General features: G+C 33.9%; 9 protein-coding genes and 1 long non-coding RNA gene across 15 annotated transcripts in view; 7 read left to right on the plus strand and 3 right to left on the minus strand.

Moving 5' to 3' along the window:
• The window catches only part of LOC122585586 (pyruvate kinase, cytosolic isozyme-like), a 3,484-nt gene extending 3,146 nt beyond the window's left edge, over positions 1-338 (plus strand). Inside the window, exon 3 of the mRNA XM_043757710.1 lies at positions 1-338. This exon is cut by the window's left edge and continues 693 nt beyond it. Within this exon, the coding sequence (XP_043613645.1) occupies positions 1-120 (120 nt within the window). The 3' untranslated portion in view covers positions 121-338.
• A 79-nt stretch (positions 339-417) lies between these two features.
• Positions 418-2,561, minus strand: LOC122585587 (E3 ubiquitin-protein ligase SIRP1-like). The gene is made up of 2 exons (XM_043757711.1): positions 2,180-2,561; positions 418-1,661 (listed from the first exon to the last, which is right to left on the minus strand). The coding sequence occupies exons 1-2, from the start codon at positions 2,192-2,194 to the stop codon at positions 615-617; spliced, it is 1,062 nt and encodes a 353-aa protein (XP_043613646.1). The 5' UTR covers positions 2,195-2,561; the 3' UTR covers positions 418-614.
• A 4,277-nt stretch (positions 2,562-6,838) lies between these two features.
• On the plus strand, positions 6,839-12,697 carry LOC122611271 (RGS1-HXK1-interacting protein 1). Its single transcript, XM_043784273.1, has 8 exons — positions 6,839-7,101; positions 8,683-8,749; positions 9,387-9,464; positions 11,007-11,059; positions 11,179-11,315; positions 11,630-11,694; positions 11,829-11,887; positions 12,178-12,697. Exons 1-8 carry the CDS (start codon positions 6,901-6,903, stop codon positions 12,265-12,267), a joined length of 750 nt encoding a protein of 249 aa, XP_043640208.1. The 5' UTR covers positions 6,839-6,900; the 3' UTR covers positions 12,268-12,697.
• Positions 12,698-14,467: 1,770 nt separating this feature from the next.
• LOC122585982 (kinesin-like protein KIN-14T) lies at positions 14,468-22,840 on the plus strand. Its single transcript, XM_043758096.1, has 11 exons — positions 14,468-15,048; positions 15,171-15,254; positions 15,586-15,753; positions 15,838-15,944; positions 16,324-16,502; positions 16,592-16,753; positions 17,126-17,341; positions 17,563-17,600; positions 20,951-21,078; positions 21,151-22,192; positions 22,621-22,840. Exons 1-11 carry the CDS (start codon positions 14,832-14,834, stop codon positions 22,734-22,736), a joined length of 2,457 nt encoding a protein of 818 aa, XP_043614031.1. The 5' UTR covers positions 14,468-14,831; the 3' UTR covers positions 22,737-22,840.
• A 1,907-nt stretch (positions 22,841-24,747) lies between these two features.
• LOC122584993 lies at positions 24,748-30,567 on the plus strand. 6 transcript variants are annotated; one of them, XR_006321625.1, is made up of 6 exons: positions 25,311-27,428; positions 28,367-28,565; positions 28,645-28,802; positions 28,889-29,028; positions 29,663-29,741; positions 29,859-30,567. It is a non-coding gene; the product is annotated as an uncharacterized LOC122584993 (long non-coding RNA). The 6 variants fall into 6 exon arrangements; XR_006321628.1 differs by lacking the exon at positions 25,311-27,428 and having other exon boundaries at positions 27,878-28,565; positions 28,942-29,028; positions 29,859-30,343; XR_006321623.1 differs by lacking the exon at positions 25,311-27,428 and having other exon boundaries at positions 27,879-28,565; positions 29,859-30,343.
• A 1,138-nt stretch (positions 30,568-31,705) lies between these two features.
• On the minus strand, positions 31,706-33,415 carry LOC122584991 (pentatricopeptide repeat-containing protein At5g56310). Its single transcript, XM_043757085.1, has one exon. The coding sequence runs from the start codon at positions 33,413-33,415 to the stop codon at positions 31,808-31,810; it is 1,608 nt and encodes a 535-aa protein (XP_043613020.1). The 3' UTR covers positions 31,706-31,807.
• A 5,709-nt stretch (positions 33,416-39,124) lies between these two features.
• On the plus strand, positions 39,125-40,691 carry LOC122584992 (NAC domain-containing protein 67-like). Its single transcript, XM_043757086.1, has 3 exons — positions 39,125-39,460; positions 39,542-39,825; positions 40,028-40,691. Exons 1-3 carry the CDS (start codon positions 39,232-39,234, stop codon positions 40,499-40,501), a joined length of 987 nt encoding a protein of 328 aa, XP_043613021.1. The 5' UTR covers positions 39,125-39,231; the 3' UTR covers positions 40,502-40,691.
• A 4,932-nt stretch (positions 40,692-45,623) lies between these two features.
• LOC122607227 (NAC transcription factor 32-like) lies at positions 45,624-46,961 on the plus strand. Its single transcript, XM_043780165.1, has 3 exons — positions 45,624-45,942; positions 46,033-46,316; positions 46,428-46,961. The coding sequence occupies exons 1-3, from the start codon at positions 45,744-45,746 to the stop codon at positions 46,857-46,859; spliced, it is 915 nt and encodes a 304-aa protein (XP_043636100.1). The 5' UTR covers positions 45,624-45,743; the 3' UTR covers positions 46,860-46,961.
• Positions 46,962-48,238: 1,277 nt separating this feature from the next.
• Positions 48,239-83,428, minus strand: LOC122607220. Its single transcript, XM_043780155.1, has 48 exons — positions 83,244-83,428; positions 81,933-82,032; positions 81,365-81,442; positions 80,560-80,672; positions 80,127-80,220; positions 77,359-77,402; positions 77,094-77,162; positions 76,223-76,284; positions 75,689-75,896; positions 70,930-70,998; positions 70,759-70,838; positions 70,231-70,380; positions 69,832-69,895; positions 68,768-68,869; positions 68,411-68,605; positions 68,217-68,344; positions 66,571-66,721; positions 66,147-66,254; positions 65,963-66,064; positions 65,262-65,320; positions 64,874-64,976; positions 63,700-63,885; positions 63,514-63,630; positions 63,006-63,289; positions 60,999-62,494; positions 59,726-60,909; positions 58,192-58,320; positions 57,948-58,103; positions 57,126-57,743; positions 56,982-57,053; positions 56,122-56,589; positions 55,838-56,021; positions 54,970-55,726; positions 54,747-54,863; positions 53,532-53,805; positions 53,311-53,424; positions 53,145-53,228; positions 52,718-52,768; positions 52,448-52,627; positions 52,045-52,367; positions 51,391-51,750; positions 51,015-51,078; positions 50,742-50,888; positions 50,334-50,438; positions 50,039-50,149; positions 49,852-49,956; positions 49,669-49,738; positions 48,239-49,155 (listed from the first exon to the last, which is right to left on the minus strand). The coding sequence occupies exons 2-48, from the start codon at positions 82,027-82,029 to the stop codon at positions 48,455-48,457; spliced, it is 10,533 nt and encodes a 3,510-aa protein (XP_043636090.1). The 5' UTR covers positions 82,030-82,032; positions 83,244-83,428; the 3' UTR covers positions 48,239-48,454.
• Positions 83,429-99,672: 16,244 nt separating this feature from the next.
• Positions 99,673-106,825, plus strand: LOC122599790 (clathrin interactor EPSIN 2-like). Its single transcript, XM_043772375.1, has 13 exons — positions 99,673-99,789; positions 100,550-100,628; positions 100,695-100,746; positions 100,852-100,931; positions 101,016-101,094; positions 101,665-101,748; positions 101,834-101,979; positions 102,523-102,780; positions 103,304-103,345; positions 103,535-103,824; positions 103,939-104,096; positions 104,196-105,993; positions 106,101-106,825. The coding sequence occupies exons 2-13, from the start codon at positions 100,594-100,596 to the stop codon at positions 106,523-106,525; spliced, it is 3,447 nt and encodes a 1,148-aa protein (XP_043628310.1). The 5' UTR covers positions 99,673-99,789; positions 100,550-100,593; the 3' UTR covers positions 106,526-106,825.
• The last annotated feature ends 1,636 nt before the right edge of the window (positions 106,826-108,461 follow it).

Consider the following 108,461-nt stretch of genomic DNA (forward strand, 5'->3'; position numbering starts at 1 on the left):
GCACTCGAGTTCGGGTTGCAACATGCAAAAACTATTGGGCTTTGCAAGGAGGGTGATGCAGTTGTGGCTCTACATCGAATTGGAACTTCGTCTGTAATCAAGATCGTGACTGTCAAGTGATCGGGATCGGCTTCACGTTCATCTTAAACTTTGGGTTGTTTGTCAAATAATAAATTATCTACTAGACAGTGGCTTAGCATTTTGTTGCCTGTTTGGTGGCGGGTCAGTAATTGGTTCTGGCATTGACAAACCGAGTCTTAATTACATGTTAGCGAGTCAACTCTGTTCCAACTATATCGTTACATGCTTATGGTAATCAAACTAGACCCAATATTTCATCTTTTGATGGCTAACTTAAAGTCATTAGATTGCATAATATGCCATAATTTGCAAATTACATGATTAAGAATGTATAAGTTGCCTCGGAAATTCCAACAGTAAGATACAAGAATGTGGGGAGTTTTTATACAATCCTTCATAATTAGGTGCATACAAGTATTGAAATTTCACATATAAACAACAGTAATCTCTATAGACATGTTTGTGTTAAGTCGTTTTATAAACAAGATAAGGAAAACTTAGAGTGGGATTTCATATTTGATGTGATCATCTACCTACTGACCACCCTCATCCTCATTACTTTCATTAACAGGAAGCCCTGACCCTGACCCTGATTCAGTTGTCGGGTTTATTATCAACGGTGGGCTCTCGATTTGAGCTACTGGTGTAGATGAGAACAAGCTGTTAAAAGGCCAACTAAGCGTAGAAGCGTACGGCCTTGTGTTTCTTCCTTCAGTCTCCCCATTTTCAATCGCGGGCATGGTCATCCCGTTGGTCAAACTGCTGGAGTTAACCGTGAGACTAAGGGAAGATTCCCGTTCTGGTTCGTGTTTCGAGTCATCAGAAGGTGGCAATTGATACCTGCAAACTGGACATGAACTATGAAGCTCTAACCATGGCAAGATACAGTAACCATGAAACCTATGTTTACATGGCATCTCTTTAGCTTCATTTCCAACCTCGACATCTTCCAAACAAACCGCACATTGAACCGAATCCTCCTCTATTATCACAGTCAACATTGCCTCCACTGCCTGTTTTTGGGCCGGTGGTGTCCCATATCTGTTAGGATCATTCTCGGCTAAACGCTGCAGTAGCAACTCCAAACCCGGCCAAACAAAGTAATCACCTATCGACCCAATCGGGTGATTTGGCTGCAGACCACCTGAATCAAATAGATTTCCACCACTAGCACCAACACTACCACCACCTTGAACAATAACGGTTTGATTAGAAACATTAATGACAATAACCCTCTCTCGGTCTCTTTCCCTATTATAACTCTGCCCCCATTCCCTATAACCATTGTTATTATTATTACTATTAATATTTGACCAAACTGCTTGAAGCAACTGAGGGATTGTGGCACGGCTCCGTCGTCTTCTCCTAAGAGGGCTACTACGCAAAATGGGGACCACCAATGAAAGTGAATCATCGGCATGGTGATTGTGAGGGTGATGATCAGTCCTCGAACTATCCATTTCCTCAACGAAACCATCGTGACAAAAGGAACACTTAATCATTTCGGAATCCATGAAGGTTTCAACCGCCCTGGAGCATTCATGACACCAGTATCTTGTTGACTCACTCCCTTCTTCCATCTATAATCATAAGTATATAGTAATCTTGATTAATTACAACAACTATATATTTTATTCCTTTTTTTTTTTTTTTGTTACAAACATTTCTGGTTCAGAAAGCATATTACTATTATTATGCATAGAAATCCTTTTGTTTCCCATCATAAACCCCTCCTAAATTAGATAATTAGTAAGAATTTTTAGGTGGTCTGTTATATCAAGAACAAGATGACAAAAATGAAAAATAAATATTTTATATGCAGAAATTAATTTGAAAATTCTCATATATATGGGACCTTTAGAGATCACAAATTCATAATTTTTTGGAACTTCCCTTAAGCAAAAAAGTCAGATTTTTTGGTACATTTGGTCAAAACCTTGAATACCCAGGTCAGATAGCCCTTTTGCAGCATATAAAACCATTTTCTTTCTTTATTTGGGTGAGGGTCCAAATTAAGAATCAGAAAGCATAAGCTGAAAAACAAAAAACAACAAACGGAAAACTTCATATGAAAAAATCATCAAATAAACAAACAAACCTGGAATCTTGCCATATTCAAACCTTGTAATTGAAAAAAGTTGTTTATTGGTGGATATATATATTATTATTATTTAATTTTTTGTAAAGTTGGGTGGGGGGTTGTTCTTGGGATGAATGTCCCTTTGTTGTTGGTTAAATGTAAAAAGAAAATTCCCCCATTGTTTTCTGTTTGTGTGAAATTGATTGAGGGAGGGGGTGTCTGAAGGTTTTCTAGCTCTCCATGGAAGGAGGAACCAGGGAAGTTTAATTGGGGGTTTTAATCTTTGATTATTAGAAATATATACATGGATGAGGGAGAAAAACTATACTCAATCAATGTTTAATTTTTCTTTTTCCCCATTCTTATTTCTGGAAATTCTTATTTTCCATAACAAAATTTACACTCCCAACTATTTTTGGATTGGAATAGCTAAAGTTGTGCTATACACCATTAAATTTTTAACCATATATTGCTAACCATATTTTATGTTGTTAAAGTTTCACCATGATCAAAAGTTGATATACGAATTATTAGAAATATTCTACTCCTACCCTTAAAATTAGTTTAGAATTAACGACATAATTTTGATTGATTTGATGTTTCACACTGTGTTAAGTGTACATTTTATACTATATGTTAGAAAAAAAGTTACTACATCACAATTATGCTAATGTCTCATAGGTGGTTAATATAAATTAGTTTGGAATTAACATGTAGATATATGAAATTTTTTGAAGTTTTAGATTTTTTGAGAGTGGGCCTATGCCCCCCCCCAAAACCCACACACACCAATTGCACTACGAATCCGCGGCCTCACCTATTACCTTTTCATTTGCATTTGTACAATAACCAACAGGACCCAATTTCCGAATACTATTTACTTTTTCCTTTCTCAAATCTAAATATACATAAAAACCAAAACTTACTAAACCCAACCAATTCGATGCAACGTTCACTCCCATTATCCCACATCACTCAAATGGGGCTAATTCACACAAATCAAACCCATAAGTTTGTATTCGTTGTTGAACCATAACATCTCTGTTATCTTACATATTAAATCTTGACATGGATTTGAATGAAATTAGTTGAGATTAAATTGAGGTTGATGATAATAAATATTATTGTGATTTATTGATTTGACATTCATAAAATAAACTATAAGCTACATGTTTACGGGGGGATTGATTTGTGTGAATTCCCAAGAACAAAAGACACACATGCATCCCCTCAGAACCACCTCCCACATATAGTCACCGCCCCCCAAAACCGTCGTCGTCTCCACCGTTTAAAACACACATAGCCATAGGTAAGATGATCTGGTAATCGCGTTGGTATCGCTAATTAACCAGCTTTTTTTCCCTATGTCCCATCACATAGCGCGGATACAAAGCTAGTTCTACTTACATGTGAATAAACACTTTTAATAGTCTCAGCGATGTCATTTTTATTTTAGGGTTAATTGGTGGTTTATATATACCAATGAAAGCGGATCAAACAAGCAACATATAGAAAACGAACAAGCAATAACAATAACAAAATAATAATTAAATCGGATATGCATCGAAAGGTTCAAAGCAATTCTTGGTTTAATTATTAGCATGCAAACGAACATTGATAACACGATTGAGTAGTCAATTAATAACGAAAATCAACATATAGAAAAATAAACCCTAGCTAGCTAGCGGACTAATTAATTATTAATGAGAATAAAAAAGGAAATTAATAATCAGAATCGTCAAAGTCGTCTTGGAAGGTATTGAAGAAATTTTCGTAAAGGATTTTGTCCTGCTTCTCCCGCCCCCAGCTGCTGCTGCTCATAGGTGTATTGAAATCATAAATAGAATTATTGAAGAAGTTGTGGTGGTGGTTGTAGCTGGTACCCTGCTGCTGCTCTTCTTGGTCCTCCTCCATGTTGTCTTCTTCCATGGCGTAGTTGTAGTAGCTGCTCATCCTTCTCGATCGATAGATCGATCTCCGTATTACGAATATTATGTATTCTTCTAATTGCTCTAGGTAGGGTATATGTTTGCCTATCGATTATATATACTACTCGTATTAAAGGTTCAAATAAAAGGGAATAAGTAATGGGCTGATGTTTATTTTGGGCCGCTTTTAGATTTAAGTTTTTTCCTTTTTTTTTTTTTTTAATAATTTTTGGATTTTGTAAAACATTTTTTCATTTTGATTTTTCTATTCATTACAAAGAACAAATAATATATGTTTTTAGCATTAGAAACTTCTTTTTAGTTATGTTTTTTTTTCTTGTTATTTGACAATTTCGTTATTTTGATTTTTTTTTTGTTTTCTATAAAATAAATATTTGGTTTTTACCCCAAAATAAAGAATTTTTTTTACTTATAAATATACGATTTTGATATGATATTTTTGAACATGGTTTTATTGTAAATTTTTAATACTCACGTCATGAGGTAATAAAGTTTAATATTGTCGCCTAGAAATATAAAAACATATTTAAATTATTAAACAGATAAACTTACAAATAACTAGTAAAAAAAATAATAACCAGGCAACTATGAAACTATAGCTACTAGGCATGATGCTTTTTATTTTCTCATTTAACTTTATAATTATAATTATAATATAATCCACGGATGAACTATAACATGTATAAAAAAAATCTGAATTGACATATAAAGTTGTCTTTGAGTGTGTCATTTTGATCCCACACGGCCACACGTTTTTTTCTTTACCAAAAATTTAAAAATATTACGAGTACTATCAAGGGCGGTATCACATGAGGGTCAACTCAAAATTTAGATTTTGTTATGTAGTTTCAAATTTTTCATCGATTTTAAAAAATTTCTTATAGGTTTTTAACATTTTGACCCCTTTTATATTTATATTTCACGGATTTTTTAATTTTGCCCTTTCTAAAATTTTTTTCTGATACCGCCTCTGAGTACTATGTATGTCATTAGGATTTTCTTAATTGCATACCACTAGCAACCTTTATCATTAGCATCATCAGTCACGACATTATCCTATTATCCTCATTATCACTCATTAATCGGTAAATATATTGGATTTAAATGAGTATCTCATCTTGAGGGTTTAGGATGCAGTTTCAATGTTGGTCATGCTGTTTTAAAAGATGTTTCATGCAAAGTGGTCAAACACGAGAAAATGTATATTGATAGCCAACACGTGTTTATACTTTTGCATTTGATACTTTTGGTTTTCAACTTGAAAGGATCCAAAAGGTCTGGCATGCATATTAATGTTACGTCACACACGATTTATGAATATAGTTTTAAAACGTATTAATTTTGCTATATAAAAAGAAGTAGTGACGCAACTTATTTCCCATTTGCCTAACATGATAAAAAAAAAAAATTTTACAAAACCGGACATGATTTAGACTTAGTTACTAATAAACACAGAAAATGTTATATCGTCATAAAAAATCCTTATAATAACCTTTTTAAATATTTAATCATGAAGTTTGATAATCAAAGGGGCTAGTTAGGTACAAATGACTAAATATCTAGCCTAAATTGGAAATAACCAAAGGTAAAAATTGGGGATTGCATTCTTGAGTTTTTTGGGTAAAGGATAAGAAACGAAAAAAAATTATTTTTCTCATTCTTGAGCGTTTTATAACAAGAAAAGAAAAGATATGATTGGAAAACTTTAGGGGTTTTTTCCCCAAACTTTTCCAGCCAAATATGGTCGGATTTGGATGAAAAACCTTACTTCCAAATATAAAAGTACTAATCTACCCTTCGATTTTGTTGTTGCTGCAACGGATGACAGATCTGAAAGAAGACGGTGGTTGTTTATGGCAGCAGTATAGAACGCCTGATTTGTTTATGTGTTTGTAATAAGTATCACTAACCTTATGTTTGAATATAGTTTAGATATAAAAGAAATTGGTTTTAATTTTGATGGTGATACTCTTGATTGCGTAGGACATGCTTTCTGTTTCAGTCAAAGAAAAAAAAATAGTCTGCCAAGAATCTCCTTGTTGAGAAACTAAAAATAAAAATGAAGACAAAAAAGAATTTTGGTTTTTATTTAGAATGAGTTGATTGATCTGACCCAAATTCAGCAAAGGCGGTTACAAACATGTATTATAATTTATTTTTAGTATCTATGATTTTGAGCATATCTATTTTAAGGATATAATTGTAAAGTTATAAATTTTATCATTTCTTTTCCAATCATTTTTGTTTAACTCAAGAATACCTTTTATAACTCAAAAATACCTTTTAGTATATATGATTTCGTTTTCTTATCAACTCATTAATGGCGCGTTTGGTTCACATAATGTTTTTGAAAGGAATAGAATCTTTCAAAGAAATTGGAATCTGAAAGAATGAAATTTAATGGAATGTTTTTGATTTTTTGAGAATTCAAGTAACGGAAGTAATGAAATTTCTTCCTCCATCCCCATGGAATGGAGATTTTATCAAATGATGGAGTGTTTACATTCCTACTGAATGATATTCCTCCTTTTTTGAACAACCAAATGCACTAAGGAATGAAATTCAATTTTAATTCCATCAGATTCCATCAAATTCTGTGAAACAAACGCGACCTAGACTCAAGAATACAGTGTATGAGTATTTGGGGACTTTTGAAGAACTTAACAAAACTTAAAGGGGCCAGTTAGGTACAAATAACTAATTATCTAGCCTAATATGAAATTAATCAAAGGTAAGAATTGAAGAGTTGAAGAAGAAAGGGCAGAGCGTGAAAATAAAATCGGAAAGAAAATGATCGCCGGTGACGTCGCCGCTAGTTCACCGTCGCCTGATTCCGGCGAAGTTACGCCTGAGAATCAACAGGTAGAGAAGCCATGGCATACATACATTTCTGAGGATCTGCCACGTACCGTACAGGAATCCGCCGATTCCGCCTTTCGTTCCGCTCGCGAGCTCCAACACAATTCGTCCACTCATTTTCGAACTCTTCAGGTTCCCTCTCTCTCTGTCTGTATATATATATGTATAGAGTTATAGACTTATAGATATGTGTATGTATAAGACTACAAGGCATGTTTTTGTTTCGTTGTCAATTGCTAGGGTTTTGCAATTTGATGAGGGGGATTATGAGAATGATTGATGCTATAATATATTTGTTTATATATTATTAGTTTGATAGATAGATAGATATGGTAGACACTTTGAATGTATATGTGTATGATTACTTGTATATAGTTACAGGTGAGCTTGTTTCCATCACTATGATGGCTTTATTGTTCTTTTTGGCATTGAAACAATTTCTTTACGTCTTGCTATGTTTTACGTTGAATATCAACGGATAAGTGTTTGGAGGTGTACTCAGCTTTACTTTAACGTCTATTGTATCTATATATTCAACCTAAAACAAGTTCTACTTTGTGTAACCAACTTTCAAATATTGTTATTATATGCATCTAGTGACACTTTTTCCGACATGACAACTTGTATGGGAAGGGTGACTCGGTATCCGTGGATTTTTGTTTGTTCCATTTAGTTCTTTATGGGTATGGAGACGTAGAGTAATGCCGACAGTCAATGCTGAGCCAATAATTATTGTTTTATTCAACCTAAAGCAAGTTCTACTTTGTGTAGCCAACTTTTAAATATTGTTATTTTACGCATATAGTGGCACTTTTCCCGACGTGACAACTTGTATGGATGCCATGTGGCATCTATATATAGATGTCACGCCAGAAAAAGTATATATTTCTACATATATATATTTTTTATACATGTTATTTTACCCACCACCTGTTTTGGTCAGCGAGCTTCCCTTATATTTCTACATATAAATTTTATCAGTCTACAACTCTACATTTATGTAACTATAATCAATCAATAGACTAGATAGTTGTTAGTCATTACTTATTAGCTATCTGGCTCTCCAACCAGTCTAGAAAAGGCTCCTGTTAGTGATATTTCTATGAGTTTGATGAGATTAGTAATACTAGTTGTATAGATATACTACATATTTGTTAAGTAAAACGTGAAGGAAAAGTTCTGCAGGTTTTCTCCTGTGTCGATCTATTACTCCCTTAATGTCTCAAGCAAGATGTATCTCACATTTTCACTTCATATTTTAATTTTTGTGCTAATCTGCTAATAGTGTATTTTAGTTACTGATCAAATCCTCCTTAACTCTCAGTAGATATATACGCTGTTCAGATTGACCTCTCCTCACACACTCCTTTATCATCGTTTTATGATTATTTTATTACTGGCAATCATCCTGTAATTTATGAACATTTGGACCTATTTCTAATACAGTAACACTCAAAGCACCAAATTTCGAGCTCTTTTCAGATCCTTAATCCTTTATACTAAGTTTTCTTGTTTTCTCTTACATGAACAATCCCTATAATTCTTGTGAAGTCATCTCCTTTATAAACGCATAACTAGTATTGCTATGCAAAGCATGGTAGCTAATAAGAGATGCATTATTAGTCTGCTAACACAGGTTGCGGTTCTGCAGTTAGACGTTCCTTTTGTCATCCATTAACATTGTTTGAGCTTTTTTTTGTGGTCTTTTTGCAGGATCATGTACTTCAGTACACTGCATTGTATAGGAGCTATGAAGACTTGGCCTTCAACAAGATCAAAGGTAACTTCTTTAGACAACAACACATATTTATTCTTTTATTTTATTTTTTTAGTAAATGTATTCTTGTAATTTCTATCACCCTGCTTGTCTAGTAGATGCCATTATTATTAATTTACCGCATAAGCTATATATTTGTGAGGGGGAAGCATAGCCAAGTTGTAAAGAATGACTAACTTTCATGTCATGTAGTTGACCCATCATTCTTCAGCTGTTATTATGGTACTTCAGAATGTATCCAGTGTGGTTAAGTATCAGGGTTCTAAATGGCAAATTTCCGGAGCTACATAATTCCATCACACACACACACACACACATGTTCTCATTAGCATGCATTCTGTATTCTGTTTATATACTAATCAATCCTTTGTCACGAAAGCATACTATGTAAATGATATTTTAAAAAGCTGCACAAATATATTTTTCAATAAACCTCGTATAATATTGGTTTGGGTCTATATCTTGTTAGTATTCCTTTCAGTAATTGGTCATGGATGTTCTTTGTCATCCAGTGATGATATCATATTTTAGAGTTTCAGCTGATTGAGGTTTCTTGCTACTTTGATATCATATTAGTTTGCTGACTACTTTGATTCTTTACAGATTGAGTCATCTTATTCTAATGTATTCGTTTTAACAGAACAAATCACAGTTGCAAGAGAACACCCAGAATTGTCTGCTGGAATTGCAGTTACAGCTGGTCTTCTTCTCATGAGAGGTAGCTAAAGGACATCTTGAATTTAATCTTTAACTTGTTACTTAAGGTTTATGTGCCATGTTTTTGCTGTGGATGTAAAGCCGCTATATATGTATATGATGACTTTAAATTCTTTGCTGACCCAAATTCTATATTGTCATCAGAGAAAATTCACTCTTCTCAATAAGCACCTGAGAGTAGGATTCAGGTTGCTGTAATTCTCTTTGGCTTTAAGATTAACATGATCCTTTTGGGTATTAAATGCTAAAGAACTTTTAGTTACATGGTGACTTTGGGGGTTTGAAATGCATGTCAGTCTGCTCATATGCATGCCACAGCATATCAGTAGCACAGCAAATGTGGTTATTAGCTTAACCACCCTTATCGTAAATTACCAGGGGAGGGTTAAAAAGATTAAGCTATTACCGGCATATTACTTAAGATGTACCTTAAATACTGATGTGCCCTAAATACTACCGCAATACTATGAAATATAAGAAGTTTTTTTGCAAAAATGTCGAATAAATAGACATTGTATATATGGTGTTTTCTTTTAAGCACTTAGGTTCCCTTTTAATGACAAAATACTTGGTGAGGATAATTTTTCGCCAGCAACCTTAACTAGCTTTTGAGTTCTGGGGTTATTTAAGAAAAGTTGCCTCATGTACTTCAGTTGTAGTAGCATGTAGTTGCTGTTCAATTGTAGTAATCATTGTATCCAAATATTTCGATGTCTGCAGTTTTCTCTTTGGTGGAACACTATTGTCTTTTTACAACATCTAAATAAAACAGTTGCTTTGTATGGGATCACTGCTTGAGTTTGCTGTGCTCTCCACCTTTGTAGTCTGCTGTATGTGTCATAAAACACGCTATAACAGTATGGAATTTTATTAAAATTCTTTCAAGTTATAGAAGCCTAGAAGGAATGAAAGATACTTTCAAAAGATCAAATATAGAGTTTTATTAAAATTCTGCTAAGTTATAGTAGAAATTGTCAAGTATTTTATGACGTTATCTAGTATGGAATTTTTATCAAAATTCTGCTAAGTTATAGAAGGAATAAAGGATAATTCCAAAAGATTGGGTTTGACAGGGCAACTAGATGTATCAGTATGGGCTGGTGGGATGGGTTGAATGACAAGTCTTACAAGTTAAGTGTGGCGATGTTTAGTTCTGGTCAACTGACCGGCTTTTTTTGGACCTTCACCTTTTTGACAAATTATTAATTTTTAGTTAAATAGTCGGCATCAAGTATAATTATAAAATCATAATAGTTTCAACAATTATCTTAATTTTTGAATAAGGTGGTTTGGGAGGTTTTATTCATAACGGATACATTATTTGGCATCTTTCAACCCATCTGAATTGTTTCGTGTTTAAAGATAAATTTCTGTTAAGCCATATGATCAGTTGGAGACAACATATAACCCAAATTGACCCATTTGATCAGTGGAGTAAAATTCTTTATCTTTTAAGGTCTGATGCATGATTGCATCTGGGTTATAGTTGAAAGTTAATTTATATGATTTGACTTAAATTATGTTTCTTCTGGGTTTCTTGCAGGCCCTAGAAGATTCTTGTATCGTCGTACTTTGGGTCGATTTCAGAGTGAGGAGGTACTTGCCTCTTCCTCATCTACTGGCTTATGATCTAACAACTTTTGAATATGGTCATTTTTTAGGTTTTATATCTTTTTTTTTTCTGAAGCACTCTCTTCATTGTTATGTTTGTGCAGTCACAGATTGTGAAAGCTAAAAACAACGTAGACCATTTAAGCTTATCAGTTCAGTTGATGAAGAAAGAGAGCGAAAAGCTACTTGAAAGGGCTGCTCTTGCTGAGAAAGAGATGACTTATGGTTATGGTGAATTAAGGTAGACTTCAGTGATAAACGCAAGATATTACATCTTTTGATGTATCATAGCAACTGTAAGGTTCATATCATGGGAGAAATTTCAAGCATACCTGCTTGATCCCTAGAGTCTTCATTAGGTGTCTATATGATATTGATTTCGGTCCATAACGTTATTGTTTATTAAAACCAGAAACTTAATTTTGAAAGTGCTTTCTATCACAAGGAAAAAAGGTATTTTAGATATAGAGTCGATTGCTTTAGCTTTCATTCGTCGTAGTAAGCATGTAATATGTAACTTTAAGCAATAATATTGCATCTTATTGTAAATTGTAGGAATACTGGAGATCAAATCAAAAGTCTTGCTAAATCTGTTCACAAGGCTGAAGGTCAAGCGATTGGTATGTAGCCTTCAAACCTGATGTGTCCACTATTTCTGTATTTACTTGTTTTTTCATGCAAGAGGAAGATGACTGCACTATATATACTGCATCAGTAATTTAAATTTACTTTTTATATGTTGCACGGCTAACAGATCTGGTGGAAGATTTGCGAGAAATTCCTGGTAGAGAAGCTTTACGACTGAGAGCCGAGGTAGTCAATAGTGTGTTATATACGATTACAAAGCTATAATTTTTACAAGTATAATCTAATTGTTTTGAATAGAAAGAATTACAAGTATAAAACACTTTAGGGGTCGTTTGAGTCATAATCTCTCATTCAACCTTTTAAGCTTTCTTCTTTTACGGATTTGACCTTTTGGAGATAACACACAACTCAAATTGACTCATTTATAAGTACATGGGTTTAAATTGCCACCTTCAGCTTATTTCTTGCATACAACACACTAATTTTCTGATTTTTGGGTTCTACCCCTTGACCAGGTTGCTAATATGGCATCATCCCTAAAAGAAAAGAGACTTGATATAAACAAAAGAATAGTGAGGATCTCTGAGTTGGGTGTTCGTGTATAATCTGGATGGCAGTTCTATTGTCAAATTTTTGGTTCAAATTACCTTAACATCTTGTGGGAACCGGATACTCCATCTCTCTTTGGTTATTGTGCACCATCCTGTTTATGAAATGATACTCATTCATAGCCCAAAAGTTTTGGGCTTGGAATTAATAGGTCTTTTGTGGTGTTAATAATGGCATGGTGATAAATGTCCGGGTTTATTAATGTAGTTTTTTGCTGGGATTTTGGGCTAGTCTTGTACTTGTTCAGTTGTTCGCCTGTGTGCTTATGCCCTGCTTTCGGCAGAGTTTTCTTCTACAGTTGTAATGGACTAATGGCCAAATCGCAAACAGTATACAACTTTCGTTCGTGGGTACCAACTACCAACCATGTTGTTTTTGTAAGAGAGAACATTCAAGTTACAAAGCATTGGACACATTTTTAATGCATATTTCAGTTCACTCGAAAATGATCTAATTTGGTAGTTTATGACCAAACACTTCTAAAATGGGGTACCATTATTTGTAGCTTAATGGTTAAGCTGCAAGCTTTTATAATCGTTTAGCACCAGGAAGGTTTAGGTGCATAATAGACTTTTGTTCTACTTACAAATCTTTTAAGGTTCAGATTGTTGTTATTTAATGTGTTAAGTGACTTATCTTCTATTAAAGTTAAAATATGGTAACAGAGTTCATGACACTCGTAACCTGCTGGAAAACGTAGCTCCCTTTTTAACTTGTTTTTTCCATCACTTTCGTTTCAACTAAATAGAACTACTAAAGATCTATAACGGCAGAAAACCCCAACTCCATGACCATTTTCCAAAGACTACTCCCAGAGACCCAGACAATGTTAAACCTTCTTCGGATAGCACCCTCTGGAGTGTCGTATCAGAGTCCTTTTAGGTGGCCTCACAAATACTTACACTTAATAATACCACTAAGGCCAAAGCCCCAACATGTATAAAATTAAACTTTTAGCCAAGCAATTCCCGTTGATCGGTTTCGAGTTAAACTCTTGTTCACTATATATGTTGTGTACATTAAAGGTGGATGGAAAGGTAGAACACAATAATAATAGATGGGATGTTTTTTTCAATGATGTTACTAGGTTGGTAGCGTGGATTAAAAACAAGGCAATGGGTATCTTAGTTTAATTATGCAGTAGAAGTTGGCAACCTCATTATACAAACTTTTGTTTAATTATTATATGTTTTTTTCACACAATATCCGAACAAAAAAACCCATTAGTTTGTAACAAAATGCTCATAAGATATAGTTCAAGCTAGCAAGATTCAGATAACATTGGCTTTTAGTCTTGGAACACGTATAATACATTAGTTATACGCCTCGAAAATACAATGATTGATCATGGTTTTGGTCTCATATTGCTGAAGAGTTAATGTTTTTCTGGCTACAAGCCACAGTCCAAAAATGCTTGTGTAGTTGTGTTATCTACATTAGATTCAGGCATTCAGCCATCACATGTGACTGTACTTCCTAAGAATCTCAATCATACAAAACACAATCACACACATTAACGAATGCTACATATGATTCCACATCTATCACATTTCTAAAACAATCAAACAGAACTACTTTTCAATGGCTTGTGCAGAAACCTAAGTAACTTATAACTGCTTACTCATATTTCTCAACAAGAAAAAAGAAATCTATCACCTTTGTCCTGGTCATTATTTTGACCAATTCAGTTCTTTTGATTCCCCATTTTTCTCAACCCAATTCTTAATTCTTAAGTATCTTTAACTTGGTCGTAATTGACCATTTCTGTTCCTTCTATTCCTTTTTTTTTTTTTTTTTGAAAAGTTCTGCAATGACATGTGGCTTAAATGTGGAAGTTTTCGGTCAAACGTGCAAAGAAGGCAAGTTCTTGATAAATTTCTACTACTGAAAGGCAACTAAATTTCATGAGCTGCTAAGTAGAGGTGGCCATTTCAACCTATTAACTTACAAAAGAGTCGAGTCAGTAAACGGGTCATGGATATAAGATTTTATATTAAGAACACTAGCTTAAACAGAAACGGGTCAAATGTACAGGTCAAGTGTTACCTGAAGTGTATTTTTATTATATAAATCCTCCTAAATCATTTACAACATTTGTCATGTGTCCGCTGATGCATCTCGAATAATGTCATGATGTCTAGATATTCTTAAAAGTCTCAAACACTCTGCTAAGATAAGTTACCGGGTTGGCTTTAATTATCTTTACTTAACATCCAAGTTTTGAGGATTTCACTTGTACTTATTTTTTGCAATTTTTTTATCGATGATTTTGACTATTTAGAAGAGAATGAGAGACTAACTTCCTAAAGTTTAGTGGGTCAGCTTCTGATGATGGGTTAATTCCATACCTATATTCCTAAATCTCTTATTGGCCTTGCATAGTGAGTGCCAACTACAGCTGCGGGGTGTGATCTTCACACAATAAGTGTCTCTAAATTTTGCTGCAGGCGTGCTGCCATGGAATATGATGTAGCTGGACTGATCATCGATTCTTTAACTTTTGTATATTCTTGTTGATTTTTCCATAAAATCATGTATTGATATGAATATTAAGTGATGCATGAAGATGACGGGAAATAAGAAATCTTTCAAGAGCTTAACTCAAACGATCCATTCGCTCCTAGGATTCAAAAATGAAACAAATTCTACATGGGCCAACACCGTGTGTGATATTATTAAAAGCTTGCCATCAACAGCTGACTACGAGAATGATTATAAGGATTCAGCTAAAGGTTGTGACGATGATCCTGATCATGTTCTCATTTCACACCTTCATGGTAAAGCATTCTTTCAATCAATCTGTTTTTTGCCCTTTTCATATATAATGATAAAACAAAAAGAACTTATTTCTAAAATCATCCTTTTGAATCTATTAATTCGGCTATTTGACTGTCAACAGGTGAGCTTGCCGCCTTGAATGAGGAAGTATGTCAATTGAACGCACAAAGAAAGCAAATTCTCCATGAATTTCTACAACTGAAAGGTAACCCACTTTAACGACCTGATCTTAGTGGAGGTGGCTATTCAACCCATACATATGAAAGGGTCAAGTCTGGTTAATGGGTCAAATGCTTTATACGGGTAAAATGCCACCAGAATCAAAACCAAAAATCTCCTAAAAATCATTTTATTAAAAAGATCAGACTATATTGAATCAGTACATCATTCTATAAGCAATATATTGATTTCCAACTTGACCCATTTCAATCAATAAAGAAATTACAGGTATTGACCCGTTATCCAACATGCCCGACTAATCTGTTTTTCCTCATCTATGTGCAAATTATGATGTTTTGCCTATTTTTACATTTCAGGAAACATTCGTGTATTCTGTCGCATTAGACCCACCATATTTGGGGAGAACTTAAGACAACAAAGGCCGGTTATCCCTGTAGATTCAAATGGTATACTCCTCAAGTTTACCAAGAACAAGACAAAACTATACAACTTTGACAAGGTTTTGGACCCGAGTTCATCACAAGGTGCTTTGTATCTCTCGTAACTTTACCCTTTTATGCACAGAGTAGACATCTAACAGATGCATTATCATGATCTTAAACCATCAGATGAAGTATTTTCGGAAATTGAACCAGTTATTAAATCTGCCTTGGATGGATATAATGTCTGCATACTAGCATATGGGCAAACAGGCACGGGCAAAACATTCACAATGGTATAGAAGATACATATAGCTTGAGGTGGCAATTTTGACTCATTTGCTTATGAACTGGTTGTTTCGGGTGATGTTTTATCTTTAAACGGGCCAAATGGGTGAAATAAAATAATTAGCTAAATGTGAAACGGATAAACATATTCAAAAGTTGCCCAAAAAGTTATTATTAACACAAACCCTTCTAAATCTTTTAGCTTACAAGGTTAGTATTAACATTATATATATGAACTTCAAATTTTTTGGCCACACTGACACTCCTATGATCCAAAACTTTTCTGCCCTTGTCATCATGTGCTGTTTTTATCCTGTTACCCAACCCACCCAGTTTGCTACTTCTATTAGTTTTGCTCAACAAAGTTTTAAACAAATACATCTATAGGAAGGAAATCCAGATTGCCCAGGGGTAGTGCCTCGCACAATCAAGGCGTTATTTAAGCAAGCAGCGGATAGCAACCATACATATCTCTTTAGTTTCAGCATGCTTGAAATATATGTTGGTCATCTCAGAGATTTGCTCATACCTCGGGCAAGAAAAACCACTGATCCTATGCCTCCATGGTGAGTTGAAAGCACGTAGTATTTGATAAATTCACATGACCAGTTGTTCAGTTTAACAATTGAGTAAACTAAAAGTTTCTTACTTGCAGTCTTTCCATCCAAACGGATCCCAATGGTGGGATAGTTATCGACAATCTTGTAGCCATCCAAGTGAGCAACTTCAATCATGCAATCAGTCTTTATAGGCTTGGAAGTCAACTTAGATCAACTGCTTCCACAAATTCCAATAACGTTTCTAGTAGATCTCACTGGTAACTGCTTTTTCATGATTAAGAGCAAGTAATCTTACACTCGACATTTCAACTTACAAATGGAAAGATTCAAGCTATGTTCTATCTCTGGCAATATAAAACGGAATAGCTTGAAAGGAACAAGCAAAATGGATACAAGGTGGTCAAAAGTCACCCAAAGTACAGTTCTGATGCTTAAAACTCCATAAACCACACAAATTCTTCAAGTCAACCCCCCCCCCCCCCCCCTTTTGATCCATTACCCAGCCTGACCGCCCCGCCCAAATTTACCACGTCCAGAACAATCAAGCTCAAAATCATTATATAGTAAATCTAATCTAAACGACCACTAAAATTTTGGTTCTGATGCTTAAGATTTATTGTCTCATGTAGCATGATAAGAATATCAATGACTTGTTTGGATGGCACTGAGAGGAGAAAGATAACAAACAAAATCTGGATGGTCGACTTGGGAGGAAGTGAGCGTGTCCTAAAAACAAAGGCACGTGGTAGAAGATTTGACGAAGGAAAAGCTATCAATCTGTCACTTTCTGCCCTTGGGGATGTCATCAATGCCCTCCAAAGGAAAAATAGCCACGTACCTTACAGGTAATCGAACAGGAAAGAAGCTCAAATGTATTGCAATGACATTATATTGTTTTCTAGATTTAATCAATAAACTACAAGGTATTCTATGTAAGCATTAAATACAGAAAGCAATTCAACACTTTAGTTGAACTGTTCCTATCAAGAACCTGCACTTTTCAAATGTTAATCCAAGCTTTAAAAACCTGTAAGCCGATAAATCAAACTATTCTTATGTTTTACAGGAACAGCAAGCTGACACAAGTGCTTAAAGATTCGTTAGGTAAGTATATTCAGCCTACACAACCACTTTTCATATCAATGCATATTACTTGCATAACATACAACAAATCTTTATTCACTACTAGCATTAATTCCGTTTCAGAGTATAGTTGTTGACAATTCATAACACACCACTCTATGATACAAACAGAGAAATATTTTGCATAAGAGTACATCTATATTGTAGGTAACAATTCATATCATTGAAAAGAGATAACAACACAATCTTTGATCACTGGAGGGCATGGTCTGACCATTTAAGGCCAGTAAAACTGAACAGTTAAATGTTTCGAGAGATCTGACTTTTGAGTTGTATCAAAACCTGCTGAGCTGCAAAAGCACATCTCGCTTTATCACCAACGCTAAGATCTCCAAGTTGAAAAATCTGCAAAACCCCACTGTGTTTTTCTGGTGCTTCAGATCTGAGTGCCTCTGCTAATATGTAAACCAATTCTTGACACGACTTAGTTTGGATATCCCTCATGAATGTCTTATCAAACAGCCTCCCATACCTCCACATTTTCTTTTCATGATTCCAATCATTTTGAGCCAACAGTTCAACTAAATGAACCAAACACTTCTTTTGATTTTCAGTAACTATACCATGGATAGCAGCCACAATCACCCTCGGTTTGCACTTCAATTCATCACTCAGTTTCTTAACAATACTCACAATATGCATACCACTATTCGAAAGCTTATTATCATACAAAAAACCCTTCAAATCCTTGTACCTTTCATCTGAATTACTCATATAAAGAAACCGATACAATGTCACTTTAGCCCTTTCATGCACATAGAAACAATCTTTCAAGATCTTTAACGCAGACTCGTTAGGACAAGGAAGCATCACATTCATCGGTTCTTTATAAAACATACCAAACTTTTTCACAGTACTAAACCAATAACTCATATACTCTGATACCGGCATTGTAAACAAACGAAACAACGATACAGCTATATACGAATACACTGCAGCCTCTCTAGTAAAATCACATTTTCCAGTATTACCATAATCCAGCCCATTTTCATACACAATCTTGTCCCAATAACCGCTATACGATTTTTCTGCAATTTTATTTTCTAGACATTTATCCGGATTAAAGATAAATTCTTTAAAATCGGTACCTGGTGCTTTAAGATGGAAAGCTAACTCGAAAACTGCGGCGACTCCTTGTCCGGTGAAGCCAGAGGATAACATTGGCATCACTGCCCTGCCAATTAAAGCAATCTGTTTATCGGAATAACGGTGTAACGTGATACTCGGTTTTCGTATCCATTCTTTGTCCAAGAAATCATATTTCACATTCTCATTTGGTTTAAATTTGTGGAATTTCGGATGGGGTTTTGTTTGAACAATGTTTTCAACTTCTTGGACGGTCATTTTGGTGGTTCTTGACGGCGGACGGTGGCCGGCGGTGGGGGTGACGGCTGTGCACTAGTTGTGCTCTAGAGGGTGTGATGGTGGTTGAATCATTGTGCTTGATAATGGGGTTTTGAAACTATATACATATATCTGTATCTGTATTTTTTTATTTACCAGAGTGGTGACGTGGATATGAGGTATTGTACCGAACTGATGACGTGGATATAACGACTTTGTATCAGTTCCAATGCACGTGATGGCTTTGGGGGTGGATTTAAAATATTTAATTTGATGAATTAGTGAGTATATGGTATTTAATTTAATACTATATTTATCAGAGCACCCCAAAGTATCAATGTATTCGGCGTATTAACTTTGAATACGTTCCACACCATTTGTTCCGTATTCAAGCACGTGTTGGGTTGCTCCATGGTGAGGAATACGAAGGTTCAAGGTTGATTTTTTTTATTATTATTTTCCTCTATGAAATACGAGTATATAATATATGGTTGTAGGTGTGTCGTATCATATTTCTGATCTCTTTCTGGTCGTCTGTGTGTATTTTTTACATGTGAAGTATGTGGGTGAAGGTTGATTTTGTTTTTGTTTTTAATTTTTCGGCCGGCTTTTGAAAGAAATAATATGTAGTAGGTGTAATTTACAACTTTAACCCTAAAATTTTATCTATATCTAAACTACCCACATATATATATATATATATATATATATATATTTATAAAAGTGTAAAATGAATGTATTGAATATTGGGTATGAATTGAGAAAAATGTATTGGAAAGAGGTTTTTTTTGATGTTAAGCTAATGTGGCAGTGTATTGGTTAGTATTCACCCCACTCATTGGGGGTGCTCTTACTAAAGAGATAACTATGACTTTTTATTTTTACTTTCATTCATCAAAAGAATGCAAGAAAATTTACATCAACATCACCATTTTAAACGTGGAAAAGTACCCGCATGGTTGCGATGGTGAGATGGTGGGGTGATAGGTCATAGGAGATGATAGATCATTGAGTGTGATAGCTAAATGTTTTAGCCGTACGGGTTCCACCATCGGATTTAAAAATTCATTAAAAGTATGTTGAATGACCTCTCTAATGAAAGATCATGAAATTTTAAGAACACCCATATAATTTTTTAAATTTATCGATGTGCGATTTTTGAGATTTATGAATGAAAGAGAAAAGAATGAGTGGTTGAGATTTGAGAAAAGAGATGAAAATGAGGAACTGAGATTTCCTCTTAGAACATTGTAGTTAGTTTAGTAAATATATTTAAATTAGTGGATAAATAATAAGGACATTATAGGATTTTCAAAAACTTAGTTGAAAACTTAAAAAAATTTGACGGAAATAAATGTTTTATAATGTAGTAGTAAATAAAATACATATACTATATTTTTTACTTCATAAATGTCATTTTTAAAATAAAAAATCACACTTTGTATCTAAATGAAAGCTTTTTTTTACATTGATCTATTGACATCTATGTTATATCAATGCAAATTTTCACTATTTTCCTAGTTGTAGTTTATTTCATTTCATGTAGATCGTCTATCTTCAATTTTAAACCTTTCGATTTTTAAGTTTAAAAAAATTGTTAGCATCTTTACCATCCTTTGTTGATTTCGTCTACACATAAAACAATAGTAAATATCTGTATTACATACCAAACATAACAGAGGCTTGTATCACAAAAAGTTATAAAAGTCATGATCAAAGTTACTCAATACAGAGCATAAGATATAATTTTAATTTAAACAATTTTGTTTGACATTTACTTGTCTAAACCTGTCATTCTAATTAAACAAGTGTCATAACCTTAATTGCAGTCAATTAATCCATTTGGGTTTGGTTTAATCCAATTAGGTGCACTTTTTGTTCCAATGAACACATAATCCATATGAAATATTTTTGCTATAAATCGTAATATTATAACATTAATTGTTTCATGATCTCATTATTTTCAGGAGAGGATTCAAAAACGATAATGTTAGTTCATGTCAGTCCAAAAGAAGAAGATTTATGTGAGACTGTATGTTCTTTGAATTTTGCATTACGCTTGAGAAGTATTCACTTAGGGGAGACCGAACCGAATGTAAGTTAATCAAACCTTAAGCTAATTACTTCTTAAATTATGTCCTGTAATTGGAACTGTTATTTGGCACAGGAAGCAAGAGTAATGAGGGAAGTAACAATGACTAACCTACAACGCAAGATGCAAGAGATTGAAGACAACCGTGACACGTTCATAAAAGAAATCAAGAAACTGAATCAGAAATTGGATTCCCTAACAAAGACATCATCGGGTTCGAATGAGAAACTTGATGGGTTGCTATCATCATTGAAAGTCCCACAAAATGCAGATGAAATGACAGTAACGCCGCCATCAAGAAGGATGCCAAGTTATATGAAGCCCACAATTTGCAGTACACGCAAATCGGGGATGGGGAATCAAACTACATATACAAAAAACATCAGACCTGCAAGAAGAAAACAATTGCCATTGTCTCGTGCAGAATCTGTGAATTTTCCTATAAAGAATATGACAGAAAGCTACTCGGGGAGTAGCATCTCGAGAGTGAGTTGCATGGTAGGTTTAAACGAAATACAACCAGGGGTCCATAATGACATAGAATACAGTAGTGACACGGATTTCAGTTCCATAAATAGGTCAGATGCTAGCCATTGGGCTCAGAATAAGCGGGTTTTCCCAATCCCGACTCCTCTAAAGAAAAGTAAATCCAAGGAACATATGAAAAAGGGGAAATCGGGTGGCACTGAAAGGGTTGACTACATGTGCACAGAGGTTAGCCACAAACATGGTCGGTTAGTACCACCAGAGGTAAGACTTGTGCGTAAAGAATCCAGATTCGACCACAATTTATCGATCCTTTCAATTGAAAGTACACAATCAACAATGGGAGTGGGTGACACGTCAACTGAAGGTGACATTTATAGTCAGATAATGTCAAGGGATACAATGGGAGTCGATGACACATCTACCGAAGGTTATACCTCTCATTATGAAGATCATGTTAATAGAGTTAACCAGACAACTATACCGCAAGTGTCAAATCATGAAAGACATAACTTAGAGGCGCACAAGTTAAAAGATGACTTACCTACAAAAACTTCCTGCATCCATGAAATGATTCTCAATGATTTGGCTAAGCACTCCTCCCAAACACTTGGATATGCCAAAACCAGAGGTAAAATGAACCGCCAAGCAATTAATTCTTACTTTTGGTGTTCGACCTTTCTTGGTTTAGTTTTAGGCATACAACATGTAGTATAAACGAACCTCACTTGGAACTGAAAACAAACGGTCGTCAATATGGATAACTTTTTGGTATGGGTCAAAAGAGACATACTTAGGTAGTTTAGATTTAGTTGAAACTTATTAAGTGTTTATACAAAATTGTGTCAAATATGAATATATGATTACAAAAAAATTCTTATTCAGTGATAATCAAATATATTATCAACCCTGTTCAGAAAATCATGCAACAAATATAATATATAGGTAACTTTGATTAAGATAATTTAGCTCAAATATAGGCCTAAATTAGTATGGTTTCTGGCCACATGAAATTAGTATGCCAATTATCTAACATTCTTAACTTATCCATCTTGGCAGGTTTTTCAGATCTCGTAAAAGATAATATTTTGATAATGTATAACATCGTCCTTCTAGGATTGGGATTCAGAAGATTGGGCTTTGAGCATGATTTCTTCCAGGCTTTGATGAATTAATGTTGCATTGAGTATGTTGACATAGCTACATACTTATTTAATATTTGTCAACACAAGTAATGTATATATATTTATATATATGATATGATATGTTTGTTTGCATACATACTTTCCAGATTTAGATTCACATTATATGTGACATATACAGTCACCTCCAAAAGAAACCAGGATACAACTTAGAAAAAATAATGGTAATTATAAATATCATGCTAATTATTGTGAAAAAACCACATTAAGAATAAAAACTACTTCTGCTCAACATAACCTAACTCGTACCAACGCATACCAAAAGAAGATTAGCGACTCTGACCAATTACACCGGAAGCCTGACCCATCCATTACTCCATTGTACAAGGACCTAATAACACAGTTAGATGTCGGTTCATGCTCAATAAGAACACCCGAATCAAGCCATTTAAATGAAGATTTCTTATGTCTTGTGGAAACAACAAGATGCATCAAGTACTTAAAGACTCTTGCTACTAAGTGTACTAATTACATAGCCTTCGTAAAACATTTACTTAAGACACCTATTAAAATTTATACCCTATTCCTTTTAACAATTAGTTGTGTCCACAAGACATTTCAACACGACAACACCATACACATCACATATCATGAAACTGTATTGCTCATGAAAGAAAAATGAATGAATAATTAAGAGGAAAAAAAACCATATTTGTTAGGAAATGTCATGCAAAAGAGATAAACATCAAACAAAAAAAAAACTTTAACCATAAATTGGCATTCCTATAAATGAAAAAAGGGAGTCTTGAAGAAAAAGATAAAGACTTAAGGGAGAAAAACCAAATGTAACCATCATATTTGCCTTAAAATTTTATTAAGATAGCCTTAACATTTTTATGAGATTTTTGAAGTTCATATGTAGTCTTCTTTTGTTATGGAAAATGATATTTGTACCATTGTTTTTTTTTTTTGAATAACTTTTATTTATATATGTAATATAGTCCGGCAAGATGCCGAAACAATAAGAAACAAAAAACCAATTACAATAAAAGTGATCAACCTGTTGTGATTATTGTATTACAAGTTGCAAAATATAACACTTAGAAGCATATATTTTTAAAGTTATAAACTTTTATAAATTAAATGTATGAAGATCTAATATTGATAATATCGTAAATCCCGTGTACAAAAACAATTATGCATCATGTTTAAAAAAAACAGAAACAAATATGCAGATATAGTAGAAACTTTTTAAAAATTATACAAAAAAATTTGTGAGGTAGTCAAACCTTATTTTTTTTTTGAGAATTCGTGAGGGTTTTTTCCTATAACTAAATTTAAAGAGATAAATAATAACAATAACATAAAAATTCAATGTAAAGTAATCATGATTAAACATGAACAAAATATATAATTTGTTTTTTAAGTAAGTCGAGCTTTTTTTTTTGTTGAGAATTCGTGAGTTAGTCGAACCTTTTTTTTTTTTGAATTCGTGTTTTTTCCTAGGTTGTATATATATATATTAAAAATTTTGGAAGAGTTTTAAGGATAAAATGATTTTTTATTTTATTTTTTAATAGAATTGATTGACCTAGAAAATTTTTAAAAATATTAATTAGGATAAAGAATTAAGCTCAAAGTGGGAATTAGAGGTGTCAAGTGTACTCTAACATCCTATTTTAGTTATATTATAGATAACTTTTATTTTTATTTAATTTGTAACTCTAGCAACTTTTATAAATAAAATGTCAATAACTATTACTTCTAGTTAAAGTAAAAATTGGTTTGAACCGTTTGATCAAGAAAAAAAAAGTTTATTTAAATTCATATTTTTAGAACATTATTTAAATTCATTTATTTTGTTATTACGAGGTATTTTTCACGCGTAAGTAAAAGTTAAAAAATAAAAGGAAAAGAGGAGTTAGCGTTAGCTTTACACAGACGCATATTATTTATTAACACTATAAATACATATAAATACATATATTATACGAAACCCTATACATATACAGATTTGTTTTCTTGGTTCTATATCGATAATAATTCTGTTTAAATTTAGGGTTTTAATATTTTTATTATTGGATTTAGGGTTTTGAAATTTTAGTCTTTTTGTTGCTTCATTCGCTGCGTTTAGGGTTTCCATTGCGCAGGTTAGTTTCTTGATATTGTATATTTTTATATTTTAAATCTGTTTTTATTATCGATTTAGATTATAAATTTTGCATGATTTTAGGTTTTGTTTTCATTATACCGTTTATATATTTGTGCCCAGTATTGTCGCCTGTAAATCTTGAAGCTTTCGAATAGTTGATTGGTTTGATGAAATATATTGTGAATGGTATTTTGAAAACAGTTGTATTTAGTTATTATTTCTTTTTTTTTTTTTTTAAATTTGATTTGGATTTACTTCTTCAATCATTGCCTCTTATATCGGAACACCATCAACGACCACTGCCGGATGTACAATACAGTTGCTGCCTACAAATCTCGATGCCTTCGGAAGTTGAGTGGTTTTTTGATATAAAACGGTAATCTTGGAGACTTGTTTTTCATGTGGTTTTTTGTTTTGGGTTTTTATCGAAATTGTTGGTTGTTTTTATCAAAATTGTTGGTTGTTTCTTTATAAAAAAAATGGTATCTTGAAGTGGACTGTTTGAATACATTATCATGTTGTTGATTTGAATGTCCCTTCTTTACTTGTCAGTTGTCACCATTTATGTCATATTACAAGCAATAGCAACAATATGATAGGTGATACAATCGCCTATAAATCTTGATAGCTTTTGATGGTCGACTGGTTTTTTGAAATAAATGGTATATTTGAAGTGGGTTTTCTTCTTTATTCTTGAATTTTATAACTAGTTTTTGTTCTCGATACCGTTTTATGTCAGTATGCTTTTTATTGAATTCTTTGGACCCGTTACAGTATGTTTTTCAATGTAATTTGAAGACCCTTTATGTCAGTATGCTTTCGATGTAATCTATTGGCCCTTTCTCTCAGAGTCTCAGTATACTTTCGAGAATTTCGAACTCTTTATGTCGGTATGCTTTCGATGTAATCTATGGACCCTTTCCCTCAGTATGATTTCAAGAATTTCGGACCCTTTATGTCAGTATGCTTTTGATGTAATCTATGGGCCCTAACCCTCAGTATGCTTTCAATAATTTTGGACCCTTTATGTCGGTATGCTTTCGATGTAATCTATGGACCCTTTCCCTCAGTATGCTTTCAAGAAATTCGGACCCTTTATGTCAGTATGCTTTCAATGTAATCTATGGACCCTTTCCCTCAGTATGCTTTCAAGAATATGTCAGTATGCTTTCGATGTAATATATGGACCCTTTCCTTCAGTATGCTTTCAAGAATTTCGGACCCTTTATGTCAGTATGCTTTCGGTGTAATCTGTGGACCCTTTCCCTCAGTATACTTTCAAGAATTTTGGACCCTTTGTGTCAGTATGCTTTCCATATCATCTATGGACCTTTTCCCTCAGTATAATTTCAAGAATGTTGGATGGTCTTCACAGACTGTACGGTAATCACATTAAATTGATGATTTGCCTAATATTGTTCATTCGATGATTTGTTATTTTTGTCAAAGACTCAAAGCTCTGCTTTTGAAAATTCCTCATGTAAACAATGATCGTTTGCCGCTATGATATATGATGTAAACAATTGTCCCTTTTTCAAGAAACTCGGATTTGATCTTCCTTATATTAGGAGTTCATATCAGCGGTTCCAGGTTTTCTGTGAAGTATCAAGTTACATTCTTGCAGCGGAGGTTATGCTATGGCAAAGCACATGATTTTTTGGTAATACAAGGACCCTTTATGTAAGTATGCTTTTGATGTAATCTATTGACCCTTTGCCTCAGTATACTTTCAAATTTTGGACCCTTTATGTCAGTATGCTTTCAAAGTAATCTATGGACCCTTTCCCTCAGTATAATTTCAAGAATGTTGGATGGTCTTTACAGAGTGTACGGTAATCACATTACTTTGATGATTTGCCTAATATTGTTCAATCGATGATTTGGTATTTTTGTCGAAGACTCAAAGCTCTGCTTTTGAAAATTCCTCATGTAAACGATCAACTTATGTGACTATGCTATATGATGTAAACAATTGTCCCTTTCTCAAGAAACTTTGATTTTTGATCTTCTTTACATAAGGAGTTCATATCAGCGGTCCCAGGTATTGTGAAGTATCAAGTTACATTCTTGCTGCAGAGGTTATATGCTATGGCAAAGCACATGAACTTGGTAATCTAAGGACCCTTTGTGTCAGTATGCTTTCGATGTAATCTATGGACCCTTTCCCTCAGTATACTTTCAAGATTTTCGACCCTTTTATGTCAGTATGCTTTCGATGTAACTTCAAGAATGTTGGATGGTCTCTACAGACTGTACGGTAATCACATTACATTGATGATATGCCTAATATTGTTCAATCCATGATTTGGTATCTTTGTCAAAGACTCAAAGCTCCGATTCTGAAAATTCCTCATATAAACGATGAACTTTTGCAACTATGCTATCTGATGTAAACTATTGTCCCTTTTACAAGAAACTTTGATCTGATCTTCCTTATATAAGGAGTTTATATCAGCGGTTCCAGGTTTTGTGTGAAGTATCAAGTTACATTCTTGCTGCAGAGTTTATGCTATGGCAAAGCACATGATTTTTTTGTTGCTAGTTATGGTGAATAACGATTACGTAAGATTATGGTAAGTGTTTATGACAGTAGATTCTAGATTCCCTGTCTCGTTCTTCAACAAGTATTATACATCATTTATAAGCCATTTGGTTTGGTGAATATATCTAGTTGCTGCTTCGTTTGGAAAGCCATTTTGTTTGGTGAATATATCTATTACCTCCAACAAGTATTACATGAGTCCCTGTGCACCATGTTATAGTTATTACTAGACTGCTATACTAGGTTTTTCTCTTACCTTCTTGGTTTTTGGTAATAAACTGAATTAAAAATGGAAGCTATTTTCTATGGTGAGGTTTCATATCTGTATCTTGGCGCTACTTCAACTTGTGTGCTTCATTTTTGACTTGTATAAGCGGCTGGTTCTATCAGGAGTTATTGTCTATGTGTTTTTCATGTGACTATTTGTTTTGGGCCCCCCCCCCCAAAAAAAAAAAAAAAAAAAAGAGCATTGATTGTTTCTAGGAATGCTTACAGTTTGCTCTTTTTGGTGTTTCTTTTGTATGCATTTAGTTACTTGATGCCATTAATTTCAAAGAATGACCATCTACAAAACACAATCTGCATTTTAGTTGTCATTATCATGTAATTGATTTGTATGACCTTTAATAGTCAATTAGTCACCATTTATGTCAATCTATCATCAACAGCAACAATCTGACATTTATATGGTCGCCTATAAATCTTGATAGCTTGCAATGGATTAGTTAGATAATTCTTTAAGTTTGAAAGACTTTGCTTGTTATTGAATGCTTTTCATATATTTTATTATCTTCCACCAATGGGAGGGTTATAATGCGAACTTGTTTGTCCCCCGTTAACCATGGCTTTAAAAAAAATTTGTGGAACGTAGAAAGTTACATTCCGTATGCAAGGATATTATGTTTCAATCAGTTTATGACGACGGTTTCTGGTTTTTTTACTTTTTAAAGTCTAATGATGTTGTCATAGGTTGAGCAAGGTGTTTACCTTTTTAAGTCTAACGATGTTGTCACCGGTTGCTCGTTCGAGTAAGGTTTACTTGTAAGTTTTAAATCGCTGGTTACTTAATAGCTGGGTCTGATGGTTCATAGTCTCAACTCTCAAGAAACTTTGAGTTGATCTTCCTTATATGATGAGTTCATATCAGCTGTTCCGAGCTCTTTGTGAGGTATCAAGTTACATTTTTGCTATTGAAAGAGTTTATGATAGTAGATTCTAAATTCCCTGTCTCGTTCATCTCCAACAAGTATTACACATCATTTGGAAAGCCATTTGGTCAGGCAGGTGGATATTTCTAGTTGCTGCTTCATTGGTGTGCAGCATAGTCATTACTAGACTGTGGATATATCTAGTTGCTGCTTCATTGGTGTGCAGCATAGTCATTACTAGACTGCTATACAACAAGGTTACCTTTTTACTTCTTGGTTTTTGCTAATTAACTGAATTAAAAATGGAAGCTATGTTTATGGTAAGGGTTCATTTCCGTTGCAGCTACTTCTGCTTGTGTGCTTCGTTGCTGACTTGCATGTTCCTTGTTGTATAAGCGGCTGGAGCTAGCAGGAATTCTTGTCTACGTGTCTACATGTCATCGTTTTCTTCCTCTGAAGTTTTATTTATACCTATAGTCTTAGGTATTACTCGAAATCTGTAGCTTTTTCTCCTTTTCTTTCTCATCTTGCATGCCTGAGGAAGCCAAGGATGCAAATTTGTCGACCGTGGTCCAGCAGACCTAAGGAATGACTGGATCACTAATTCATGCCGAGTGCTGACAGATTGTTAACGTCTGTTTGCTCCTTTGCTGCTGCATCGTCATCTATTTTCTTTGTCCGCTTGCGTGATGCGATTTTTTTAGTTTTTCGCTTTCTACATGTACAAGTTGTTTGCATGGCTTATGATGTTGCTAGTTACTTTCAACTTCAGATGCTGGATCTAGTATAATTATAAAGACAAATGCGGGACCACTTTTAAATAGTGGGTCCCATATCTGGTTCTTAGGGCAATTAAAATTGATTTTGTTTGATTTTCCATCTAGCTTACATGTTCCTTTCTTTGTACTGCATTTTGTTTGGTTTAAATATTGAAAGGAGGCTTAAATGCTTGATGACATATTTGCCATAGGTTATCTACATTATGATTGTTTTTTGGAAAAAATCTCTGTTATCTTCTATATTTAAGAACTTTGATAAGCTTTGATCATTTTGCTGGCTTATAGGTTCGAAAAATTTTGGTAGTATCATTGATTCCTGGTTCTCGTATATTTTTTAGGTGGTAGGTTACATTCTGCTTCAAGGTTATAGTAGGGAACATCCATTGGGTTATGGGATCATGTGACAACGTATTCAAGGTCCATAATCGGTCAATGCTCAAGACTAGTTATGTACTAATCGTAGGTTTTGCAAAAAATCCGTTTAGCTTCCTTATCCCCTCTCACGGTTGGTATATGTTTCTTGCTCATTTGTAGGTCCGGCTTATTGGTTTCTAACATAGTGTATGGGTGCCTATAATGGCCGGCAATCCGGCACGTCGTTAATGGATTTAGAAGGAATACCTGTTGACTGGATCTTTGCTGTTGGCTAATCCCGGTTCTTCTATAGTTCTATGGTTATATGTAGTCATTGACGCGTGTTTGGTTTTTTTGTACCTTTTAAAGGCATGAGAATCTGTTGACTTGTCCTGTTTATGTATCCAGATAAAAAAGGCTCTGCAATCAACTCTTCGATTTCTAGAGACCTTGGTTAGTTGCCCTAACACTCTGCATGTTGTTTGTACTTTGTACAAATCTTTCTTTCCTTGTCACCTGCTTTTCGTTGAAGGTTCCTTTTCTTGGTTGGTTGTCTCAGATATTTTTGGATATTCTTACCTTAGTTATTGTATTATTTGTGTCACACGGATTCATTAGAGATACATGTGGATTAATATACAGTTGTCAAGTCTGTGTTTGTTTAATATACATTGTGCTATGCAGTTCCGGATTTGCACCCAATAGCTACTGGTTACTCGTCACAAACTGCCGGACATTTTGTTACACTAGTTTATGTTTGTTGTCTTTTTGGTGTTATGGCACAAAATAGCAGTATAACCAGCAACAGGTGAAGATATAAATTAAGTAATTGGATTTTTAATCTGTAAATAGGGAGAGATTTCGAATTATAGATTTTGTTTGCTTTGAATATTTGTCTACATAAAAAAAGCGGTTTGACGTGTTTTTAGGCCATTTTTTAGTAGATGAGTTTTTGGTTCCATGCTGGTTCTTTCTGAAGTAAACCTGTCATTTTGTAATGGGGAGGCACACTAGTGGTGTAGACCATCTGTTGCTAAAAACAATGATCAGTAGTTTGGGTTCCCGGTTTTCTTAGAACCGCTTGTTACAACAAAATAAACTTAGCCAGTATATACATTTGTAATTATAATTTGTGCGTCTAGTCAAAGATAAATGTTCTTACACCTTCATTTGTCTATGTAATTGGGACAAAACTTTGAGGATTCTTTCAACATGCACCTGACATCTGCTTAACACCGCTTGATGTAAAAATCTCAGCCGAAGTAGAGATCTTACTATAAGTCGACAAAATAATATTCATATTTAATATTGACAAGCTTAGGGTCTTTGGTGGGAGGACAAACCCCAAAGCCAATATACATCAAACTGGTTTTCTAATTGATGGATTTCAAACAATCGGTACATAAGCAAATGATGATTAATTGATTAGTCAGGTTTGTAGGCTGCTATAGAGTCGGAATTATTGATTAGAGAAACATTTGATTTTTAATTGTATGACAAATATCGGGAATGGTGAAGTTACCATTCGATCAAAATTCTTGATATATGCATATAACGATAACAAGGAGAAACATTTTACGATAGCAGGTTATCCAGCATGTGTTAGTAAGTTGCGGGAACCTGTTTTATAATGTATATATGCATCATTTACTTGATCTAGTCATCACCAAAACTGCTAAATATGTTTTGGTTGTCTACTGGAACTACAAATTGTTGATCACACATCAACCGAATGGCAACCGCTAATTCGCAACATCAGAATGGTTTTGTTAGTTGTCATATCATGAGTGCGACATAAATAAGGAATTTGTTATTTGTCATATCATGAGTGTAACATAAACAAGGAATTTGGAAGCCTATGAGTTATAAGATGACTTTCCAACCAATGTTTCAGGTTTCTTATATCTCCGCAAAGAAGAGTATTTTGATATTGTACAACATTGTTCTAGTATTAGAATTTGAGCTTGTGGTTTTGAGCATTTTTCATTCGATGAGTCAATTTTACAAACCTTTAAATATGTATTAAAGATCGAAATTCCCTTCTAAAAGAAGATATGTTTCTATAATCCAGATGTCTGAATAATACTGTACAGTTGCGTATAGTCAAACAGTGTATAAAAATTATGTTTCTACATGTTACATACTAGGTAAATGTTTTTCACCTTCATTTGTCTATGTAACTCGAACGAAACTTTGAGTATTCTTTCAAATCGAGGATGTGAACCGTCTCCAGATATAAACTTATGAATTCTACTATTCAACTCAATGCAACTCGCACCTGACGCCTGTTTCACATTGCTGTCCCTCATCACTTTCCTTACCTTTCTAGACTCATTCCAGTGACCCGTTGAAGCATATGTATTTGAAAGAAGCAAAAAGTTTCCACTATTATGTGGTTCTAATTTGATCAAATATTGCAAAGCTTTTTCACCAAGTTTGACATTTCCATGAAGTCGGGATGCTGCTAGAAGGGAACCCCAAATCGCAGCGGTTGGTTCAAAAGGCATCAGATTTAATAGTTCTTGTGCCTCTAATAGGCATCCGGCTCTACCTAGCAGATCAATCATGCAACCATAATGTTCAACTCTTGGTTCAATCCCATATCTTGGAAGCAAGTTATTGAAATACCAACGACCCGATTCCACCAACCCACCATGGCTACACGCAGAAAGAACTGCAATAAGTGTAACATCATTTGGTATAACACGAGCTCTTTCCATTCTTGAAAACATATCAAGAGCTTCATTTCCAAACCCGTGTGAAGCCAATCCAGCAATAATAGTTGTCCAAGTTATAACACATCTTCCTTTCATGTTTTCAAAAATCTCAATCGCCTTCTTTATGTCCCCTGACTTCGCATACATGTCAATAAGTGCATTATTAAGAGGTACACTTCTTCTTAAACTATGTTCATCTATATACCGATGAATCCATTCACCGAGTTCCAAAGCACCCAACTGAGCACAAGCCGAGAGCAAAGCCAACATCGTGACCTCATCAGGGGGCACATTATCATCTTGCATTCTTCTAAAAACGTCAACCGCTTCACAACCCATGTTTGCCTGAGCATACCCTGCAATCAAAGCCGTCCAAGAAATCACATTTCTCTCCGGCATAACCTCAAACAACGCACGCCCTTTCTCCACCTCACCAACCTTACAATACCCAGAAACCATCGCATTCCAAACCGCCACACCCCTAATAAACATTTCATCAAACACCTTCCGTGCATCACAAACATGTCCACACGCTGAATACATCTGAATCAACCTGAATCCCACATGTACATCTCTATCCAACCCAAAACTAATCGCTTGACAATGAACCCCTTTTCCTAAACCCAACCGACTCACACCCTTTAACAAAAAAGGAATCGTATAGAAATCGGGTCTTAACCCAATAACCCGAGCTTCATTGTAAACAAAAATAGCTTCTTTGACTCGAGAATGACTCGAAAAAGCCTTGATCATGGCATTGTAAAAGTATATATCTTTTTGGGTCTTATGAGAGAAAACAGAAATGGCATGGTCTAAGAGACCTGTGTTGGAGCATGTTTCGATAAATCGACCGAGAAAAAGGTTGTCTTGATCGAAACCTCGAACAAGCATGAACGCATGGGTTTGATAAATGTGGATTCTGTTGGAACATTGGTCTAATAAAAAAGAGATGATATCTTGTGTAGTTGCTGCTATGTACCGGTGTTTAGGTTTCAAGGAGGGTTCGATTCGAGACAACATTCGAGTAAAATGGACGAAGTTGACGTTTTTATTTTTTTGTTAGTAAGTGCAAATATATGAGATTATAAATGGTGATTTACCCAAACACATTTATTACCGTACTAATGTGTAGGGGTGTTACGGAGCCGAGTGATAAAAAACTGGTAGGCTCGAGCTCGACTCTATAGTTCGACGAGCTTTCAGTATGTAGGCTCGAGCTCGACTCGGTGTAGTAAAATATGGTTCGAGCTCGACTCGAAAAGCTCAAAAAAGCCCCGACCTTAGCTTGTTATGTCAATAAATATGGCTCGAGCTCAGCTCGAAGCTTGAAAAGCTCAATGGGACTTGACTATTAAGGTATTATAGATACATATATAAATAAATAATATATTAAAAGCTCGAAAAGCTCAAAAAGTATTCGAGCCGAGCTATGTAAAGCTCGGGCTCGACTCGATAATTATTTCAAGCTTGATTTTATGGCTCGGGCTCGAGCTCGAGTTACTCGATAAAAGCTTTGGTCGTTAGCAGCCCTACTAATGTGTTTTAGGTATTCTATTGTATAAAATTAGAAATATGCCCCCGGGCGATAAGAAGGGAAAATAACGACGACGACACTGACAGGTGGTGGTGTTGATAGCAATGATGAGTGGTGTCGATGGGTTATTGATGTAAAAAAAGGTATTTTAGTTATTATAGGTTTTATATAGATATTGCAAATTAATCTCATTAAGATATTATAGGTAATATTAAGTTGATACTATAAATATTTCAAATCGGGATGTTTAAAATAGTAAATAAAAGATAGAGTCATTTTGAGGTTATCAACTACTTATCTACTTTAAACTTTAGTTGTAAAAGCAAAAAGAAATTATTTATAATGTAATTTCAATAGATATAAATATTGTAACTTTATATCTAAACATTGGTCATCTATTAATTTTTTGGGTAAGAAAATCTTTTATTATTTATTTTAGCATGATATAAAAGATATAAGTTCACTGAAATATTTTTAGAAGAGTGGTGTAAGCAATTACCTAAAAGGATAAGTACCTAGGAATGTATATAACTATACAAGAATGTTTATGTCGGTGTAATGAACTGCTTGGATGTTTATTGTATGTAATGAACTTTCAAATCCAGGTTATTGGATGTATCCGGTCAATCAAAACTTACAAGTGACAACTTATATGATTGACACATATACCCAAATACATCAAATAACTGGGATTTGAAAGTTCATTCCATACTATAAACATCAGAGTAGTTTATTACACAACATAAAAATTTGTGTATACTTCATTGCATTCCCAGGTACATAACCCTTACCTAAATATGTCACAAATTACAATTACTTATATTATATTTCATATTTCAATTTGATATTTTTGTCTTCTTATATCTAATTATAATAAATAAATTTTATATTTGATTAATTTATCAAACATATTTATAAAAGTTAAATAAGTTAAAATCAGTTATCATGTTCCTTTATCAAATAGTAAACATTTAATCTAAGTTTACAATTTAAATGTCTTTTGGATGAAAGTGACAAACTTTCCATTGACATTCAAAATGTTTCACCATCGATGGAATTAAACACGGCATAAACGAACAACTTAAAAATCGTTTGTAATGACGAAATGAAATGACGCGAGCAATTACGTTATAGTATTCATTCCAACCCTGGCCCAGCTGCTTCATTTGTATTGGAAATAGAGATCGAAAACGAGCCGCTGCGTCTCAACTAAACTATTTAATCAAAGTTAAAATCAACGCTGCATAGACAATTGCCCATTGCATTGAGATTTGAGGCGATTCATGATTTCATGTCGAAAGATGTATTTTTTTATCTTAAGATAATTGGTTTGTACAAGTAATAACGAATGATATCAACAACGAATTAACAACCATATATATAACGAGGAGCGTAAGCCCACCAGGCTAAAAAAAGTCAAACCCGACCAGGTAGTATTAGCGGTGACGTCGCCGCTAATACTGCGAGCCCGCATGTCTGTAATGGTAAATCTGGCAGAGAAAATAGCGGGGTAAATCTGGCAGAGAAAATAGCGGGCCCCCTGTCAGTGTCAGAGTATTAACGGCGACGTCACCGCAAATGCCTTAATCGGGTTGACTTTTGCGTGGTGATGTTACCTTGTGCCATATATAATCCGGGGTGTGCAACATCGTCGGACAAAAAAATGTAATATTTACATCAAATCAAAATAAATGATATAATACAACGATGATATGGCAAAATGCTTTTGTTTCGTATTATGGAATTTAAAAAGTGACGTGAGTTGGAAAACGGGAAGCGTAAGCAGTGGCGTAATTGAGTAAAGAACAAGCTAGCTGCCAATTCTGCCATGTCCTACTTAAACTTTGACTATCTTCAAGTCAAAGTCATACTCATGCTAAATAATTTCCAATCTCGATCTCAATATATACATTTCTACAATGTAAGGATTGACTATATATATATTATTCATTAATTTAAATTTTTTTATAAATTAATTAAATTTGAACATGCCAATCACATATTCACATGTTTTTAATATATATATATATATATCTATTAAAAGAGTAGAATTTTAGCCTTCTAAAATACTTTCAAATTTAAAGTTAATCTAAAAATATGTCACATAGGATTTATCCTATGTGTTATCTTCATATTTTTTTTATAATACATACTTAATATATGTCTAAATAATAAATATTTCATGCATATATAAAAACCTATTTCATGCATATATAAAAACCCCGTTGAGAAAGTAAATCAAAACCCATATAAATATTAATTAATAGCTATGCATAAAAGATTTTTAAAAAATGTCTGATCTCATACAAAATTTCTTCCAAAATCCCGTATGTGAATAACTATATGGCTATAAGCCTATAAATAAATATATTACCATAGTTCATCAATTTAATTGAAGAGATGGTAGCTTTACACTTTTATGTAAAAGAAAAATATCATGACATATACTACCTTTTAATCTGCTACTGTAAGTTTCAATTTATTAGTAATCTTATTCATCCACTATTATGCATATATGTGAATGTATCATCTACATACAAACATTTATATATATGTATACATATTTTTATTTGTAAGGTATATATATTGCATACAAAACCATGCTTTTGACAATTAAATAAAAACTATAGGATAGAAATAAGTATAGTTGGGTTGGGTTCAAAAAAATTTTTACTCGTCAAATTGAAACCATTAACCCAAAGTCCATTGAGAGTCGTATATAAAAGTAGTAATTGTTTTGTCTTTCTTTATGTGTAATGATAAAAAAAAAAATAAAAATATATGTTATGTTTGTAGCTTAAATGTTTTCCAAACAAATGTAAAATATATATCATTTAAGAATATATAAATACATAGTGACTTCAAAATAATTTTAACAAAAATGGTAGCTAATAATTAATTATTTGATTGATATATATATATTGGTCACTTCATATAAAAATTATTTAATTATAAAAGTTTAAACAAATTTTAAATCACAGTGGTCAGGGGTGTTTCACTAAACCTGCTATGCGGGACCCCGGGAGAGTTTACTCCAAGGTCTCGAGTTCGAGCCTTGGTAGGTTCTACTCAACGGTATTTTTCAATAAAAGAGGTGGTATGGTGAGAAATGTTATTTAAGATCCGTTTAATGCGGGACCATTTCGTTGTGCTATTAACACACATCATACACGTCTGAGGTAAAATTCACTTGTCAAAAAAAAAGAAATAATAATAATCATGTTCGTGATAGATGAAAACGGCATAATTTGGTTGTAGCATTTAATTTCTAAGTTGCCAAGATTAGTATTTTATTTTCTAGGGTGAAGATTAGATTTTAGTTTATTTTAAAAGGTTGAGATTAAAAGGCAATATTATTATTTTCTCTTTGCTATGGGAACCATAAATATATATAATTACTTCGGCCTATGGGGAGTGACGGATCTAGGAAATTGTTCTAGTGGGGGCAAAAATACTTGATGACTAATAAACCTCATAAGTGTCATTTGACCCCAGAAAAAATAAGCTGCAAAAACGAAGTGAAATGGCCTAGAATGGCTTCAAAATAACCACAAAATTATGCAATAATCAACAAGCAAAATTGCAATAAAACAACAGCAAAAAATGCCAATCACTTGCAAAAAATATTATAAAGAAAACATCTTTCAAACGAACAATTTAAGAAAAAGAAAAAAAAAAAAACTAACGAAAGAGAGCCAATATAGTAAACTTCATCACACTGATTGGATTATGTTAATCAATTGGATTATGTTAATGTTAATTAAATAATTCCTGATTAATCATTGGACGGATCGTAATTTGTCGCACTTAGCCACCACTAACATCTATTTTAACTGGGAAGTAGCTAGTAATGGATGATGAAATATGATAGGACTATAGGAGTATAAAATATTATATAGTCATAGATTCCAAAAAGAAAATTCAATGAATGAGGAGAACACCACTTTGCAAGTAGTTAGCGATGACCAATTTGTTGACCCTTCTTTGCATGTTTTGTTTGAATAAATTAGTCTACCTATCATTTTTAATTTTTTTCCTTTTCATTTAATTTTATTGCGGACGTTTCATTGCTTCCACCCCACGCATATATTTTCAGGAATGTTATACGTTAGAAATAATCAAATTAGTGAATTGAAAAAAGTTTACTTTGTCTTTCACAAATTTGAAAGAGTATATCATTTTTATTCGTGAGTTTCTATGAAAGTTTATAATATTTTTATGGGTTAAATATATATGGGAGTGTAAGTAATTTTTACACTTTTTTATTGTGTAAATGTAACTTTTAATTTGTTTATTGTATATAAGCAACCCGCTAAATTGAACAATTAATGTAAAATTTTACGTTGACCAATCAAAAACTTTTACGTGGAAGCTCATATGGTGTGTCACGTATACACTTTTACATAAATCGTTCAATTTAATGGATTACTTACATACAATAAATCAAATGAAAGTTACATTTACACAATAACCCGATTTTTATCTACATTATTATTTACATTTTAACGACAAATCACAACTTAAAATCTAATAGAGATTTTTGTCTAATAACCTCCTAAAAATACTTCTAACATAAGGAAAATGATTAATCCTTCTAATTACTAAACCTCTTAAAAATCTCCTAACTATAATATTATTATGTGTCAAAATCAAAAGTTAAAACTAAGAAAGATAATTAATGGGATACACATTAATTTAAAGGTTTAATGAGAAATTTTAGAAAAAATATTTGAGAAGATTGATCATTTTCTTTTAAAAACAATTTTGCATTAGTTTTTCCTAATATAGTGATTTAAAAAAAAAAAAACAAAAAATCAAGTGTATATATATAAGAGTTTGACCCCCTATAGAAAATATTCAGAAGTTTTTTTTTTGAAAGTTTTTGTCAACAATAACATTATCAAAAGCTTAGTATAAGGTTTTAACAAATAATTTAACTATTGAAGATGTCTTTTTCATTAAATTGTTAATTTTTTTAAATTTATTTTTATTAAATGAAGTTAAACTAAATTACGGAGTAAATCAAATTAAACTACAATAAAATATACGAGTAGTACGTACATAGAAATGGATTCGTTTGAATTCATAAAAGTTGCACGTGTGGTAGTTTCATAGAACTTTCCCCATGTCAAGTGGAACAACATACCAAATGTCCTCATATATAAACCTTTCATGGGGGCTTAATTTTCCAATTCTCATCCAAATACATTTCACACACACACATCCAAACTTAATTAATCAACAGAAAGGAGAAACATTATATATTCTTTACATAACAGATTCAATTCACATTAAAAAAATCATGAGATCACCAACTAAGACCATAACAAACAGATCAGTTAGAGACGCCGAGTCTGAGTTGAACTTACCACCTGGTTTTCGTTTTCACCCGACCGACGAGGAGCTCATTGTCCATTATCTATGTCGTAAGTCACAGTCGACGTCTGGAACCGCCGCTAGTACCGTCCCCCCACCATTGTCGATTATAGCGGATATCGATCTTTACAAACACGAACCATGGGAACTTCCTGGTACGTTCTTTAAATTTTTTTTTTTTACATCTATCGATTAATTATATAAATTAATGATCCTTTTTTAATTTGTTTTCTTAGAAATGGCGTTGTTTGGAACAAAGGAATGGTACTTTTTTACACCAAGAGACAAGAAATATCCGAATGGGTCCAGACCGAATCGAGTAACAGGAAACGGGTATTGGAAGGCAACAGGAGCGGATAAGCCCATCAAGTCTAAATCCGACCCGAATACGACTGTTGGGATCAAGAAGGCCTTGGTTTTTTACTCCGGAAAAGGGACTAAAGGAATCAAGACAAATTGGATCATGCATGAATATAGACTGATCACCAATAGTCTTGCCACTACTTCTTCCAACAATAAGGTAAATTTTGGGACATTTTGTTGTGTACGTTCAAAAGTAAATTAAGTCGATTTTCTTTTATGGTAGAATTATATGTCGATCTGATTACTTTTTAAATTTTTTTTTTTTTTTTTTTAACAGCTTTTTTAAAAACATTTAAAAAATAAAATAAAAATTGATCTAATAATTGTTGACGTTGTTTACGCTTTGATATTATTTGTAGTTGGATGATTGGGTACTTTGTCGTCTATACAACAAGAAGAACAACCCGAAAGAGATGATCATACCAAAAGACGCTAAAACTACTCATGATACTACTACTCTTCCTACATTAATATTGTCAGATGATCAGTTACAAATAAAAGGGACTAGTTATAGTAGCAACAACAGCGACAGTTTGAATAATTCGTTCGAATATTGCTCGGATGATGGGTTTAGTGGTAGCCTTGAAGGTGATGTCATTTCGCACGAATCGACGCATAATCAACCTTTGACGACGAAAGTCCAAGGTACAAGCCACATGGCAGGAGTAGTAACGGGGAATTTGGATGAAAATGGAAATGATTGGTTTGACAGTTTGAGTTTGGAGGATTTGCATAATTGTTTGGAAGCAATGCCTCCTAATAATCATGACTACATTTATGAAGAAATGCCAATGTTTTATTATTCCCCAAATCAACAGCATTTTCCCCAATAGGATTTTGATCATTTTAGGATTTTTTTAAGTGTTAGATCATGGAGTTTCAGAGCAAATATGGTTTATTATTCTTTTTTGTAAATACACAAGGCTAGATATATCTTGTGATATACAATCATATATTCTTTTTTTCCCACATGTATAATTTTCACCAATTTATAAACGAAAATGATAAATGTGCATTGTGATATATTCTTTGTCCCACATGTATAATATTCACCAATTTCTAAAGGAAAATGATAAATGTAACTATAATATGCATTTTGATATTATTCTTTTAACATATATGGTTTATGGTTATATTTACGAGTAATACTTATGATCGTTTAATCTATTAGCAGTAAATCTCATTGGATAACATATACTCGTATTGTTTAACATTATTACCTCTTTATCTTTATCTTTCTGTATACTATAAGACAACTGACTTAATATTTTATTAACCAATCATAAGTCTCGATTTTATTAAATTGAATATTGATGATGTGTCATAATTATAATAATTACAAACATGATAATGATAAATTAACCTAATTAATGTGTCTAAAGATATGCGTAATAGTAAGATGATGACATGTGCAAAAATCATGAGGCAAAATTAGGAAAGAGAATTAGTGGAATCCACATGTTAAATTCTTAAGGTTTTAGGTTGATGCTTAGGTATATAAGTTAGGTTGATTAATCATTTTCCTTACATTAATTATATTTTACAATTTATGGGTATACAATTCACGGTTATATAAAGATTGATCAATAAACTATTGCACAAATCTTTATACATTTATAACATATTTATAGGGATATTTATACCTACTAGATAAATTGTATAATAAATAAAAAATAATAAATTATAGTTATCTTATTCTACCGTTCCTTCTATCTACCATCGATTAATCTTTTAATATCCATATCCATATCAGATACAAATTCAGATCTTATTTATGTCTCAAATACACAGATTGTTTATAATAATTTAAAGATAAGATAAACTATTAAATATATAAATTTAACTGTAAAAAATGTAGATAAAAATAAATTTAAATATTCATATTAGATACAAATTCAGATCTCATTTATTCTCGTGTCAAATATACAGATTGTTTATAACATTTTAAAGACAAGATAAATTATTGAATAAAATAAAATTAAATGTAAAAAGACTAAGTAAAAACAAATTTAAAAGAATAACTTTTAGCACACTGAACACATATATTATATTTCATCTTTTAAAATACTTTTTTGCAGATAATGTATCATATGTTGAAATTTTTTGAATTAATTAAATGATGGGGAAAAAAAACTTGTCAAGTTGATGGCTAAAACTCGTAATAAATTTAAATTAAGTATTTAGGTTAAAAAGTCTAATTTTTTTTATTTGAAACGAAAAAGTCAATTATTAAAAGTCAAGATCAATCTTTATCAACAATTGGTTTGTATCTACAACGTCATGTTTCCACACACGGACAGTTGTATATTGCAATCTTTGGAGTTAAGTTGAAAAAAGTTCTCAATGTATTGATTTGCGACAAAGATGGTAGGACAAAAAAAAACCTAAAATGAATGTTGTCTATAAAGATGTATTGCAATAGATGAAGGAACACACACATTCTAATGTTTAAACTATTGGAAGGGTTTATTTTTATTTACGTTTTTTACATAAAGGGTCACAATGTGCTAATTTGCGACAAAGATGGTAGGACAAAAAAAAAATACTAATATGAATGTTGTCTACAAAGATGTATTGCAAAAAAAAAAGAGGAAGATACACGTTCTAATGTTCAAACTATTGTAAGGGTTTATTTTTAACTAGTGCTCAGCCATGTCCATTTGACGGATAGTCTTAAAATATACAAATCTAATAATAATTGTGAAACAAAAAGTGTATCACCAATATCACAACTTAATGAATACAAAAGCTAAAAAAAGAAACATATGAAAATTAACTCCATATAAATATTGATTTCAGTTTACCCCTTTATTTTCAACTTTAGTTAAATAAAAAGAGAAACAAAAAGTGTAGAGTATGAAATTTGAAAAATACATACCAATTCATCAACAAAGACCATCTCAAACGTTTTGATTTTCTTCGGGTTGTTCCACTTCGAAACGGTTCATACATGCACAACATAGAGTCGTAGAACATGTTTAACATGTGTTGGTTTAAGATTTTCAAGATAAACTAATGTGGTCTTATTTTTGTTGTTGAATAAGAAGTCATAACGAACCTATAATGGACAACGAATTAAATTAAAAGAGATATTAATAACAATAACATAAGAATTCAATGTTAAATAATAATAATTAAATATAAACAAAGTATATAAATTAAAAAACATTTTTAGTAGTCAATCGTATCTTTTTTTTTCTTTTTTTTTTTTTTTTTTTTTTTTTGTCGTAAGGTTTTTTTTAAGGTTGAGAATATGTGAGAGTTTTTCTAGGTGTTATATATATAAATAATAATAATAAATATTTTTTATAAGATTTTTTTTTAAAGGTCGATCATTTTTTATTAAATAAATATTAAAAAAATAGAGAATTAATATGAAAGAAGTATTAGGCTACAAGAAGGGAATTAGGGATGCTAAGTGTACCCCAACGGTCCAACCCCTCTTTTAGTTATATAAATTACGTTTTTAACATTTTTCAGGATTCTTTTTTGGCTATATATATTTTGAATTAATAAGACTTTTTAGCTACAATATTATCTTGATAGGTAATGATTTAATCTTTATAACAAAGTAAACGTGTGTATTTAACACGAGTCTAAAATTTAGTTTAGTTATTATACTATAATAATAAAATTAATAATCATTTTAAACAAAAAATTAGATCACACTAAATACCTCCACCACGTCCCCATTAGAATTGATAGGTACATGGAATCAATCAATTAAGGAAATATTGCATAGAACATAGGAGGAAAAAACATTTGATGTCGATCATCTGTCACAATGTTTAATGACGTAAGCAGTTGCGTCACGCAATTTTTGGAACCGGAAACTCCTACACGAGTTGCTTCGTCCCAATTCAAACTTTGACTGTTTAGTCAGAGTCTAGTACCAAAGAATCTCAGTATATTCCATTAAACCGATGATATTGTTAACGGTTTTTCGTGAATTTATGTCGGGACACAAATCAACATGTAATCAATCGATTCAAAGCTTTTTTAAAAATCAACATATACATTCAGTAATTTTTTATATAATTAAAATTTTTATCATGTGTTTGATGCAATGAGGCGGACAAATCTGTTGATTATCTTCTCATAGCCTGCCCCTTTGCTTTGGCGGTATGGGAGCGAATTGGTTTTTGATGCAAAGTAAACTCGATTTATGCTTTTCAAGCCCGTATTCATAACATTCGTCACTTTGTTGGGGACAAAAAATGGAAAAAAATATTTAATGTCATTGTTCTTATTGCAATTTGGAGTTTTTGAAAAGTAAGAAACGATGCGGTACATAATTCGGTCTTTTCAACTTCCTCAATGATATTTGAAGAGATGAAATCCATGCATTTATCTGATTTTTAAATGAACTAAAAAGGTAGAGTTAGATTGACATAGTTAGTAATTTGGTACAATAAGTCATATATTTTTTTGAATAGTTGGTAATTTGGTATAATAAGTCATATATTTTTTTGATGTCTCTTTTAGTTTTAGTATCTTGTAATATTTTCATCTTAGTTTGTTGCTAGTTTGGAGTTATAAATAATATTTCATTTTTGCCGTAAAAGAAAATCATTAAATCAATATAATATTTACCATAATGAAATAATGAATCATATAATACATAGGTTTCTTTATATATAGAAAAAACGTGTTCCCAAAAAATTATAAAAAAATATAATTGCCAAAACTCTTTATTAATTTATTGAAGCATTGTATATAGTAAGTTTGTTGTTGAGTCGTGTGAAAGGTCGGTCCAATAACCTTTCCAAGAAATCAGAAGGTAATGTTGTAAGATAAAAATGAAACAGTCCCATTATTTGGACTACCAATTTGAAAAAGATAAATGGTCCACACAATTAAGCTCCCTTTCCTGTAAGCAAGGATCCCACTATAGGCCCCTCATTGTCGTTTGATATCGTGCAAGCTTACGATTAAAAATTTGGAATTTTATTCTTCAAAAAATATTAATAACAAAAACTTATTAGCTTATTTTCTTAAGCAAGAAAATGACAAGATTCCTATACTTCGTTATATATACAAATATATACAATGGATGTAGACAAGTGGACATCATTGTTGACCCGTTCTCCATTGTTTGTAGATATGACATATCCCAATTACATTAGAAATTAATATGGGTATCAGAAGATGACTTAAAGAAAAAAAGAAAATTGAAGATTTTTAGTCAATATATGGCAAACTTAAAAAAAATAAGATGACATTTTTGTAGATATAGTGTTTTTGTTTTAAAATTCATGCGCTTAAAAACAAATGAAAACCATCCAGGCACGTAAAAACAAAATAATCAAATTTTACGTGCGTCTGTCACTATCTATAATATGTTGTAAATTATAGATGAAACATAAAAGTAAACATGATTCTTTTAAATAAACAATGATTTCACTAGTCATAGCTTTTGCCTTTTGAGCTTATGTAATTGTGAACGTGGTGATTTTGCAGCATAGACGATTACATCTACACTCACAGCCATGGTGCGTTCTGAGAGTAGGCGCGTTTGATTATTACCATATGTTTATAATCAAATATTACGGGGTTCAATTGTCAGTTTGATTGTTGACAATATATTTATATAATTGTTAGATGGTTGTTAAGTAATTGTTGATGTATCATTCTTTTTTCGTAGTTATATGTGTAAACCATAAACAATATGCTTAGAGTTTATGTTAACACGTATTACAACGTTAGTTGCAAAGCAGTTCAAGTAAAAATACTAGTCGGCAAAAAAGGATAGTCGACGCAATCATACTTATTTCTTGTTGACGTCACCCTTTTTTTAAAAGTTTGCACGTGATTTATATAGCAGCAGCAGCAGCAGGGAAGGGAACCACCCAATTTGGTTGTGGGCCACTTATTGTCGATACACAATTACACTTGTGTGTATGTATGTATATTCAGAACAAGGTATAAATACCCTCCACGTTCCCTCTATCCTTGCCCAAATTTATTCCATCCTATCCTCCTCATCAATCAAATTTCACACACACACAATCTTCAAACAACTTCAAGTTAACATACAAAAAGCGATTTACTAATTTTTAATTAATCAGAAGATCGATGAGATCACCTTCTATTAAATCAGTAACAACAAAAAGAAGCAGAGATGCTGAGTCTGAGTTGAACTTGCCACCTGGTTTTCGTTTCAACCCCACCGACGAGGAGCTCATCGTTCATTATCTGTGTCGAAAATCAGCTCCACCTTTGTCGATTATAGCCGACGTCGATCTTTATAAACACGAACCTTGGGAGCTTCCTGGTACGTTATTTTTCTTTAAAATCTTCCTGTCGATTATACGTACGTACTCCATTTGAAAATAACTAATGAGCCTTTGTGATATATTTTCAGACATGGCTTTGTTTGGAACAAAGGAATGGTACTTTTTTACACCAAGAGACAAGAAATATCCGAATGGGTCCAGACCAAATCGAGTCACAGGAAACGGGTATTGGAAAGCAACAGGGGCGGATAAGCCCATCAAGTCTAAATCTGACCCGAATACGACTGTTGGGATCAAGAAAGCCTTGGTTTTTTACTCGGGAAAAGGGACTAAAGGAATCAAGACAAATTGGATCATGCATGAATATAGACTTCCCACCCCAAACGATTATCAACATACTAAAGTTTCCAAGGTTAGTTTTGACAAAATTTTGTTTATTAGTAAAGTATATGGTTTTCTTTTCATTTATAATTATTAGCTAGCTTAAAATGGACTCTAATTTTATTGTATGACATGTGTGTAGTTGAATGATTGGGTTTTATGCCGTCTTTACAACAAGAAAAACAATCCGAAAGAGATGGGCATACAACAAAATGATGACATTCAACATAGTCGTGATCTTCATCCACAATTGCCGTTAGGTGAAATACAAAGAGGGGATAGTTATACTAACAATAATAACAGTGAAAGTTTAAATTCGTTTGAGTATTCCGATGGCGAATTCAATGGTAATGTTGAAAACAGCATCATGTTTTCAAGTGACGAAAACAACATGAGACTAGCTGAAACTTTGATGCATAATGTTGATGATGATCAAGATTTTGGAAATGAGTGGCTTGACAGTTTTAGCTTGGAAGATCTAGACCGTTTTTTAGAAACAATGCCTCCTAATCATGACATTTATAAAATGCCAATGATAGATTATTATTCAAGTCAACAACAATATTCTTTTTAGTATTTTGGGAGCTATTATTATTGAGTACATATCTATATGATCCATGAGTTTTGGAGCAGAGTTTATTCATGAAACTTTCAATCATGTAAATACCTTCAAATATGTTTTGGGTCTTCTTTTCCAACATGTTGAAGATTCACATTCACACTAGTTATTAGATGCAGCAAATTATCTTTACACAAACTATACAGCGTTTTACTTTCGTTTCTGACTTGTTTATAATATGATGTTTCAATAATGTAAATACCATAAGCGATACCGGGTCCAAGATTCGACACTAAAAAGGGTCAATTGCTTGATAAAGAAAGGTCAAATTAAGAAAATTATATCGATTTAACTTTTACAATGAAAATTTATATAAGTTGTTGTATTAGTTAGAAGCGGACGAAAACCCACTAACCACCTTTAGGCACAATCGTATCCTCATTCCATATTGACATTCCAAACTAACAATGCACAAGTTTTTTCAGTATACAACTTGGTTTTAAAAAGCGCTAAGCGCACAAAAGCGATAAAGTCCAATTCCGAAGCGTAAAGCGCTAAGCGGAAAAGCGGCGAGATTTTCGTACACGAAGCGCACACTTTATAAAAATATTAAAATTATATATATAGTATTTATAACACAAACAAGACTAAAACATATATCAAAAACTCTTTTATGTAGCAAAGGCACCTTTAAGCAGCAAAACAATCTAGCAGCTAGAAACTAAAAATCACAGAAGATAGGCAGATAGGTATTCAAAAGTAGGTTGTTTAGAGGTTCTAAGGTTAAACTAAGAGCCCTAATCACTTTTATCTTCACATTTTACAGCAGCAAGGAGATGAATAAAGAGATAATCGTTGTTCGTACCTTCAACTAGGTTAAAAACCCCCAATAGGTTCTCCAACCTTATCTTTCCCGCCCTTATTAGTCCCACCTTTATCAATGCCAACCTAATCTTTTAGAGTACTAGACCCAATTACTAAATGAACCTAACTTCTGGGCCTATTTCACCTAAAGCCTAATATACAAATATCAGAACGCTTTTTTACAAAAATCCTACGCTTTTTAGCGCCTAGCGCTTAATGAAAAAGCGCTAAAAATCGCAAAAATCACACGCTTTATGTACACCCTACGCTTAATGTACAATAAAGCGTTTAAGCTAGCGCTTAGGAACGCTTAATCGCGCTTAAAGCGCGATTTTTAAAACCAAGGTATACAATTCATACACTCATACAAGTTTTTTCAGTATACAATTCATAAAGTCATATATTCATTCCAAGAATAACTTCATATTTACCCTCGTAAAACCATATATCTAACTATCATCAGTCTGGATTCTGGAACTAATAATAATAATTTACTTTAATCATTAATCTTTCCAAACAAAAGAAATATATACTACAAAAAAATATAATCAATAATTAAATACTACCATGTTCAGTTTCTGACTTTTCAATGTACTGCATATAATGTATTACTTCTTTCCTTTTGTAACTTTCATTTTTCTGCCTTTGATCTAATTGATGGGGATATAGCAACACCCTATCTGGTGGACCTAGTGGTATCTACAAGAAATTTACAACCGATGATATAATCATGTACAGCCGCCACTTTACCTAACATTACTCTGATGCAAACGGTGCACACAACCCCATCCCCGCACTTTCCCCTTTTCAATTGTCGCTAGAAGTACTTTCAACAGTTCTACTGCTTCTTCTTTACATGAGCATTCCAGATTCATCTGGAAAAGTGGTAGCGGCGTAGGGGGTTTATACCATCTTTGCTTTCCTGAATTTCCAACGCCTCTTTTTTGTTGGTTCTGATTCTGCCTGAAAACAATATCTGAACTACTTCCAACTATGTGTACAACTTCTTCATCTGTATCTACATGTATCACGCTATCCAATGTGATCTCAGTTTCTATATCCCAATCAGGGTCAGCAGGGACCCCACGAAACTCGGGTTTTCCCAAATGTACAAGACTCGGGCAACTAACAATCAATAGAAGCCGTTCGGTAATTATGACAAATTTGCCCCCTTGTTTAATTGGTTTAGAAAGAATTAGGGTTTCATCTTTCAACATCAAGGTGTCATCGGCATCTGCAAGTACAGACAAACCAACAGCTTCTTCCCATAAGTAAGGTCTTAAGGGATAGTCTCGGCTCAAAGGCCTAGGGAGACGGACTCGTAGGCGTTGAGACCCCACATGGTAGAGTTTGCTTCGGTTTCTAATACTTCGAGCTGTTTTTTCTGTGACTTCAAGGATACTTGCAGCTGGTCTCGCTACAAGTCCAGTTACTCCAAGAGCAATACCTGACAAAGAAATAGATATTCATCTTTTATCAGCTAGGCCAAATAGGGATAAATATGGGTCAGACAGGCAGGTCGGGTGTTCCGGTGATAAGGGATAAGTTACAGGTATGAGCTGGGTGATTCTTTGTCCAATTTTTTAACTATGTGCTATATTTGAGAAAGAAAGATAGTAATTAGGTTGCATGATAAAGGACACTTTGGAAAACTTTTGACCTATTTCCTTCTTACTATATTTTCTACTTAAACTATTTGATCTTTAAGTAAAAAATAATGACCCGACCCAACCCGTTTTAAAACTACATGCATTGAAATTGTTGCCTCTAGCCAGTATCCACTTCTTTTGTTTACATAGTATCATTGTGGTGTAGATAACAACTATAAACACAAGTGGTCGTGTTTAATCTTAGGTTTAGCATCAGAACGACCACTGTTTTCATAAGACTGCCACTAGCACTTCACAAGACAACTATCCAACATGTTATTAACAAAGTTATTATCTGTACAAATATGTACCTGAGAGTACTCCTGGAAGACCATGTTTTTCAGCTCCTCTAATTGGTGATTGAAGAAGACCAGTGAGCCCCTAAATTTAAAACGACAAAATGTTTAGAAATCTAGCTGACTATGAAAGTGAACCGTATTAGGGATAAGATTATTTTATAACAAGGCAAGAGTTAGATTAGGGGACAAACATACCTCCAAAAGTTCGTTTATGACGCCTTTGCCATGAGTTGACATGCCCTTTTGTTGCCTTTCAATTTCCATTGCAGTTGGGTCATCCATTGTAAATGCAACAATACCCTGCCAGTATAAAATCTATTATCCTGTGCACAAGAGTCTTCAAAGGTAAATGGGTATTTAAATTTAAGATAGCTAGATATACCTTGTGTGCCGCTCTACTGACTTGAGTGGCGGCATCACTTATGGCATAAACAGTATTACTAAGAAGACTAGTCGTTCCTTGTGCCATGCCTGTGATAAGACCGGCTGGGCTCTGCATATATTGTTTAAACCATACATCAAAGGGAAAATACATTTATTGTACAACTTAAAAACAAAAAGTGTTTCTGGTCATTTCAATGTGCTCCAGTTTTGGTACACTGTCCCATGATCCAACTTGCCCACCTCAAGTAGAACAAAAGACATTGACGATGCTCTAGGATGCAACCTAGTATTACCTGCTTAAAGCTCCTGGCTGGAACTGACAGAAAATCTTTGATGCCAAGTCCCACACTCCTTGCAAAACCCATGGGATTGCCTATAACCCCGGCAGAACCAAAAACCTGAAGCAAAATAATCAGAATACTTCTAAAATAATTGTTATATATTATCAAGGAAACTATATATTAGTTAATTATATTCCTTGTCCATTAAGTTATTAGATCCTAGTTTTAGTATGTCTTAGATTTGGCATTTTTTCGGTATTCATGCATTGTACATTGGCTATATAAAGCCCTTCGTTGTATCAATAATATTAAGAACAATTCACATCACAATATATATTACCATTGAAAGGCAGAAGAATTAGAGTTGAGCCCCGAAAAACTCATAGATTGAAATTTCACATACTAAAAAATAAAGCTAACCTTGTACATCTCATGAAGAAGCTGTCGCGTGTAATGTATGATCAAGATCTCTCGGATAGATTCCAAACTAGCTAACTGATGAGAAATCGTCAGTTGCCTGAGATGAATTCGTGCTCCCTCTACATCAGCCAGAGCCATAAGACCTCTCTGTACACAATCGCTTAAATAAGTAGTGCGTGTATAATGTCTAAATTAAATTTAAAAAAGAATGAGATACACGACAAGTTGAAAGGACCCTAGAGTTAAAATAAATATCGCAAAAATCACCCTTACATGTATAAGATATTCTCCTGATGTAAGTATTCCATTCCTTAGTACCCACGGACTGCTGGAAAAGCTAAGGACAAAAAAAGGAAAAGGAACTGGGCCATAAGTGAACATATGTGCACATATTTCCCCTCTTTGTGGCATAAATAGGCGTCACACTCAGTTTGAATCATAACACAAAATCTGTCCCCAGTTTGAATATTCCAGTTTGGGACCGAATCGGTTCTAAACAGGTTTGATCCGATACTGAACCAGTACAAGCTGTTCAGTTACAGTTCTCATCTTAAAACTTTGGCATACCACCAAAAGTATGAATATGTACTTTGATATAGTATATGAACATAACAGAAAAAAAAAACAGGCGAAAAATCTAGACACTCACCTTAGAGTTAAAGTAATGGGGGCTACTTCAATCACTTCAACGTATATTTTCTTTTGTTTTCGTGCTAGAAGGTAGATTTTCTGCCAGGGTGCTCCAATGGGCACTACTGATGGTAGTAAAGGACCTATTTGACTTCGACCTTTACTGTCAAGAAACATAGAATCCCTATCTGCCTTATCGGTTTGATGGGTCTCAGAAACTTTAGTTTTCATATTTACACTGAAGTTTGAGGACAATGGGTGCAGGACTGAATCCATATGTGGCATCGCCTTGCTATGAAACCTTGTAGACACTCTCTTAAAGAAGTCAAGCAGACCTAAGATAACATCTTGTTCGAGCTCTAGATGAAAATCTGTCATTCTAAAGCAGAAAAAATAATGAGTAATTCTGATGCATCTACCAATGTTGGGTTCATTAAAGGGTTTTTACTCTAGCCGTTCAAACGAGCAACAATATGTTAGTTAACATCTGATTGGTTGAAAAAGACAAACTTCACCCAAACTGTGAGTTATGTATAGAACTTCCTGAATAACTTTATATTAAAAAAATCTCATATTATTACAGAAATACTTTCTGTATATACAAAAAAATATGGATAGAAAGTGTGAGGCAAACCCAAAGTATTAATAAACTCTTGACTGTAATTCAAGATACCTTAAACTTATATGCTCAAATGAAAGTAATGCTTTATCTTTATTCCTCCATTTTGCTGCAGCCAATGAAAATACAGGCTCGCATGACTTGTCAGATACAAACTGTTTACGTTCACCTTTGACCCTCAAGTTTTCCTCTTTAGTTTTGATCTGAGAATTTTGGATTTGCTTATTTTCATGGTCGAAAGATAATATAACAGGGTAAGGTGTGGTTGGTAGTTGGTTATCAATCTGCAAAGCAAATATTTTCAGGGAAAACTTTTGCTGGTCCAAACTCTGAACCAGATCAATCATTGTATTCCTTGCACATGCAAAAAGCAACTCCTACAAAGTCGGAAACTCCGTTAGGATGGTCTAAAGACTAAACTACCATGAATTTGTAGCAAATATCCAAGAAACGATACCTGCGGTTGAGAATTCATAACGGAAATCCCAATGAAGGGAATGGAAATCGATAATCTTTCCTTGTAAAGAACAGAGTTTTCCTGCCTCGGGTCATATTCTCTTTTATCATTTAACCGGGGAGAATGTGGAGTTTTTATATCCTCAAAACTATGAAAACTTGAATCAATGACACTGAGGACCTATATAATACAAACGATGCCACATAGAAAAACAATTAGACTATTGAACCCAAACATTTGTTTCTGGAACAGTGAAACACTAGAATTAACCTTCAATGCTCCTTCAGCATGGACAGATAACAGCAACCTTCTTTCAGGCTTCTGCTAATGGAAATTATGAAAGTTGTGAGTTTCAGATAAATCAACTGGTAATCGGAATCCCACATGCTTTCTCTCACAAAGATATTTTAATTTTATCACATGTGAGACTTTTGAATTTAAGCGGTAAAATGCTTCTAGCACACTATATCTAAGCAGAGAGAAAGCGATTGATTTTATTCAATTCACAAGGGATTAATTTGAACATAAAAATAAAATACAACTAAAGCAAGATTATCTACACATCCGAAAGTATTGCACTATCTGTATACACTTATTTTAAATCACTAGTTTCAAATATTTCTAAGAAGCAGTGGCACCTTATTAAGTGATTAAGATTATAAGAAACTAGATGATAATTTGAAAACACCATATGTACCTCCGCTTTTGCAGGTAAATACACAGGTTTGTACTCTTTCGCATCATCAAGAGAATAAGACCCTATGACTCGCTCGGCAAATACCTAAGAGATTAAGAATAGAATAGTTGAGAATCAACCCTGCACGTGTTAACAATATATGATGGTTCACAAATTGAATGCATACCTCAACAGTCAGACGATGTGGGTAACAGGGTTCATCCCATGCATAAGGGCAAGATGTATAGGAATGAATAACAGTCTCAACTGCTTCACATTTTTGTTGATAAATCCGCAGTCTCTGCAGCAAACAAAGTTTGTTCATATGATCTATATAATGAGTACTAAAGTTTGCTTTAAGAGATCTAATCATGACATGCACATAACTTTACCATATACCCTACTAACCTCCTTCGAGAAATTATCAATCCTATATGGCATAAAGCCAGTATCATCATCGGATAGAAGAATCAAGTTCGTCCCAGAGTCTCCATGCGGATTCCCCAGAATCTTCTCATCTCTGATTGCATCATCAGCATTTTGAACCTCCACGCGTACCATATTAACTGCACCAGAAACATAATTCCGCATTTTCAATTGCGTATCACCTAAATGTTCTGGAAAGAAGCACCCCGACCACTGCCATCCGGGCTCATCAAAGCGAACAGAAACGAGTAATTCCCTGCCAAGTGCAAGTAGATATGGATGTAACAGAAGACAATGACAAATAACTGAACAGAAACAATACATTTGGCAGCATCATAGAAATGTATAGGGAACATATTAAGCTTGATGCTGGAAAAATAAAAAATAAAGATCTAGGTGGCAGATTTGATCAGGTAAAGCACGAGGATGACATAGTGACAACTGACCTTTATTCTTTTTCTGACACTTTCTAATAAACAAACATCCCAATACAAGTCTTATAGCATACTTTAATAAGGATACTAAGAAAAGCACAATCAAGTAGAACTCGGTTTGCTATTAATTTTACTTGGTTTCTCATAGAAGTCTAAGGCAGGTATATATCTCTACTCCAATATAATTTATTACATCGTAATCTTCCTAAGATGTAAGTTTGATCTAGATTTCTTTAAAATCTCAACTCTCATAATCTTTTATCTTTCTACTCAACATTTAGAAAAAGAGCTAACTATCTTCCCCATATCAACAATTTGTGAAATCAGTCAGCAACACATCCTCAAAGCCCAGCAACCCGAAAATATTTTAAGATACATCAACTTCTTTTTGTTGAGAATTAAAAAAAAAAAAAAGAAAAACTACGGACGCAGGATATGACATGCGTTAAACCTAAGTGCGGTCTACGAACTCTCGTATTCTTATAGGGTCAGAGTGCCTGAAAGATCTACCCACACGGCCAAACTGCAATGAAGCAGAAACTGAAAGATGGACATTACCTAATAATACAGCTTGTTAGAGAAAAACTGTGCGGCTCTGCATAAGTTTTAGTAGATAACAAGATTTATCGTTGGGTTACAAACAATGGGGGCAGAGACTGATGTCTGTTAGACGGTAGCAGGCTGAAGTTTGGACCAACAGAAGATCGTGTATGTCTCACATCTCAAGGGGATATAAACTGAATGTAAGAAAAATTATGCATACCTGGTTATATCAGTCCAATGTATATGGGTATGCTGCCCCACCTTCAAATGATAAATGAAGTCAGATCCTTTCTGTCTATAGCATAAATCCTTACTGCATGCATTACTAATCACATATCTGGAGTATAAGAAAAATTGGATAAAATATCAATAAGGAGAGGATAACCAATGTTGCAAAAGAAACTACTAAGTACTATGAGTGCAGAGATATCAAACCGTGATACCTGGGCTGGAAATTAATAATCCTTGTCTTCCCAGAAAATGGCCCAGCAACAGTGCTAGACGCAACAGAGATCATATATGAAGCATTGTTTGATGATTGGGGAACGAGAATACTAGCCGAACCAGTTGGTGGAACGAGGAAAAACTGATTAGACCATGCATAGTTCGAGATACTTTCCACATCAATATCAGACTGGCACCGTCTAACCCTAACCATAATCTCACTCGATGAAAGATTAGGATCAGGAGAATACATGCAAAAGTTGACCTTTTTGCGATTTGTTTCACTAAAATCAATCTGTTCCCCATTTGGTTGACTTCTTGAAACCCCTTTCTCCTTTTTAGGCAGAGATGAGTTTTGAGTGACTATAGTTTTCTTCTCTGATCCTCCTAGAGCAGTTATAGATGAACCCGATAATGTGAAGGATTCCTTCAGAAACTTACTATTATATGTTCCCAAGCTCTTTCTAGTAGAGACAAGATTATTATTAAGGGGAAACCTCCTCACACCGTCATTATGCAAAAGCAGATTGGAAGACAAAAGGCCAAGACCATCTTCTTTGCCTACAGACGGGCCACGTTCATCTATATCATAACAGGAAGGAACTATGCAACCACGTGTTGCCAATCCATTTGTAGAGTTGGCAACGATAAGGGGGAAACCACAGCAATTATACAATAAGAAGGGAACAAAAACGCAGATTTCACGAGATCCAGAAAATGCATCCATCACCTTTTCCATTGTAACATATAATGGACCTAACCAAGAAAACAATAGTGACACCAATCAGTTTTAGTGTGGCAAATGTCTGCGCATGCATGTGCATGTGAGAGAGATAAATAATTATAAAAAGACCAAGTATTTATCACATTTAGAATCATCGGCATTAAAGTTAATGGATTCTGATGAAGAAAACTTCGTTCCGCTGAACTTAGCAATTTCACTGAACTTCTCCGCACGAGGGAACCTTACAACAGATGATCCGATCCCATGTATATGGAAATTTAATAAGAGATCATGTGACGAATCAATATGATAAAAAGAAGTTTCAACCTGCAGATGTTGGAATAAATATGAATCAGCATGATAAAAAGAAGTTCAAGCTCAAAAGAACAAAAGAGAAAAGAATGGAAGCCTATGACAAGCTACCAACCTCTGAAAGCAGCACGCTACGAGTAACTCCACCACTCTCAATCATCAAAGATATTGTATTTGGTAAGTAGTTTTTTACAACTAAAGGATTACTCAATGTAACGAGGTGAATACAACGTTTATTTAAGTGATCCTGGTTCTCTATCTTGTCACCTTTGTGGTCCTCAGCTGATTGCCTTACAGTCTCATTAGTGTAAAGAGATGATCCTTTGTTTATTCTCCCAACAGAAGGCAAGCACAAGTCATGCACCGATACACAACAGCGAAAAGGATCACTGCTTGGAAGAGAAGGATAGCAGACAAATGAGCGCAAATATCCAATCTTAATTTCATAAGAGAGAATATTTGAAATGCTGTAAGCTTCACTCCATAGGTATGTGCTGCCTAATGGACGCCATCTTATGCGGCCTGTTTCAGCTAAATGTAGAGGAAGGGGAAACTCGCAACCAGGATACACTGGGTCCAGAATCTGAGGTTGACAAACACTATGAGACATTGAAATTGACACATGACAACCAGTCATCAAGTGGAAAAAAAAAAACTAGAGGTGCAAGCATGGACGAACTGGGAGAAGGATCAAAATGAATTAGGGTCAAGACATATATTGGTACAGGTTGAACCGGGCCAAACTGGGTTGCTTCGGTTGACCAACACCACTTTCTCAGTGTATTTTTTTATAAATTATTACTGTCTTAATTATGATTATAAAGACAATAAGATATTAAAATAATAAGTATCTGAGGAGAATTATTTAAGAGGTATGCACTAAAAATTAGACTTACACTCAACCTTTTACCAATTCGACCACTCCCCATGGCATTTAGCTAGTTATATTAAACACATTTTCAACGCTTAAGATACCTTCGGAGATACGCCAAATGGAATATCAAATCGCACTTCAAATGGCACTGACGTTGCATTCAAGAGTATGACCTGAAATTGGATAGCTTTAGAAGGAACAGAAACAAGCATTAAAGCTAAGCATGGCCCATTAGTTGGACTTACCGTCGAGTACAGGCGCACTAACTTTGTGTATCGCTGAACTGAAACATCAACTAGTACCGGGACAACATAGCTGCTGCTTGAGTATAATCTCCTGTTCCCCTCGAACTCTTTTGCACCTTTGGAGATATCACCACCACCATCAACTCCCATATTAGTAGACGCATTAGAAAAATCCACCTCAAAGGAGCTAACACCAACCAGATCAATAGAAATAGGAGTCGAAAGTGTGGAAGTTCCCTCAAGTTGAACAATGATATAGTGATGTTGTACATCTACAATTTTCCTTTCACCTAAATTGTCAGAAGAATGGCTAGTACTAAAGCTATAGGTTTGTTTATCTGGGGTATCACTAATATACACTGGATATGAAGAACCAGGCTGCACATATTTTCCATCTTTTAATGATGATGCATCAAAACCGTCAGCATTTTTAGAACCTTTGGTAATATAAAACACCAAAGGCAGCGAAGTTAAGTTTTCAAGTGTGTATGGGGCATATCTGCTGGAAAGTGCATTTTCGCTGGTACCCGCTCCCATGAATCTTGAGTTTTCAGAAATAACATTTAGCTCCATAGGATCCCAAGCATCCTTAATCATATCAGATGCTCTGAATGCAACCTTCAGAACACATAATTTTTAGAATATGAAATAAGTACAATTTCCAACAGCATAAAATATCAGTGAACTTGTATTATTCTAAATAAGGAATATATTCGTCACACGGACCGAAGTTTTGTGTCTCCTCAAAAAGGTGTAAAATATTCCAAAAGTGGTGTAAAATAAGACGACAAAAATAAAAGATTTGAGAATGCTATTAAACACCTCAATAAGAGATTCAGTAACATTGATATTGAGATTCATTCTTGACTCAACATGAACATCAGTCATGATTGGGCTGTTCTGGAGAGCGCTCTTCCCATGCTCTCTTCTTAAGCTTACTTGGAACTTCCAAGGCTCAAGAAAAGGCTCCCACAACACCTGGAAGCATAATGAAAATAAATTGATCATTACATATACTACTCCAGTGAGGATGAGATCGCATAGCTCTAAGCAACAAATATTTCACCTTGTGAATGTTATTGTAGTTCACTTGAAGCTCACTATCAATCGATCCTTCCATAAGGTTCTCAGTTATGATACCATGAAACAAGAAGCTTCCCATAAGGATTTCTAGAAGAGGGCCACTGGAGCTCCACTATATTATAAGAAATCAGTCAAAAACAGTATTAGTTTCACCACTATAATCATTAGATTAAGGGAAGACATGGAAATGCAAGCCACTAGATAATGAAAGAGAATTGAAAGTATTAGTGGATTAAACTAGAGGTGGAAATTTCAACCTATCTACATATAAAAGGGTCGATTCGGGTTATGTTTCTTTCTAACAAGTCAGGTTAGAAATAAGGGAAAGGACACATAGATTAAATGAATTGAACGTGCCAATGGGCTGAAAATGCCCAAAGTGTTTAGTTCATTAAACCTCCAAAATCATTTTTCAATAACATACATACATACATACACACACACACACACACACATATATACATGTATGTAACATATACACATACATACATATATACATACAGTATATGTTTATCATACATAGAGTATATGTTTATCATACATATTATGGGAATACTGAAAAAATGCTTAATTTCCAAAAATAAAAATGGTCCTCTATAAAGCATATTGCTTTTTTTATTTTTGGAAATTAAGCATTTTTTCAGTATTCACATAATACCCTTACACCCCTACCTTCTTTCTAATCATTACACGTTCTCCTCGACCTTCTAACACCCTCTGCCGCCGCCCTCCTTCTCCACCACCGCCCTCGATCTCCACCACCGCCTCCCTTTTATATTGTCCTCGCCTTCTAGCCGCTGCAACGCGCGGGCACTATGCTCGTATATTTATATTGGTATTCAAATGAGAGCATCTTTTTAAAATCAGAACAGTGAGAACACTCCTAATTAATGCTTTTGCATAGAAATACTCATACAGATTTCCACTATGTTTGATTGTTTTGAAAAAATTAAGATTCACAAACTCAATGTACATAGTGACAAGGTGTATTTTTTCCTATTTGACGCATCAATGTGTTGTTAAACACTTAAATAGTGGTAATTAAGTACAAACTATGTAAGGTTTTGGACTCATAATGCACCAAAATGAAAACTTTGAGCGTTCTCACTCTTCATATTTTAATAAGCGTTCTCATTTGAACACCATTACAAACACACACACACACATATTTTGACCTGTGCCTCACTAAGCACTGATATCGGAGGCAGACAAAACCCTATTGTTGCAAATAAGTGGAATAAAAAATCTTAAAACAGATATGAAACACATATACCGAAGGATAGTTTCTTTGAGATATGACCAGCACAAATAATCCATACACAATTATGACACAGAGTACATCTATACTATATACACAAGGAGTTACAAATATAGTTATACAAAATTACAAGCGCATTCAAATATTCAATAGGCAGATATATAATTATCAACAGTCAGATATTAAAAAAAACATTTGCCTATTCCACCTAACAAAAGTTAGATCAATGCATTAGTGTATCAAGCTTATAGGAACATACCTTTTGATCTGTCAAAAGAATGGAAAGCTTCCTTAAGAGAAATTTGAGACTTATACCACACATTGGAAGTTGAGAAGGCCCAGATTCCTCCTCCGGAAACAATAAGTGCATAGCTTGCCAGAAGTAAAATGTGTCATGTGAAAGCCAAACATCTAGATTATCACACTGAATATCTACCTTCAAATGCATGAGCCCCGTCTCATCGTTAGTAATGTCAGTTTCAACATCAACCTGCAACAACTGAAAAAGGGGCCAAGAACGGACACTCTTGTTTTGGCATAATTCAACTGTTCCTGTTGTCTTCCCAATATTAGACTTCAGACATGCATTTTTATCATTAATATTCAAATCCATGCACCTGCTTTGCAAACATATTGAGAGAAAGCTGTAGTTGTCAAATGGATTCTGCTCTCGAATTTGGTGTGCCCCAACATATCTATATGCTTTTTCAGAGACTTGAACAGGAACATAAATTTTTACGCCAATGTGATCCGATTTCACAATTAGCGAAAATGGAGGCTGCACTATGTCTTCAGAAGATATGTAACTTGACACCCTAATAGATGGAGATGTACTGTCTGGAGTATCAACACGGTCAGACAAATCTAAAGTGGGTTTCTTTGATTCCTCACTCCGGATTGTAGAAAGTTGTACACAGGAAGAATAAAAAAGGTCAATAACTCTACTCCAGTCAGACAAAAACAACCATATTTTAACAGAAGGAAGAGAGAAGTGAAGCTGTTTTTCGCCCTCATCTGACACTAAGAAATTCAAGCGAATGGCAGATGCATTTTGGATAGAAGATGCGCATTCCACTAAGACAACTGAGGGAAACAGCGAAGAGAGTGTCAAAGAAGTAAATGACATATCAAGAAAAAGAGGCTTGTCGTTTCTAATTGATACTGCACATGTGAATATCATGTCAGCTTTGGCAACAAGTTCTTTACAAAGAGATTCTATCTGTTGAGAATATAGATTTACTGACATGGCTTGGATAGAACATCTAACTTCTATCAAGGACACAGTTGAAGATTCAATAGGAAGCACATGATTTTCTTTAGAACTCCTCTTTGACTGGAAAAAGTGTAAAACATCAGAAGTGAAACATCGAGATAGACTTCCAACAGACGAGAACTCCTCAATGACATCTCCTAATAGTCCAAAACAGCCAAGTATGTCGCTTCCTGAAAAGAAAAAAAAAATGAGCCTCAAATTAATCAATATATCACATATGTTCATGGGTCTAGAATCAATTTTTAAGATAACATTCTACCTTCAACAATAAGTTGGGAATTACTAATCCTTGACATGACACATATTGAAGAAGCAGCAGTAGTACATAGATTCTCAGATCCATATGGTATTTTGATCCATATATCTCCACTAAAAGATTCAACTAATCTAACACTTCGTTCAATAATGTGATTAAACTTCGAAGGATCAGAAACCTCATCTTTCAGAAGAAGATGATGTAGAGATAAGCTCCTTCCGAATAAATTTAGACAATGATTATGATCTGCAATAAAGTTCTCTGCAACACAACACTCAGCAGGGATGCCTTTCAAAAGGATACCCAAATCAGAGTTCTCAATAAAAGAGCAGTACAGCTGTGGAATATCAAGCTTTAGAAACTGGTCACGAGCATTAACCACGGGTGCAAATAAAATAGAGTCCAATATTTCAAACTTATAAGTCAAACTAATGTTGTCCCCTGCAGGTGACTCCTTTTCATGTGAGTTCCAATCAGGCAATGAAAAGTAACCAATGAGAACGGCCAGAAACTCAGGTGGCAAGATACAAGATACGTTTTGAATACCAAAATCTAGTTCAATACGAGATCCTGCTGATTCACGGTTTCCTTTCTTCACACGAATGTTTAGCACTGGGGAAAGATTTGGTGATGCAGGGCCCCATAAACAGTCTTTCAGAGCCTGTGGATACCAATATGATGAGACAATCAACCCCTCGGTAGAACAAAGCACATCAAAAGAGTCTTCATGGATAGCAATAGAAGATTTAGCAGCAGGAAGAGTAGCAGACGCAACAATGCATTTCGAGTCATGAAAGTGCAGTCTTATGCTGCTGAGGTGAAGATTAACTACAACCAAGCCTACTTGATCAAGATCCGATGGTAAATTTATGCCATTAGTTCCAACAAATGGGGTGTATAGTTTCTGAAATTCCTTTTTTGCACTGAACTTTGAACTATTTATCTTACTCCCTCTAATATTAAAAGCCCTTTTCCAGTCTGGACTGATGTCAATAAGTGAGTTTTCAAGATCAAAAAGTGACCTTTCATTATATATAGTAACAAAAGGGTAATGCTCAACTGAGATACTTTCCCAATCAGAAGAACTAGTCTCAGATATATTAGAGCAACCAAACTTCTGGAAGTCAAAATATGAACCAGATAAGGTACTGCTACTTCCCACAACATTCTGATTCTTTACTGCATGTGAAGGAGCGCATTTGGATAGCTTATCAATAAATCCAGCCAGCAATCCAATAATATATGGATAGCAATGAAGATCAACATCACTTAACCATATGCTAAACCTGTGCTCGGCCAAATCACCATCATAATGTAACATGAGGCACCCATTTGGTGAGACATTTGATTCATCTTCATACTGTTGTGATGAGTGAGTAGAAAAACTATTCTCAGACAAGCATAGTATAAGATCATCACCGCTTTTCAATGAATAAGAAGTTACTTTGAAAGCCCGTGAACATATCCAGCACGCTTTTACGAATTCCTTAACAATAAATCTAAAAATACAAAAACAAAAGCACAAAATTATTCCTGGCAACCAATCCAAAGTCAAATTGATCATGTATATCAAAGCTTATGTACAGTTTCAATAAAACAGCCATGCTGATTCGGTGGAACAAGCCACATGATCTAGCACGCCCTGGTGAGTAAAGATAACAGTAAGCACAAGAGACCACTGGATTACTAAATTTTTTTCACTTTTTAGTAATATTGATTGACACCCACGGATAAACTAATACAACCAAACTTAAAGAGGTAACCCACTTGCAATTAACATAGTATTATAAAAAACCTAAACTTACAAAAGAGAATAATTCAGTAATGATCACATTCGCCCCTCTTGCAATCACAATGATCAAGAGAGCAATCTGACTGGAATGAAATGAGTTAAATATCCTCATTTGTACTTCCAGACTTTACTACTCAAATTAAAATTTACACAAATTTAGGTGTGTGACAGCTAATACAGAATTTCTAGTGTGAAGTACATTAAAGCGACGAACATACCTGATTTCTAAGTCCTGCAGAGAAACAGTTAGTGTGCAGCTAGCCTCCAATCCATTTTCAAGGTCAACAATGACTTTAGAAGAATCCAAATTAGCAATAACAGAAACCCAAGAGGTACTTATGTTTTTTGGTTGAGGCAAGTCCATATCATATGATGAGGTTACTGTTGTTGTCCCTGAGTGTGATGGTTGATACAGCTTATCAACGCTTTCAATCAGTTCCAAAACTGCACCAACTATTGAGGGCGACAAGTGTGCCAAAAGGGTTTCCACCACAACATAAACCTATTGCCAAACAAAGCACTATTTCATAAGTATCATCTCATGTACTTACTAGACCACTAAAGATCAATACTTTATATTTCAACACAATAACTTCCCATGCTACAGAGTCCCACACAAGAAAATCCCATAGAAGGACTCCAATCATTAGTGATTGTAAGTGTACTTACAATAACTTCCCATGCTATATACATCAGTAAAGTCAGGTTGCCAGAAGGTTTACCTACCTCCAATGTTTTCAATAATGGCTCATCCTGGACAATGCACATTGCTAAAGCAGAAGAAGCATTGAGTTTCTCCAAAATAGGGAAAGTATGAGGAGAGTAAGGCACAGACAAATTTATCTGCAGAATGCAGTACATCAGTTCTGTGTAAAAGAGTGAGATATTAACTGAAATGTAGAGAATGCTGACCTCGAAATCTATTATTTTTACTTCAAAGTGATCATGCAGATCTTGAATCTGAACGCCCTTTAGAATATCATTTGAAGAATCAAGATCTATCAAATTCCTCGTGAATTGGGGTGGTACATTAATGTCAGGGGCAATACAGCCAATATCATGTTTTGATGCAAAAGTAACACCTGTTAATCCAAGTACCTGGCCATTTATATTATTTAGTTGATACTCTTAGGATGGACAGTTCTTAGAAAAAAAACAAAACAAGGAAAACATGATAACAGATTGACCATAAAAAGGGGGCACTAACAAATAAGCTAAAACTAGAAACCTAGAAATAGATAATATAACTGTAAGTGAACATAAGTTGCAGGTTAGCTAGAGATAGGTCATATATAATAACTATCCATCAGAAAACAAGAACTAAGTTGTCAGTTAAGATAAGATGATCATGTTAGGAATAAACTGCACACACACACACAATTAAGAGCCAGAAAAGAACAAGAAGGAAGGACAAGAGATTTAACGTGGTATCTCACACTAAACTGTGTGAACTAATCCACAGGGAAAAGAGGTTTTCTCATTGATTTTCCACACAATACATGTACAAGAGATGATAGAATATATAGGCTACAATTAGGGTGCTAAACTTGCTCCCCAAGTTTCCTAAAGCTGGAACGGGCCTATGTAATGGGGCTGGCTGAAATCAGACCTGCTGCCCTAATTGTCTTCAGCATTTTAATGGGCCGTAGACAACAATACGCCAACAGATCACTTTCAGCACCAATACTACTTTATATTTAACTTCATCTGATGATAATGATTTACTCAAGATAATGATCCTTGGTAGCATAAACTAGATTAATCGGCCTATATATCTTATCAACATATCCAAATGGGGTATAAATCTAGCTTTTCAGAATTCCAAACTGAGTAGGCCAAATTGCCAAGATAAAAATTATGTAAATTAATTACAAAACCACCAACATATGTATATATAATACCATCTTAAATCAAAGTCAACGAAGAAAAATCATTTGTATAGAGACCTCAAGGTGCATAATAAAACATTGTTGTCAAATTAACAGAATAACAGATCATGAGCATATCATGGTTTTGAAAAAATATCAGGGTAGGAAAATTCGCACTACAATATGTTCAGATGACCATCTGACAAGAAATTAAGTACCAATTTATGAATCTCTGAGTTTCCGATCTCCCATGGGATGATTATCTTAACATTTTTCAAACTAATATCCCACATCATTCTCCTCCGACTTGACAATATATATCTGCAAAACACAGCAAACAGAATACAGAACTGTAACTATATTTTAAAGCAGATATAACTCTAGACATGATCTTGCTGTTAACTAAGTTTTCTAGGCCCTAAAGGGATATGAAAATGGGTCAAAACTTGGGACCTTCTACTTGAGGCATAATGGATACCCAAGCACACCCCTATCAGCTATCATTTAACAATGCTCAAGAGTTGAACACAGATGACATAGATAGCACTTCGCAAATGTCAGTAATTCTATTAAAAATAGCCTGGGAGACTATCACAGGATACATACTCAGCTTTTGATATTAGCCGCGACTTCACGTCATTTATCCCATTAAGCGAATTAAGGACCTGTAGCATGAAAACAATGTTAGTTGTGACTCCAAACCCAATTAAGCAATGTAATTTAACTGTTGCTTGCCACTTATGCTACTTATTCCAAATACGTATAAGGTACTTTTCAGGCTGTTTCATCTAATAATATGGAATCAATTAGTTGTATATCCAAAATGTTACAAAACCTGCTACGCACAGATGGTTGAAAGCATCCAGGCCAACAACCACATATATTAAGTCATCTTTCTTCTATTTTCTTTTCTTTTTTAACTTTTGAGGGGCATATCAATTACGGGAGAAACAAGATGTGTTCAAGTAATTTACTCATTCACAATATAACTCTATGAGAACGGATACTTTATTAAACTTTGATCTCATGTTTGCAAAACATTATACACTATTTCAGTTCATCTACTAAATGAGCCGCTTATACTTTGACTAGATGTCATATAACGGAAGGTCTCTAATAATATAGTAGGTATTTTATAATGACAGGTTAGGATGAGCTTAGTTAAGTGTTATAGATTATAAGGAATGGAGCATCATTACTGAGTACAAAAACAAAAAGATAATAAATCTGCAACCTAAGAAAGGTTCTTATGGAAATGCATGTACCAAGTCAGATGTAAATTCAATAAAAATAAAATAAAAACTAACCCTTTCTTCATGAGATTTGAAGGAATTCAGCACCGTATAAAACTCCATGATATTCAAAAAAAATGTTGGATCACATATCACTTTAACTGGTTCAAGCAGGACCTGAAATAAAGCCAAGACTAAACAATGTTGGTAAAGATATTAGCTGTTGGTATATAAAAAAATGCACGCAAAATACAAATACCTTCAATGTCAGTTCACCCTCACGATTTTCTTTCGGAATGTAAGCTTGGATATTTAGAGATGGTTTCTCCACATCTAGATCATGCTCTGCAGCCTCCGCAAAAACGACCTGACAGAAATTGGACAGTATTAATAACAATCAAGAATAGACCAAAAGATAATTTACTGAGGAAGAACTTAATCTGATTTATTAAGATATATTACCAACAAATATGTACAGATACTACGTCATAAATAAAGTTTATTCATTAAAACATATTACAAATAGCTTTTCCCCAAACCCTATCATTTAATCTCTTGGCATAACATTATCGCTACCTAACTATTGCCCCCACTTAGGGAAGTTAAATCCAAGTGTGGAAAATCAAATACCTCAACAACTTTCCAATAGGAAGCCAAGGGTCAGAAATTACAGTAGAACATACCCTTTTAACAAGTAAAATGGCGTGCTCACTTAATGGATTCATCATCTCCACGGCATTGATCGAGGCATTAACAACAGCAGAATCCTCCCAAATCATGCACTCCACAAGATTCCCCACAAAAACCAGTTCAGCAATAGCACGATCAAACTTCCTAGAAAAAAGGGAAGAAAGTCTTGGAAACTATTTGAACAAATTTAATTCACGAAAAGGTAAACTCAAAGTTCATTATAGATCTCATTCTAAAAAACAAAGATTATTATAAATCAAACACCGCTCAAACTTTCATCAACAGATATCTGCCTATAAGTCAACTTAATGATGGTCTGTGATGCAGTACTTCAGAAATTTGCAAGTTGATAGCTCAGATCTTGTCATCCAAAAGCTAGCACATGATAAAATTGTTTTTTAACAGATTTAAAGACCTACAAGGCTCACCTTGGTTGCATCATCAAATATCTACTAATAAGCGAAAATTTTCCTTCACAAAAATATATGTCGCCTCCAAACTCTTGAACTTTGGTGAACACAATAGGGCCACTAAATAGACCCAAACACTAATAAGAAGAGAAATTATGATCATACCAACCCATCAAAAATCTTGTGATAATTAGATCAATTGAGGTGCAACACACATCAACCACTTTAGCTAGACTAAATATCTTGTCAAATTTAATGTTTTCACCTTATTTGCTGTCGCCGGCATAAATAGTACGCTTTAGAATTCTTGCTAACTATGTATCTTTGATTCTTTGTAGCATACAGAAAAAGTTGGATAATCAGTATGTGGCCAATTGCCAATTTCAGGCTCAGCAGCAAGTGAAAGAGGAAAAAAGGTATTCGTTTTGGGAAACTACTATATAGAGAGAAATTGTGTATCTCAAGACCTGAACCTTCACCATTTTCTGATGTGGGTGCATCTGAGTATTTTGTTAGTCTAAGACAGGCCCATTTAATGACCCGGACTTGCAACGGGTCAGATTTTGATATAGAGGGAGTATATGGGTTTAAAGCTACTGAAGGGAAGAACCTGATCACATGGCAACCCAACAGCCCATAAGTCAGACCAAAACCCATCTAGGTCTACAGTCAATGAACCTACTAATGAGTATTAATTATCTATTAATGATTTTCTTTAATTTTCAAGTATTATTATATCTTCCCAAGTAAGTTTTAAATGTTTGCTTTGGGAACCACTCTAATATCCAGCCTATATATTAAGGCTTCCCAGTTGTAGTTTCGATCAGTTTTTTGAATATACAACAGCTTGTGAAGCTTTTTCTTGAGTGTTTACTCTAAAAAGGAGTCGATAGTTGATTGTTTTTAGTGTGGTGCTGCTGCTTTATCACTATTAACACCTTCTTTCGCCAATCTAATTAATCTTGGTGGTGTTTAAGTACTTTATCCTAGATTCAATCAGATTGTTAGGCTTGGTGGTGGCAACTTTATCCAAGTCACATCCATTGTTCTCTGTTCTAAAATCCTCATATCAGTTTAACCTCTTTCCCACGTATCATTTTCCACATTAGATCATCAATAATCTATATAATGACATATATGCTAATGAGAGCATCACTTGGTTGGGATGTTAACCCTCAATTTTTCAAATATTTTAAAATTAAACCTAGGAATACAGCAATAAATCATACTTGTTGCGCAGTGTAGCAGATATTTGATGTATAGAGAATTTTATGGAAGACAGAAGCATTCTATCACTTCCAGCAGCATCCAAATCAGGGGAAGGTGTCGGATAAAACTTTGTTGCCTCGTAAATATCCTGTCAAATTATATGATAATTAGATCAATTGAAGTCATTTCAACCAATTTAACTAAACATGCATACCTTGATTATTTCATCTGATACAACACCAGAGAACTGGCTGGAATCATCCGTACCTCCGGCACCAAGCATGCCACGGGACAGCCACTTTAGCCATCCTTGGGGCTTGCTTGATGTTTGATCATCATCCAACGACTTGTCAAAAGCAGTGTCAGCTTCATTAACTCCAATACCAGAAATTGAATCTACCAAGAATTCCTACATGTGTATGCCCTTTATAATGAATATATAAAATAGAAAAGTGGAATCTAGAAAGACCAAAACAATAAAGTCAGACCCTATGGACCAAGGCTATTATATTCAATAAGGTTAATCCTAATGATTTTGGGTCCATTTAAGTAACGATGATTGAAATCATACCTGAAGCTCATTCTCGGCTACAGACCGATAACTTAAGATATCGTCTATATCATATTCTTTCTCCATTTGATCCAACTCCAAAACAGTTGCACTATCCAGAGGCTGATCACATACACCACATATGCATAAATAAAGACAAACTACTAAAGTGCCAATGAACTCAACTCAGCTAAATACAACTAACAGTTCTATCGATAGTTCTATCGATAAAGTTGGCCCAAAATCATGAAACAAGAGAAAAAATAAAGGGAACAACATCAGTCCAATGTCTTCCATCTCCTGTGCCCAAAACCCAAGGTGATATTTTGTTATGATCATTCAAGTTTTTAAGCTATAGGGAACAACCAACTCATCAACATTACTATGTCAATTGACAGCCTTCACATTCATCACATGTTAGCATAAGGATAGTGTTAATGAATTGGTTGCTCCCTACAGATTAAAAGCTTGAATGATAATAACAAAACTGGGTTTGGGGTACAAAAGATAGAAGACATTGATCACTGGCAGATTTTCAACTCGCATATTATTGCTAGATTAACCAGCTTTCAAAATCTAAAATTTGGTATAATAGTTAACCTAAATTTTAGCAACAAATGTCACTCCCATAAAAGCAATTTTGCAGACTAATAGATATCCATCAAAAAGTGTATGCTTAGAGGTAGCAAACTGAGTGGGTCAAGCAGGTTGTGTAACTCATCAAAACAATTAAATTTGGATGGGTCGGGTTTACCCAAAACACTTGTTATCCAAAATATAGTACTATATCAAATATGATTACTCATTTATAATAGTCAAAAATAACATACATTTGGAGCATAAAGAAATAAACAGTACAACCCATTCAAGCCCCCTTTCCTATAACCTACATATTCATAAGTAGATTGGGTCAAAAATGGCATCTCTACAGATGGTGCATCGTGGAGGCCTAATTTCAATGGAATGAGAAAGTACGCAGGCTAGAAAATGCATAATACACATGGGGAAAATTTGAGTGTAGCCCAGGCTATTGACGGAAATTTGTGATAAGTTATTGTCCAAAACACTATAAATAATGATCTAACCTCCTCTTTCCGAAGACACTCCAGTTTCAGTTTGTACAGGTTTACATACCGCCGCTTTATGCCTCTGTACAAAGAAATTTATAAATCATATATGAGATACAATAATTTCAAAAATAAACTAAAAGGCAATCTGTACAGGGTCGGCCACCACTCCATCTACTACAAAATACAAGAGCCTTTCTCTCCATCTACTACAAAATACAAGAGCCTTTCTCTGTGCAAAAGGTCTTGTGTTTTGGATGCAGTGCATGCTAGGTAAAGTCTAAGCACGGGATAATATACTGACTTAAAAGAATTTTAGGTTTTCAAGAATATAAGCTGAAAAGGCTAGGGCATAACGAGAAGCTGGCAGCAATATAGAAGAGCATTAAGGTTAGTTTCGGACAAAAATCAACTTACATCCGCTCCCCTAGATATTTCCATGAAGTTCTTTTCAGTCTTTTACGGACATCAGATATCACAGATTGTTGAGCAAAATGCCACCATTGTATCTGCCATCCCACAGGCCTCATTGATAAAGGGCTTCCCCATGGTCGATAACGCCCATATCTAAGAACATTAAATGCAATGTCACGTCTTTAAGAATCTACGAGTTTACATAATATAAACATTTGCACAAACTACCCCAGCAACAAAAAGTGAATAATTGTCTGTGTTATAAAGATATCTTAGTTATTCAAATCCAAATTTAAACATAATAGTATCTTGTATGTAGACCTTAAGCCATGTCACAAGGAATTATGTTTCTGTTAGGATGATTTTAAACCTTAAACAAGTATAGACAACTCGTATAACAGATAAGATCACCCAAAATTCAAGGTCAATAATGTCTTCTACCAAGAAGCGAAACAAAATGTATACTTTGACTTAAAGCTACTTGATGGTTAGGTGTGCACACAAGGATAGACCGGATTAAACAAAACTCACTTTTCTCTTAGACGACAGATGCATAGATAATCATATAGATACAAGATTTGCTGTAGCTGATCTTCATTCAGGGACAAAACCTACAATTGTGGGATGTCAGTAGAATGTGATAGAATTAAAAAGTAACAAGCCTAGACAGTGGTCAATTAATTAATTAGTTGCAAAACTAACCAAGCCAGATAACTCAACATCGATAGAGTATTGTGCTGCATTATTCTCTAGCCGTCCAGATCGGTTCACCTGGGTAAAGAACAACGGGTGAAATCCAGCTAATGTTACGTACCAAGCATAGAGCAGATTATAAAACATCAAATATCTCAACCAAAACTTTTAGCAATAATTAGTCACTGACCCAGACTAATAAATGTTAGGAATTGTATCTAATAAACAATACAAACTTAATCACACTAATTAATAAATACAAGACCTGACCTACTGTTAGCAATAACAAGAAAGATAAAATTACACGAGAATTTAGCTTGGAATCTCACACTATATGTGTGAACTAATCCACGGCTGCAACTAGGGAATTTTATTAATGCTCAGTACAACCAGGAATTACAATGCAGACTTAATATATAAGCTAACAGATTAGGGTTTATTGCTTGGTGAACAAAGAAACCTAGTAAGACCCCCTAAACACTTCAACAAAAAAACCGGCCGCCCAAGTCTAAAAAGCCTAAAGGCCTTCACAAACCCAACAATCTACCATTTGAAGGCCTTGCAAGAATACAAGTACACGGCAATCCAAGTCTTCAGCAATCAATAATCCCAAAACGCATAAAACAAAAGAACAGGTCCAGCTCAACGAACAAACCAAACTTCAAACCATAGCACACCTAGTTGCAACTCAACGAACAAACCAAACTTCAAAGTTCAAACCATAGCACACCTAGTTGCAACTCAACGAACAAACCAAACTTCAAAGTTCAAACCATAGCACACCTAGTTGCAATAGACCCTCACTCATTAAACAGAGGGCCCCGTTGGAGCCTTAGATGGCCCTAACCCGGTCTTAGCATACCTCAGCTTAACATCCTCAATCCCATCTAACTCCCACCAAGTAGATTCAGGGCGGTAACTTTTCAAGAGAAAGTTCATTCGGGTCCATAGTCTTCCGAACCTAACATAGATTTCCTAACTGTGTTGAGCTACTCCCACTGTCACGAAACTCCCGTGCACATTCAGACTTCCGAATACCCTTACCTGAAGCTCCGGAGTTCTATACCGTAAACTAAACTCGTTTAGCTACCGAATCAACGAACCCAACTTTGGCGTTCGTCTTACATGGGTGGTCACTTCCCCTAATCGAGGCACAAGATACAACGAACTTTTTTTAAATCCCCTAGCAATAACTCGATGTTTCTTGAACATCATCCACTTTCCTCCACCAAACTTCGTATCAAAATCATAATCATCCAATTGCCTACCAGAGATTAAACTTGTTTTAAGATCTAAAATGACCTTCACGTTAAGCAAAGTCCAGGTAGTACCGAAAGAAGTATCCAAGACAACATTACCCATGCCAATCACGTCAAGAACCTTACCATTTTCTAGCCTTAACTTTGCCAAAATTGCTCATTTTGACATTCCACATGCAATCAGCACTATGGGTGGCATGAATTGATGCATCAGTCGATGACCCAAGGTTCCAAAAAACTAAGTAACAGTGCATCACCATCATCTAAATCGGAAGCACTGTTAGAAGAAATATTAAAACCTTCATTAGAGTACTTCATATTAGGACTCGAACTCCTAGGATGCCATGTATTAGATATATTAAGCTTAGTATTCCCCTCCTTTTCAGATCCGGTTTGATACAAACAAATTGTTGGTGCTTTACAATATATTACCTTATCTTGTTCGGATATCACATTCGCTCTCAAATGAGTTTGTCAATTCATGCATGCACCTACTATCAATCATTGGGAAGCGGTTAAACGAATTTGAAGATATCTAGATGGCACCTCTACCTATGGTTTACTCATAAAACATATCTCTGGTTCCGGTCTCCGTGCCTTTACGGATGCTCACTAGAACAATTTTCAAGCCTCATCTGATGCAGATTCGGTCGCGTGTCCAAATAAACGGCAATCTATTGGTGGTTTTGCCATTTATTTGGGTTCTAATCTGATCTCATGGATAGCTCGCTAACAACGGATTGTCTCCCGTTCGTCTACATAATCGGAGTACAAAGCTTTGGTTGACACAGTAGCTGAACTCACATAGCTTGAAACTCTCTTATCTAAACTTTGGCATAATAACAAAATTTGTCCAAACTCTTTGGTGTGACAACTTAGGAGCAACCTATCTCTCTGCCTACCCAGTTTTTCATGCCCATACCAAGCATGTCAAAGTAGATTTTCACTTTGTCTGCAAAAAAGTTGCTCAGGGGCGATTGCAAGTACAGTTCATATACACTCATAATCAGATTGTGAACATTTTTACAAAGCCATTGTCAACTCATCGATTTCTCTTTATACGGTCCAAGCTGCACGTCGTTTCCCGGCCTTGGCTTGCGAGAACTATTAGATTAAGCTTAGCATTACAATTGTTCATATTAGAGGAATCTTAATGTAACTTACTTTAGTAGTTATACCCCTTGTCTCTTGTTTATTTAACACAACACAATAATACGATCCAAGGTGGCTCTTTACCCTGTCGTAGAGTCCCAACAACGCACACTCGACCGAGCTCTAGATGCCACAACCTTTACAACAAGTCTTCCTATTCCCCTACTTGCCAACATGTAACATCTTAGAAGAAGATCACGAATGAGTCTGTTCTCACCAAGCTAGTAATGATTGTCACTCACCCGAGCTAACTATCAGACAATGAAGATAGCAATTATACAGCCTTAATCTCATCATCAAACTATATCTTAACTTAAGACAATCTGGATAAGATTGAGTTCAATTTGTTGATGTGCCCGGTCAGTAAGCGCCTCTTTCATTCTCATGGTAAAGAGCTCTCTCATCAGAAATACCTTGTTAGCATCAGAGGGTTTCTCTTCTCATACATATTTGACAACGCCGACATCATACCACTAGCGGTGGTTTCAGATATGATGTTGTAAGCCACATTCTCGTCAAACTCAGTGTAATAACCTCTTTGTCTTTCATATCCTTTGTATCCCAAAGAGCTTCATGCTCTTTATCCATCTTCTCCGCTTCAAACTCAATGGAAGCGTGGTGGGCCCATAACCCACAAGTCCCAGGATTAGAAATAACATGAAAATCCTTGTGATTGTATTATTGAAATTGTATTATAAAGAGATTACAAAAGGTACAAAAAGCTATATTTATAAACTAATCTAAACTTGTCGACCATGTATTATAATAATAATAATAGGACTAAACATCTAATACATGGAAACTAAGTTGTGCACGTTATTATAGATTGCACGGCGGCATTTCACACAATATGTGAAAACTAACCCACGGCTGCAACTAGGGAATTTTATTAATGCTCAGTACAACTATTACAATGCATAGACTTAATATATATATATACATATAGCTAACGGATTAGGGTTTATTGCTCGGTGAACAAGGAAACCTAATAAGGCCCCCTAAACACTTAAACAAAAAAACGGCCCTAGGCTAAAAAGCCCAAAAGCCTTCACAACCCAAAAATAAATACTTTGAGAAACAGTATTAGCACATAAACATGATAACAAGCACCCATGCAATATCACTAGCTTAAGTTCAGGTCAAGAACTCATTATTTCAGAGTGAGAACGTTTTTATGATGAAATTATGGAGAAAAAAAACTTTTAGAATAGCTTTCCCATTTTAGCAATACAAACTCATATAAATAAAAAAATGGCATCAATCTAGTTTCGCTATCATACTTCTCAACAAACTACGAAAAATACCCTCATAATTCAAAGATAATATATACAAGGAGTATGTACTATGTGGAGAGCAATATTTTCAGAACGAGACCAGCCATCGAACCAGTCTTCTTGTTGGTTACTAGTCGGACCGGTGGGTCAGTCAAACTGGATATAAGAACCGGATAGCTCATAAATAATTAAATATATTTGTATACAATGAAGTGACAATTAGTTGATAAAAGATAATGTTATATATGATTTTAGAATCCTTTTGTTAGTCCATTCACGTGTCAAAAGAGCAAACATTTACTTTTAGTAAATATAATTACTGTATTGGTTTTATTTTATTAAATTATTGTATTTTTCATCTCTTCTCCGTGTTTCCTTCTCCCTCTTATATCCAAAATATAAAAAAAAATACGGATGTTTAGAACTAGCTTTTTTTTTAAGCCAAACATATCACACAACTATAGAGACTCAAGAGAGATGAGAGACAAGCAAGTTAAGGCAATAAAGATCCGGCTAATCAAGGGACAAACAGGTAAAGGCGTTTAAGATCTGGCCAAATCAACGATGAAGACACAAGATCCGGCCAAATGAACAGCGGCAACACAAGATCCAGCGTCAACCGCCAGCCTATTTGATCCAAAACGGTTCAACACCCTAAGTCAGACCGCTAGCGTCACCGATCTCCGGTCCAACCGGCCGGTCGTGTCGTGAAAACATTGGTCGAGAGGAGTCAATTTAAAGATACTAAAATCAACTATCTAGACCCTCTTTGCTAGCTATTTGTGATCAAAATAAACATCATTAATTAGCCCTCCCAGTACGTCAGTAGTCCATCAATCCATCTCAACTAAAGAAAATAAAAAATTAACCAAGATAACAATACATACCACAAGACAGAGCACTCAGCTCCCAATAACAAATTTCAACAAAAAAAACTTCCAGAGAGAAAAAACAGAAGTTATGCGGAACTGATGAATAGATTTTTCAAATAAGTTATAAACAGAAAGGCACTTAGGCACATACAAATATACCTGGATTGTCAGAACAGAGAATTTGTTATGAAAAATACTAGTACATACATACCGATATAGAAGCTGAAACATCGACTGGGGCCAGCAAGTGAACATGTTCATCGTTTTGAATGCTTGCAACAACCATTGACATGGAGTCCTCACCATTGTCAGTATACTGGTTATTTGCAGATCCATGAAAGGTTCTACAATATATTTCCAAACCTTGAATCTCCACAACTTTATTTACTTGGCCAGTTCTCACTTTTCCGCTTGATAACCTGACAAATATATTTGAAAAGACGACGAGTTCAGTTATTAATCACAGTTGCATCCTCCCCACTCATTAGTCAATCCAAAGTAACGCACTACATTCAAACCTTTAAAATTTTAAGCGGTCAATCATGGGAAATTGGTGAACCACAAAGACGGGAAGTAGTGGACACGGTGGCGACAACAAGTATGTGATTGATAAGTCAAAGCTTTGAGATATTAAAATAATAACAATAACAATAATTACATTTTTTTTTAAAATGAAGTAATTTGTCTATTTTGCCACAAATAGGCTATACTAAGCAATATGGTTGTAGAATAAGTAAAGATATACCCAGTGAGATTTTGCTTCATTGCAGTCAAACTAGCCAACTTCAAACCGAATACAGTTAGAGCCTGCAAAACATCCCAATTATACTAGTAATGTTCCATCTAATATGTTTTTACAACAGAAAAATTCATCAGCAAACATATAATAGCACAAAACTAGTGATACTCTTCCATCCCTAAACTATATAAAACAGAAAGCGACTTCACTTGCACATAAAAAACTTACTTAACATGGATTTTCCAATTAGTCACTGTATTAGCTAAATTAGAAGTTGCATCTACTGAAAAAAAGAAACCAGGTATTAAGATTGAGACAGGCATTCACATTAACTGTCTAACTCTTGGTATGAGATGGGTTTGGAAATTCCACAGGATAAGGGCTACATAGTTATTTTGTTGAAAATGGACTTCTCAAAACAGTAACTGGAGTGAGTTGGAGAAATATTAGAAGTCAAAGAGATAAACTCCCTTGAGGAAGAATAATTGCCAGTATGATATCAATGTGTCTACAGGAAGGAACCAAATGATGCCCTGGATGATTATTCTGATGTTTCCCAAGATGGTTCCGTCACTTGCAGTCTTAAAGATTACATATGGTGTCTACACAATCTATATTAGTATTGGTAACTTGAAGTTTTGATGTTGAGTTTCCTGCATTAGCTGACTATCACATATGACATGTATTTCATTCTTGAGTAAAAACCTTGCATGGAGGCTGGTGAGTGGAAACTATTATAAAAAAAAAAGGCAATGTAGAATAACCTTAAGAGAGTTCCTCCACTACATATAGCAAAACCGATTACTAGAAAAAGGTTTGTCTACTTCGATGAAGTGACATTCTGCATTGTAATAAAATGTAATAGAACAAAACGGACCTTGTCATTCGACACATCTCCATATACGACATGAATATTCCTGATTGAGACTTGAATGCCATCAATAATCTGGAAAACATGATAGAAATAAGTATCAGTTAAACTACTGTCAAAGCAGTTTACTTATAAAGAGAGTACTACTCCCAAAATGAATAAGATAATACATAAAAACACGTTTAAGCAACCCTGACAAGCAAAAGAAACATACACACAACTGTAAACAATATGATCATTATGTAGCTAAAGCATCAATAAATCTCGCTACCTTCGCTGTAATGTATGAAAGAAATGAGTTCCCAGTCTGATCATCTGCAGAGATACAAAAATGTATTGGCACCAAAATTCCAAAAACATGAATACTATTACATTTTATCAGTTTCATCCAGTGATTAGCACCCCCTTGACTACCTCATACTAAAACATAACAGATTCCGTATTACAGATGATGCGAGCAACTCCCTTTTGTACTACGCTAAAATTCCAAATTAACTTTTTTCCACTAAAAATCAAAATCTGCCAACTTGATGTTGGTCCACAAGTTTCTTTCAATTTCCATATAAAGTAACATTTTATATATCTGACCGATATTAACCAAACAATCTCATTGAACTAAGTCTCATATCAACATATCAAACTCTACATTTTCCGAATTGAATATAGATAAACTAATAATAAGAGAATGTATATATATTCATCGGGATAGCCCTTTACCCAAAAAAAAAGGACAATGTGATACATGGGAAAAATTAGTTACGTTTAAATGAAGCCAACTTTACTGCGTTTCAACTAGTATACAAAGCTTGCAAATCTTTCAACTTCTATTACAAAGACTACCACTGTAGATGACCAACTTCTAAAAACAAGACCTACCACCATCAGTAGTCAGCTACTTTTTACAAGGACTGTAGCCAAGTAGAATGAATCTTAATGCAGCTATGCTTTATCCCAAGCCACTAATATTTAACAGGCAGTCAGCAAGGAAAATAAACCTATGTAGCAAGGAGAAAAACTGAGATCACGCGGAAATTCATGTAGGAAGGGGACAAAACAAAGAGTAAATTCAAGAGCATGTGAAAACAGAGCACAATCAAGAGCTCAGTTGGCATACGAAGTGAACAGCAAAATGGATATAGGAGGCAGCAAATTCGCCAAGGAAAAACAGTCCTGCAGGATGTGAAACATTAGTCATCTTACTACATCTTGTTCCTCACACCTCATTTTCCTGGTATGTGCCATAGCTTCCTTTCAATGAGTCTCTCACCAAGGTGTGAAGCTAGAGTGCCTATTGTACTATAATTGATAAAATAGGTATCACCAAAATGCTATCATTCATTTACAGTGATGTTTACATTTTTTTAGTATTTCCTTCAAGATGACGTTATCATCCAAACTGCTCATATCTTTAAGGGAAAATTTCATATATGCCACTAATAAGCTTCAAAATATCATATATACCCAATTAAATTTCTAAATATCAAAATGCCACTATTAAACTTAAAATATATCAAATTTACCCAAATGATTAAATTAATATAAAATAAAATGTTAAAGTCCTTTAAAATTATTTATAACATATGTAATTGACAATTATACCCTCCTTTTATAATTCTTAATTACATGACATATATGCAACTTAACTTTTGACGATAAACTAATTTATCATTATACCCTCTTAGCTATGACTGTAAATAAAAGTCATTAACTTTTCATAAGTGAAACCTTTGAAATGTACACCTGTTAAATATCATCAACACTCCATCCAGTTAACTTACACAATGGAAAAAAACTCAATTCGAGAGTGAAAACAGTAACATACATGTCTACATAGTAATGTAAAAACATACGATTATCATGCTTCTATTCTCAATTATTAGCCAATGATATAGGTGCCTCCTTACCAATATATCCCATCGGCTAAGACCAAAAAGAATGATGGACTTATGAAAAATTAACTAAAAGAATGATCAAGTACCATCTTAAAAAATAATACTTCGTATGATTAAGGAGATAACTAGATAAGTATCAATATTACCTGATTAAATTGATTTGGAGACCGAGAGAAGGAATGGTAGGAAAATAATGGCTCAATATGATAATCATAGGGTTAATCACATATACATAAATATTGGCCAACCTACTTGATCTTATGGAGGGAAAAAATGCGGGTGTGTGGAGGGGAAAAAACGAAGATCTTGTGTAATTAAATTAGTGATTATTAATAAAGGGTATAATCGTTAATTACAAATGTTATTTATAATTTTAATAATGTTTAACATTTAATTTAATTAAATAAAACTATATGAATAAGTTTGATATATTTTATGTTTAATAATGGCATTTTTGATATTTAGAAATTTAATTGGGCATATTTGATATTTTAAAGCTTATTAGTGGCATACATGAAATTTTCCCTTACAACGCAAGATACTAGAGTAGTTCATAACGAAAGCTCATCCATGGTTCAAATATGGATATCACATGATGACAGTTCTTTGCATACGAATAGCATATGTCCCTGTGCAATCTAAGATGGAAGATAATAATTCTAATATTAGCGCCTATAGTCCGAGCCTGGATTTCGACAGGAGAAAAGACAGATTTTCAAGCAAAGTTGCCTGCTGTTAGTATCAATAACTTTATTAAGCTACGTATCAATCTAATCAGGTTCCAATGAGAAAAGGATATCAGCGTCTCATGGTAAACTCACCAAGGGAAAAAAAAACATAAATTTAAGAAGAGGGGGAGTAGACCCAAGAGCTAAAGAAATTTGGTTAGATAGTATAACAAAACTACCCTTAAAAATCCAATAAACTTTGCACGTCCGAGTATAATTGACTTTTCCAACATAAGATAATGCAACAGGATTTGAGAGACATAAATCCTTTTCACATTCTTAGAACACAATTCAAGTGATTATTCTTTAGTCATCTATTATCCAAAAACTAGAGTTGTCTAAGTATTAAAACATGCCATATCAGTGTACAATGAAAAACATGAGTTAATGCAGGTGATACATGGAAAAAAGTAACTCACCACATACACGTTGCGATAACTTTGCCAGCTCTGCTGTAGCAAGTTTGGCCTTTTTTCCAGCAAATTCTCTTCTTTCAACATTGTCGGTGCTCCACTACAATAAAATAATTGTTTATAAACTGAATATAATAATATTAACTGATATAAGCTCCAAACCTAGCGGGAACCCAAATTTTATTACATGATTAACTCATCAGCAACGGATTGTAGTTGAGACTTAAGAGAAATTGAAGGATATACATTAACTTTAAAAACCTAATCACCTAAATAATAAAATCCATTACTCCAGTGGATCTCTGTATAAGTTCCAAAATCCAAACCAAGTGGTCTTGCCCTTATGGCAGATGGCAGTTATTGGAAGCGATATGTGTCATTCAGCATTTATCATAGCTGATAGGAATATCAAAGCATTGTAAAACGATATAATACTTACCTCTTCATCCTTGCGTTGGGAGGCACAAACTAATATATCCTCCAAAACTATTATAATAGGGTCCCAGCCGAGCTTTTTCCAGGGGATTCTAATGCTTAGCCTCCCAACACGACCTACCAAACACTACAGATGTCAATAAGGGGCAAAGAGAAACAATAAAAGCAGGATAAAGAAAAGAATCTTAATATGAGAAGCCAATAGCAACTACATTAAATCAGATAACTAATTTCAGCTACTACAACTACACTTTTATGGCACCGCACATATCTTCACTGTGGTGAAGAAGAGAAACACAAAATAGCACTACTCCCCCACTAAAAATATAACCTTGTTTGTATGGGAAATGTTATTATTAATACCAACTAATGCTACTTTTCAGAGAATCAGAGATATTCCTAACTAGATCCTTCAAAGCATACAAGCATATAAATGTAAAGCTAAAGAAGTTGTATTGCATTAAAAATAAGTTTTTAAACAATATTCAAAATGTTAGATGTTTTAATTTGTTCCTTGCACGAACTTCACAATATATTCGACAAAACAACTCTGCTTATGTAGAGAAACTATCTATACATTCAATCATTTAAGTCAGCTACACATGTTACACATAAGAGCTATGCTAGCTCAAAAATTGATTGTGAAATTCTGATCATTGCATGATACATATGTAAGATTACATGTATCTTTGCACTCTAGATGATAGATCTAAAATGAAGGTATTTGCACCGGACATTTACAGCTTAAACATCCCATCAATAATAGATACGCACAAAACGTATAGTAAGTTTAAGTTGACGATGATCACCTTGCTTGAGAGCAAATGGAAGTTCAAGGTAATCAAAAGCTTCTAAGATTAACTCCACATTTTCCAATAACACTTCCTCTGCATTTAGTGTCAAACACAAATACAACTTCAGTGATTTGAAAAAGATAAAAAAAAAATGTAAATTTAAATTCTAAAATCCATGTAAAGAACCAGCATAAGTATAAAAAGAAAAATTTAAAATCGGGAAAAAACGTAGCATCCGTAACTGATGTGGACAAAGAAAAATATGGATTAGTTTGGCTGTCAACTGACATTAGTGAGGCATATCTCTGCTAATTTCCTTTGTTGTCCGTTATCGTATTGTATCTTTAATCATTTATAAAATTAAAAAAGGTGGCCTCTTTACCTAAAAAAACTAATGTGGCCAATATGTATTATAATTTACATTATATATAGAGAAATTGAAAAATACGGATATAAAAAAAACCATCGAGTTGAATAATTAATAAATCTAGATAATATATGTCATGAAAGGTAACAAACCACTTCTGATGAAGAAAAAATTCACATCAACAAAAGCTCAGGATAAATAATGGTGGGGAGTTACCGTTCCATAATGTGATCTTGAGTTGCTCCCTGTGTATATCTTTAATATACCGGCCAAGATAACCTAATATCAGCTGCCGCACTAAACCTTCAAACATTTCCTATACAGTCATCAAATACTGCATTATTATAACAGTAATCACAAATATCCCGCTTATGCCAGGATTATACCAAAATACCCCCCTTATGCCAGGATTGGATACAATTGTTGTTGTTGTATTAGTAGTTTAGTACAGTAATTACGCACAATAGGATTTAAAAATTCTTAATAGACACATGGCAAATTTGATAGGAAAAGAACATTTGGCTAGAAACATAAGAACTACAAATTATATCCTAAACAAGATTTCGAGCCATCAAAGTTGACAAATGAAATCACTATAACCTAAATCTCCGTTTATGTTGTTCATTGTAGTTATAACACATATATAGACAAACCAAATGATTATAGATCAACTTGTACCGCCACTATATGACCACATGGGCCCACATATGAAGGCTTCAAGTCACAGGTTCAAACTCCGCCAAAGGCAAGTGGAAAAACTATATCTTGTAATTCATGTGTGAGAATGGTGAATCACCGAGCATGAGTTCTATTCGGTGTGTAGTTTGTGCACCAAGACTCGACCAGCGGGTTCCCACACATTTACCCTTTTTTAACATATATACAAACAAATTCACTTTGATTTAACACATTTGGATATCCATTTGTGTTTATGTATATAAAACACAGGTCTTCCATTGAGAACACCTTTAAAATAAAAACGGCAAAAAAAACTTAAAATTGATGCTTTTGCATCTCAAAAAAACCCTAATACATGGATGCATTGATGCAGATTTCTATCATTTGTCGAAAAAATAAAATATTTAAAATTTTAATGCACATCATAAAACAAAAAGTGTTATTATCTCGATTTTGACGTATTAATGTGTCTTTTAAACTTATAATAATGATAATATACAAAACACACACTTCATCAAAGTGGAATATTTGAATGTTCTCCCACCATGCTCTTATTTTAAGGTTGGATGTATTTGATTAAAAGTTTAAAACTATATATACATACATATATATATATACACATTAGTACTGTCTGCGTCACACCTCCCCATAGCCCGCTTATGCCAGGATTGGGTACAGTTGTTGTTTGTGTAACTGTAAGTGACGTGATGAAGGTCTAACAGTTGAGTGATTAGTGATTACGTCATTAATCAAATTATAAATAGAAATACGGAAATCAGAAATCAAAGCATTATGTTACAAAATAATAAAATATAAGTCTCAAAACCTAAGTAACTGACTAGTAATTACCACGAGAAGAATCTGGCTAGTGAAAACAGCATTGATACATGAACACGGAGGTATACGACGATGATGGTGGTGGTTGCCGGTAGAAAGACGGCGGGAGACGGTGGAGGGAGAAGGGGGATTGTTCGCCGGTGATTGAAATAAGTGACGGAAGGAGAAAGGGTGTTTGGAATTATTTTTTTTATCTTTTAATTTTTTTTCTGTGAACGGTAAAATTTTGTTTACTCCGTAGTACCGTATATAACCAGCTCGAATAAAAAACAAATTCGTCGGAGCTAGCTTGGTAAAAAAGAAACGGTAACTTTGTTTCCATTTTAATTTTAACTAACTAGTTATTGTATCCACGCGTTACCGCGGGGTACGCTTTTTACACGACAAAATTTTGGACTCAAATTTATGTCAAATATTCGAATTAAAAATTTATAAAAGACACTTAAACCCGTAACAATAACAATAAAAAATTGTAAAAGAGTTATAAGATATATAAAAACATAAGCAATAACTATATTAATGTTTTAAATATAATATGAACGTAAGACTTAAGCAGTAAAATCATAACCATGTAAAAGTTATTTGATTAAAACATAATAACCTAAAAATTTAATGGGAAGAAAAAAAAACGAAAACTTTGATGTAGGGCAAATTTAAAAACGTTATATATATATATATAAGCGGATAAAAATAGTCAAAATCAAGTGTTTAAAAGTAAAATCCTAACCAAGTGAAAGTTATTTGATGAAAAGATGAGAAAGTTTATGAGGTTAAATCAAAAATGGTAAAAAGTTATTATGTGCTATAGGAGCTTTGTATATTTCACGCTTAACGTATTTGTAGATTTATATAGCTTTTTAGTATATTATAAATAAATATCGTTATTACTACAATCTGGCTAAAAGAAGAAAGGTGGTGATGCACGTGTGGTGTTGGGCTAAAAGAAAGGATGAAACAATCAAGTGGGCAGCCTACTTTTGGTCCTTATGCTAGTTTGAAGTCAACAGCCCAACATTAGATAAAGAAGCAAGGTAGGCCTTAGCCCTTGTCTAGTGTGAGTCCAGCCCAAATGAAGAAAAGATAAGCGGCAGCCTTTTGGCTTTGTACGCACGACATCAAAGATAAAAGGAAAAGGTAACCTCAAGTTGTACGTGGGCTCCACCAAAATATTAAAATAAAAATAGTTGTGAGATGGCACAAACATCAAGCAACGGGTTTTAATTATATATATAGAATTATTATAATTATAATGAGATATAATTTTATATTATCATTGTTGGCGAAGGACTTTTGGTGGTAACTGGGGATGAGCATAAAGCCCGGAAACCCGAAAACCGGCCTAAGACCGACCGAACCCGGACCCACCCGACCCGGATCGAATGCCAAACGGTCCGGTCCTCGGTTCCTAGTTTAAGGTAAATTCAGTTCTCGGGTCGGTTCGGTCCAAACCCGGAAATAACACTAATATGTATGTTGTGGGTATTGGGTTAAGATTTTCTCGTTTTTATACTGATATGTATTAAGGATTCAACAAATCTTATCTACAAAAACTAAACTAATAAGTTTTAGTTTTAGTTTTGGAAAACTAGACGTTTCCCTCTACCTCTCGATCTGATCATACACACGCAACTGAATTTTTAAATACCACTTAATATTCAACTTAACAAAAAAAAACCTACCACAATCTTCCTTCAATTTTTTTTTTGTTCGAAAATCATATTACAAGAACAATGTCATAGAATGAAATGGAAATTTGGAAATGTAATTTTATTGTTCTCGTTCTTCTGTTTCTTTTGGTTACATATAGTAACTTACATTCTGCCTTGTAATTTTGCATTTTGTTGATGCGTATTCTGTTTCTTGTTTATGTTGATGTATGTCACATACATATAGGTGGGATGAAGCCTAACTTTTATAGCCCAACAAAGTTCATATTAAAAAACGGGCCTAATCGGGTAGAACCGAGACCGGACCGATAATTTTCGGGTTAGACCGAACCGAACTGATCACTAATAGGGTCGGTCTTCGGTTCCTAGTTTGTGCATTTTTCGGGTTTCGGGTTTTGTCGGTCCGGTCCGGTGCTCATCCTTAGTGGTAACAGATGCAACAATTAATATAAAGGAAATAGATATCCGATTTTTTTTAAGAATCTTAAATATTAAAAATTAAACAGGTTTGGAAGTGGGGGTTCAAAACATTCGAGACCGAACCCGTAATCTGAAATATCCAAAAATGCGATTCGATATCCGAAAATTCGGATATCCAAAAAAAGGATATCCCGTTTTTGGATTTGGATATCGGATGGAGTTTTCAAAAATTTCAGATATTTGTATCAGGCACTCCACCACTACATCGTTTCATTGGCGATCTTAGTCCTTATCTGTTTCATTCTAAGTAAAAATTTCAATTCATGGTATATTTAATTTTCTCTTGATCATGATTAAATAAGAATATACTTAGGGGAGGCCTGGTTGGGGGGTTTTGGGGGGTAGGTAATGAAAAGATATGTCTGGTTGTACCAAGCAAAGGTAATGAATGCTCAGAAGTAGGCAGTGAGGTATTACCCAACAAATTGAGGGGTAAGGTAATCATTGCTTATAAATTTCTTCTTCTACCTTCTTTTCTCCTTTTTCTCCCGAGACTTTGTTTTTTCTTCCGCCAAGACTTGTTATAATCCACCGCTGCCACTCGATATCACCTCCAACAGCCGTCATCTTACCATCACCGCCTACAATCACCATTACCTCCAACAGCCGCCAACACCCATCCACCTAAACACCCCCACCAGCCATCATCCTTCGAAAAGCAAGTTCCACCACCGGCAATCAACCACCACATGATTTCAGATGGGTGTATGCATGACTTGTATATATATATGTGTGTGTGTGTGTGTCTTATATATATATATGTGTGTGTGTGTAGTTGTATGGTGGCCGGAAAGATTATTGTGATGGTGGGCGGTGATCAATATTTTTGGTGGTCGTTGATGTTTATTATGAGAGAAAGAGAGGAATGAGTTGTAAAAGTGCGTGAACCTTTCAAGAAAAAAAAATTAGAGTGTGAGTTGTATACATATATATTATAATTACATATAGATATAATAATGATAATAATTGTTACTGTATTTTAATTTTTGAAAAGCTACAGAAGCATACAACACCCATAGAAATTATGTTGCGTATATTATTGTTCTATGTTCTATATGGAAGGTTAACAACACCAATGATTACCGAGTATAACCAAGCAACTTCTATATAATGATAATGATAGTATTACTTAGCATTCTATTGTATTTCCTTTCCCATTCCTTCACATGAACCGGACACCCCCTTAGTTTTCTTTTAAAATTTTAATGAAATTAGATAAATACAAAACTAAGAAAATAATACTAGGAGGACGTAAAACAATGGTATGTCAATATCAATTTATAAGAAAACAATCATGGTTACCTGTATTTTACTTTTTTTGAGTTTTGAATCCATAGCAAATCAAAGAGGAGCAAAATTTTAGTTTATTAGATTGTTGGAATAGTTATCTAACTCATTAATAAATAATAAGTATCAAAATGTTAAAGTTTAGCTTAAATGCAAGTAAAGAAAAGAAAGTGCATTATGGAAAAGGGATGTGAGCAGCTAGAATGAAAATGTAAGGGAGAGAGCGGCTTTAATACCTTTGGTTGTGAAAGCACCTAGTCACACTTAATAAACTAGGTCTCCAAAGTTAATCTCCCTAAGACCTTCAAAAAGATTAAGCCGACCTTGAGATTTAAGATGGGAGCTCGAGTTCGTGTCCATGATTAACAAAAATTTGTCTCGTACCCGGCTCTTTTGGGTCGGAAATCCTTGTTTTGTTATATACCCAAGAGTCCAAAACCATATTTTAAGCCTTCAAAAACACGCATAACCATTGTTTACAATATAGAAAAACTAAATGCATGGTAACAAAAAACACATATGAACTATTATATAGTCATATTGACTTTTTGCATAGTCCTCATGATTTTCACCCATATTTATGTTTTACATATTTGAGCTCATTTTTTTTTTATTATAATATGATGACATTAGTTAACTCTCAAAATTTTGGGGTTTTGAGTCTTAGTTCAATAGTTTTATGACTTTGTCATATTTAACATCTACTTTTGTTGACGATAACTAATCTAACATTAGAAGTAAAGAAAAACATGTTATTATGAATTTTATTGTGGTTGGATTATTACGGTCCAATCGCCTTAGTGGCTCAAAAGCATCATACAACTGAGACAACTAAACTTTGCCTTCCTTGCAACATGGTGAGAATGTAGGTGTGGTAAGGTTATTCTTCGTTCTCTCTTCATACCTCATGATTGTGTCACAAGAAAGGCACTTGAATGTCGATCTTCCCGGATAAAAATAAGCAATGGGTGTTGGTCCCCCCGTACAAACAAAACGGGTACGGTTAGTAGCCAATAAGCGTATAAACCCAGCAAAAATCTATTCAAACATAGCATAGCATCTTGATGATAGCTAATATGAGAGCTTGAGATTCGGTGCTTTGAGTCTAATTAGAAATAAGTGCAGATGTTCATAAATTAAACGATTGTAGTAATAAAATAATCATAGTCTAATTAGAAATAAGTGCAGATATTCATAAATTACAGGATGATTGCCAGTAATAAAATATAAAAACAACAATGATAAAGGAATGTGTGGGGAGAGGTCAATCTGAATAGCAAATATATCTACTGAAACTTAATGAGGATTTGATCAGTAACTAAAATACGCTATTAGCACTAGCACAAAAATTGAAATATGAAGTGAGATACATCTTGCTTGAGACATTGAGGGAGTAATAGATCGACACGGGAGAATGTTGAAACCATGTTAATGTGACCGTCACTGATCGTTTATCATTCGTGATATGATAATTGACGATAATTAAAATCCCTATGTCTAGTAAATATATGATGGGCGTATTTGCTCTTAAGACATAATATAGGGTTTCCCATTAGGTGATTGAAACTACAGGGGACTTATATGACACATATAAACACCAGGGGCTAAACGGTAACATTTTACATTATAAATAGAATGTTAATGTCTCTCATCTATCTATACTACTAAAGGAGATTAGATGATGACCTAGGCAAAGGGTATGTGTCAAACATTTAGGGTGTCCACATAAGAAAAATGAGTTGGCTGATGATGCAATTAACTTGGATTTTCTATTTATTAAATTAAACTTTTAATTAAGCTTAGAGCTTCCTTTATAAGATTCTTTTATTATCTGTTTTTTTATTTATTTGTAATCTTGGGCTTTGAAAACTTTCATAGGAAGATTACTATCTCTTTCCATACATCCAACCATTTTCTTTAAAGTACAAAATACAACTTTTTTCTCTCACTTTTCACATAATCAAATGTTCTCCATTTGTTCTCAATCTACAAGGTAAAAATTCATTCCAAAAAAATATTCAGTGTTTTTAATATTTATTCTGATATTTGAAAATAGTTTGACAAAGTTATTGTATTTATTTTTTGAATTTGATTCCGATCTATACAAGTGAATGAACAAAAAACCCTTTGTAAGTTTTTCTATTGGCTTCTTCATCTCCATCTTCTTCTCGGTCATCCATTTTCATCAATCGATTTTTAATGTTAATATTGATGTTGTATTTTTATATGTATATGCAATGTATTTTTAGCTTATTTCTGTTTTTTTCGTCATCATCATGTTTCAATATATAGAACTATATAGAAGGTATGTTTTATATATTTCATATCTGCTTATTTATCTTGCTAATTTTTTTCATTTTATTATTTTTTTTAGATCTGAAAATATAGATGATGATTCATATTTTGAAGATGTTTAAGCATTAAAGCTTAAAAGGTACCTTATCTCATGGAAGTGTCTCATAGGTCATACCATTTTATATATTTTTTTAGTTTTTGTTGAAATTTAAAGTTTTAACATTGAAGATAATTCATATATATTGTGCATACTATACTTCAAAATATATTTAATGAGGTACAATTAGATTAAGTGTTAAAAATAATTCTTGGTTGGAGGCTTGAAAATCCATCCCTGCCAAAAGCTAGATATGTTTAATTTTGAATGATTTATTTTCCAGTTTGGCATATTATCATAATTAGGTATAGTTTTGTGAAAACTTTTGTATCGTAAGGTCTTCATTTTGTAGGTATTGGAAAGGCTTGATGCGATTCTTGATGTTCGTTGGGCTTATGACTCAAGTTGAGATCGATATTATCATCCCAAAAGGATATTCAGGTAAGTGTCTTAGTTAATAAAGGAACTTATGTGAAATTTTGATACATGGAAAATAAATGCAATAAGAAAGGTGTAATATTTATGGTTGTTTGTTGAAATGTATATGGGTAAAAATTTATTTAGTAACTTTAATTTTTCAATATAGGTTTGTTACTTTTACAACTAACAAGATGGGTGGTTTAGATTATGGGTCAAAATGGGTTTAGGTGTATATGTCAAAAAGTTTGCTACATTGATTTTGTTAGATAATTCTTCAAAGTGTGTTAACATGTTTTTTTAATTGGTCATTTTATCTGGTTCCTTATAAGAGAAGATCCACCGCGTAACCTGTACGAACACAGCAAATTGACTCGCAGTTCCAAAAAGTAACCAATCCAAGAATTGATGGATTTGGTAGAGTGCCAGTCACAACACTAGAACCAAGTTAGGTGAGCTTGAAGGCATCGGTTTCAGCCCTTAGTTGCAAGATGATCTACCTGATAATGACTGATAACTATAGCAATAACTATAAAAAAAAGTACTCTCCTATTAAATTAGAAAGGGATTCTTCTTAAATAGATAGAAAAGGCCTTCTTTTTATCGGGCTTGTGAAGGAAAGGCAATAGCAGCCCTCTCTGAAACTTAAAGATCCTACTCACGTTCACTTTAAGGGCTGATTCAACTAGCACTGGTTACGTCCTTCTTTCAAACATAGTCTGATTGAACACTATGAAAATCTTTCATTCGGCAAGAGATTCAATAGAAATTGGTTGGCTATTCTTTTCTATTGAAAAGGAGTCAGTTGTCTGCGCGAGTCATCTTTGAACAAAATTCAGTTGGAGATCATGTGAACAAGTCATTCAAGTGAGTTCATTTTACTCAGTGTCTAATAATTAATCTTAGTGTTGGATTTGTCATGAGCTTTTGTTATTTGTCATGTCACATGGGGTGTAATAGTCAACTTTCAAAAGATACATATATAGATTCAAATGACTTACATATATATATATATATATGTGTGTGTGTGTGTGTGTGTGTATGTAATTTAGATGATATGAATAAAAGTCCACAAGATGCAAACTACATCATGGATTTTCTTATTAATTAAATTTTATTTGAATGTAAACTAAGTTCCATCTTTGCTGCAATTGCAGGGTTCATGAACATGTTCTCCAATGAGCAAAAGAAAAGGCCAAGGCCTATAGATTGGTCGTGTACTGCCAACAGAAGATAACTACGAAGCATCATGAAGGCATTGGGTGACCACTTAATGTGAGTCTATTTATTACATTACACTTATGAGATTATTAACCAGATTTTTTGTGATTGTTACATATGCATCTTTTCTTAATTTTTTGATTAAATTACAAGGTTTTTTAAGAAAGGTAAAACTATTGAGTTAGAAAGAAATGGGTTGGACATATAGTTTATTGAGATATATATCTCCTATTGTTGCTCTTGATATCATAAAAATCTAAAATCGTAAATCAAATTTTTATACAAGTATGCTATAATATTGTGACTAATAATCAAATAATAACAAGAAGACAAAAGAAGTCAGAGATGATGGAATGTTATAGACAAAATATATGTCTTGAGTGTTCTTTTTTTTGTCATTATGGTTAACGTTGCATTTATATTTGGATGGAAGAAGCTGTTTTATTTTTATATTTTATTTTTTACCATTAGTACTAACTATTTCTTTTTACTATTAAGTACAAGAATTTGGTCAAAACGGTAATCTTGTGTGTAAGTATAACTTAGTGATAAGATATTTCATGATGATAATAAGTGCAATGGTTGACTAAGAAGCAGGTTGATTAGGAACATTTGCAGGGTAACTTTACATGGTTCCATGCACAAAAAGTACATAAGTCGTATTACTCTTCTCAAGAATTCAAAATTTTGGTTGTTTTGGTTATAACAAATTCATATTATAATCTTTATTAGTACTTATTTTGGTCGTATTGGTTTCTTTTTCGATTTTTTGTTATATATTGTGATGATTTTATTTTGGTTCTGTTGCTTACCAGGACGTGGATTAAAAAGATAAGAATTCTATTTTATACCTTTTTTTCACGTAAAAAAGACATGGATTAAAAGTTTTTTTGGGAATTTTCAACTTCATTATTGAACTTGGTTGATGTAATCTTTTATTTCTTTATTTAGAGTATTGTTTTGGTTTAATGTTTAGTATGACTGTTTTGTTTGTATTATGTCATTGGATATAGATTTGTTAATTTATGGGATGAAACAGAAGGGGGAATTAGAGGGATGTGTGACTTTTCTAATTAGGGATGTAAAAAAGTCGGATATGATATTCCTTCTACAATAGAGAGCCAAATTGTATGTTGATTCAACAATGATGTATTTGAAGGTGAATTAAGGGTTTGTAGGTTATGACTATACATTTTAGTTTTAATTTATTTATATACATATCTTTAGTTAAATGTTTGATTCTGATGTACTTAGTGAGTTAGTGATAACCATTTAATTTAATGATTTTGACGCTTTTTAACAATTATTTTTTGAGATCATGTGTAACCATTAATTTTTTGATTTTATTGTAGATGCCCTATTGTTTGCTAATAAATGTTTTATCAAAATTTGGAAAACTAAAAGAAGCTATATTGATGTTTAGTGAAATAAAGAGAAAAAGCATGAAACATATGTGTCTCCTTAAACTTCCCTCATTATTATCTATTCTCAATGAATTCCATAATGATTGATTTGGGTATCTTTTATAAAAGTTTGTTTATGATTTCTATATTTAAAGATATAATTTGGGTAATTCCTATATTTTAATTTTTTCAAATTTTGAAATAGGTAAATATAGACAATTTCATGTAGTTAGAAGCAATTTTTGTAGTATGAACTTCTTATTTTATATGACGGCTAATTTGAGTGTGTTCTTACTATTTTATTGTAGGTTTAAAAGAGTTTTAGAAAATTGTGTAACAATTAGAGATAAGCTTCTTTTAATTAAAAAAACAAAAAGGATACAAAACAAGATTCCGGTCTAAATAGTTTTACAAACTAAAATATGTTAATAAGAAATGATTATTTGACTCCTATAAATAGTTTTTAAAACATACTTTGATCAGAGTAAATGTTGGCAATAAGTCCACAAGGACCACGTACAATTCATGGCCTCTTTTTATTTTGGTTATCCAATTATTTATTATTCATATCAAAATGTATTTTCTTTTATGTCTCTTTTTAAAAAATACAGAAGTTTTTAGTACTCTTCATTTTCTCGGAAATACTTAGATGAAATAAGGAACATCCTAAAAACACTTCTTTTATAAAATGTCAATAGATAATCCATTTATCATGAACAAACAGTTTATAAAAATAAGGCCATATATTTTTTACATTTCTGTCAATAAAAATTGTCCAAAGTTTAAATTTTTGAACAAATAATCATTTTTTTATTGTACTAATTTCCAACACCATACTGCTTCACATAAAAAAATTTTCTTAAGTCCTCCTCTTACCTCCTTTAGTAGAATTAGTAGATACTAGATACTTTCGTCTAAATATATGTATGTTTATCTTTGCCTAAGAATATAGTTCTATATATAAAAAGTAATACCAAATCTAAACATTATGTATAACCACTTAGAAGTAATTGGTAGTATATATAAAAGTAGTAAAACCTAAAAAAACATCCCATGAATTGCCAAAAACCTATAAAACATTCCATGGATTGCCAAAAATTGTTTACACTAATCAAATTTAATGATTAATATAACAAGTAACATAACATATAATTGACCAAATTGGTTTTATACGTAGGCATATGCAATTTGTAGCGTCAAAACAAATTTATACAAGGTCTACGTATTTTCCGTGTTTCTACACGGGTCTACATCTAGTTTACAACTAATCTTACATCAACCTCTCTTGTGCTCTCCTCTAGATCGGTTCTTATTTCAACGAATCTTTACTTCCATCTAAACCCATTCACCTCATTTTGGGAACCCGAAATCAATGGCAAGAATCTTAGATTTATTACAGGTTCCTCAGGATCAACGAGTATGTTTTCTATCATGTTTTCATTATATTATTCAATATGAATCATAATTATTCTAAGAGACAAAACCTGCAGAACTTTTCTTTCACGTTTTACTTAACAAAAATGTAGCATATTTATACAACTAGTATTACTAACCTCATCAAACTCATAAATATATCACTAAGAGAAGCCTTTTCTAGACTAGTTGGAGAGCCATATAAAGTATTATGCATGCGGGCTTAAATGCTTAAAAATGTATTTAACTTGATTCCTAAGTCATGCATACGATTTAAAATGCTTTTATTTCGTATATCCAACTTTCAGATATTGCTAGCGTATGTATCCATAAATTAGTTAAATGGTGACATTGGGGGTCTAAACTCCATGTCAGCCTGCTCATATGCCTGCTGCAGCATATCAGGAGCATAGCAAATGTGGTTATTAGCTTAACCACCCTTATCGTAAATTACCAGGGGAGGGTTGAAAAGATTAAGCCATTACCGGCATATTACTTAAGTTCTACCTTAAATACTAGGGCGCCCTAAATACTACCATCGTACTATGCATGAAATCTATGCAGTTTGCAAATATGTCAAATAAACAGAGATTGTATATTTGTTGTTTCCATTTAATTAGTAGCCCCAATAATTACAAAAATACTTGGTGAAGATAATTTTTTGCCAGCAAAGTTAGTATTTAGTGCCTTTTTTAATTAAGAAAAGTTATCTCATGCACTTCAGTTGTAGTAGCATGTAATTGCTGTTAAATTGTAGTATTCATTGTATCCAAATATTTTGATGGGATCACTACTTGAGTTTGTTGTGTCCTCCGCCATTGTAATGTCTGTCGTATGTGTGTATGCCATATGTATCATAAAAACATGCTACAACAGTATGGAATTTTATTAAATTTCTGCCTAGTTATAGAAGGAACGAATGATACTTATAAAAGATCAAGTCCAATTTGTTTATAATTCTGCGAAGTTATAGAAGAATTATCAAGTATTATATGAAATTATCAAGTATTTAATTTTTATAAAAATTATGCTAAGTTTTAGAAGGAATGAAGGATACATTCAAAAGATCGGGTGTGACAAGGCAACTAGATGTAGTAGAATGGGCTGGTGAAATGGAATGACGGGTCTACAAGTTATGTCTGGTGATGTTTAGTTCTGGTAAACTGACCGGCTTTTTTTATGGACCTTAAACACCTTTTTTACAAATTTATTTGTTTTTAGTTGAATAGCCAACATCAAGTATAATAATAAAATCATAATAATTTCAACAACTATCTTAATTTTTGAAAAAGGTGGTTTTATGCATAACGGATACATTATTTGGCATATTTCAACCCATCTAAATTGTTTTGATTTTAAAGCTGAGTTTTCTGTTAAGCCATTTGATCAGTTATATAACAATGAATTTTTTAGTATGTGTCGGTGCATGTCAGACGCTTATAAATATAGAGGTTAGGTGCTGTCCGAAACATGTTGACCTTGAAAGCATAAGTCAACTGATATCGCATCCCATATTAGTTCTTTAGATTGTAAAAATAGGTCAGTAAGGTGGTTTGGGTTATAAATGAAATATAGGGTACTCTCTTAATAAATGTGTTGCCTAAAGATTGTTGAACTTCAGGTCCGTAGTTTTGGTGATTGCAAGAGTCGGTATCATGAAAATTGTTATTCATGGTGGGGTTAAGGTTTTAGCTATTTTTGTTTATTCATAAATAGCTAGATGATCACATTCATGCTTACTTTGTTCGTTATGGTGTATTTATAGTGTGTCTAATAGAGGTTGCAAAATCGTTAACAGTGCAAGTTGTGCAATCGATTCAAATGGGTGATTACTTTAGACTGGTAGGCTAGGTCAGGTTGGGTTGAACCAAGGTCACTGTTTTTTCCATTATGTTAATAATAAGTTAATTATTTCATTATGATTACAAGATCTTTTTTTTTTGTAATACTTTTGAATAAAAACCATTAGAATGTTGTTGCTTTATTATAGTTTCAATTTCCAATGGTAGAATATGAGTTTACTACTCCAGAATGTGTTATTATTAGTAGAGTGTCATAAGAATGTTTTAGATGCTTGTTTTATTATGTTATTAGTTGGGTTTAGCCATCACTCTTGAAGGTTCCATTCTATTGGGTTGTTTTCTTAAAAGTTTTCCTCAACATGAAGTCTTCCATTTGAACCATTACCTAACCCACCCATCCTGTCACTTCTAATTAATTTGTTTGTAGCAATTAGTAATATTAATTTGGAAGGTAGACATTACCTTTGGTAAACTTGGATTCAAGTGTTGTATGTGATAACCTATTTCCTTGGAGAAGCTTCAATGATGGGATCTCCGTACTGTCTAACTGGTGGTCTGTGACATCAAGCACACTTACTTCATCACCAAGTTGTGCACCAAAAGCAAACTTGAAGGCGGGCAAACACATCTTAAGAGTTAATAACAGACACTCCAACAAGACTGAATGGTTTTGACGTCTGGAAGACCATAAAAATTCAAAGGTGTAATCAACAGGGTGAGTGCTGCTGCTCCTCAAGAAAATGGTAAAACAGCTAGAAAAGGTCTTGTTACGGAATGCCCGCAATAGTCCATCATTGTTGCTCATCCTCATATAGTAGAGATTTTTGCATAAGAATGGTTTATGAGTTTGAAGGGTCCTCCCAGGAAACCCCTCCCCCGGTTCTAAAGGAAAGACGTCACATGTATCATAATAAGCTAAAATCAGGATAAGCACCATCATCAATATAATAATCTGGAAGATAACCACAAAATTTGACCACGGGCATCCCTTGCTTTGGTTGATCGTCAGTAGAACTTTGCTTTTTCTCCACCAAAAGAGAAAATGGAGAGGAAGAGATGAGAATATCACTACTATTGATCCAAACTTGAGCAAGAGTGACTTGATGTCACAAACGATCTTTAACGCCTCTTCAATTTCATCTTGGGCACGATTGAGACCATACATATGCTTTACGTACATAATTATAAAATAAGAGTGAGTTCAAAATTTAAGAACAGGTTAAATAGTTACTCATACAAACTACGCAGGTACAGTAAGCACTAACTGAATCAATAGTCAGTCCACGAAACAAACATGTTTTTGAATGAACAAAATTTACCTTCGCGGGTAGCAGACCCTGTTGAGCATGATAAGTGTTGAGACCGAAACTCTGCAAAAGACAATAAAGCGAAAGCATAAATACTACTATATATATATATATAAAGCGAAAGCATAAATACTACTATATATATAAAGCGAAAGCATAAATAATACTATATATATATATATACGAGATGATATAAATAGCAGAAAACAAGAAGTAGATAGATATACCTCTAATGCAAGTTTCAAATTTCTAAAAACTAGACAAGTAACAGATATGCTTTTCATGCAACACTCAACAACACCAACAAATTTAGACTGATAAAAAACCGGAAGCAAAATTAAACAAATCATTCCAAGATCAAAAGCTTTATCCACCAATGGACTCGATCCCTTTTTTCGTTTCAGATACGAAACGACCTCTGGAAAATGAGGGACCATCAATGCAGTGGCATGTGGGCCATTTGCTATGTTGATTAAACAACTAGTTGCAGGGTCCTCCTCCTTCACATGAATAATGCTAGTGATCGTATGTTGACATTTGAGAGAAAACAACCTATGTTCGTAAGCAAGAGGGTTTTCGAGGACAAAAGGTTAATTTTCAGTAGAGAGTCTTGAGGAACCAAAGTTGGTGGTTATGGTTTTCCAAAACTGAATTAATCCGCCATTTATTATACGAATTGGAGACACTTAAAAATGCAGACTCTATCTTGTGACGAATCATCATATAATCACCATCTGTTTCAATTCAATTTATTGTTATTTTGTTATATATATTCATGGACATCTTTAGAGAAACAACTGGAATGTTAAGAGCACATAAAAGTAATGATTCGAATATTTGAGAAAACCATTTTAGGTCCCAAACAATATATGACGAAGATAAGCAGTCAATAAGGAAACATACGAAGGATACACTATATGATAGGGTGTTGTAAAACAAGTATTAAAGTAAAACAAATAAGACAAGATTTTGACTTTTAGATCATGATTAAATTGATACACGAAGATTCACGAAGCAATTGATGTACGATGATTTTCATGATGCATGGTGATTTCAGTGAAAGAGAAATATATTGTTTTACATGTTTTACTTTAATACTTATTTTATTTTACCTAAAACTTATATATATATATATATATATATATATATATTATATTATACAATTTATATGCTAACAAAATACATTGACTAAATATAGTTAAAGGATTACTTACTGTAAAATGATAATGATGATGATGGATCAGAAAAATAAGATTTCATGAGGTTTTAGTTGGGTATTGTTGTTGTATTTGAGAATATATATATATATATATATATACGTAGAGGGGACGTATCAGTTTTCAATATAAGGGATCGTGAAAAACGAAATTCTCTATATATAGAAAAAAAAAATGAGTGCATTGATTTGCATGCAGGACACATTTTTAACAATATTAGTCCATATATTTGAAAATCTTGAAATATTAGTCTCTAGACACTAACGACCGTTAATTTCTCTTCGGGTATTTAACGGAATTAACAATAACAATTGCTAATAAGGTTCTTTTCTTTAACATGGATTTACGTCTTTTTCTCAAACCGGTGTTAACGATTATTAGATGATATTTTAATGTCCGTAAGAGAGTTACAAAAGTTAATGCAAATCATGTCCATTTTTCTAACAATTGTTGGAGTGTAGTTTTTTGTGTTAAATTAATATTATCTATCGGTCGTCGAATTTTACAAATAAATGCAACTTCGTTTATTTTGTTTTACGTTTTTATTTTTATCTTATAATGAATGCATATGCCGCTTGTATAAGGTTTTCAAAAGCAACGGATAACAAAACTAGTTTACATTAAATTTTGTAGATGACAAATATTTACATTTACTTATCAAGATTTTACGCATGTTTACTCCTATTTATAAAAGGCCACCCACTCATTTTCTTTAAACTTTTTAGGCTTTAAAATACTTAAATTATCCTTAAACTTTTAACTCAATTTTCAATTCAAACAACATATTTAGTCATTATACCTCTAAATTATTTTTCAACCTCTCTCTACCTAAACTATTCATCATCATCATTAGCTAATTTAAATATTCTTAACCTAACATATTTATAACATATATCTCACATATATTTTTCCTAGCTAGTAATCCAATCATCACATTATATAGAAATAATGGCAAAATTACTCATATGAATAGTTGTTAGTATCGTACGATAAACGATATGCATCGTACTAGTTGTATCAAAACTAAAAGAAAAACTAACGTCTCACTTAGTGTCTCAGACAAGGTTTTAACTTGGCTCAATACGATACGAGATGGTCTGTATCAATCCGATACGATACAGTTAGCTAAGAAAGTAATTTTAATTTTCTATAAATACTCTTTAATACATTAAATTTATTATTAATAAATGTTTAATCCGTTTATTTAAAATTATATACTCTTATATGATAGTAAAAATATTTAAAATTTTTTGATATATTTGATAAATATGATAATTTCATGTATGTTTTTACACATACATCATATATTTTTGCTATATAATTATTATTTTTATGTTTCTTATAGTATAATTTATGATTTAAAAAATCACAAAACGAGTCGATACATGATACATAATCGATAATTCTGCTCATAAGTATTAAATTTTTAGCAACAAATAAATCCTTAAAAAAAATGGCAAATTTATACTTTACAGGTAATGATTATAGTCTTAAACCCCGATAGAATCATCTTAACATGCCAGCTACATACTAGCAAACTAATATTCTAGAGTATTATTTCAAAATCATTTAATCTAATTTAATAATAATTATTTTTCTCCACCTTTTATAAAATAGTCAAATAATAAAAAATAAAAAATACAATAAAAATACATGCATCCCAGGAATTCTCCATTCAAAGGTGTGCTGTCTGCTTCTCTATCTTGTAAACTCGCTATTCTTTCCTTCATTCTTTGACACACACAAAATCTTGATTTTTATTCATTTTCTAAAAGAAATATTAATAACAACCATCATAATTAATCTTGATTGTTTTATGTTATTTTCTTAATAACATTTCAATCTTTTTTTTTTCTCTTTATACATATAAAAAAGATTTTATTTTTTCTTTACTACACCAAGAATACAAGATTTCCAGTTGATCAGATCTGCCACAAATTCAGTTCAATCAGGTTTGATATATATATATTTCTTGAATACATTTTTTTTTTTTTTAATATCTGGGTCAGCTCCAGTTTTCCTAGCTGATCAGATCTTATATTGGTTTTTGAACATTTGTGATTCAATTTTGTTAAGCTAAGACGTTGAATGTGATTATTAACTATGGGTTTTTGTTTTAAACTATTAATATGTTTAATTTGTTGTTATGGATTAAGTATATGTTTTAAGTTATGTTATCGATAATTGATGCATTTAATTAGTGGGGGGTTTATCAAACTTAATTAAGTCATTTGGATCTGTTATGTTATCAAAATTTCAACAAACTGTTACAGTATATGTTGATTTGATGTTTCAATTGGTGTGTCCGTACTCGGTAATTTATCACTTAGTATATGCAATTGTAAGATTATTAAAAAATAATCAAAATGTTTATATTGTCTACATTAGGATATAGGAACACTCTATTAGAAAGTTGTTAATGTTTTCGACATTGTGATGGTTAATGTAGATGCAGAAGGCGTGTTAGGTTGTGCATTTCGAAGGTGATTATGTGGTTAACGAGTCGGGATAGTTAGTTTTGAGCGTTTGATTTACGATTATTTGTTTATTGTTTATTTAGGGGTCATATAACCCGTAATGCTTTTATAGAACAAATCTGAACGCACGTTGAATGCAGATATAACATGTATCATTACGTAGTGACGTTTTCTACAATTGCTTTTATTGCACTATGATCTAAAGTGGATGATGTGATTGGTTTTTTGTTTCCAGCTGAATCTAAATAATCTTTGGAGTGTGCGCCCTTCTGCGTGGAAATGAAGAAGGTGTTTGGTCAAACTGTCCGGGAAATGTAAGTGATTTTGTGATATGATCTATTATCGCCTTATGATGCTTAATATATTTATTATTTTTGCAGTAAAAGAGGGGTTAATAAGAAAGTTCTTAAAGTTCCCTCAATAGAACAGAAAGTGAGTGACCTCCCTCTTATTCTTTTTCTGTTACATGATTTGTTTTATTGTTTAAATCTTTTGTAAATGACAAGATTATTTGTTATTTAATCACCTGTCTTGCAGATTCTTGATGCTACCAACAATGAGCCATGGGGTCCCCATGGAACTCATCTTGCTGATATTGCAGAGGCTTCAAGAAACTAGTATGGCAGACTTATTTTTCTTTTTAAAATGAAGAAATTAAATTAATTACTTTATGTAAATTGATCTCTTATCTCGATGTCCAGCCATGATTACAAAATGGTCATGTCAGTAGTTTGGAAACGAATCAATGATACTGGGAAGAATTGGCGCCATGTGTTCAAGGTATGCAATTATACATTTGGAAGAAAAGTTAAAGAGAAAGTTAACCAAAGCTTACCTTCAGATGTTAATAAACTTGAGAGAATAGAAAATTTAGGTTCTTTCTGGTTGTATTTTAAATTCGTTCTTTCACACTTGCATATTCTCAAGAGGCATGCTTTTGGGGCTTCTTTGTAGTTTGTATCTAGAGATGGCAAAGTAGGCCAGTTCGGTAACTAGTCAAATTGAGCATTTGTCAAAAAAGGTTGATCTGGAACACCTCTGCTCCAATTTACAATTTCATGTTAGCATTAAGTGTGTCAAATATTGATGACAAAACTTATGCCAATGCCTATGTCAATAATAATATTATGTTTTTAACTAATAGGGTTAAGGAGGTTTAATGCTTTTTAAATATTACTTCGGCAAGTTTTGACCCATATTCTTCTCAGCTGACATTCTCTTATTCTTTGTCCATTTTAAAAGATAAACTCATGAACCGACCAATGTGTAGGTAAATAGGTTGATTTTTAATCACATTCTCAATTGTTCTCTGGAAAATTCTGACCATGTGATTTTTATTTTATGAACCAGGCTTTGACTGTTCTGGAGTATCTGGTAGTCAATGGGTCAGAACGTGTTATTGATGATATTAGAGATCACGCATACCAAATATCGGTATGATACTATTTTTTTAAACTTTATATCTGAGTTGTATTTTGAAGATTTGAGATCGTTTTTAGAACATTTTTCTTCGTAATAGGCATTATCTTCTTTTCAATATATTGATTCTACCGGGAGGGATCAAGGCAGCAATGTAAGGAAGAAATCTCAATGCCTTGTTGCTCTAGTGAATGATAAAGAAAAATTGCAAGAAGCGAGAGAGCAGGCTTCTGTCAACAGGGCAAAGTGAGTTTTATAGAAATGTTGCAAAGCTCTTTTATGTACAGTATGCTCGTAGAATAATATCTCCCTCACTTCTAGAGGTGGGAAAATGGTGAGTTGGGTAACAGGTCGACACAGGCTCTGGTCAAAGCTGGTAACTTTCTGTATGGGTTGAAACATGACGAGTTGGATTGCATTGACCCGAGGGCTTTTGTAAAAAAAATCTGTTGTTTTTGTAAATAGTTATTGTGTAATGTGCCATATGATTAAGATTAACAATAATTTGTTTTTTTAGTAAAATGATAGAGGGGGATTCATAGTTTACGGAATAAATAATGCACTTTGGGAGACCATCAACCTGATCAAACCGGATCTTTTGTAGCTAACTTTGTATTGTCTAAACTGCTTGATATTAACCATAAACTTGAATGACACATTCATAAGTAAAATGGGATCAAATCTGTTTCTAAATTCGTGCAACTGTAGTTTATTTGGTAAGCCAGTCAAATTTTATAGGGTGTGTTATTATTAGATAATGGATTGACAGTTTTAAATCTTTTGAAATAGATCTCGCCATATGCCTGGAGGTCATGGAGATGAAGATCGTAATGGTTATGGCAGAGAAAGGGAATGGGGTGATGATAGAAGTGGTCGCGATGGTGGTCGTAATGGTGAAGATCAGTATGGGCGAGATGGGTACAAGGATGATGAATATCGTGGAAGAAGTAGGGATGGTTACACAGATGGTGATTATGGTCAAAGAAGTCGAAGCTCAGATAGAGATAGGGAACGTGCTTATGAAGATGATGGTCATCAATCTTCTAGGTATATGAGTCTTGGTTAATGCACAGAGGTGGCAGGTCGGTCAGGTTATAATGACTTCGATCATTTTTTTACGATTTGGGTTGTGTTGACCCGCGGGACTTTCTTTTGTCCAAAAACTCAAATATCTTGTAATCTGTCTAGTGTGTCAAGTATGAGTATGATAGGTCTATTATATCTGTAGTAATCTTGTAGTTTAATAACTCTCCAGTAAAACATTCCCTTTTAATGTTTTCGTTTGACCTATTAGAGAAACGTAATCAGAAATGACCCTTTTATTAGTAAATGGGTCATAATTGCCACTTATCCCATTTGTTTTTTATAGCTTCTCCTCCTTGGTTATTCAATGCTCATTAAGCCACTTTTGATCTTGAATTCATTATATGTTAGAGACAATTGTTATAGTTGGATTAAAGGGACAAGAAATACCATAAACATGTTACTTATTACTCATTTGCAACGCTGGTTACTGGTGTTTTAACTAGCATGAATATCTAGTAATTTCCATTTGTTATTTTCATTGCAGAGCAAGCAATGCTAGAGTCGAAGATGGCTCTCCAGATGTAAGGTAATTATGGTTTATGGGTTTGCTTCTGTTTTTGTGTGTTAATTTGGCTTACAAGTAGCCTCTGGCGAACATGGAACCATGTGAACCTAATGCTCAAACTTTCAAACTGTTGTGCGTGCGTGTTTGAGCACATATGGATTTTTTTTATTTATTTAATCCTATACACAAGTTTTGCTTTATGGACAGCAGGCTTGAATCGAAATCGTCTGGACAAAGTCTTGGGGCACCTCCTAGTTATGAAGATGCTGTGAGTGAGGGTCGCAGCCCTGATGTTACACTACCCGCAGCCGCTAATCATCACGAAACTGAGGTTTCTAGCAACTCTGTAGCCCCTCTTCCTGCCTCTACACTCCCTCCTGCCCCTGCTACCCCCCCTTTAGTGGCTGCTACAGGAGCTCCAGCAGCTGCTACACCTGCAGTGACCTCTGACAAGGAAACTGATGGGTTTGACTTCTTTGACCCTCGCGGTGCATCTCCAGGTAAAGTTACCTTCGGTTTCTGTCTATCTGTACCCATCACTTCCTTTTGCTAATTAATCATTATATTGTCAAAAAATTACCAGATTATTAATATAGTTATTTGTGTGAATATAGCTCCCCCGTCAGCATCAGTGGGTGCTGAGTTGGACCTTTTTGGTTCTCTATCAGATTCTTTCTCCTCAAATGCCCTGGCTCTTGTACCATCTGAATCTCATCCTCTAACAAATCCAAATCCTAGTCAGACCTTTGGGGCTACATCACCAGCAAGTCAGGTGCTTTCTAAAAACTCACTTATAATAGATATAGGCATACATTTATGCATTGATGACTTATGCCTTTATGGTGTTGCTTATATTACATTCTTGATACAGCCATTCGATGATCCATTTGGTGATGGTCCTTTTAGAGCAGTCCCTTCCACTGATGGATTTTCAGCTCAACCTACAACTCCCTTTGGTGAACCAACTAATTTGGTCACTCCAACGACAACTCTTTTTGGCGAACCACCCCAGGCGGTCACTCCAATGACAACTCCCTTTGGTGAACCACCCCAATCGGTCACTCTGACAACTCCCTTTGGCGAATCACCCCAGTCGGTCACTCCAACGACAACTCCCTTTGGCGAACCACCCCAATCGGTCATTCCAACGACAACTCCCTTTGGCGAACCACCTGTGTCGGTCACTTCAACGTCATCGAATAACATGGAATTCGGGGACTCTTTTGACCAAACCATTGATATACTAGCAGATATTTTACCTCCAACTGGACCTTCACCCCCTGTACCCTCACAGACCAGATTTCAAGCACAATCCGGTCAACTTCCAACACCAACCATTTTCCATTCTCAAACTGGTCAACCTTTTCCACAAACCGGTTATGCATCCCAACCTAGCCAGCTTTTTTCTCAAACAGAGTTTCCAACCCAATCTAACCAGCCTTTTTCTCAAATGGGTTTTCCAGCACAACCCAATCAGAATGCATTTCCCTCTGGTTTTACAGGTCAATCTGGTCAACCTATGTTACAGCCTGGTTCTCAAGTTCAAGGTGGCAAGCAACCTATTCCACAGCCTAGTTTTCCTGCTCAGGGTGGTCAATTCTCTTTGCCATCAAGTTTTCCGGCTCAGGGAGGTCAATCGGTGTTGCAGCCTGGTTTTCTGGCACAGGGTGGTCAATCAGTGCCTCAGCCTAGTTTTCTGGCTCAGGGAGATCAATCGGTGTCGCAGCCTGGTTTTCTGGCACAGGGAGGTCAATCCGTATCGCAGCCTGGTTTTCTGGCACAGGAAGGTAAATCAGCGTTGACGCCTGGTTTTCCGGCTCAGGGTGGCCAAGCTGTGTTTCAGTCTGGTTTTCCAGCTCAGGGTGGACAATCTGTGTTGCAACCTAGTTTTGCAAGGGGTCAAAATGCATCTCTAGGTGGCTTTTCTTCTCACTTGGATACTACTGTTCCACAAGCGGGAGTTTCCAATTCCAATGGTCAGCCTGGTCAGTTAAATAATGTTAATGGTGGTTACCAGCCTCAGGGTTCTTCAGATCCATTGCCCCAAATGAACACTAAACAGGCCCCACAGTACAATACTTCTAGCTTTTCTCAGGCACCAGCTGTCACAATTTCGACAGGAGGTCAAAATGAATCTCTTCTTGGCTTGGGTACTACTGTTTCACAAGCGGGATTTCCCAATTCCAATGGTCATCCGGGTCAGTTAAATAATGTTAATGGTGGTTACCAGCCTCAGGGTTCTTCAGCTCCGTTGCCACAAATGAACACCACACAGGCCCCACAGTACAATATTTCTAGCTTCTCTCAGGCACCAGCTGTCACCACTTCAACAGGCGGTCAAATTGCATCTCTTGGTGGCTTTTCTTCTCACTTGGGTACCACTGTTTCTCAAGCGGGATTTCCCAATTCCAATGGCCAGCCTGGTCAGTTAAATAATGTTAATGGTGGTTACCAGCCTCAGGGTTCCTCAGCTCCATTGCCCCAAATGAACACCACACAGGCCCCACAGTACAATACTTCTAGCTTCCCTCAGCAGCCAGCTGTCACAACTTCGACGGGTGCCCTTGCTATAGTACCTCAACAACCCACAAAAGAAAAGTTTGAGACCAAATCTACAGTTTGGGCTGATACTTTGAACCGCGGGCTCGTTAATCTGAATATATCTGGATGTGAGTCATTTTAATCTTTTTTAACATATTTTGCACCTCATTTTGATCTCTTTTAACATATCCACAGTACATGGATACATGATACTTACTATTCAATGCATTTGCAGCTAAAACGAACCCATTGTCTGATATCGGAATTGACTTTGAGGCCATAAACCGTAAGGAGAAAAGAATGGAGAAACCAAGCAAAACCCCAGTGACGTCAAATGTTACAATGGGTAAGGCCATGGGATCAGGTTCTGGAATGGGACGGGCTGGTGCAGGTGTTTTAAGACCCACACCAAACCCCATGGTGGGTCCAGGAATGGGAACTACAATGGGTGCACCTAATGGCGGGCCAGGTTACGGAGGTGTAAACCAGCCCATGGGGATGTACAATATGCCTCAAAATATGGGTATGGGAATGAACATGGGCCAAGGATTTCCCATGCAACAGCAACCCCCTGCTGCTGGGTTCCCGCCTGGAAGTTATAATACAATGATGGGTAGAGGTGGTGGTTATGGTCAGCAACCGTATGGTGGTTACAGATAGAATTTCGGTCATAGCCCAATATGTTTTGTGATATAAAAGTTTTCTTTCCCTAACCATTTTGTATTCTTTTTCGATCCTGATATATACGTGTCTCATGTAATGTTCATTTTCTCGAGGCTTTTTCCATATTCGATATATAGTGTATTGTATAAACCAATCTCAGGTTGCCTATTTTCTAAACTTCAAAACATTATTAATTTGTTTTTTTTCCCGTCCGTTAATTCTTGTAGCATGTTGTAAACAATAAACATTAGAAGTTACAGAAGTGATATTCAAACTATATTATTCTTTATTCATGTATCTTCAGTTGTGCAATTGCACGGTTGCACTCCATTTTCTATAACAATAATCAATATTGAAACCAATTGATCTTTCATGCTAATGGTATACTTCAATACCAGATATATGTTGATGCATACATCATAATGACGTTATGTAGTATCGGAGTATTCGTATGTATCATGAGCTTTAGAATTAAGATTTCGTTGCATGATTTAAATTAATTTATCTGGTACAAAAATTAGTATTCGAGCCGATGGCTTTTTTTTCTTTTTTTTAAGATATATATAAATCTTATAATAATTGTGAAACAAAAAGTATATGACCAATATTACAATTTTTTGAATAAGAAACCTAAGGAACAAACATATGAAAATTAACTTCATATAAATATTGATTCTTATTTATCTTTTTTTTCAACTTTAGTTAAATAAAAAGAGAATCTAAAAGTCTATAACCAATATCTTAACTTAATCAATACGAAAGTTAAAAAAGAAACATATAAAAATTAACGCCAATAAATATTGATTCCAGTTTACTTTTTTTTTCCCAACTTTAGTTAAATAAAAAGAGAAACAAAAAGTGTATGACCAATATCACAATTTATTCAATACGAAAGCTAAATAAGAAACATATGAAAATAAACTTCATATAAATGTTAATTCCAATTTACCTTTTTTTTTCCAACTACCGTAATAAAAAAAGAAACAAAAAATGTAGAGTATATAATTTTGAAAAATACCTACCAATTCATCAATAATAATGATTATATATGAACAAAGTATATAAATAAAAAAAATGGTAGTCGATCGTAGTTTTTTTTTTTTCCAGTAGGTTTTTTCTTAGGATTGAGAATATGTGAGGGTTTTTTTAGGTGATATATATATATAGATAATAATAATAAAGATTTTTTTTATTAAAGGTCAGTCATTTTTTATTAAATAAATATTAAAAAAATAAAGGATTAATAAGAAGGGAGTATTAGGCTAAAGGAGAGAGATTAGGAGTGCAAAGTGTACCCCCAACTTCGTCTTTTAGTTGTATTATATTATATTCAACTTTAAGTTCATTTAGGTTCCATGTGGCAGTTACAATGGCAACATGTACCGACCGACATGTAAGCTCATATCTAAGGTGTAAGTTGCACACTTGCACCTTATTAGAGTGAAGGGAATGGTGTATGACGAGGGTGTGACGCTTTGGTATCAGTATATCACATGGTATTAAATGATACACCGTCCCTTCTTATGTGAGATAAAACAACATAAGAAAAATGGGATGCAGGTCGCATTTCATTTCTGCAAAAAGCAACAAAATAAACGTTGAGACCATTGAAAATAAAAAAAGGTATTTTTTTAATTTAATTTGTTTTCTACATACATACACATGTGATAAAGTTATTAATCACGTAATTTAAATCTGTGAAAAAAAATTAATAATCTCACTTTAACTTCTATGTTTTACTTTTTGAAAATCTAAAATTATTCGACTTTTAGATTGTATTATTTTTATATCTTATTTTTTTTCTTTATATCTTATTTAATAGCAATTTGTATTAGTTCAATATATTATCTAATGATAGTTGAAGTTTAAAAGAAAAGGAAAAAGAACGAAAAAAAGCGAGACATGACTATCCCTAATAAAATGCGATAGGGAA

The sequence above is a fragment of the Erigeron canadensis genome, chromosome 1 (assembly GCF_010389155.1).
Source record: "Erigeron canadensis isolate Cc75 chromosome 1, C_canadensis_v1, whole genome shotgun sequence".
NCBI lineage: Eukaryota > Viridiplantae > Streptophyta > Magnoliopsida > Asterales > Asteraceae > Erigeron > Erigeron canadensis.

Coding starts and splice junctions, on each gene's coding strand:
- LOC122611271 (XM_043784273.1), top strand. CDS start 6,901: ATGATCGCCGGTGACGTCGCCGCTAGTTCACCGTCGCCTGATTCCGGC. Junction 11,316..11,629: donor TATGGTTATGGTGAATTAAG/GTAGACTTCAGT, acceptor TGTAAATTGTAG/GAATACTGGAGATCAAATCA. Junction 11,888..12,177: donor CTTTACGACTGAGAGCCGAG/GTAGTCAATAGT, acceptor CCCCTTGACCAG/GTTGCTAATATGGCATCATC.
- LOC122607220 (XM_043780155.1), bottom strand. CDS start 82,029: ATGTTTGAAGGTTTAGTGCGGCAGCTGATATTAGGTTATCTTGGCCGG. Junction 66,722..68,216: donor TCTGCTACACTGCGCAACAA/GTATGATTTATT, acceptor CCTTTTTTCTAG/GAAGTTTGATCGTGCTATTG. Junction 53,806..54,746: donor CATTGGACTGATATAACCAG/GTATGCATAATT, acceptor TGCACTTGGCAG/GGAATTACTCGTTTCTGTTC.
- LOC122584992 (XM_043757086.1), top strand. CDS start 39,232: ATGAGATCACCAACTAAGACCATAACAAACAGATCAGTTAGAGACGCC. Junction 39,461..39,541: donor CGAACCATGGGAACTTCCTG/GTACGTTCTTTA, acceptor TTGTTTTCTTAG/AAATGGCGTTGTTTGGAACA. Junction 39,826..40,027: donor CTACTTCTTCCAACAATAAG/GTAAATTTTGGG, acceptor TATTATTTGTAG/TTGGATGATTGGGTACTTTG.
- LOC122584991 (XM_043757085.1), bottom strand. CDS start 33,415: ATGTTGTCTCGAATCGAACCCTCCTTGAAACCTAAACACCGGTACATA.
- LOC122607227 (XM_043780165.1), top strand. CDS start 45,744: ATGAGATCACCTTCTATTAAATCAGTAACAACAAAAAGAAGCAGAGAT. Junction 45,943..46,032: donor CGAACCTTGGGAGCTTCCTG/GTACGTTATTTT, acceptor ATATATTTTCAG/ACATGGCTTTGTTTGGAACA. Junction 46,317..46,427: donor AACATACTAAAGTTTCCAAG/GTTAGTTTTGAC, acceptor ACATGTGTGTAG/TTGAATGATTGGGTTTTATG.
- LOC122599790 (XM_043772375.1), top strand. CDS start 100,594: ATGAAGAAGGTGTTTGGTCAAACTGTCCGGGAAAT. Junction 100,932..101,015: donor GCAGAGGCTTCAAGAAACTA/GTATGGCAGACT, acceptor CTCGATGTCCAG/CCATGATTACAAAATGGTCA. Junction 101,749..101,833: donor ATCACGCATACCAAATATCG/GTATGATACTAT, acceptor TCTTCGTAATAG/GCATTATCTTCTTTTCAATA.
- LOC122585982 (XM_043758096.1), top strand. CDS start 14,832: ATGAAGATGACGGGAAATAAGAAATCTTTCAAGAGCTTAACTCAAACG. Junction 17,601..20,950: donor AGTGCTTAAAGATTCGTTAG/GTAAGTATATTC, acceptor CATTATTTTCAG/GAGAGGATTCAAAAACGATA. Junction 21,079..21,150: donor TAGGGGAGACCGAACCGAAT/GTAAGTTAATCA, acceptor TATTTGGCACAG/GAAGCAAGAGTAATGAGGGA.